This window comes from Schistocerca cancellata, chromosome 3 (genome assembly GCF_023864275.1).
Source record: "Schistocerca cancellata isolate TAMUIC-IGC-003103 chromosome 3, iqSchCanc2.1, whole genome shotgun sequence".
Taxonomy (NCBI): domain Eukaryota; kingdom Metazoa; phylum Arthropoda; class Insecta; order Orthoptera; family Acrididae; genus Schistocerca; species Schistocerca cancellata.
The window spans coordinates 824918465-825062643 of NC_064628.1; positions in this window are offsets into that span (position 1 = coordinate 824918465).

Consider the following 144179-nt stretch of genomic DNA (forward strand, 5'->3'; position numbering starts at 1 on the left):
CTGATTCTACTGAGAATGTTAGGCTGTCGATTTAAGCCCGGCCTATATTTTGTATGAATTTATGTATACCCGAGGATGCAGCTATAAGCTGTGAAACCGGTCAGTCTAATGAAGAACCTTTAACAGCTGTAGGGGTTCTTCATTTATCAAGATGTATTTCCACAGCTGTGGCTGCCCTGAGTATAAAATGTTTTGTAGGAGAATATTTTTATTTTGGCATTCAGTTTTTTTTATAAAAATGTAAATTTTGCTTTTATTTGAGTGAATTATAGTGTTTATTACTAAGAAATTATTTAATTGTAAATGTTTTGCTTAGCTCTTTTGCTGTCAGCTAGTGCCAGATGTTGACAACTGCCAAGTTTACTACTGCTATTTCTTAAAACCAGAAGAATAATTTCAGTTGAGCATTCAGTTTCGAAGTGTGCAAAGATTGCCTTATATAAGTAATTTTTTGTTTCTATCTGTAAGCAATTTGTTTCATGGTAGAACGTTTTAAAACTGGATGTTTTTCGAGCCAGCAAGTGGTTGGTTTTGGTTAACAAACCTGTTGTCAGTTTGTTGTTGGTAGATCTTAAAAGTAAAAGAAAGCCTCCTTTTCGCGTTCAGTTTTAAAATGGTTTGAAGATTTCCGTTATTGTATGGTCTTTGTCAAATTAAATTTATTTGTTGAAATAAAATGGTCTCACTGTAGTTAAAAGTTTTCCAACCGAATCGACCCACAAATTCGAAGGGCAGGTCCAGCAACGGCACGCGTCATACAAGAATCGAGGAGCAGTAAAATGACCAAAACGATGCTTTCACTATAGATGAGCTCATGGTACACACTGTTAAACACACTTTTAAAAGAGTGCACTAGTACATCTCATCATGTGATCCTCTACGTCTGAAGTGAAGTCCTGACAGTGAAGTGTTGAGTATGTGCCGATCGGTTGTATGGAATCGACGCAGTAACGTTGATGGACGTCGAGACGTGACGGAATGGCAGAAAGAAACTATCGGGTTTGGACTGCTCATGAACGAAGTTGCCCGATTTGATCGTCTATGGACGAGAACTCTCCATCGTTGTCTACAAGGAACGGTGCATTACTCGAAGCCGGGTAGCAAGCGTCAGAACATTCAATGTAAAAAGACCGACAGGGGTTTGACACATGTGTTGCGCTTTGTCAACGGCATTCGGTTTCTTTCCTGCAATTACCTGTCTGGAATGTGTTGAAGCGCAGTCTGTCTCTTACTTGTGTTGTGCAGTATATTGACTTGCGAAAACGAACATTGCAGCGACCGAATGACGCTCTTTCGGAGGAGAATATCATGTCAAAAAGTTCAACACCGCAGATACGATTTACCGTTTTGTCTAAGATTCGCATGGTGTGAAAAAATGGAGTATCAAACAGTTGCCAGCAACAGTCCTTTCATATGAAATATTGAAATATAAGCTATATACGGTTACACGGGCGAAGCTACGCTCAAAACGTTAATGTTTCATAAAAACGGTAATTTTAAAATTAGGGAAAAGAGGTGCTTTTCTCTAGTTACAGCGTCCGCGTCACTGCTCTCTAAATACGTGATAAAGCCGTGACTTACGAACTGTGAAGATACCGGATCGGCTCCGAAAAAGGAGCCAATAGGACGGCCGAGAGGCACCACCTGTATACAGTTCAGCGATGCTGCACGCAATTCAGTATCTGGGAGCAGTCTACGATCTTCAGAATGTAAACAAACAGCTGCGCTCAAGTTGTTTTGATGTTCATTTAAAACGACGCTGTTAGAAGCTGGGGATTGTGGAATATGTGAAGAGGAACTAACACTGATTGTGGTTAACCTACCAACAATAAACAACGACAAAAAAACTCGAAGCAATCTATTTCTCGATATCTGCATATAGCAGGCTTATACCACGGGTCATATGACCAAACAGAACCATCGTGTCAAGGGAGATAACTGCCATAATTCTAAGTCGATCTAAAGTGATGCATCGATGCTTTCCTTTAATGGATGACATTTTTCCTTATTTCCTCAAACGTTTTTTCTTACATGACAGACCCTGATTTTAACGTAATATTTTATTTCAGTTAAATCAACAGTAGTAAACGAAGCGTCCACACGCTTAGTGACCCAGTTCTTGTGAACTGCTCATATTTTTACGCTCTTTCCGAAATTTGGCTACTGTTGTTGGTGGTTACGTTACAACTTCTTTCACTGTATTTCAGTCCGTGATTTTCTCAGCCCAGGGGCTGGGTATTTATGTTGTTCTCATCATTTCGTCATTATTCGTAAAAGAGGCTAGATTGGACTGTGTAAACATTGGGACTTTGTAACGGTGCTGCCCGCATCTCGTGGTCGTGCGGTAGCGTTCTCGCTTCCAACGCCCGGGTTCCCGGGTTCGATTCCCGGCGGGGTCAGGGATTTTCTCTGCCTCGTGATGGCTGGGTGTTGTGTGCTGTCCTTAGGTTAGTTAGGTTTAAGTAGTTCTAAGTTCTAGGGGACTTATGACCACAGCAGTTGAGTCCCATAGTGCTCAGAGCCATTTGAACCATTTGTAACGGTGCTGATGACCGCGCAGTTGAGCGCCCCACAAACCCACCATCATCGTCATCATCACCATTCAGTTCTTGTGAGACTGAGTAGTGAAAACGATCAAATTTGAGAGGCGTACTTCAGCACAGATGATAAGTATTAGTGTCTTTTAAAAGGAAAGTTGTAATTGTTTATATTCTGCCTCCAAAATTGCCTGTAGCACACTCTGTAGTTTTTTGTAACTACCAAAATTCACTGGTTTCAAGTCTCACACTTTACCAGTGAAAGGTGAAAGATAGAGGTAGCCTGAAAAATACGTTCTTTTTCCAAAATCCGCTGATCATATGTGTTTAAAAATCATCTTGCTCTGTAGAAAGCTGAAGTTAAATTATTATAGAACTCACGTATACTTCTTTAGGGTGTACTTATAACGTAAACGGTTTGTGAACGTAAGAAATTGATCCCGCTCCCGTGACAGTGAGCGTACGATATATGCCTCTCAAATGGTTTCACCAAATGTGTATAATTTAAAGACTTCTGTCCCATGTTTCTGGCTCTATTGATCCCACTCGTATGACAGTGACCTTATTATATAAGTTTCTAAAATGATTTCACCAAATGTGTGTGATTTAAAGACATCTGTCGCATGTTTCTGCCTCTATGTGAAGGCTAATCTCAGGCACTACTGTATGGATTTTTATACGGCTTTCACTAGTAGACAGACTGATTCAGGAGGAAGGTTTTTGTGTATAATGTATGACGGCTACTGTAGACTTGTTGTTTGGCCACATATACCCGAGCGAACTCAGAACCGGTGTATTCTAAATATAATATTATTTTATGAAATATACAGTGTCTGGTAACTGTGAACTGTTATGTTATTCTGAAATATCAGGTACACCAAGATCGCTTGTAAACTTTGTGCTGTCATCATTAGAGCTTGTAACATATTAACAACAGTTCGTGACCTTTACAAAGGTGCAAGTCGCGTAATGATGTTGTGACGTTTTACAATAAAAGTTAGCAAGGAACATCAGCATTAAACACATAAGAAAATCTTTGAACAGTAGCAGCATGCGGTGTCTTAACAGCTCGGCGTTTTCTTTCCTTTTTATTAACAAACGGTGAAACGTATAGAAATATTAACACGCGGGAAAAATTCCCAAATGTAGGGACAGAAAAGAACTATATCCGGCACTTCCAAAACAGATAACAGAGTTGCGAGAATGTCGTTATTGTGAGGCTTCAGATAAACTCCAACGAAAACATTTACACTGATAGGAGGCCGAAGGCAGCCATAAAGCTGACAAAAAAGTGAATAATGTCGCATCGCGCCGCTGAAGGACGGCTCCCAATACTCCGCAGTTGAAATGAAATGTTTCTTGATTCGCAACGGCACACGACCTTCCCACGGGAAATGGATTTCGATATGATACATTTTTTCCCCTGAATTCTAGACGAATATGAGCGATATACAGTCGTTTCATTCTGTCCGACGGATAAATGTGATTTCCTTTCCTGCGCGCACAAGCTCCGGAGGTTACGAGCTGCGCCTACAGATGTCAGCAGAGTGCTCTTAGAGCTTCCACCGCGCAGGCTGGTGTGTTGAATGAAGAACCCTGTAGAACATGCGTATCGGATTCGAAGTGCATAACAACAACAACAACTACGACAACAACAACAATACGCATCTTGCAGTACAATTGTTTTCTTGTGTACATACGAAATTAGATACGAGTAAGTGAGGAAAATGTTAGGCGTGAGAGTCGTCTTTATAGACAGAGATTTTAGGTTTCATTAGCAGCAACATGTAATAACAATACTTGGAATGATTTCATATTTTCCCTACTCTTCTGTGCATACTAACAAGTAAATCTACTTCGATTTCGAACGGCATTGAATATGTTTTAGTGTAGAGCAAAATAAGAGATATATACATTTTTTTATATGTGCTCATACGACCGTTAAGGGGGTGAAACATCCCCTGGAAAAATTGAGTTTAATGTCTCTGAATGACTACCATTGAAATGATAACAGACATAAAAAAGTACTTCAAATAAAAGGTCTATGGTTTTTGATGCACGTTAGAATGATGCACCCAGATAAGTCGAAGAAACCATTTTTTTCGAAATCCTCTGCCCCTCAGTGCTTGGTTTTCATTTCGACATTTGACTAATAGAAAAACATCGCATATGTCAGAAATAAGCTTGAAATATCTCCGTATTGCTGTGCACTCGTCTGATATGTGTCCGCTTCAATGCCAATTGTCAAGTTGGCTTGTTTAATAATTATCCAGTATATATATATATACACTCCTGGAAAGTGAAATAAGAACACCGTGAATTCATTGTCCCAGGAAGGGGAAACTTTATTGACACATTCCTGGGGTCAGATACATCACATGATCACACTGACAGAACCACAGGCACATAGACACAGGCAACAGAGCATGTACAATGTTGGCACTAGTACAGTGTATATCCACCTTTCGCAGCAATGCAGGCTGCGATTCTCCCATGGAGACGATCGTAGAGATGCTGGATGTAGTCCTGTGGAACGGCTTGCCATGCCATTTCCACCTGGCGCCTCAGTTGGACCAGCGTTCGTGCTGGAAGTGCAGACCGCGTGAGACGACGCTTCATCCAGTCCCAAACATGCTCAATGGGGGACAGATCCGGAGATCTTGCTGGCCAGGATAGTTGACTTACACCTTCTAGAGCACGTTGGGTGGCACGGGATACATGCGGACGTGCATTGTCCTGTTGGAACAGCAAGTTCCCTTGCCGGTCTAGGAATGGTAGAACGATGGGTTCGATGACGGTTTGGATGTACCGTGCACTATTCAGTGTCCCCTCGACGATCACCAGTGGTGTACGGCCAGTGTAGGAGATCGCTCCCCACACCATGATGCCGGGTGTTGGCCCTGTGTGCCTCGGTCGTATGCAGTCTTGATTGTGGCGCTCACCTGCACGGCGCCAAACACGCATACGACCATCATTGGCACCAAGGCAAAAGCGACTCTCATCGGTGAAGACGACACGTCTCCATTCGACCCTCCATTCACGCCTGTCGCGACACCACTGGAGGCGGGCTGCACGATGTTGGGGCGTGAGCGGAAGACGGCCTAACGGTGTGCGGGACCGTAGCCCAGCTTCATGGAGACGGTTGCGAATGGTCCTCGCCGATACCCCAGGAGCAACAGTGTCCCTAATTTGCTGGGAAGTGGCGGTGCGGTCCCCTACGGCACTGCGTAGGATCCTACGGTCTTGGCGTGCATCCGTGCGTCGCTGCGGTCCGGTCCCAGGTCGACGGGCACGTGCACCTTCCGCCGACCACTGGCGACAACATCGATGTACTGTGGAGACCTCACGCCCCACGTGTTGAGCAATTCGGCGGTACGTCCACCCGGCCTCCCGCATGCCCACTATACGCCCTCGCTCAAAGTCCGTCAACTGCACATACGGTTCACGTCCACGCTGTCGCGGCATGCTACCAGTGTTAAAGACTGCGATGGAGCTCCGTATGCCACGGCAAACTGGCTGACACTGACGGCGGCGGTGCACAAATGCTGCGCAGGTAGCGCCATTCGACGGCCAACACCGCGGTTCCTGGTGTGTCCGCTGTGCCGTGCGTGTGATCATTGCTTGTACAGCCCTCTCGCAGTGTCCGGAGCAAGTATGGTGGGTCTGACACACCGGTGTCAATGTGTTCTTTTTTCCATTTCCAGGAGTGTATATATATATATATATATATATATATATATATATATATATATATGTATGTGTGTGTGTGTGTGTGTGTAACTGTGCTTTCTTTTTTCATTTGGTGTGTTCCGTGTGTTTCACATTCTGTTAACAACTGGGGATAATCTGAATTGTTATATTATTCCGAAACATCAGGTATGGCAAGATGGCTTGTAAATTTTTTATTGATTACCGTTTACTACAAATCTGTGTTGCCATCATCGGATCTTGCAACATGGTCTTTACAAACTTGCGAGTCACATAGTGATGTCACGGCGTTTTACAATAAAAGGTAGCAAGGAACAACAGCATGTCAAACATGAAGTACTACAAAGATAAAACTTATATCATGTTGCAATGATGTGTGTTTTTATTTGAGGTATTTTATGTTTGATATGTTGATGTTCATTGCTGCCTTTTGCTGTAACGCAACGCAATATCACTATCTGACTAGGAAATTTATGAAGATTATGAACTTCGGTTAATATGTTACAAGATCCGGTGATGACAGCACAGATCTTTCGAAACCGTAATCAATAAAAGTTTTACAAGCGATCTTGGCGAACCTGATGTTTCAGAAAAAAATGTGCTGTATTATTTGATTTTCAGAGTATAACATTTTCAGAATTAATTAAGTTATATTTGTAATTTTATGTCCTTTATTGTTGCAAGATTACTGTAAATCTGTACAATAATTAGGCAGCACACAATTGTTTGGGTCAAAAATGCTGAATGTTCTTTGATTTTTCGCACCAAGCACATCGGACACCTGCAATCTCATGACAGGAGCGGGAAGGAAGAGACGATTCCCCTTCTCTTTCCCTCGATCGACCAACCTTATTCAAGTATATGGACAACGGAGTAGGGACAAATGGTGTGAGGGAAATGCTACGTTCAACGGCGACTAGTTCTCGCTAGTAACTGTATACCGACACGCCTCTCGGTTCACTTCTTCGAGACTCCGAATATTTCATAGTTCGTATATATATAGTAAAAAAATAGCATTTACTACGAACGAAGTTTGGCCACCTACAATACAATGTGGAAACTATGATCCCCAGTGAAAAAATTACTTTTGCATCACAGTTAGAAGATCTGATGAAAGATGCTGCTGATAATGATATATTTATAACACGTTACACTACTCTGAGGTGTGAAAACGAAGATGCTAGTTCAGATCCTATACTAACTGAATAATAATATGAAGAACATTATGAAGAAACGGTAAAAGATGCTAAATGAGACGTAGACCTTAAGTATAAGCAACAAGTCCTCACATTTTGGCACTCTGGTGAAAACAAATTAGAAGTTGTAAGATATAGATACAGAAAAGTCACGAAGAGTGATGATCTGTATAAATGGAAAGCACAAACTTCTGGAGGTGGGACGAAACATGAAAATTTATTGGGAATTTCGAGCTATTTAATAGATCAAGTTCAAATTGTCGTGTGCAAATCAGTACCAATACATGATCTGTATATCAAGAAGCGGACTTTACAAGCAAGTGATTTATTGTACCATAGTTTAAGGCTTCCTCAAACGTATTCACTATTTTTAAGTAAGACACCGGATTCTTTCAAGAAAAATCAACAATGTATATAGTTCTGACCAATCACGTTTCAATTTGGAGATGCAAGCAGGTTGAACATGATCCTTCAGAGGAACATCAAAAGTCGAAATTTTGGCAAAACTACTGAATGCATTAAAACGTAGCTATACCACGCAAGCGAAGGAAAGATATGTGTTGTGTTTAGATGTGTGGACCGGGTGGAACGAAAAAAGAAGAATGTTTAACACCACTGATAAGGATGGAAAAGAGGTGAATATTTCAACGATTCCTGGGGGGACGACTGATATGATCCATCCATTAGACATCTATACACATCACAGACATATGTACATTTCTTAACAAATTTTTCAGATTAATTGTGTTATATATGATTGCAAAAATTCAGTTCACCATTCACAATCGGATTTATTCTCCCAGATCCACCAGCCTTTTGAATATGCATGGTATAAGAGTGATTACATTGAACATTAAATAGGAGGCACCTGTTCAGTTTTGGTTCGATAGCTGCCATTCTGTTTGAGACTCTTCTGATGAAATTGCAATTATCCAAAGTACTTGTTGTGCAAACTCAAAGTGTATTTAGCACTTTTCGATGTGAACAATTCTGCACTTCCTCGTTGTTGTACAGATTTACTCTGAGATTGCAACAATAATGTACAAGCAACTTCAAATATAGCATATTTAATCTGAAAAGGTTACGACTTGAAAACAAAAAAATGCACCAAATATAAGGAGGAAACAGAAATACTACAGAAGATACTGTATATTTCATAAAATTCAAAGAAAATATCTGCACAGAAGAACTCATGTGGAATATATACATATATCGTATATTTTCTTTATTTTGTTATGTGAATACGTACAGTTTTGTATAACATATGGCAAGCTTTGAAACGTAATGTATCCTACATTATAATATCTGTCAGTATTCACTTCTGACTGTAATTATAAAATATTTAGAGAGAAGCCAAATAGCCAGATATTCAAATCGCTTCTGTGGTTGCAATAATCATTCACACTAAGGATTTGTGATTAACGTCTGCGACAATACGCGAGAGCTATTAAAATTCGATCGATCATGATGAAGCTACATTAAGTGATTGTACTTCAGTTAGGGAAGAGTGAAATTGCTATCTCTGCCCGGTCATAGTGATTTAAGTTTACCATGGTTTTTCCCAACTCATTATACTCAGATGCAAGGAAGATTCCTTTAGATGGGCCACAGCCGGTTCATCGTTCTGACTACGGAAAACTATGTTCCACGCCTGACCACCACGATCTCGATATGTTTGTTGTACGTGGAGGATAGCGTACTGTCGAATCATACGTGTGTTGTACATGGAGGATAGTGCTATTCGAATTATACTTGTGTTGTACGTGGAGGTTAGTGTACCTAAGAAAATTTCCTGATTGGTGTTCCAGTCTAAATACCGACTTCAGAATCACGTGAAGGAACGCTCACTAGAGACACTTCCGGCCTCTGTTGTCGTGAGACCGGATATTGTGCTTTGTGCAACGTTTGTAAATATTCCGAGTTCTACATACTTAAGTGCTGTATAATATATTAAAGCAATATGGAGGACACTACTAATTCTTCAGTTACAGACGTTTGTGAAGAGTAAAATTCTATATATTTTCAAATTAGTTACATAACTTATGAACTGTTACGCCATACTTCTTGAGTCATTCACCATCTTGAACCTAGAAACCGAAGGTCTTCTACAATGATTTTTTGCAAATTAAGTGAGTTCCTTTAACATCTTAACAATTTTCTCTCTCTTGAAATTGGAAATTAACTTGTAACTAGTTTTTGATAATCGTGCTTCTTAAAATAATTTCACTTACTGATTCTCGATGTATAATAGCAAAATAGTGTAACTAATTCAATTGATTTTCTGAACAATATTGGAAACCATGATACAATAGAATAAATTCTATGAACAAGAAACTAACGTCAAACATCGTCAAAATAAGGATAGTAAAATTAATAATGTTGACTGACGACTCGTTCATAATATTATCAAAACAAAATAGCAAAATAAATAACATTGTATAGAAACGCATCCATATTGTAAGAAAGTAATGTATGTAACATGAACTTTCGGGTTTAGAGTCGAAGTGGTAGGAAACAAAAGTGCAGATAGTGCTGTTATCTGATTCTAAGTATTTACTACAGTTGCAGATGGTGTACCATCCTCTTCAAGACGGTAGAGTGGAATAGTTGGACGTTCTCAAGGCTAGCTGATACGAACTGAAATCTATAATTTTTTTGTATTTAGATGACTTTGTACGTAACTTCTGACCTGGTGTACATCAGTCCAGTGACGCTCGACTGACAGACATCAATGTAGAATCTTATTGGTGCTAGAAGTGGAATCTTCTCGATGCTAGAAAAACGCGGGTGCATATTTTAGTTTTTCGTGGTGGGATTGCCGTCGTTATGTATCTGTATCCATACTAACAATAAAAGTGCTAAAGCCCTTTGTCTATTGGAAAACGTTATTCTCGAAAACTGCTAAATGAATTATCATGAGGTTTTCACAGACAACTTTAGCGTATCTCGGGCAACATGTTCGATTTACTTGATGAATATCGGATCTTGAAAAATAAGGCACCATTGTGCAAAGTTTTAACTTATTGAAGAAGTAGCGCGACATAGGGAAATTAATTACACTTTAAAAGGCCTGTTTACCTTTTGATTCTTGAACTTTATTATAGTTGTGAAATGGTTTTATTGATTGATAGTCTCTACGAAATACAGTTCAATGTGAAGCATAAAATGCTTGTACAGTCTTCAACGTTTTAAGTCAACACACCCATACTAATATTACTAAATGTGAAAGTAACTCTGTTTGTTACGTTTCCACGGTTAAATTGTTGATCCGATTTCGATTAAATTTGGTGTGTAGATAGATTGAACTCTGGGGAAGAACATACACTGCTTTAGAAACTGAAAAGAAAAGGTCGACGCCTAAGAGTGGGAAGTAGAGGATGCAGCATATCACTGAACATGAACTGTCAAAAAATCATGAAATCAGTTCCATATTGTCCACATTGTATGATGTGTAGTAACCTCAGTAGCGTGATGCACAGATATGCACTCCTGACCACACCCCTCAGCATTTACTGCTCGCCAGTGATACTGCACGTGTTGCTGCATCGTTCATCGAGGCAGTGGAGGGGGGGGGGACTAGTGTGGAGGGGGAGGGGGGGGGGAAGGCTGGGCGCACGTAAATAGCTATGCGTACTGGGGAATAGGCAGACATGTCAGGGCAGCTGACATTATTGCATGTACAACAGCCTCCTTATTAGCATCCATCATAACTAAATTACTGACACAGGGGTGCAGCGATGTGTAACAGCTAGTCTCAAGTAATTTTGTAGAGTGCAATGTGTCGATGATGTGTGGCACTATTGTTGATCCATCTAGTAGCCATGATCGTTAACATAGTACGATTACCTGCATCTGCATAAAAAGAAAACTGTATTTATTCAAAGTTAACTACACATCATAGAACACACTTTCCGAAGTTATCTTCCAACACAGAATGCAAGTTCAACAAATTGTTTAGAGGAAAAGGGATGAACTCTGACTTATTATTTTAATTTTTTTGCAGGAGTATCCTCTAAAATATCTTCATGAGACTGCGTTTCATATGAATAACTTGGTCAGAACTGTACAAATTAATTATCTGAGACTAAATTTAATATTTGCTAGCCTAGTAAATATCCTGTAGACAATTACTACCTCCTGTGGTTTATATCACTTGACTGCTCGAAGTAAAAATAGCGCTTGTCCAGTATAAAAAGCCCTTCAGAGGATCCAAGCATTGTTACAAAAATAATTCAGAACCTGGATTCATTATTTCATTGAGACGAGCTACGATTACTACTGATTTTCGCTTCAGTGAAAAAAACTGTCTTGCTTCTCTGAAAAACTTAAATCAAATTTCAGAATTAAATTTTATGCAGAGATCTAAATATTTTAGTTCATAGTTTGTTAAAAGCGAGTAACACTGGGTTGTAACGCACAACTGAGTAAAGTCGATGTGGTGCATAATTTACCTTGCAAATATATTGTTTTGCAAGTTCATTCATTTCGGTATATTTGCTTCATAGTTTGTGTCTCGTTGGGCTCACAGGCACTTACTTTTTAATCAGAAGTGGCTATCAGGAATCTTCTGCGGCCGCAGACTGCGACTCCAACGACCAGACTACTGAAGCAGTTCAGTATCGCACTATAGCCGCATTTGTCAGCAGAGGATGAGGTGTCTCTAAACATACTCTTAGGTGCGTGTCGTTCGAGTATTGAGCGACATTAGAAGAGGTCTACAAATCTCATCGATTAACACGGAATTCAAGAACAACTGAATTAGATTCGCTGAAATGAAATTATGGTATGAATGAAATAAATGAAGACACAACACAATGATGTCAGATCTGCATTAACCGCTAAATCATCATATCATTACTGATGAAAACGCTCTGCATTTATATTTGTAATTGCGACATGTTCATTAGGAACGATATTTCTGAAACATTACTCTTTGAAGACAGGGCAATACGGAAGAGAACCTTGGACATACAAGTGGTACTTGGAAGCATTTGATATCTGGTACCTCGTTCCACCCACCACACGAAGCAGAGAAAAATTTTCGCTTCAAACTCATGTTCACTCAATAATAACTCGCCAGAGCTACGATACAATCTTATTACAGAACTTATCTCATAGGGACCTGATACTTCGGAACAAATCAATTTGTGTTACTTGGTTTGAGAGTTACGTCTTTGCTTACTTAACTAAATCGTTATTTTATGAAGCCCTTACGGCTACCCTTCTGGATGAAAACGGATTACCTGCTCCTTTAATGCGTCAAAACATACAGTATTTCAAGTGGAAATATTTTCTATTACCATAGCTGGAGAACCATTGTGATAAGTAATGACAGACTGGATGAATAAGCGGTAAAGCATTCAGAAAGGTTAGTCCTATACGGGGCAGTACAACAGAGAAATTATTGTGACAGATGTACTCATTTCTACAGAGTAAAATACCGAATTTCTTCAAGTCTGATGCGGTCTGCGATATTAAAGAGTATTTTTTAAAATGAGGTTTGATCATCCGTCGTCTCCACATACACATAAATGCAACCCACACTATTATAGCTGGCCTTCAAAAACCACGCGGCGAGATTTTCTTATTCTCTCTCTCGCTACGAGCAAACTGTTAGTCCTACGTAAAAATAAACATTACCTTTATTTTAGCAAATTTTGTAGCGGGATAAGTTTACGCTAGTGGCCGTAGGTTTCGAGTTACTTAAGAAAAACCTATAAAACTGACTTTCAGCTCCACCCTAACTCCCAGACTCAGACCTCACAGATCAGGATTTCTAGTATCTAGTATTTAGTATCTAGTATCCCTAGCGACTGTATAGAAGTTTGGGACTCCGCGAGTTATTTCCCATCTCCACCCTGATTTTGGTCTTCACTTACTGGCCTTATTACGCCACCGGCTTAATCGAGCACTTACAAATTGTAAAACTGAAGTTTGTGTAAATTTAACCTTACTATTTTGTGAATTTTGACAGCCCAAAATAAACACTTATATCGTTGTATTCGTCAGGCGTTCTAACTATGAACTTACAAAGCTTGTAGGTGTTAAGTGCAGTTTGAAATATCAACTTAATTGGTATAAGCGTTAAGTTTACCAAATTTGTTTCTCTTTCGTTACTAAGGACACGTTTAAATTAATAATATTAATGAAATAATCGACTATACTGGTGGCGAAATGGCTTAATCAATAGAGACCAAAAAGTTCAAATATCTGTAATAGTTCGTGTAGTCGGAAATGTTTGTGCAGTGGCAGCAGGAAGTGCCAAGAAAAACATACTATAAATGCTGACTGATGACGGATGAGTGTGGGAGTGGAGTTGCATGTGGAAGCCATTTGTCTATTTTCCTTGAATATTTTGGAAACCGCAGCTTCCGGCGGAAACGTATCGCACTACCAAATTTAACTACATTAGATTTCCTTCAAAAAAAGTGGTGCTCATTTTTCCTGTAGGACTAATAGCTTGTGCGTAGCTAGCGGAAGAATGAAAAAATCTAGCTCGTGGTTATTGAATGTCATATATAACATTGTGGGTGGCATAAAACGACAACGGAAGGGTCTGCTGAATCACCCCGTTTAAATGTTTTTGACGTAAATTTACCGTGATTACCATATCATCTCATTGTCTTATAGGAAGATAGTGAAGCTACAAAGCTTTTCAATCTGACTCTGTCTTGTGCAAGGTTATTGACTTCTGCCCTAGTCTTGCCATAACTTTTGATTTCATTCTCGAGTCAAACAAGCATCATCCATCGGGTAAATTGCCACTTACTGACGCTGCGTGTTTACCGGGTAGATATTGCCTGCTATTCAGTGTGATATTGTTTAGGTATTGCTTATGTTTGAAAGTGAGTCATGCAAGGGATTAGGTTTGTCTGGAAGGTCAGCTTCAAGTGGCCCAAGTGCCTGTCAAACAGGGCCACGGGATGCTTTAGACAACGTTGTTGAGGCTCCAGAGGCGACGGATCAAAGGGTTTTACGAAGTTCCCGTCTTGTAAAATTTCGTTTCGTTCGCTTTAAATCTGTCAGGAACACTTTTATCAGCAGCTGCGTCGTGTAGGCATGCCGCTGGGAAGTTCCTCGGGACGTGATATACCCGTCGTAGAGCTTCGTTTTGGAAGCACTCGTCCATTATCGCCCGGATGTAAGACCTATAAATCTGAAGGCCACAATGCAAGCTCGCTGAAGAGTGGACAAAGAGCGACCAGGGCGTTGGTCGTCTTCTTGTGAACTTCATCGACGTGTTACTTCCATACGAGTTGACAGCCACACTAAAGGAATCGGCAAACTGAAGAGCGTATTGCTAGCGACACTGTAAGTCCATCATTTTAGCCATGGTCGCGGAACTCGATAAGGGATGTGAAATGAAACACCTTTCAGTCGTTAGTTTTCAGCCTTATTATTAGGCAACCAGTTTCATCGCTTTATTATGCCATCTTCAGGCCCCTGACCGACGTGTAGGAATAATCTGCCTCGCTTGTGATCGAATCAGGGGCCAGTAATAGTGGTATTAGTAGATATCTACTTGCTACAGTTACCACTTCAAACATCATCCACCGACAGTTAGATAAACATTCCAGTCGGCGGGTGATGTTTGAAGTGGTAACTGTAGCAAGTAGATATCTGCTAATACCGCTACTGCTGGCCCCTGCTTCGATCAAAGCGTGGTAGATTACTCCTACACGTCGGTCAGGGGTTGGGTAGGCAGACGGCCAAGAAAGTGAGACTGCTGGAGTTCCATTTTTACCGATTTAGGTGACGATATCATAACAACGAAAATAGCTACGACAGTTACTGAAGATGAGGGCCGCATAAATAATTACCCCTACTCTTTATTCGAAATGTTGTAGTTGCAGTCGATACATTAGCACATTACTCGTAGCTACGCTTTCGATCCAGATCACGTTTACAGGAATGCAAATAAAATTCATTTGCCTGTACACGTGGTAATTCAGATCCCAGTACTGATGCCACCGCGTTTGAGAAGTGCGAACATTCCCATTGCTAGCTAGCTTAAGAAACACTTCGGTTAATGAACATTTTCTAGCTGCGGCGAGTCTAATGGAGAATTCGAATCATTGTAGAATACGTTTGGCAGCTATATAGCCGTTTATTTCCTGGGGTGGTGCAGAATTATCCTACTAAATTTACTCGCTAATGTATTTTGTTATTTCGATAAACATACCGAATGATTGTCACATAAGTGGTGAAAAATAGCTCTAAGCACTATGGGACCTAACATCTGAGGTCATGAGTCCCCTAGACTTAGAACTACTTAAACCTAACAAACCTAAGGAAATCACATTCATGCCCGAGTCACGATTCGAACCTGCAACCGTAGCAGCAGCGCGGTCCCGCATTGAAGCGCCTAGAACCGCTCGGCCACAGTGACCGGTGACATAAAGGTAGACATAAAGGTAGAAAGTTCTTTTATTTGGGTCCAGAAGGCTCTATGCAACAGAAACTGCAGATCATTCTGCCATTTTCATTCCGAAATTGTCGGCTTATTCATGTCTGGGGTAATAATAGAGGGCTGTTTGCCTGGGGTGTCTGCTAGCCTAGTGAAAGGTGTTTGCTACTGCAAGGGAGGTCTGGTTTGTTTTCGGTTATAGTATCGATGGAGGCAGATAAACTATCAGTAAAGCTATTTTAAGAAATTTTCGCACCCCCAATACGTTTTATTGCTACCTTTATTCTGTACCGGTGCCCTGTGGATGTCAGTATGGAACCCTTGTAGAATTTAATACTTGTTATTGATTACTTTTTCCTCTTCTGTCAATAATTGAATTGACTTAAGTGTGGCACTGAATGATTTTTAAATGAATTTCGTTATGAATCTTCACGGATTGCTAAATTTGCACACTTTCTTGGTAGGTCAGCAACGGTAATCCAGTATGAGTGGTCTGAACGTTGACACAGACTGTTTCGCGGCCGAACCCGCATAATATTTTGCTAATTCGTAACGATCTGGGCTACTTTGTCACACTAAAACTGCTATGTTACCTCGATAAGCTGACATTCGTGTTTTAGTACAGTTCAAAAAATGTTCAAAGAAAAAAAGCTCAAATGTGTGTGAAATCTTATGGGACTTAACTGCTACCGAGCCAGGTGGCGCAGTGGCTAGCACACTGGACTCGTGTTCGGGAGGACAACGGTACAAACCCGCGTCCGGCCATCCTGATTTAGGTTTTCCGTGATTTCCCTAAATCGCTCCAGGCAAATGCTGGGATGGTTCCTTTGAAAGGGCACGGCCGACTTCCTTCCCCATCCTTACGTAATCCAATGAGATCGATGAACTCGCTGTTTGGTCTCGTCCCCCAAATAACCCAACCCAACTTAACTGCTAAGGTCATCAGTCCCTAAGCTTACACACTACTTAACCTAAATTATCCTAAGGACAAACACACACACCCATGCCCAAGGGAGGACTCGAACCTCCGCCGGGACCAGCCACACAGTCCATGACCGCAGCGCCTTGGAGCGCTCGGCTTATTCCGCGCGGCACCGTTCATACTAATTAGCGTTTCTTCTTTCATTTATATCTTTTATTAAAGTGTTGTGTTTAACACACTAATCAGCATTAATATGGTCTTACGCATGACTGAAAACAGTCTGACAAAGTTCGGATAGTTTTTCAATTTCACGTCTGTTCATAGTATGTTGGTAGCACTTCGTCGCCTTTCGTGTTATGCTGTGTAGCAGACTTTATAGCTGCGCGGGTCAGCATAACGAAAAGGCGAGGGGTCTCGCTCGTTTTGTCCACAACTGTACACGAGCATAAAGAAAGGATTTTCATTCAAATGTCATGTTTAGTGGCAGTACACTGGTGTACAATTAGAAAAGTATCGGGTCCAGAACAGAGCCCTGAGTCAAGTTTACAGCACCACAATCAAATGCTAATCTAGTTCTTCTTTGTTGACCCTGGAAGACATCTTTCTAATTCCTACTATCTAGATACAAAATGACTTGCAGATGTACCGGTAAATATCACTATACGCCATGGTTACATTCCGCGGAATCACCGGGCATACCAAATTCGCGAAAATCGAGTGTCGTATCATATGTAAAATATGGGGTTAAGTTCTCATTTACTCACATATTAAGTTCCAAATAGCATAGTTTCTAACAATTTTGATCAAAAATAACCATTATTATCTTTCTCAAACACATTTTAATGCGAAATTTACACACTTAAAATTTTAACACTGAAACACACAATACTAGCTTAAAATATTATCTACAACAAGAACGAACTTGATTCATTCCCAAAATCAGCTTGGTAGAAAATCTGTCTCGCAGTGTAGTATCTTTTTTCCTCGGTTTCTTGAAATCTCTTTCTCGGTTCCTCGGCTAGAACTTCGTCTGCTGCACTTGCCTCTGCAGTATTTTTAATGTTGTGCTTGAAGGGGTCTAACCAATCTGACCTGGCCAAAAATGGTGCTGGATCGTCCTGGATCGTCATTAGTTAAATCTGTATTCAAACTCTTAGATTTAGCTTCAATATCAAGTCTAGAAGCATGTGACGTTCGTTGCGGTACTCAGTCCAATGGCGTAGCATTTTCAAATATTTTATCATCTTTTCCAAGCGAGACATCGTCACTCTAGTCACTTTTAAGTCAGTAAACTGAAGACTGAGTAGTTTTTTGAACTTATTCCACATTGTCAGGAACTTTTAACACAGAGGATTCACCAACTACCAAAGCACGCTGAATGTCATCAACACGCTTGCTGTTACCATAGAGACATAAAATTTTGTTTGCAGATATTATTACTATTTTACACGCTTCTTTCTGTCGACAGTCATATTTTCCATACTTTGATCCGTCATGTTATATACAGACGACTGTCAAGTGCAACTTCACAGCGGTACTGTAGAGATGGGTCGCTCGCGAACTAACGGGTCCAAAGGAACGGTTCACCAAGATGAACGGAACGAGAGAGGAACGAATTCTAAGTAACGGTCTTTCATAGTTCACTTCGGTGGCGGCATTCTACTTATAGTTTCCGGGGACGGGAAATGGTCTGTCTCGTTCCCGAACGGTACGTCGGCCGGTCTCGTTCCAGCCTCGGTCCCGTTCCCGTCTGTCTCGGTCTCGGTCTAGCTCGGGCGGACTCGTCCTTCTTCGCGTGGGCGATCGTCGCGGTTCCACTGCCGACTGCTCAAAAGTTCAGTATCGAGTTGTTGTTGTTGTTCCTTTCATTCACTTCGCACGCCCATTCTAGATCTGTTTCAAACCATTTCTGAACTCTGAACTTCTGGTTCTTTTCGTATTCTATTCAGCGTCCACGACAGGTAATTAAAATGTATTTAATAATTACGTAAATTACATAAAAATTACGTGGTATGGAATACATACATCTCTTCAGGTAACAAAACGACGTATCGGCTTAGTTCACAATTTCGCTAAATAACGAAAGAAACACTTGTAAAAAGCGAAAATTATGTGGTATGTAATACATACATCTTTTCAGGTAACAAAATGGCGTATCAGTTTATTTCACTATTTCGATAAATAACAAAGGAAATACTTGTAAAAAGGCGAGATTTGTTGTTATTAAACATGCAAAGGAAGTTGACACAGCACACACGAGTGGCCATTTTCCGTGTTTTTTTGATCCAAGGTAAAAGAGCACGCTCACTGTTATGGAAGGCAGACCGACTTACAGCCGAATGAAGTTCGCGTATCATAAGCGAGTGTATAGCGTCACATTTTGTAAAGAGAATACGATAACTCCTACAATATTATTTCAATGGTACGTGGTGGCGAACGAAAAATCGGCCCCGATTACTAGACTGCTCACTGTCGCTTACCGATCGTCATCTTTTGTTTCGAAGTTGTTTGCATAAGCTTATTTGTTGTATCTTCACTGCCTAATTATTACACCTTTTTTTATTCTGCTCGTAGTGGTCAACAAATCGTGCGTAATTGGCAGTTTGTAATCGGGGCCGGTTTCTCGTGCGCTACCTTATATTATTTCACTGCGATTAGCCACATAACGCTGCAATTGATTAAACGAGATGTTTTGCAGAATCACGACAATTACAATTGTGTGACAATTCTGTTATGAATAAAAGCCCTGTGCTCCAGGGGGGAGGCATCTTCAGTCCCCTATGCTACTAATTTTCAAATTTTCATAAGAACCATGTACCAACCACGAGTAAAAATGAACGGTTTCCAGAAAAGAGCGATCACCAGTGAACTAGTTCCAAGAATGAACGACTTTGCCCATCTCTACTGTACTGACCTTAATAGACGGTTCACGTCTCCACAAATACGATAGAAGAAGAGCACTGGGATCCGCTAACACGCTACTGGATCCGTGTACTGTTGACACACTGCAATACTGGACTCAAAACTAAAACAGGCATCTATATATGAAAACGCAGATAACACTGTTCTACAAAAAAAAGCTTTTTTTCTATTTCTGATCAAAAATATTGTGATCCTAGTTGTATTTTGAGTGCTGAATTGAAAACTGTTTTTGGTTTTTATCTGTCAGGGATAGTTTATGAGTAATAGCAATTTTATTTCTCTTTTCAGTTTCTGATATAGTGCAGCAAACGTGAGGTGAGATACGACAAACAAATGCACATCTTTATGATGTTATAAGTTCATCACATTAATGGAGGGGGGGGGGGGGGAATCTAACATATAACACAGTACCCTTTGTGTATACACTTTGAAGCATTTATTTGACATGAGAAATTACGGAAAATTGACAAACAATGAGCCACTGCCTTGTAATGCACATCACTTTTTTCTCTTTTATTGTGAATCTTTCTTCTCTCGAATGATATTCCAGCAATACAATACGTCACTACAACTCTCTGTGAAGTAGTCCAGATGAGAGGCCATCTTATGTACCTTCAAAGACATATTGCACCCCAAATCCTGATACGCTTTGATCATACCCTTCATTTTGCTTTGTAGTTAGTAGCTCTTCTTCTTCCGAGGAAGTTTTCCGACACCATCTTGAAACAGTCCCGTGCGGGTTTTTTCTGTATCAGTTAAACATGCTTCAAAATTTGCATCTTTCTGCAGCTCCCTGATTTGTGGGCCCACAAATACACCTTCCTTTATTTTTGCAGCTGAAAGACGGGGGAATTTGGTAGCTAGATGTGCAAACCCACAGCCTGTTGGATCCATGGCCTTCACGAATTGTTTTATCAGGCCAAGTTTGATTTGAAGCGATGGAAGAAGTATACATTCAGGAGCTGCCAGACTTTCACATTGTACATTCTGTTTGCCAACTTTCCATCTTCGCCTAGGCCATTTCTTTTTCACGTAGTGAGAATTTCAGTCTCGACTACCCACTCGCAAAGAAAACAGGCATACTTTGTGTAGCCTTGTTACATTCCCAGTACCATAGCAATTATCTTGAAATCTGCACATATTTTCCATTTGTGTTCACTGTATTTTAATGAATTTAGCATCCTTTGTACGAATTCGTAATTCTCTTTCGTCAAACTAGCGTTATGGAGCAAAACACCCTTCAGACTTGTTTTCGATGCATCTATGAAAGGTCTCCACTCCTGTGAAATATAAGTGAAGTTCAGCACTTTCAGCAGGGCACCAACGTCATTGCAAAATGTCAGTGCTTCGTCAGTTGAAAAATAAGAAATAAAGGCATGTTCTCTGTGCCTGAACACACTGATTTTATTACTTTGGTGCAGTAGATTATACTCTTGTAATCTTGAACCAAGCAGCTGCGCCTTTTGTTTACTTAGTCCTAGATCATGTACTGAATCATTTAATTCTGCCTGTGTTAACAAATGTGGCGATGACTCACTTGTGCAGTGATATACAGTGAAAGGGTACAGTACCGCCCGACATTGAAAATAGGTACAACATACTTCATTATTTTTGTCAGCACAACACATTTTTTTTGTAAAATAACTCAATTTCAATTAATACAGCGAAGCCGGATACCAGTGTAGAAATGAATGACAATTTATTTATTTAATTTATCGTATGTGCACTCCCACAAAATAAATCCCTACATCCAGTTTGGTGAGATTTTTTGAAATGAATGAATGTATGGTCGTCTGCTAACCACAGATAGTGAATGTGAATATATGATCATCTTTGAGTCGATCCTTTGGCCACCTTTGGTGGGATCAAAGAGATGAAATTTACCAGAGCTTTGAGCGCCTGAAATGTGGCTGACCAATACGATAGCAAGGTGCTTCCCCCACCTCGACAGAGATGGGAGAGGACCTCGAGAACGGCCATGTTTCGGCACTCTGCCGCTGGATCCTGTGCTGTTAACACCTGTTTTAGATGTGCTCCGTAATGACGAAAGAGTGGAGGCATGGTATGCATGTGGAATATTTAAGAGTAGATTGAAATAATAATTTCTCTATTTCAGGAACTTTTGTGGGGAGAATTAAATGTCAGGCAGGTAATATTAATGGGATTGTAGTAATCTTCGGAAGTGACCAACGGTCACAAAGAAACCACGTGTAGCAATAAGTTGAAATACTTCCGTGTGCTTAAGCTAAGCTGAATTACTAGCGTGTGTACAATAAGTTGAAATATTTAAGAAATAGCGTGTGTACCATAAGTTGAAATATTTAAGAAATGGCGTGTGCAGGACTTGAAATTAGAGACGAGTACTTCCACGTGGTGAGTACTGTGTGAGTCTCAATCTGTGTATGAGACAAAAGATAAAGAGAAGTACTCGTCCACGGTATCAGTTGAGGACTCGCGTGTGTGATGAATACATTAATATTACTTTGCGTGTGACGCTAGATTCAAACTCTGAGAGAGAAACAAGGTGAGTCGTGCATTTATCTCCAGAGTTCACAGTAGGAAAGTAGAATTACAAAGTGGGGCAGTGTCGTGTGAAACTGGGATCAATATTAATTGAAGTGGGAAAGCTGAAAGTGATAATGTTGTAACCATTCTCTGTGTAGTATTTCATATTGTTGTGTGGTGTATGTCATGTAATTTGGGTATGTGTGGTTTCCATGGGTGTGTAGCGAAGTAGTTTCAAAAGATTAGTGGGTTATGCTTGTTCCTTCTGTACCGCTCGGTCTGGAGGAAAGTTTCGTGATGATGATTGTGAGAGTCGAAGTGTGAGGTATAATAAAAGATCCACCAACCTATCCAGAAAGTGCACTGTAGCGTTAAATAAATTACGAGACCATAATATAGAGATTCACTAATGTAAAGCCATGCCCACTGGGCGGAATTTCTCATATGTTATTGTTGTAGGTTATAGAATTTGTGTGTTTAGGTTAGAGAATTTATCGGAATAAATCAGATAGTGGAAAGAAAAAGATTGGTAGACTATTCCTTCAAATTGTATGTTGTCATAATGTCCCGAATTTATAATGTGTGCGCCATTCATATTCAGTGGGATGGCCACGTGTTAATAAAAGCCGTCAACTAAAAGACAAAAAGAAAATGTGGTACTGCCAGTGCATAGTGTACAGTCAGAGTTCTGTAAATCACTGATAGTCAGATATGCGTTTCCGTTGCGTAGTAATCATATAGGAGGATAACTTGTAACTTAAGTGGGAGTACTAGAGCTAATATTACTCGTTAGATTAAGAATGAATCCACTCGCTTGGCAGACCACTCATCTTGCAGGCCTGACTGCTTGATGCCACAGTATGAGCAAGGCATGTGGGTGCCTCTCATAATGGCGACCCTGCCAGGATTCCGTTTTTGCCAGGATAATTTTGTTGCCAGGATGGTTTGGCCAGGATATATTTTGCCAGGATATTTTGTTGTCAGGATGATTTGGCCAGGATATATTTTGCCAGGATATTTTGTCAGGATTCTGCTGTTAGGGTTTGCTGTTAAGATTTTTTTTATGGAATGTATTGTGATAGCGCTAAGAAGTAAAAATTTTTTTTGTTTGCAATTTCTTTCTGGATTGGTGAGGATCTTTTATTTTTTTTATGTAATGCTTTCTACGTCATCTAAGGTTGGAAGATCGTTGTATAATTTTTTTTGCGTAATGTCCGTAGTAACTAGGTCGCAGTCGAAAAGTGTAGCCACCATGGAGAATAACGATTCTGGGGTGAACGTGGCAGTGCAGCAGGAAGTAGCTGTTGACCATCTGTTAATGAGCGGGGACAGCAAACACGCGGAAGGGGATGAACTGTTCAGTGGACCGCTGCAAGGTGATCCTTTATGCGGCGGGCTTTGTTCACAATCGGGGGCTTTTCCCGACGACGCGGGCGAGCCGGGACTAGGTCAGGTATGCAGTGAAAGTGCAGCTACCCTTAGCGAAGCTATGGTTTCTCGGACGAACGAGGTGAGCTCACCGAAAGTAGCAAATGACAGTGTGCTACTGCAGTTGTTACAGCAGATGAATAGAGACAATAAGGAAAGAGATAGGGAGAATAAAGAGAGAGATTGGGAGAATAAGGAAAGATTTGAAGCAACTAAGGAAAGATTGGAAGCAAATAAGGAAAGATTGGAGGCAATGGATAAGGGGAATAAAGAGGCAATGAGGAAGCTACACACAGTTATCGATGAGCGTCTGTCCGCAGTTAATAATCGGTTAGATGAGGGGGAGAATAATCTGGGTGCGTTGAGGCAAGTATGTGATGGCGTGAAAGAAAAAGCCAATAATTTGGAGGTACGAATAAGTGCAATAGAGAGCGATATTACAGAACATAGGGGCGTGTGGCCGGATGAGCGAATCAAAGAGATAGTGGAGGAATTACTTGCAGATAAACAAGGGGCATTAGACAGCGTGGAAGCTCAAGTCACACGGCAGGAAGTGGCGCTAAATAAACACAGGGATAAAGTTGCGGAGGTAGTGGTCAGAATGAATACGATTAGCGCAGATGTAGAAAAGATCAGTATGAGAGGGGAAACAGGCTCTGACAGTACGCAGCGAGAGGTTTATGCCGACCAGGAGGAGATACAATCACTATTACAGTTTAGAGAGGCACAATTAGAAACAAATAGGAAACATAGGGAAGAACTTGCACAGTTGCAATTAGCGTGTAGAAGTGAAGGAGAAACACCACCAGGTAGACTGCAGAGGGAGAGTGAGATAAATTCAAAAAACGAAAATAGACAGAAAGAGGAAGACGAACTCAGAGATTTAGAAGAACGGTTGTGTCGGATAAAACAGGTGGCAAACCCGACTGGGTATGGTCCAAGGTCGGAAAACATAAGTGCGGAAGAAGAATGTAGGAGGCACTTCGTGTCGGTACAAACGTACACTTGTTTTCCGGATCCTGATAATTACCAACATCCATGCCTGTGGCTGTCTCAGTTTCAAGATTCATTACCTTCATCGTGGGGACCGCTCCTCAAAATGAAGTTTGTGTGTAACCATTTGAGGGACGAGGCTAGAGCGAAAATGCAGGAAGTTATTAAAGATTGTAGTAGCTACAAGATATTTTGTGACAAGTTTTTAAATGAATTCTGGTCGAAAAGTAAGCAGGACCAGGTTAAGCAAAGCATATTGATGATGCCAAATTGTAATGAAGGTGGTATAAGAGATCCAGTGTCATGCTATCAGGAAATGCTGAGACGAAATAGGTATTTGGATGTGCCATACGAAACTGGGGAGCTCATTAGGATCTGTATAACGAAGTTGCCAGTGAGTTTGCGCAGAGATATAGTGATAGCAGGCAGAGGCATAGACGATTCCGCGTCATTTCAGCACTTGTTACAGGAACTGGGTAATGAGAGCAACGTTGTGAACGGCGACACGACTCATAGGTCAGACAGAGTTGAGGATAGGAACGGCAGAAACTATCATAATGACAGGAGAGCATGGAATCAGAGGAATGACGGAAATGGAAGATGGCGAGGAAATAGGGGGCAGAATTCATGGGGATATCGACCGGCAAACCGGGAAAATAGAAGATGGGACAGAGATGGAAGAAGAAGGGAAAATGAAAATGATGGGCGAAGAGAGGATAAGCAGTCATTGGGTTCACGAGAGGACAATCACTCTCACAATGACGGAGGGACAAGAAGGTGACTACATGATAGACGGGTAAAAACCAGGGCTATAAATGACGTAAATATTAGGTATATCGATTACGGAAAACTAAGGGAGAATCTGTTAGAGGAGGTAGGAGATGTGGGGAGTGAAGTCCACCCAATAATTAGCGTAGAAATAAATAATATAATCGTACCTTGTGTCATCGACACAGACAGTGTAATGAGTGTTTTGAGGGAAGATGTGTTTAAGTGTTGTAGTCTTACAAAACCATGGCCAACGTTGCCATTGCAAAGGACAACAGTGAGAGGGGCAATTACAGGAAAGGGAATTGAGGTGAAGTTACAAGCGCAGGTAGACTTTGTGTGCCAGGCGAAGAGGTTTAGTACAGTGTTCATGATTGTGTCGTCTCTAACTGTTGAAGGGATATTAGGCGTTAATTTTTTGAACCAATATAAAGCAGTCGTTAACATGAGAAATGGTTCGATGGAGTTGAAACGAGATTCGGAGGAAATTACATTAAGATTCGACGATTGCTTATATGCTAAAGATAACGCACACTTAGCGTTATATCTGGCGGTAAAGTCCGGTAGACAGGCACAGAATACGGGGTTCGAACAAGAGGAGAAGGAAATTCATAAATGTTTGGAGGAGGAGATCAGGGAGAAAATCTGGCATTTGCGAGGGACCACGGTCTACGGGGAATTGCAGAAAATTTTATACGAGAATAGAAAGGTATTTAAACATGCTGCGGGTACAATAAGAAATTTTGTGTATAGATTCAAGGTCAAGCCACATAAACAGTTTAGGGCCCAAGTGTACCCGATACCCGTTGTGTACAAAGAAAGAGTGGAAGCTGAGATCGAAAGCATGCTACAACAAGGGATTATCGAACCAGCATCCAGTCCGTACAACAGCCTTTTAGTTTGTGTTGAAAAAAAGGATGGGTCAATTAGATTAGTTTTGGACGCAAGAAGGATTAATAAGATAATAGAGCCAGAGACAGATCGGCCGCTGACACTTGACGAATTGCTACAAAAGTTCCACGGGATCAGAGTCCTCAGCTCAGTTGATTTGAGAATGAGTTTCTGGCAGGTGGAGTTAGATAGGGGGTGTAGAAAATACACTGCTTTCTTGTGCTACGGGAAATCATATCAATTTCGGAAACTACCATTTGGGTTAAATGTATCATCCGCGGCATTTATCAGGGCGCTAAATACGGTCATTCCTAATGAAATAAAAGATAAGGTAACACAGTACGTGGATGATGTCCTGATAGCCGAAAGAAACTGGGAAGACCACAATAGAACGTTAAGCATATTGCTCGGTGCATTGGAGAAACATGGGGTAACCGTGAATTTGGGAAAGTCAGAATTTGGACGAAAAGAAATCGAGTTTCTAGGTCACATTGTGACACCAGAGGGAATAAGACCAAATCCAGACAAACTCGAAGCAATCAGAGATTTTCCGGTGCCAAGAACAAAACGTCAGCTACGGGGTTATTTAGGATTAATCAACTTTTACAGGAGGTTCATTAAGATTGGGGGTGCAGCGACACCCAGACTATGTCAGCTGACTGGAAAGAAAACGGTATGGAATTGGGACTCTGTCGCGCAGAAAGAGTATGAGGCGTTAAAGAAGGCACTGCTATCGGCACCTCTTCTCGGGCATCCAGACCTACGGAAAGAGTTTTGTATAGCCACGGACAGTTCCCGTAGTGGACTTGGGGTAACATTGTTCCAAGAGCAAGAGCAAGGAGGAGAAGTAATACAACAACCTATTGCATTTGCGAGCCGAGTGCTTAGCAAAGCTGAGAGAAATTACACGGTAACTGAGCTTGAAGCTTTGGCAATAGTATGGGGTTTTAGTAAGTTTAGATACTATTTGTATGGGAGGCATACTAAAATCTATACTGACCACAAGTCACTACAGTTTCTGATGTCGGCCAAACTTAATCATAGACGACTCACTAGGTGGGCACTCTATTTACAGGAGTTTCAGTTTTCGGTCATGTATATTCCTGGGCCACAGAATATAGTGGCAGATGCGTTGTCAAAGAGCCCAGTAGGTCATGGTCAATGCTTTGATGAGGAGGTAAACGAGAACAGATATGATATATTGTATATGCAGGGCGTGCCGTTCGAGAAATACATAGGGACGATACTCACAAATATCGCGAAAGAGCAGGATAAAGACGCGTCATGGAGAATGGTGAAGGACAGAGTTAGAGCGAACTCAGATGCCAATATAGCGCGGTTTTATACAATTCAGAACGGGGTCCTTTTCTACCGTAGAAATCCGAACACACAGGACTGGGTGTTGTGTATACCAAATGAAATAGTCAACAAGTTGATCTGGTACACGCACCTAAGTTACGGGCATTACGGGGCAAGGAAATGTTGTAAGAAGTTAAGGGAATCAGTTTATTTCATTAGTATGGAGAGGAGGATCAAGAACGTGCTTGGTAGTTGCAAATTGTGCCAGAAGGCAAAATCGTTAACTATCTCATGCAAAGCACCGCTTTTTCCGATAGTGCCAGGTAGATTGAGGGAATTCGGAGCAACAGATTTGTTTGGCCCGCTACCTAAGTCAGTGCAGGGATATAGATATGTTTTAGTAGCAGTGGAATTGGTGTCAAAGTATGTGACTTTTACCGCATTGAAACGTGCGACGGGAAGGACAGTAGCAGCAGCGATCGTTAAAAACTTTTTGCGAGAAGTAGGAACTGTAGAAAAGATCATAGCTGACAATGGACCACAATATAGATCCAGGCAATGGCTAACCACACTGAAGAGAAGAAGGATAAAACCGGTGTTCATATCCCGATACCATGCTGCAAGTAACCCCAGTGAAAGAGTAGTAAAAGAACTGGGAAAGTTGTGTAAGATCTATTGCCATAGGCAACATAGAAGTTGGAGTATTTTTCTCAAAGATTTTCAGGACATCCTCAATGAGCTACCACATGGAGCAACTGGTTTATCACCAATTACGGTACTAAAGAATGAACCACCACCAGATCGAGTCAGGGAGCTGGTAGATTTTCCGCGATCAGGAAAGCAGAGGCACACAGAAATTGTCAAGGTTGCGATAGAGCGTATTAAGAAAGCAGCTAAGGATAGGCAGGAGAAGCAGAAAGGAAAGATCCGTAAGATTGAATTGGCAGTAGGAGACAAGGTTCTAATTAAAACTCATCGATTATCAAAGAAGCACAGATTCCTAACTAGCAAATTCTTTACGGTGTATAGTGGACCATTCAGAGTGAGGCGGATTGTCCATGAAAATGCTGTACTGATTGAGACGATCAAGGGAAAACAATCTCGTGGGCTTCATCACATTTCTAACATCAAATTATGGAAAAGTTAAGGATAGATCTGAAGTAGGCAATTTATGGTAGCTAGTCAGTGTATTTATTTGTGGTGTGTAACGTTGTGGAGGGTCAAATCGAACATAAGAATTTTCAGGCGGGATGTCAGGAAGTATGACGGAATATACTGGTCGAATGAGTCATGAACAGGAGTCGACAGAGTGGTGTATGTACGTATTTTTTGTCATATGAATAAGGATCAAGCAGAAACGACGTGATGATTAATGAGTGGATAAAGATGGTAGATAGAGAAGCGACGTGATAAATAGTAGTGGATAAAGGTGATATTTAAGGAAAGAAGCGACGTGAAGCAGTGTGATTAATAAAAAGAGATTCGACGGGATGAAACAGTGGTAAATAAAGGTGAGTAGAATTAAGAATGTCGAGATGTCTTAGATGTATGTTACAGAGGGTCCTGTGTATGCTGCAATAGAGATTGATGCGAATGGCGAAGGAAGACCAGGAAATGATGGAGTAATGGACGGACGGAGAGCCTAAATACGAATGAAGAGATGAGGACAACTGCACAAGGTGAAGGGACATAAAGGGAGTATGAGATTCAGATGGTGAACGTTGTGGAATACTGACGTAAGATGTAATATAAGTGTAATTCTTACCATAACAGTTGCTTTGTAAAAAAAAAAAAAATAATATTTTTGTTGTTGTTGTTGAAGCCTGGTACCAGTATAACTAATTAAAACGGTACCAAGAATGTGTACAGTTATTTTGCAGGATGAATAATTTGTGTATTTTTTGTTCTTAGATGAAATGTCGCAATTCTAAGTGATATTTAGCAGGAGGAATGCAGAGGTAAGCCGATGGAGAGGGGTGCCAGAGTGAAAGGACGAATTTGGAGACTGGAAAGCTATCTCCGAAACAGCTTTATGTGTTATGTGGTTGAGTATAAGGGAGCGAAGGTATGGTATGTTGTCGTGAGAGTGGTGGTGTTATAAGGGAGCAAAGGTATGGTATGTTGTCGTGAGTGTGGTGGTGTTAAGGTTAGCTGACTTCTAGACCTATTCTGTTAGTGTATTAATGGACTGAATGAGAAGGAAAATGTGATGTCTGGTGAGTGAGAGTCGTAGAGTACTGTGATCAATGCGCACACTCCTGTAAAGGGGATGCTACCGATCTGTAACTAAAACATTATTGTGTATTGTTTGATTTGGATGAACCTCGATGGCAGGTCAGGATCTAACATGTGGATGGTACATACGTGTCCTAGAAATGTTGTTATATATAATAAAGTGTAAAATAGATAAAGAGATACTAATTTCAGTGTGTCACAAGCACAAAGGTGCATTGTATGTTGTAGATTTAGAGTCACCAGTTTCTAAAATGTTTATTGTGTTAGGATGTTAAAGTAGTTTACTACTTAATAACATGTGATAGGTAATTGTGAGCTGTGTAGATGATTTCTTATTTTTTTGTTGGAACACTTTCAAGGGGTATTAATTTCAGTCTGTCACAAGCACAAAGGTGCGTTGTATATTGTAGTTTTAGAATCAACAGTTTCTAATATTTTCACTGTGATAGGGTGTTAGAGTAGTCTACTATTTGATATTGTAATTATGAGCGGTATAGATTGTATCTTACTCCTTTTGTTTATTTCCTTTTTTTTAAACACTTTCATGTTTTGTATGAGGGACGACAGGTACAATCAATAGCACAAGTGTGGGCTGTATATAGAAAAGGGATAAATGTTGATGTTGTATGTGTAGAAAACTAGGGGGTATGATTTTATGTTTTTAGAACAAAGATTCTTTTATTACCAATGTATCTAATAGATCATACATGTAATCAATGAGTATTTAAATACTGTAAGAATATCCTTTTGTCTGTAATGTTGCGAGATGCACGGAAGAGTCTGACTGATTGGGTGTCGTAGCGCTGAGGGCTACACCGAACACGCCCGTACCACATAAGCCAAGTAGACGGCGGCAACAGAACCGCGGCACTCCCCACTCCATTGCCGGTCGGCGTACGCTCCACGCGCCCGCTACAGCAGGTCAACGGCCTGGGGCGACACGCACGTACCACTGGCCATTCATAAGTTCCGCCACCCTTACGACTGGGGAAAGTATCCCGCGGAGGCAACAGCGGGTGGTTTCTTCTGCTCAACGGGGCGCGCGCGGCGGCGCCACGGCAGAATGGACCACGCGCGGCAGAGCCCGGCGGGCATTTTTTACCAGCAACTATTAACTGGTACTGGACTGTGGAGCCGTGAAACAAGATGACTGCTCGTATGTCTCCATAAGTTGGAAAGTGAAGGACTGGTGTTTCCACGTTGAGTGGTGGAAAAGATTTTGTCTTTAGCAGACAGGACGATCGTTTTGTTTTGTCTTGACCACTGAACGGTGGGATCCATAAACTTTTGGCAGTGACTTGTTAAGTGTGCTTTGTGAATTGCATGTGGGACGCTTGGTATTCTTGAAGAGGACAGTTGTCGTTTGGTGACTAATTATTGTATGAACGCAAGAAACTAAAGTGGGACATTGACATTTGCGTCTGTAGTAGGAGACATTTCTTGAATTGGTGCGGGAATAAGTGCTGTTTGTTGGAACTTACGACTTTTAATTACACCATGAACTGAAAGGACAGAACCGTGGGTAATAGTAGTTGTAGGGCCATTTCTGGACGACCAGATTCGTGTGGATGGTACGCTGAGTGTGACTATGACATTTGTGTTTAATGTGAGATACAGTTTACTGTTCAGTGCGTGTTCAAAATGCCGATTTGAGTGACTTAAAGACTTTCGTCCGGGTAACCATGGGAGAGCTTTGACACCGAGACAGTGTTTCTAGGGAACCTGTCAGCAACTTTTTTGACCCCAAGAAAATCACAGAATGAAATGTTTCCGTGTGACTCGCAAGATAGGGAATAATGTATTTGTAATTGTGTAAATGTTTTTTATATATGTTTCATTCCTGAAGGGACAGCAAGTGTAATTGTATTTTATCAACATTTGTGTGTAGTATAGTTAGTGTGTTTTTTTTTCGTTTGTTCTGGGTTATCAAGTACACGTAACATGTTTATTAGAATATTTGGTACAATGATGCTGTAATTATTAGCCAGTGGCGTAATACTAACGTAGCGGCTCTTGTTGCATTGGTCAGTAAGGTTGTCACAGGGGACAAGAATTTGCATTGCACAACAAATATCGGAATTAACTGATGCATTTTGATGTCGTGGACAGTATTGATCTTGTTGGTGTGTTGACTGAAGCCACTTATTTTCATTATCACAGTGGTGATATTTCACATTAAAGTGTAACGAAGGCTAGTCGAAATGCAAGTTCTTGTCGTCTAAATGTGTGACAACAGAGAAATGAGCAGTAGAGTAAGATACAAGAGCTACTGGTGGATTCAAGCACTTATTGCTAAACTATTTACTGCGTGTATTGATCAAAGTTGATGGACTGACTAGCTCAGCAGCAGGTATTTGTACTGGTGGATAAGGATAAGGTTAAACTCACTGTCGAGTAGTTGTGGCAATTGCCTAAGTGATGATAGTTAATTAGGTATGACATGATGTCTTAGACGAACTATATTACATAACCAGTATGTAACTTGTGGTATATTTCATGGTTTTTCTTCTCAGTTTTATTTCTCTGTACGTTTGATGTATATTTTAGAGTAATGGTATGGAGCCTGACATTCTACATGTAACTAGGGTACGAAATTTTTTCTTCTGTTGATTTTGTTTTGTATTTAGACTTTACTGTGCATTATGAGAGGCACCCACATGCCTTGCTCATACTGTGGCATCAAGCAGTCAGGCCTGCAAGATGAGTGGTCTGCCAAGCGAGTGGATTCATTCTTAATCTAACGAGTAATATTAGCTCTAGTACTCCCACTTAAGTTACAAGTTATCCTCCTATATGATTACTACGCAACGGAAACGCATATCTGACTATCAGTGATTTACAGAACTCTGACTGTACACTACGCACTGGCAGTACCACATTTTCTTTTTGTCTTTTAGTTGACGGCTTTTATTAACACGTGGCCATCCCACTGAATATGAATGGCGCACACATTATAAATTCGGGACATTATGACAACATACAATTTGAAGGAATAGTCTACCAATCTTTTTCTTTCCACTATCTGATTTATTCCGATAAATTCTCTAACCTAAACACACAAATTCTATAACCTACAACAATAACATATGAGAAATTCCGCCCAGTGGGCATGGCTTTACATTAGTGAATCTCTATATTATGGTCTCGTAATTTATTTAACGCTACAGTGCACTTTCTGGATAGGTTGGTGGATCTTTTATTATACCTCACACTTCGACTCTCACAATCATCATCACGAAACTTTCCTCCAGACCGAGCGGTACAGAAGGAACAAGCATAACCCACTAATCTTTTGAAACTACTTCGCTACACACCCATGGAAACCACACATACCCAAATTACATGACATACACCACACAACAATATGAAATACTACACAGAGAATGGTTACAACATTATCACTTTCAGCTTTCCCACTTCAATTAATATTGATCCCAGTTTCACACGACACTGCCCCACTTTGTAATTCTACTTTCCTACTGTGAACTCTGGAGATAAATGCACGTCTTCCTGTGCAATGCAAGCCATGTGGCGTTGCTGGATAGACGGCCGACTCACCTTGTTTCTCTCTCAGAGTTTGAATCTAGCGTCACACGCAAAGTAATATTAATGTATTCATCACACACGCGAGTCCTCAACTGATACCGTGGACGAGTACTTCTCTTTATCTTTTGTCTCATACACAGATTGAGACTCACACAGTACTCACCACGTGGAAGTACTCGTCTCTAATTTCAAGTCCTGCACACGCCATTTCTTAAATATTTCAACTTATGGTACACACGCTATTTCTTAAATATTTCAACTTATTGTACACACGCTAGTAATTCAGCTTAGCTTAAGCACACGGAAGTATTTCAACTTATTGCTACACGTGGTTTCTTTGTGACCGTTGGTCACTTCCGAAGATTACTACAATCCCATTAATATTACCTGCCTGACATTTAATTCTCCCCACAAAAGTTCCTGAAATAGAGAAATTATTATTTCAATCTACTCTTAAATATTCCACATGCATACCATGCCTCCACTCTTTCGTCATTACGGAGCACATCTAAAACAGGTGTTAACAGCACAGGATCCAGCGGCAGAGTGCCGAAACATGGCCGTTCTCGAGGTCCTCTCCCATCTCTGTCGAGGTGGGGGAAGCACCTTGCTATCGTATTGGTCAGCCACATTTCAGGCGCTCAAAGCTCTGGTAAATTTCATCTCTTTGGTCCCACCAAAGGTGGCCAAAGGATCGACTCAAAGATGATCATATATTCACATTCACTATCTGTGGTTAGCAGACGACCATACATTCATTCATTTCAAAAAATCTCACCAAACTGGATGTAGGGATTTATTTTGTGGGAGTGCACATACGATAAATTAAATAAATAAATTGTCATTCATTTCTACACTGGTATCCGGCTTCGCTGTATTAATTGAAATTGAGTTATTTTACAAAAAAAATGTGTTGTGCTGACAAAAATAATGAAGTATGTTGTACCTATTTTCAATGTCGGGCGGTACTGTACCCTTTCAACAGAATCATCATCTGTGATTTCTTCAGTACTACTTATTTCACTGTCACTCGGAATTTGACCTCGAGCTCTTGAAGGTACTGGAAGGTTTTCGGAATGCTGCACTGGCATTCTCGCTGAAGGCAGATCTGGGTAAACAATGTGCCTCTTTGGACTTTTTGTTTGTAAAACCCTGAATTTTTGTTAGACAGAAATAACGATCAGTAACATGGTCCTTAGACTCCCTCCACACCATGGGAACAGCAAACAACGCCACATTCTCTCTACCTTTCCACCACTGAATTAGTTTGCAGTAACATGTAGCACAACAGAAATGTGGTGCCCATTCTTTATCTTGGTCTCCTACCTCTACTCCAAATTAATGTTTGTATGCTTTCTTTATGGCTGAAGCAATTTTCTTCCTATTTCTGGCAAAAGTGAACTTCCCACAGATGTAGCAGATGTTGTCCAGCTTATATAGACATCCACGACGACGTGGGATTTCTGCAAATTTAGAAATACCACTTTGGTAATACACCTGTATTAAATTAATAGTAGGGAACTAGAGGAACGTTGATGTGTAAAAACAAGCAGTCGTTTTACCTTCAGCACCAGGCTCAATCAGTTTACACACAAGAATTAAAATATTCAAGCGTGCTCGGAAATATGACAGACAGTTACTTGTCAGCCAAAACACCCACTCGTTAAGACCGACACAAATTGCGGCTAACTCCACTGTTGTAAACTCAGGCAGCGACCGGCTGTCGCCGTTCGAGTTAAAGAGATGTTTCAGGTGGTCTTAATGACATAGGTGTGGCGGGGGATAACCTAATGATGTCTGATTCTTCCCACCTGCTATTGCACAAGAAATTATCACGTTCTATCACTACTAGATGCGGCCACATAGCCGTATTTCTCTATAACGTCTCTGTGTCTGCCATGAATTGTGAATATACATATATATACATATTACATAAAAAGTATCCCTGACAACGATATTTTGTTTACATATTTGAATTTCCCACGGTAAAATGGTCTAGAAGCACATACTTTAATATCAGAAATAGAACCCATGTCAAACAGTGTAACTAGTCGGCATTGTAACGAAGTTATCTGTATCACGTACCGATACCATACTACAGGCGTCTGAAAGTATTTGTAATGAGTGTTCATAAAACTGGAGAAATATAAGTTAAGTAAATTTTCTGTTTACTGTGTCAGCTTCTTCGAAAGTCATTTCTGCTCCTGTACTGCTTTCCTATGACAACAGTTGCCACACCGTACAGTAGTCCACCTCTCCTTACCGTTGTGTATGGGGTCGTACACAACAATCTGTGTTTGCGTATCACATTATTATGCCGGAAATGATCATTGTGAATTTCATGGTAATGTGCGATCACTATGGACATTTATGAATAAAGTGCAAAACACGTTCGCGGATTCGTTTACAGGCTTTATGTTTTCACAATCGACAATTTTTCTTTGCCCAACTCGTGCCTTGAAATACACTACTGGCCATTAAAATTGCTACACCAAGAAGAAATGCAGAAGATAAACAGGTATTCATTGGACAAATATATTGTAAGTAGGCTGTTTATGTTTTCTCTATGTAAGTAGGCTGTTTATGTTTTCTTTATGTAAGTAGGCTGTTTATATTTTCTTATTGGCAACGTTACGTAGCGCTCTGTATGAAAATCACTGGCTGTGCTGTGTGCAGTCCGTGGCTAGTTTGCATTGTTGTCTGCCATTGTAGTGTTCGGCAGCGGCAGCTGGATGTGAACAGCGCGTAGCGTGGCGCAGTTGGAGGTGAGCCGCCAGCAGTGGTGGATGTGGGGAGAGAGATGGCGGAGTTTTGAAATTAAACTGCTATATATATTACGATTATTAAGGAAAATACAGTGTTTGTTCTCTATTAAAATCTTTCATTTGCTAACTATCCCTATCAGTAGTTAGTGACTTCTGTAGTTTGAATCTTTTATTTAGCTGGCAGTAGTGGCGCTCGCTGTATTGCAGTAGTTCGAGTAATGAAGATTTTTGTGAGGTAAGTGATTTGTGAAAGGTATAGTTTAATGTTACTCAGGGCCATTCTTTTGCAGGGATCTTTGATAGTAAGATTGCGTTGCGCTAAAAATATTGTGTGTCAGGTTAAGCACAGTCGTGTACAATTGTTCTAAGGGGACGTTTCAATATTATACCAAAACTGACATGTGATTACATTTTCACGCAATTTGGGTGCACAGATGCTGAGAAATAAGAACCCAGAACAACCACCTCTGGCCGTAATAACGGCCTTGATACGCCTGGGCATTGAGTCAAACAGAGCTTGGATGGCGTGTACAGGTTCAGCTGCCCATGCAGCTTCAACACGATACCACAGTTCATCAAGAGTAGTGACTAGCGTATTGTGATGAGACAGTTGCTCGGCCACCATTGACCACACGTTTTCAATTGGTGAGAAATCTGGAGAACGTGCTGGCCAGGGCAGCAGTCGAACATTTTTTGTATACGCAAAGACCCGTACAGGACGTGCATCATGCGGTCGTGCATTATCCTGCTGAAATGTAGGGTTTCGCAGGGATGGAATGGAGGGTAGAGCCGCGGGTCGTAACACATCTGAAATGTAACGTACACTGTTCAGAGTGCGGTCAGTGCGAACAAGAGGTGACCGAGACGTGTAACCAATGGCACCGCATACCATCACGCCGGGTGATACGCCAGTATGGCGATGACGAATACACGCTTCCAATGTGCGTTCACCGCGATGTCGTCAAACACGGTTAAGACCATCATGATGCTGTAAACAGAACCTGGATACATCAGAAAAAATGACGTTTTGCCATTCGTGCACCCAGACTCGTCGTTGAGTACACCATCGCAGGCGCTCCTGTCTGTGATGCAGCGTCAAGGGTAACCGCAGCCATGATCTCCGAGCTGATAGTCCATCCTGCTGCAAACGTCGTCCAACTGTTCGTGCAGATGGTTGTTGTCTTGCAAATGTCCCCATCTGTTGACTCAGAGACCGAGACCTGGCTGCGCCATCCGTTACAGCCATGCGGATAAGATGCCTGTCATCAAATGGTTCAAATGTCTCTGAGCACTATGGGACTTAACTGCTGTGGTCATCAGCCCCCTAGAACTTAGAACTACTTAAACCTAACTAACCTAAGGACATCACACACATCCATGCCCGAGGCAGGATTCGAACCTGCGACCGCAGCGGTCGCGCGGCTCCAGACTGCAGCGCCTAGAACCGCTTGGCCACTCTGGCCGGCCATGCCTGTCATCTCGACTGCTAGTGATACGAGGGCGTTGGGATCCAGCACGGCGTTCCGTATTACCGTTCTGAACCCACCGATTCCATATTCTGCTAACAGAATTGGTTATCGACCAACCCGAGCAGCAATGGCGCGATACGATAAACCGCAATCGCGATAGGCTACAATCCGACCTTTATCAAAGTCGGAAACGTGATGGTACGCATTTCTCCTGCTTACACGAGGCATCAGAACAACGTTTCACCAGGCAACGCCGGTCAACTGCTGTTTGTGTATGAGGAATCGGTTGGAAACTTTCCTGATGTCAGCACGTTGTAGGGGTCGCCACCGGCGCCAACCTTGTGTGATTGCTCTGATAATCATTTGCATATCACGGCATCTTCTTCCTGTCGGTTAAATTTCGCGTCTGTAGCACGTCATCTTCGTGGTGTAGCAATTTTAATGGCCAGTAGTGTAGAACATCGAATGCCTACTATCCATCACACCTACTACACCCTTACAGCGTATAGCGTGGAAGAAACCGAAGAACTTACAATCCATACAGAATAAATGTGGGCGTGGAAGGAGAGTCGGAAAGCTGCAGCAGCGGATTGCACTACGGCCGGTCGCGCGACCGAGCGGCGGAAGAGGCGTGAGGTGTGGCGAAGTATAGCGGCTATCAGGAGCGGCGGGCAGGAAATGGCCCCCTGAGGGAAGGCCAGGCGTCGCGAGATTAGGGCCGCCTCCGCCTCCGCCTGCGCCTGCCCAGGGCGCCGGGCGCTGCGCGAACAATCCCCGGCCACGGCGGCCACCTAATATCCTATTTTGTCGCCGTAAATATTCTGCACCGTTAATACTGCTGGCCGGCCGATAGCCTGCGGCCGCCTGCCGCCCACACTGGCCAGGAAATTGCTTCCAAATATAAGAGATAAATTCTGCGGCCTCGAGGAGGGCGGAGGAGGTAGCGCAGCTCCTCTGCGCCTTTAGGGCGGCAGGAAACGGCTCTCTATAACGCCAGCCATCGCCCTGGACCTCGGGCGATCCTGATACCGTGCTCACGCCTTCAAAAGGAGTGTTCTGACACAAGGCTGCCGCAGGGACTCCTCTACGTAATTTTACTACCGTTTATGATCACTCCATTAAACTCTGCTTTATGTTATAAGGCATTTGACATTATATTACTGACAGCACAGCAAGATTCATCAGAAACATTTACGAAATCATAGTACTGAGAATCATAAATGTGCCTGGAATACACAATTTGAAATTCAGTAGGTAGCAGCGATAAAACAAATTGAGGAAAGGATAACCTACAGCTTAAAGAGAAACCAGACAGCATGTACAAGAAATGAAGGAGATGAATGGGTGGCAGTAGCCGTGAAGGGGTGTGTTTAAAAAAGAATTTACCAGTGACGAACAGGAACCATCCTGGTAGGGTCGCCAGTTGGAAGGGAACTACACATGTAAGTCAAAATAAAGACTAGGTAGATACGCCAAATAACAGATGGTTGTACAAAAAGGGAGTCTGCTATTTGTACTAATCATATACTTAGGAAAGGATGCCTTGGAAGAAATAAAGTACTTATATTATGAATTATGTCAAGCTGTTGGACTTCAGATGATTGACTTTATAAGATTGAATAGATCCAATAAAAGAATTACTACTGATTAGAAACGTAGCCAGTAGCTTAGATATGTTAACATACAAACTCTTTGGTATCAGTGTCAATATTATAGGCTGATCACAATGTTGGAGTGGGATAAACATATACAATCTGGTATGAAACAGAGGAGCTGATTTTCACAAATTTTGGCATATTAAAGTTGAAATACACGAAATTGTCATATATGTTCACAACAAAGCAACATAAATCTTCCACATGAGCATGTAATTCACAAGATGGCAGTAATTTTCTCTTAACTATTGCTTATACTATTTAATTAATAAAGGGCACATTAACACTGATAAGAGAACAAGAAATAATGGATTCATAGATACTGTCATAATTAGGGATAGCCATGATAGATCTGCAATAGATGGGAATGGACAAAGACATCATGAATGACTCCCATAGACTGACATAACCAACCATGCTAAGATGCTAGGGGTGATATAAAAACTCTTAAACCCCAACAATTAAGCACACTGAAGCATAAACAGAGAGGACGCAGGCGTATTTCAGGCCCAGCATCATCGTAGTTAATGGCGGGAAGCTGTAAATCAAAAAACGGACAAAATACAGGGTGATTCAAAAAGAATACCACAACTTTAGGAATTTAAAACTCTGCAACGACAAAAGGCAGAGCTAAGCACTATCTGTCGGCGAATTAAGGGAGCTATAAAGTTTCATTTAGTTGTACATTTGTTCGCTTGAGGTGCTGTTGACTAGGCGTCAGCGTCAGTTGATGCTAAGATGGCGACCGCTTAACAGAAAGCTTTTTGTGTTATTGAGTATGGCAGAAGTGAATCGACCACAGTTGTTCAGCGTGCATTTCGAACGAAGTATGATGTTAAGCCTCCTGATAGGTGGTGTATTAAACGTTGGTATAAACAGTTTACAGAGAATGGGTGTTTGTGCAAAGGGAAAAGTTCTGGACGGCCGAGAACGAGTGATGAAAATGTAGCACGCATCCAGCAAGCATTTGTTCGCAGCCCAGGAAAATCGACTCGCAGAGCTAGCAGAGAGCTGCAAATTCCACAATCAACTGTATGGAGAGTCCTACGAAAAATGTTAGTTATAAAACCTGAACGTCAACTACCCGAGGCGATGGATCGGCCGCCAGGCAGCCCGTGACAGAGCACTTCATCACTGGCCTCCAAGAAGCCCTGATCTTACCCCCTGCGATTTTTTCTTATGGGGGTATGTTAAGGATATGGTGTTTCGGCCACCTCTCCCAGCCACCATTGATGATTTGAAACGAGAAATAACAGCAGCTGTCCAAACTGTTACGCCTGATATGCTACAGAGAGTGTGGAACGAGTTGGAGTATCGGGTTGATATTGCTCGAGTGTTTGGAGGGGGCCATATTGAACATCTCTGAACTTGTTTTTGAGTGAAAAAAAAACCTTTTTAAATACTCTTTGTAATGATGTATAACAGAAGGTTATATTATGTTTCCTTCATTAAATCACATTGTTAAAGTTGTGGTATTCTTTTTGAATCACCCTGTATTTAACACATATAGGTAATCATTCCAGTCGCTACTTCGCATTTTACAAGAGTTCTTACAGTATTACTTGACGGGTATAAAACAAAGGACATGTGGCATGTGCTTTCCACTGAGACTAATTCCACTGTAGAGAAAAAACAGCAACTGGTGTGAAATATACAGAAGAAAGGGCTGCGAAATGACACCACCACATCAGTGAACGCTCTAATCTTTGCACTTAATCTGTACGGAATTAATTTAGTCTGCCCATGGAACCATGTGGGAGCCTAACAGACGGAGGACCTAGTTTCAGAATATGAGTTGCTGGTTTCAAAATAATAACTTGAATAAAAATGTTGCATATACATTAAAAACGATAATTTAATCACGAAGTACTTTGTAACATATTGCTCTGCTGAAAGGAACAGATTATGCACCGCTACATATTGAAATATCTCAAATCTATGCCTGCCCTCGAGATGTAACAGCGATCTCTACAGAGCGCTTTCCGATTATGTGAGGCTAGGGGATTTAGGAAATGAGACACCGAAAGTAGTTCACAAGTTTTACTGCGTTGGCATAGTATCCTAGTCTTAAACTGTTTCTTTGTAGTCGAATTACACATCTGACGTTTCTCGCACTATTTGAATTAAAGCTTACTTTACCATAATTGTGCAACGTCCTTGCTTAACACACCTCAAAAGTGTCTCTTCGTTGGCGGATTTTACATGTAGCTTCATCGTACGAGGTGGAGAGAATTCCAACCCCTGCCTAAAAGCGTTCTGGCCGAAATGGTACATCTCTGGCCTAACCTGAGGTTTCTGCTATACTCGACCACAAGATCACTGTTAAACTGGCAAAAACTGAGACGTACAGATGTTCACCCTGCTTCCCTCCGGAATTTTCAAAACGAACTCATACACACTTTCAGTCATTCGGCATCGTGAATAGCAGAAGACATGGAGGAAATGGATACACAGTAAATAAACACATTTGCCAACTTATCTTCCTTCGAGAGGCTCATATAAAGGGAAAACAGGAACGTATGGTGTGATTTTCATGTTTTAAACACCTCGGACAACTGTTGAGAAATTTTCGTTTTTTAAATACCTCGAAAGTTTTGAAATGACAACTTTTATGAAATGGATCTGACAGTATCGTTTCTGGCTGAAGGGTGTTCCCTATGTTACTCGACCTGCACATTGAGCAAACAGTAAAGGAAAGCGAGGACAAATTGGGACATGAGACAAAAGTTCAGCTTCAAGAAATAAAAACCTTTACCTTTGCCGATGACCTCGTAATACTGTCACAGACAGGAAGGTACTTCGAGGGTTAGCTGAATAAAATAGACTGTGTCTTGAATAGAAGTTGCAAGATAAACACCAAGGAAAGTAAAACAAGGGTAGCTCAGTGTAGGTGGATTAAATTATGTGAGGCTAGGGGATTTAGGAAATGAGACACCGAAAGTAGTTCACAAGTTTTACTGCGTTGGCATAGTATCCTAGTCTTAAACTGTTTCTTTGTAGTCGAATTGCACATCTGACGTTTCTCGCACTATTTGAATTAAAGCTTACTTTACCATAATTGTGCAACGTCATTGCTTAACACACCTCATCAAGCTTAACAGAACTTCCGTTTGATTCTTGTTAACAAGCGGTGACTGAATCCATGTAGTTTGATATTCAACCGTCTTACATCTGTGATGATAATACGCATGTTTGAATCCATTCCATCCAATTCGTCAGTGAAGAACATGTAACAACTCTAATTGTTCCATATATATTGTACACATTTTTTCTTGCGATATGACTGAACCCATGTACATGAGTAACTAAAAAGTTTTGCATATGTAATGAAGACACCACTTTTTTCTTATCACTGTTTTTATATCCGTCAGTCACGATAGTTTTCCGAAACCACAGTTACTGCTTTACATTTGTAAAAACAGTACGACTTTTTGTAAGCAGAGTTTTTAGTTCCTCTAGTATTACACATAGTTCTTGTGTTCTACGTTTTTTGAATAACTGTATGATTTCCTTTACACTCGAGTGTCGATCCTGTAATTCGTTCATTAAATTAAAAAAGAACTTAAAAATTCATTTACGCAATCATAGCGTGAATAATGTATTACATAGTTTTGTGTTTTACTTTCAAGCGTGTTCAAGCGTGTTCATATGTTCGTTAGGTTACACTCTCGCACTGAGGGTCATTATCCTTATCTAATACGCTTGCGATGTCCTATAACCCATATATCGCACTACACAAATGTTCACCAGGTTGTTTACATGTTTATTTCTTTCGCTGAGCTGCCTGTCTGAATTGTCCGTATAGCGCAGCAAGTTATGTTCCCTGCAGGTAGTAATTCCATGTGTGGCTCAAGGGCCGAGAGCAAGTGTACCAAACAGACACCTTTCCGGCAACTTGCGTCTCGCTAACCGACCCCAGTCATCCAACCGGGAAAAGGGGGCTTACACTTCAACCAGGAATCCGAACAACGTGTTGTTCCTGGTGGCTCCGGTGAAGGCGAGATTAACGGCAGACTGAAAGTTTCCGTGCTCCGACTGGAAATCAATGTTACTCTGGGTTTCCTGGCACACGCTTTACCACTAGCCCAACAGACTTAACCCTCCATGTACTGCTGACTGTGCTGTTTCCAGCTGGTCGATGAAGTGTTTCAGTGTCCTCGTCGTGATCTAGAATATGCATTTTAGCATCATGTACGGCGATGGAACATTTTTGAGTCATGCCACCGGCACATTTCTGCCACTTTGTGAGAATATTTGATCTTCCATAATTAGGAATTGCACTTTTTAGTTTTCACTGATATGTAAGGCTTGATTCGTTATTCATAATTAGCACAGCTCACCAGAAAAAACTAAGACGTTAAATTTAAGGGGATGTTAAGTTAAAAGAACTTCTCGTAGTCGATAGTGACAGAATGAATCGTTGTACTCGTTACCATGGATGATGACGTTACTGAACATGGGGTAACACTGTTGTGGCAAGTTCCTGTTAGAGACAGTTGCAGTCGCGTTGTTTGTTATTGATGTTGATGTAACAAATGAGTAAGACTATAACACGAAAGTCTGTGTTGACTACGGATTTTTTTATGTGTTTCTTGTACATCTATGGGCGTTTATTGTAAAGAAGGGAATGTAAACGGTGACACCGATTACGTGCTCTTCTTGTGCTAGCACTATGGTGGTCACAAACTTAAAATTCAGATTAATAGTCATCATCAAAAATGGTTCAAATGGCTTTAAACACTATGGGACTTAACATCTGAGGACATCAGTCCCCTAGAACTTAGAACTGCTTAAACCCAACTAACTTAAGGACATCACACATATCCATGCCCGAGGCAGGATTCGAACTTACGACCGTAGCAGCAGCGCGGATCCGGAATGAAGTGTCTAGAACCGCTCGGCCACAGCGGCCGACAGTGTGTCTTCCAACAACAGAGTCCGAATGACCTACATGTAAGTGGACCGCAATTTCACTTGGAGATTACAGCTCTAGAGACAATTTACTTGTACATTCGGAATGTTTTAATCGATGAACCCCAGTGGGATTGCTTTTGTGGAATAATTTCAGTTACTACACTAACATCATAGAGCGTTCGATGCCCTGGATTTAATTTGGTTGCCTACTCTAGCAAACATTTAGAAGCACTGGTATTGCTCACAAATCTGTTTTTGTAGCCTTCACGTACCTTTCACGCTGATCTCAAGACGCTAAGTTAGGCTGCTTTGTACGTTCAGGTGCCCACCCTGCATATTTTTCCTCCTTTCTACCGTTATTACCCTGTGTCAGCTCCTGTTTCCTCCGGTTTTTTATTCATGCTCTGATAAACCCGTTAACAGAGTGTATATGTTCATTATCCGATGTCTGGGAGCCGCGCAGTGGTTTCTGGATACACTTCGCAACGAGAGTATCTAATTACCACGACCCCGTAAATTGTGCCCTGTCTGCAATACACGCGGAACTTCCACACGTAACTAATGTTCCTCTCATTTATAAAGGATTTCTGGTGACATTCAAGTACGAAACTGAATTACTTGCAGTGGAACTGACGTGACGGAAACTAATAAATTTATTGCGTTACAGTACAATGTCTGTGCGCCGGCACCGTACCTCAGCGTGTTCGATCAGATGGCTAGGTGCCCTACGTAATACAATAACTCAAGTATTCAGCGATGGACTTGAAGGGGTGTCAGGTGATGTCAGCCCAGAGCAAATGAGGAGAACAATAACGAACAAAGTAAGGAAACTAAAAACTGATTAGGAGGCCGCTCGCATTAAGCTGAAATTCCAGGTTCCAGACTTCGCCCGGCGCAGATCTTCATGTCACCGATAAATAGTACAAGTGAAGTCAATTTAGATTCATAAATTGCGAATACTACTGAGCTTGGCTATTCCCTATAACATTTCTTAGTTACTTGAAAATATAAATAAATAGTAGTAATGTAGTGTGGATGATTTAATAACAAAGGAAAATCCGCCGAAGTGGTCGTAGATATGAAACTACAGTTGAAAATGAACCCTGTACGGAGAGTAGCAAATTTTTCATTCAGTTAACGCAGCCGATGGAACGTATGTTCCTCTTAGTACTCGAAGCTAAGAGCAGATCGCTGCTATAGTCAGACTGACTGATAGAACGTAGCATGTTGTAATTTTCATCCACAGCTCTTTCTTTTCTGTATGAATTACTTCTGTCTCACGCAAACGCAATGAAATTATCTCTACAGACATCACTACCACAACTGTCCCGATCGAAATGCTGCCATTAATCTCATTCGACCCAGGTTCATAATGAACGATCATGTCTACCACGATATGACATGTGCAACGTATTAAGTCGTGGTACTCTTTTTGATTACCTAGAGTACGTCCATTAGTCACTGTCAGTAAGATTTAGTCCTTTCTCACTTATCAGAAATCATTACATCTTTCTCAGTGGGGAAACACAGTCATAAATAAACCTAGCGGTTATTAACGAGATACCGAATAAAAAAGTGACCTGCCAACAACAAATACTTCGGGAAAAATTGATGTTGCAGGGAATAGTGTTACGACAAATGGTATTACATAAAACATATTACGTTAAACAACTAGTATTTTAATTTTGTATGCTGACATACCGAAATTGTGATCGTATCCTTAAGAAAAATTTGTAATTTCTCACGAGAGTTCTTGAAATAGAGGCATAGTCATATGAAAGTTCTCGTGAATTGAGGTAAAAGTTGTGAACACTTTCTTCAGCGTAGGGAAGTGGAACCAAAGTTGCAACAGGAGTAACACACCCTCCATCTTTTTGTCAACAGCGTCACTGGCACTGTATAGACCTTTCCTAGTGCTTTAGAATGTCACAAACGTAAATAAATAACGTCATTATGAAAGAAGAGTAATATTACTGCTGTCTGTAGCTGTTCATGAATATGGATGTGTGAGGGTGTGTTGGTTTATTCAGGCTTAACGAGGACGCGTCAAAGAGCAATGTCAACCACAGTTGATACATGTGTTACGTGCTACCTGAAGAAAGTACTTTGGGCCTGAAATATGCATACCCTCCTTATGACAGTAGGTAAGAAGGGTGTTACATGCAAAATTCCGTACCTACATCTTTACCCAGAAGTCACTATATGGAGTGTGAGTACAAAGTGCAACGTATAACTTTAATCCTCACCCGTTGTCAAGTCTTCGAAGGAAACACTCCAATAACGAATTCACTGTATCCAGATACAAATGGCTCCAGCATGTGATGCATGTGACTATCTTTACATGAAGTGCATAGGGGGTGTAGAGATGGCATGATTAAGATGGCGAAACTAATTGTCTAAATAAAATAATTTCTCAAAACATACAGTTTTTGGTGATTTTCGTTGTTAAACCACTATGTGTAATGTAATTGACTACTATATTTACAGAGTTGGAACCAAAGATATAAATGGATGCGGGGAGTATTGTTTTGTCAGTAGAGAAATAGTAAGAGCAGAACGGGTCGACCAAGGAAGCTCAGTGGCTTTGAATGTGGGCTAGTGATGGGAAGTCACCCAGAGCCGTGACGAGGCCATGGGGAGATTGGCCCCACCTAGGGTGCAAGCCCTGAAGGGGTGCAAAAACTGACCGATGAAAAGGGAAGACTACTTAAGAATTACGTTGGAGTGGTACGTGAGTTCTCCTACCGCTCGTGTTTATCTTCTACCTAAGAGACGAAGCCTTTCATTCGGCCCGAGACGATAAGCGCACGTTGTTACAGCACGTACGTCCAATCAGCCTCGTAAAGGCATGACTACTACCGAACAGGAGTCACAAGGGCTATGTGTGAACAGCGTGCTTGATCGGTACGGTTTCCGCCTACATGTTTAACTCATTTTCAACAATAATGTACTGGCAGCTACTTCGCTTTGCTCCCGTAGGATCGCAGAGGTTGACCTGCGGGAGTTCAAGCAGATATGCTATTTGACAGAAAGTTTCCGATCTTCTCCGGTTTCTTCCAGTTGGGGACTGCAGTGAGCTTTTCAAGCAAGAGTGGATCAAACTGTTAGGTAAAGTAGAAAGTGAAATGGGAAACAGATGTCACATGTTACACACCACTTCATCTCACTCTAATTTAGAGTAGGGAACGCCTTCGATGAGAGCTCTGTACGTCATTTTGCAAAATATATAGTAGATTTTGGTGATAAATATATCAGAGATATCGACACAGCTAAGCGAGTTAGCGAGATAGTGGCTTTCGAAATCTAGTTGAAAGATAGCGCAAATCACAGACAAAACTTCAAATTTCTCTTACCAAAGTCTGGGTCACTAGATGATTATCCAAATATCGAAACAATTTTGAGGATATTTACGACACATTCACTAAATTCAGCATCTTGTTACTTTCAGAAAATAAACTACTTTATAGAAATAGATAGTGAAATTTAGTTATCCTGTTGACAGAAATACTACACAGCAGGTAAAATTGACCTAAGTGCTATAACCAATGAGTTTAGTTTGCTCAAAGCAGGGAAATGGAAAGTAAAATTATATCAGTTATTACTGATTTCCCCGTCTCAAGCGTACTGCAATTTAATTAATGATAGTTTTACACCAGGAGCGTTTCACTTTTATTTGTAAAGCATCTTCTGAGGTTATTCAGCAAATGGGATACATATGTTTGTACATTATTTGTTATTCAAGTAGCATGATTGTTTATACAGTTGGTGTGTACTTTACTTGCGGTGTTTCTGCCCCTTGTTTACATATTCTCCAAACAGTATTAGTTGTTGGAAAGGAATAGTTTCTGAACACTCAATTATAGCCTTTCATCTTTTATATCGAATTAATAATTTGTGCACATTAATAATTTATAAGCATTAAATTAAATTTTGTTGTTGTTGTACCACATACTAAAATACAGTAGCTTGCATAAATACTAAGACATCGATTTTCTTATATTTCCAATTTTTTTGGAAGGTTTACACAATTTGTAATTCATTTACTGCAATGATATATAATTTATTGTGAGCAATACTTTTGACTTACATAGTCCTGTTAAGTAATATTTTTCAAAAAAGCTTCATTTTTGTTAACCCTACCTTACAAATTATAAAATTTCCTAAACATACGTAGAACAAAAATAGCTGAAAGATGGTTCCTAAGAGGGTGGGAGTGTGGGGGGCACATATTTGTCATTTCTGTTAACGGCGTAGGATGTCATCTGAGCAAGAAATGCATCAGGGACACTTCATCACTTCTATAGCTGCTCCAACCGATTTTTGGTGATGTGACTGTGAAGTGAAAACATTAACGAACAACCACAGCTACACCATGACAGGTTGTCCTCATGTACTGACGAGCAAGAACCGTCGAATATTGGGGAGTGAGTTTGTGTAAAACCGCATGAAATTATCGGAAGGAATCACTCATCACTGGCCGGCCGGTGTGGCCGAGTGGTTCTAGGCGCTTCAGTCTGGAACCTCGCGATCGCTGCGGTCGCAGGTTCTAATCCTGCCTCGCGCATGGATGTGTGTGATGTCCTTAGGTTAGATAGGTTTAAGTAGTTCTAAGTTCTAGGGGACTGTCACCTCAGACGTTAAGTCCCATAATGCTCAGAGCCATTTGAACCATTTTTTTCCTACAGTGCTCAGAGCCATTTTTTTCACTCATCACTTACTAAGTGCTGACAGCTGTCAGGTTAGCACCATGACTGGACTTAAGGACTTACAAAGGTTGGGGTGCAATGGTCGAGCAGTCCGTTGTTAAGCCACATATTTCTGCCGTCAGTGCTAAGTGACGCTTTAGTTGGTGTGAAGAGCGACGCGACTGGAAAGTCTAATAGTGGAAAGCAGTGATTTGGAGTGATGAATACCATGGAAGGGTTTGGGCAAGACGACTGCATGTAGAACGTTATCTGACATCATGTATAGTGCCAACAGCGTAGTACAAAGAATTATCAGAGTAGCTCATCAGAAGATTATCTTGGGAATTTGTCACCGTATAGGGTAGGGTAAACATAGTCATGTGTAGGGACTGTGGTTGCTGTGAGCGGACGCAAGGAGAATTGGCCACTCTTCGGGGGCAGGTGGAGGCTTTGTCTGTTAGGCTCATCGAGCTCGAGGCGCAGGCGTCGGCTCGTAGTGGCGTTGGGGCAACTGTGTTGAGACCTATGCCTACTTCGGTGGCCTTGGAATCACATGGAACCCCTGATGTCGCTGCGTCTTCCGGCAGTGAGCATCTTACCGGTCAGCCATCACTTCAGGGTGAATGGCGGACAGTGGTGGGCTCGCGCGTGCCTGGCCGAAAGGCGAAGGTGGGATCTGGCCGCGTGGCAGCTGCCTTACCCCTTTCCAACAGGTACGGGGTGCTTCCTAGTGGTGATGACATCGTTTCCGAGCCACCACAGGATGCCTCGCCTGTTGGGCCAGTGGCCGATTCTCCGGCAAGGTCCCGACAGTCACAGAGGGCGGGCCTATTAGTTATAGGGAGCTCCAACGTTAGGCGGGTTATGGAGCCCCTCAGGAAAATAGCGGGTAGGTCGGGGAAGAATGCCAGTGTGCACTCGGTGTGCTTGCCGGGGGGTCTCGTCCGTAATGTGGAGGAGGCCCTTCCGGCAGCTATTGAACGCACTGGGTGTGACCGGCTGCAGATAGTAGCACATGTCGGAACGAATGACGCCTGCCGCTTGGGTTCTGAGGCCATCCTTGGTTCCTTCCGGCGGCTGGCTGATTTGGTGAAGACAACCAGCATCGCACGCGGAGTGCAAGCTGAGCTTAATATCTGCAGCATAGTGCCCAGAGTCGATCGCGGTCCTCTGGTTTGGAGCCGTGTGGAGGGTCTAAACCAGAGGCTCAGACGACTCTGCGACTATAATGGTTGCAAATTCATCGACCTCCGTTATTGGGTGGAGAACTGTAGGGCCCCCCTAGACAGGTCAGGCGTGCATTACACACCGGAAGCAGCTACTAGGGTAGCAGAGTACGTGTGGCGTGCACACGGGGGTTTTTTAGGTTAGAGGGACCCCCCCTTGGGCGAAACGATAAAATACCTGACGGCTTACCAGAGAGGACATTATCATCGTTGATAAAGAACGTCCGTCCTCAGAGACCAAAAACAGGAAAAGTTAACGTAATATTGGTAAACTGCAGGAGTATCCAGGGCAAGGTTCCTGAATTAGTATCTCTTATTGAAGGAAATAGTGCGCATATAGTATTAGGAACGGAAAGTTGGTTAAAACCGGAAGTGAACAGTAACGAAATCCTAGACACAGAATGGAATATATACCGCAAGGATAGGATAAACGCCAATGGTGGAGGAGTGTTTATAGCAGTAAAGAATTCAATAATATCTAGTGAAGTTATTAGCGAATGCGAATGTGAAATAATCTGGGTTAAGCTAAGTATCAAAGGTGGGTCAGATATGATAGTCGGATGCTTCTATAGACCACCTGCATCAGCAACCGTAGTAGTTGAGCGCCTCAGAGAGAACCTGCAGAACGTCGTGAAGAAGTTTCGTGATCATACTATTGTAATAGGGGGAGACTTCAATCTACCAGGTATAGAATGGGATAGTCACACAATCAGAACTGGAGCCAGGGACAGAGACTCTTGTGACATTATCCTGACTGCCTTGTCCGAGAATTACTTCGAGCAGATAGTTAGAGAACCAACTCGTGAAGCTAACGTTTTAGACCTCATAGCAACAAATAGACCGGAACTTTTCGACTCCGTGAATGTAGAAGAGGGTATCAGTGATCATAAGTCAGTGGTTGCATCAATGACTACAAGTGTAATAAGAAATGCCAAGAAAGGAAGGAAAATATATTTGCTTAACAAGAGTGATAGGGCACAAATCGCAGAATATCTGAGTGACCACCATCAAACGTTCATTTCTGAGGAAGAGGATGTGGAACAAAAATGGAAGAAATTCAGAAACATCGTCCAGTACGCCTTAGATAAGTTCGTACCGACTAAGGTCCAAAGCGAGGGGAAAGATCCACCGTGGTATAACAATCATGTACGAAAGGTACTACGGAAACAAAGAAAGCTTCATCATAGGTTTAAGAGTAGTCGAATCATAGCTGATAAGGAAAAGCTGAACGAAGCGAAAAAGAGCGTAAAGAGAGCAATGAGAGAAGCATTCAACGAATTCGAACATAAAACATTGGCAAACAATCTAAACAAGAACCCTAAAAAGTTTTGGTCATATGTAAAATCGGTAAGCGGATCTAAATCCCCTATTCAGTCACTCGTTGACCACGATGGCACCGAAACAGAGGACGACCGAAGAAAGGCAGAAATACTGAATTCAGTGTTCCGAAACTGTTTCACTGCGGAAAATCGTAACACGGTCCCTGACTTCAGCCGTCGCACGGACGCCAAAATGGAAAATATTGAAATAAACGATATCGGAATTGAAAAACAACTGCTATCACTTAGTAGCGGAAAAGCATCCGGACCAGACGAGATACCCTTAAGATTCTACAGTGATTATGCTAAAGAACTTGCCCCCTTTCTATCAGCAATTTATCGTAGATCGCTGGAAGAACGTAAAGTACCTAGCGACTGGAAGAAAGCGCAGGTCGTTCCCATTTTCAAGAAGGGTCATAAATCAGATGCGAATAATTATAGGCCTATTTCGCTTACGTCAATCTGTTGTAGAATAATGGAACATGTTTTGTGTTCTCGTATTATGACGTTCTTAGATAATACAAATCTCCTTCATCATAACCAACATGGATTCCGCAAACAGAGATCATGTGAAACTCAGCTCGCCCTATTTGCCCAAGAAATTCACAGTGCCGTAGACACTGGCGAGCAGATTGATGCCGTATTCCTGGACTTCAGGAAGGCATTTGATACGGTTCCGCACTTACGTTTAGTGAAAAAAATACGAGCTTACGGAATATCGGACCAGGTTTGTGATTGGATTCAGGATTTCCTAGAAGAAAGAACACAACATGTCATTCTTAACGGTTCAAAATCTGCAGATGTAGAGGTAATTTCGGGAGTACCGCAAGGAAGCGTGATAGGACCTTTATTGTTTACAATATACATAAATGACTTAGTTGACAACATCGGTAGCTCCGTGAGGCTATTTGCAGATGACACGGTTGTCTACAAGAAAGTAGCAACATCAGAAGACTCGTACGTACTCCAGGAAGACCTGCAGAGGATTAATGCATGGTGCGACAGCTGGCAGCTTTCCCTAAACGTAGATAAATGTAATATAATGCGCATACATAGGGGCAGAAATCCATTCCAGTACGATTATGCCATAGGTGGTAAATCATTGGAAGCGGTAACGACCGTAAAATACTTAGGAGTTACTATCCGGAGCGATCTGAAGTGGAATGATCACATAAAACAAATAGTGGGAAAAGCAGGCGCCAGGTTGAGATTCATAGGAAGAATTCTAAGAAAATGTGACTCATCGACGAAAGAAGTAGCTTACAAAACGCTTGTTCGTCCGATTCTTGAGTATTGCTCATCAGTATGGGACCCTTACCAGGTTGGATTAATAGAAGAGATAGACATGATCCAGCGAAAAGCAGCGCGATTCGTCATGGGGACATTTAGTCAGCGCGAGAGCGTTACGGAGATGCTGAACAAGCTCCAGTGGCGGACACTTCAAGAAAGGCGTTACGCAATACGGAGAGGTTTATTATCGAAATTACGAGAGAGCACATTCCGGGAAGAGATGGGCAACATATTACTACCGCCCACATATATCTCGCGTAATGATCACAACGAAAAGATCCGAGAAATTAGAGCAAATACGGAGACTTACAAGCAGTCGTTCTTCCCACGCACAATTCGTGAATGGAACAGGGAAGGGGGGATCAGATAGTGGTACAATAAGTACCCTCCGCCACACACCGTAAGGTGGCTCGCGGAGTATAGATGTAGATGTAGATGTAGTGTTACGGTATAAGTGAGTAGTCCCCCTATTGTTCTTAAGAAAACGCTAAATAAGAGAGGGTAGGAACACATTTTATAGCACTGTGTACTGTGTACATTAATGCAGCAGTCTGGAGACGATTATTGTTTGAATGAAAATGACAATGCAGCCTGACATAAAGCTGCATATATATGAGACACTGATTTGTTGACAAAAACTTTCTTCGAATCGATTGGCCTGACCTTGGTGGCGACTTGAACGCCATAAAACTCTTTGGGATGAATAGAACGTCAACTGCGCTCCAGACCACAAGGTCCTACCATCTCTGGTTTCAGCTCTTGAGAAGAATGTGTTGCTATGTGTTGCTATTCCTCCACAGACTTGCAGATACCTCACTGGAAGTTTTCCCAGCAGTCTTCGAGCCATTATAAAGGTGAAGACTGGACGCACCACATATTGATGTCCATTATTAAGTGTCCGGGTAGTTATGATCAGATAATGTTCTGAATTCCCGCCCCATTGGCCGTGCGGTCTAGCGCACGGCTTTCAGGGCGGGAAGGAGCGCCTGGCCCCTGGCACGAATCCGCCCGGCTGATTTGTGTCGAGGTCCGGTGAACCGGCCAATCTGTGGGTGGTTTTTAGGCGGTTTTCCATCAGCCTCGGCGAATGCGGGCTGGTTCCCTTATTCCGCCTCAGTTACACTATGTAGGCGATTGCTGCGGAAACAAGTTCTCCACGTACGCGTACACCGCCATTACACTACCACGCAAACATAGGCGTTACACTCGTCTAGTGCGAGACGTTCCCTGGGGGGGGGGGGGGGGGGTCCACCGGGAGCCGAACCGCACAATAACCCTGGGTTCGGTGTGGGGCGGCGGAAGCGTGAAGTGGACTAAATGGTTCAAATGGCTCTGAGCACTATGGGACTTAAGCATCTATGGTCATCAGTCCCCTAGAACTTAGAACTACTTAAACCTAACTAACCTAAGGACATCACACAACACCCAGTCATCACGAGGCAGAGAAATGAAGTGGTGGTAATCGCCGTGGGGTTGTGGTCCACTGCGGCTGCGGCGGGGACGGAGCCTCTCCGTCGTTTCTAGGTCCCCAGTTAACATACAATACGATACAATACGTTCTGTATATTGCAAGCGAAGATAATTTTACAGAAGCTTCTACAAGAACTAAACACACGAGCAAACATTTTTTCGTACTTCGGTATTCTGTAAAAACAGGTAACTGGACAACCTGGAGGAATCTGTATCACATAAAAGCTACAAGTGTGGCCCATAGAGAAAAGTTAAGAATGTTTTGTTGCAAATGTTAACGGATAAAAAGTGGTCTAAACGTTGGAAGATATGCTGCTTATCGATATTTGCTGTAGAGTCTGTATATTGATCTAGATAAACATAATAGAATATTAAAGAATCAGCGAAAAGTTCCTGTATTATTTCGTAATGCCATATTCGTTAATCGTTAGCCAATGACAACAATAAACAATTCGGCGTTATAATAAGCAGCGTGTCTTGAAAGGAGGATATAAGACGAACATCAACAAAAGCAGAACGAGGATAATGGAATGTAATCGAATTAATATGGGTGATGCTGAGAGAATTAGATCAGGAAATGAGACACTTAAAGTAGAAAAGGAGTTTTGCTATTTGGGGAGCAAAATAACTGATGATGGTCGAAGTAGAGAGGATATAAAATGTAGATTGGCAATGGCAAGGAAAGCGTTTCTGAAGAAGAGAAATTTGTTAACGTCGAGTATAGATATAAGCGTCATGAAGTCGTTTCTGAAAGTATTTGTATGGAGTGTAGGTGTAGCCGTGTATGGAAGTGAAACATGGACGATAAATAGTTTGGACAAGAAGAGAATAGAAGCTTTCGAAATGTGGTGCTACAGAAGAATGCTGAAGATGAAATGGGTAGATCACATAACTAATGAGGAGGTATTGAATAGAATTGGGGAGGAGTTTGTGGCACAACTTGACTAGAAGAAGGGATCGGTTGGTCGGACATGTTCTGAGGCATCGAGGGACCACCAATTTAGTACTGGAGGGCAGCGTGGAGGGTAAAAAGCGTAGAGGGAGACCAAGAGATGAATACCCTAAGCATATTCAGAATGGTGTAGGTTGCAGTAGGTACTGGGAGATGAAGAAGCTTGCACAGGATAGAGTAGCATGGAGAGCTGCATCAAACCAGTCTCAGGTCTGAAGACTACAACAACAACAACAACAACAACAACAACAACAATAAGCAGTGACTCAAAATGGAATGACATCAACTTCAGCATATGTTATGCTATAGTCAGTTAGTAGGGAGATGAAGATAAGGCCTTGTTTCATCATCGCTGGGGACATTACTGGGGTGGTGTACGGTATGATAAGGCAATGATGTGGAAGGGTAGTAAAACCACAATTTTCTCAAGAAACAAACCGAGATGACTTGTTTCACTGAGGTAGAAAATGACATAAAAGTGGCGCTAACACAGGAGAATACCCAGAAACGCATTCTGTTAAGGAATAAAGTGGAGGAGCACTTTATTTTCAGTGAAAATTCAAAACTAAAAACTGTACTGAAGCAAGAAGGAAGCAACACAGAAACAGATGTGAGAATACTGAGCTGAAGATGAAGTCAAAATTCATGGAAAAAGAAACGTGAAACTGAAACTGCATGGACAGTAGTTGGTCGAAATGTCAGAAAGAAGATAGTAAATCTTATTCTCTACTGGATATGTAGGATCTGACTGAACTATCGTTTTAAAAATAATCAATATGTTCATTTTATGTTCTCATATGTATATACAAGTAGAAGTGATGGGCAAATTGTACAGTATTACTTTAATGAAGTCACCCAGTGATTAATGCACCGTATAGGAATTCAGAAAAATTGTAGTTTAGCGCTAAGCTTGATCATTCTGATTCATATGATAAACACACATCAAAAAACGTTTTGCATCATCTCGGTTCCGAGAGTTCCGAAACCTGTACAGAAAACTGGAATAGAGATTAACACAAACATCATTTCCGCCCTTTTATTGCTCATGAAAACCACACACTGCATGTTGTAGCACAGTACAGCGAGACCTTCAGAGGTGGTGGTCCAGATTGCTGAACACACTGGTACCTCCGATACCAACTAACACGTACTCTTGCATTGATGCATGCTTGTATTCGTCGTAGCATACTATCCACAAGTTCATCAACGCACTGTTGGTCCAGATTGTCCCACGCCTCAATGGCGATTCGGTGTAGATCCCTCAGAGTGGTTGGGGGGGGGGGGGGGGTCACGTCGTCCATAAACAGCCATTTTCAATCCATCCCAAGCATGTTCGATAGGGTTCATGTCTAGACAACATGCTGTCCACTCTAGTCGAGCGATATCGTTATCCTGAAGGAAGTTATTCACAAGATGTACACGATTCGGGCTCGAGTTGTCGTCCATGAAGACGAATGCCTCGCCAATATGCGGTCGATATGGTTGCACTATCCATTGGAGGATGTCATTCACGTATCGCACAGCCGTTACCGCGCCTTCCATACCCCCAGCGGCGTAGTCGGCCACACATAATGCCACCCCAGAACAGCAGGGAACCTCCACCTTGCTGCACTCGTGGACAGTGTGTCTAAGGTGTTCAGCCTGAGCGGGTTGCCTCCAAACACGTCTCCGACGATTATCCGGTTGAAGGCACATGCGACACTCATCGGCGAAGAGAACGTGATGCCAATCCTGAGCGGTCCATTCGGCATATTGTTGCGCCCATCTGTACCGCGCTGCTTGGTGTCGTGGTTGCACAGATGGATCTCTGCATGAACGATGGGAGTGAAGTTCCGTATCATATCGCTGCTCTGGATGCTGTGGCCTGTCCTGTTTCAGAGGAAACCACTCAGCCTGCAAGATCCGGGCAATCGCAGAGGGTGGGATTATTGGTAGTTGGGAGCTCCAACGTTAGGCGCGTTATGGGGCCCCTTTGGAACTTGGCTGAGAAGAAGGGTAAGAAAACCAGTGTGCACTCCTTGTGCATACCGGATGGAGTCATTCCAGATGTGGAAAGGGTCCTCCAGGATGCCACGAACAGCACAGGGTGCAGCGAACTGCAGGTGGTTGCTCACGTCGGTACCAATGATGTGTGTCACTTTGGATCAGAAGAGATTGTCTCTGGTTTCGAGCGACTAACAGAGGTGGCAAAGGCTGCCAGTCTTCCTTGCAAGATGAGAGCAGAGTTGACCATTTGCAGCATAGTCGACGGACCTATGGTACAGCGCCGAGTGGAGGGTCTAAATCAGAGGCTCAGACGGTTTTGCGACCGTGTAGGCTGCAGATTCCTCGCCTTGCGCCAAAGGGTGGTTGGATATCAGGTTCCTCTGAATAGGTCAGGTGTCCACTATACGCAGGAGGCGGCTACACGGGTAGCAGCGGCTGTGTGGCGTGGACCGGGAGGTTTTTTTAGGTTAGAGGGTCTCGGGAAAACACAAGAAGGGCTTCAGTCACAAAGGGTGCCGGCTGAACTCAGGAAGAACGTAGATACAGGAACCATTGGTATAACAGTTGTAAATTGTCGTAGCTGTGTTGGGAAAGTACCAGAACTCCAAGCGCTAATAGAAAGCACTGATGCTCAAACCATTATAGGCACTGGAAGCTGGCTGGAGCCGGATGTAAGCTCAGCCGAAAGAACCTAATGGTGTTCCGAAAAGATAGGCTAAACAAGGGTGGCGGTGGCGTGTCTGTTGCTGTCAGAAGTAGTTTAACTTGTCGCGACATTGAAGTACACACTTCTTGTGACTTAGTATGGGCAGAGGTCATTGTTGGCAACCGGAATAAAATAATAATAGTCTCCTTTTACTGACCTCCCAATTCAGATGATACAGTTGCTGAAAGGTTCAAAGAAAACTCGAGTTTGATTTCAAACACGTACCCGACTCATACGACAATAGTTGGTGGTGACTTTAATTTACCCTCGATATGTTGGCGAAAATATATGTTTAATTCCGGAGGTAGGCCCTACGTATAAATATCATCCGAAATTGTGCTAAACGCATTCTCTGAAAATTATTTAGAGCAATTAGTTCATGAGACCACGCGAATAGTAAACGAATGTGAAAACACACTTGACCTGTTAGCAACAAATAATCCTAAGTTAATAACGAGCAGTAAAACCGATACAGGGATTAGTGAACACAGGGTTGTCGTAGCGATATTGAATATTGTAATCCCCAAATCCTCAAAAACTAAGCGAAAAAAATACCTATTCAAAAAAGCAGATAAAAATTCACTTGTCGCCTTCCTGACAGACAATCTCCACTCATTCAAAAATAAAAATACAAGTGTAGACCAGATGTGGCTTAAATTCAAAGAAATAGTATCGGTATCAATTGAGAGATTTATACCAAATAAATTAACAAACGACGGAGCTCATCCTCCTTGGTACACTGTTGCAGAAACAACGAAACAAACATGCCAAATTTAAACAGACGCAAAATCCCCAAGATTGGCCATCCTTTACAGAAGCTCGAAATTTAGTACGGAGTTCAATGCGAGACGCCTATAACAGTTTGCACAACGAAACTTTGTCTCGACACCTGGCAGAAAATCCAAAGAGATTCTGGTCGTATGTGAAGTATGTTAGCGGCAAGAAACAATGAATGCCTTCTCTGTGCATAGCAATGGAGATATTGTCGAAGACAGTGCTGTCAAAGCAGAGTTACTAAACACAGCCTTCCGAAATGCCTTCACAAAAGAAGACGAAGTAAATATTCCAGAATTCAAATTGAGAACAGCTGTCGATATGAGTAACGTAGAAGTAAATATCCTCGGAGTAGTGAAGCAACTCAAATCACTTAATAGAAGCAAGTCTTTTAGTCCAGACAGTATACCAATTAGGTTCCTTTCGGAGTATGCTGATGCATTAGCTCCATACTTAACAATCATATACAACCGTTCGCTCGACGAAAGATCCGTACCCGAAGACTGGAAAGTTGCACAGGTCACTACAGTATTCAAGAAAGGTAGTAGGAGTAATCCACTAAATTAAAGACGCATATCGTTAACGTCGATATGCAGCAGGATTTTAGAACATATATTGTGTTCCAACATTATGAGTTACCTCGAAGGAAAAGGTCTATTGATACACAGTCAACATGGGTTTAGAAAACATCGTTCCTATGAAAAACAACTAGCTCTTTATTCACATGAAGTGCTGAGTGCTGTTGACAAGGGATTTCAGATCGATTCCATATTCCTGGATTTCCGTAAGGCTTTTGACACTGTACCACACAAGCGGCTCGTAGTGAAATTGCGTGCTTATGGAATATCGTCTCAGTTATGTGATTGGATTTGCGATTTCCTGTCAGAAAGGTCACAGTTCGTAGTAATTGACGGAAAGTCATTGAGTAAAACACAAGCGATTTCTGGCGTTCCCCAAGGTAGTATTATAGGCCCTTGGCTGTTCCTTATCTATATAAACGATTTTGGAGACAATCTCAGCCGCCGTCTTCGGTTTTTTGCAGGTGACGCTGTCGTTTATCGACTAATAAAGTCATCAGAATATCAAAACAAACTGCAAAACGATTTAGAAAAACTCTCTGAGTGATGCGAAAAGTGGCAGTTAACCCTAAATAATGAGAAGTGTGAGGTCATCCACATGAGTGCTAATATTAACTCGTTAAACTTCGGTTACACGATAAATCAGTCAAATCTAAAAGCCCTACATTCAACTAAATACCTAGGTATTACAATTACGAACAAGTTAAGTTGGAAAGACCACATAGAAAAAGGCTGTGTTTTATTGGCAGGCCACTTAGAAAATGTAACAGACCTACTAAGGAGACTGCTTACACTACGCTCGTCCATCCTCTTTTAGAATATTGCTGCTAGTTGTGGGATCCTTACCACATACGACTGACGAAGTACATTGAGAAAGTTCAAAGAAAGGCAGTACGTTTTGTATCATCTCGAAATATGGGAGGGAGTGTCTCAGAAACGATTCAGGATATGGCCTGGAAATCATTAAAACAAAGGCGTTTTTCGTTGCGACGGAATCTTCTCACGAAATTCCAATCAAAACTTTTCATCCTCCGAATGCGAAAATATTTAGTTGACCCCGACCTACATAGGGAGGAACGATCACCACGATAAAATAAGGGAAATCAGAGTTCATACGGAAAGATATAGGTGTTCATTCTGAGCTATTATTCGTAGGTAGCGGTCGTCAACTGCAGTAGTAGCTCTTAGGAGAACTGAGCTAGGCATACCATCCACAGTTCCTGTCTCTCTGTATCTCCTCCATGTCCTAACAACATCGCTTTAGTTCACTCCGAGACGCATGGACACTTCCCTCGTTGAGAGCCCTTCCTGGCACAAAGTAACAATGTGGACTCGATCGAACCGCGGTATTGACCGTCTAGGCATGGTTGAACTACAGACAACACAAGCCGTGTACATCCTTTCTGGTGGAATGACTGGAACTGATCGGTTGCTGCGCGGGATTAGCCGAGCTGTCCAGGACGCTGCAGTCATGGACTGGGCAGCTGGTCCCGGCGGAGGTTCGAGTCCTCCCTCGGGCATGGGTGTGTGTGTTTGACCTTCGGATAATTTAGGTTAAGTAGTGTGTAAGCGTAGGGACTGATGACCTTAGCAGTTAAATCCCATAAGATTTCACACACATTTGAATATTTTTGAACTGATCGGCTGTCAGACGCCGCAGACGCCGTCTGTCTAATAGGCGCTGCTCATGCGTGGTTGCTTACTTCTTTGGGCGGATTTAGTGATATCTTGAGCAGTCAAAGGGACTGTGTCTCTGATACAATATCCACTGTCAATGTCTAGCTTCAGGAGTTCTGGAAACCTGCCTGATTCAAAACTTTTTTTGATGTGTGTTTATACACAAGGCAGAGTGTATGCATTTGTATGGCCAGGATATCCAGACATCACAGAAGCCTTGAGCTTCACAAATAACACCAGCAGCAGAGGTATAGGCGAAAACATGTTTTTTCCAGCCACTGGAGTATAGGCTGCCCTGCATGACAGGCATGTCATTTGGGAACAGTATCAGCTTGCCACATCAACCTGCTTTGAAGGGATCCTACGTATCAGGACCAAGAAACGGTTTTCCTGGTCCCAACGTGTAGACTGCCCCATGTAACAGGCATAATGTATTTAAGTAGTATCAGCGTGCTGTATTAGCTGTCTTTTGATGGTGGCCTATGTCATGGGGAAATAAATTATTTTCAAACCCCTGATATGTAGAATACACTGTATGATAGGCATTTAGTGTTATTCGTATCCGTCTGATTTATTGAAATGTATTTCAAAGGCTACATATACCAATGAGCATGATTGGGGATGGGTTGAGATGGATAGAGTAGGGGTGGACAGACAAAGGGGTAGGAGGAAATGTGCAGAGAGAATTGAGGAAGTGGGGATGTTTGGGAAAAGTAGATGTTGAAGAGAGGTTGAGGGCAGGTGGTGAATGAAGAGAGAGAGAGAGAGACAGACAGAGAGAGATGGGACTATATGGTCAGAGTGAGGGGGAGGAGCAGATAGCCTGAGGGAGGGTATGGAGGAAATGGACAAAGAGAGGGTGAAGAGAAAATGAAGAAACAGAGTGAGGACGAAGAGATAGACAGATAGAGGTGGGGAGGATGAGGAAGACAGAGGGAGGAAGACGTGGACACAGAGAGGGGGAGAAGGAGCTGTGTTCAATACATGTGTTGAATGCATACACAGGAGAATGCATGGCGTAAAGGCTAGTGTCGTGAAGCGTCACTTCAGTAACTGTCCAGTTGTACCCTCTCAAAAAGCAACAATTAATTGCTTCCCCTGGTCATCTTCGGTTGAGGTTGTCTTCTTATCGATACAACCCACCCCTCTCCACCCATCCCCCTTCAAGGAAAACAGGTTGGAGTGCTTTCACGTGGTCGTAACTTTTGGTTGAGAATGGTGAGCTTTCGGCTGCTAGCATACACAGAGACAGTGGCACGACAACCCCTACCACACGACCTACAGCAGGTAACGCTCGTCATTGAAAAGTTGTAGTTGTGTGGAAAATGCGTGAAATGGAAGTGGTTACTTACTGGTGGTTAAGCAAAACATCTAACAAAAAGCGTAAAGCACGGGACCGTAAGGCGACTAAGGAGTACTGCTGTACCCACGTAGTCAAGGCAGGGTAGAAAGATGTACGTTTCTGTCGTTTCATGTGTGAGAGATAATCCCGTGGACTACGCGTACAGAATTCTTCGGGATATTTCGTTACCCCAGTGCAACACGTAGGGAAGTTAAGTGTCTTTCTATTTCACCTATTTCTTGAAATTATGTCTGTTCATTTTCACCATTATTGCTAAATGCACTTTATTAGAGCTATTTTAAATGAATTAAGAAGGAAACTACATCATAATGACGGAAACGATGGAACTAGGATACGAAGGAATGTTCACTTGCGGTGATAATGTATAAAACGGACCTGTTGTTCACTGAAGTGACAAAAGTCATGGGAAATCTAACATCATCTCGAGTCTCCTTCTGGTTAGCATAGTGCTGCAAGTCGGCATGCATCGACTCAACACGTCATTGGAAGTCCCTTCCAGGAATAGTTGAGCCTGCTGCCTCTATAGTCTTCCATAGTTGCGAAAGTGTTACCAGTGCCAGATTTTGTCCACTAACTGACCTGTCGATTATGTCTTATAAACTTTCGATGGGATTAATGTCGGGCGATCTGGATGGCAAAACCATTCGTACGAAATGTCCGGATGCTCTTCAAAACAACCGAGAACAATTGTGACACGGTGATATGGCGCACTGTCATGGACAAAAAATTCGTCGTTGCTTAGCAGCATGACTTCCATGACGACTAAAAATGGTGCTCAAGTAGCCGAATATCTACAGGACCCAGTCCATTCCATGTAAGCACAGTCCACACCATTATGGCGCCACCACAGCTTGCAAAGTACCTTGTTGACAACTTGGGTCCATCGCCTCGTGGGGTCTGCAGGAGACTCGAACCCAACCATTAGATCTTACCATCTGAATTCGGGACTTGTTTGACCAGGCAACGGTTTTCCAGTGACCAAGGGGCCAATCGATAAGGTTACAAGCCCGTGAGGGGCGCTGCGGGAGATGTGCCATTAGAAACGACACTCGCGTCGATCCTCTGCTGCCGTAGCCCATTAACGCCAAATTTCGTCTCACTGTTCGAATTGATACGTTCATCATACGTCTCGCACTGATTTCTGCGGTTATTTCACACTGTGTTGCTTGACTGTTAACACTGTCAACTCTCTGCAAACACCAGTGCTCCCGGTCGTTACGTGAAGGCCGTCAGCCACTCGGCTGTCCACGGTGAGAGGTAATGCCTGAAATTGGATATTCTCGACACGTTCTTGACACTGTGGATCTCGGGACATTGAATTCCCTAACGATTTCCGAAATGGGATGTTGCATGTGTCTAGCTCCAACTACCGTTCCCTGTTCAATGTCTGTTAATTCCCATCGTGCGGCGATAATCGCGTCGGAAACCTTTTCACATGAATCGTATGAGTACAAATAACAGCTCCGCCAATGGATTGACCCTTTATACCATGTGTCCACGATATTACTGCCGTCTATATATGTGCATATCGCTATCTTATGAGTTTTGTCACCTCAGTGTATTGACAAAATAGAGAAAACAATATTTCGATATTGCACTCTTCAGTGCCTTATAAGAAAGACAATCTAACTGTGAAACATCCTTAAGAAATTGTATTTGTAGTACCATGAAAGATGGTGCGGATAATTTGGTTCTATTATGCTGTAAGTATTAACGCTCTAATGACAAGGCGTCTGCCGTGTAAACTATTTTACAACATTTTGGATGTTACTGGAATAATTTCTTTCATTATTCTGGAAACATCACAAAATACCATAAGGTGTAAAAAAAAGAAAAAAAACAGAAGTACACACAAATTCTTGCTCGGATTTACCACACATTACATCTCGGCTAGGAAATGTTACATTGTACTCTCCAATACATAAGCCGGTAACGATAAAGATACTCTCAAATTTGTTAAAGTAGCATCAGAAGCATCAGCTACTACTGTACCTTCAGCCAGAAGATGGTCGTTCTGAAACTACGAGAAGGACGAGAGAAACTGAAGTCAGTAAACAACTCACAAGGTATATACAGGGTGTTTCAAAAATGACCGGTATATTTGAAAAGGCAATAAAAACTAAACGAGCAGCGATACAAATACACCGTTTGTTGCAATATGCTTGGGACAACAGTACATTTTCAGGCAGACAAACTTTAGAAATTACAGTAGTTATAATTTTCAACAACAGATGGCGCTGCGGTCTGGGAAACTCTATAGTACGATATTTTCCACATATCCACCATGCGTAGCAATAATATGGCGTAGTCTCTGAATGAAATTACCCGAAACCTTTGATAACGTGTCTGGCGGAATGGCTTCACATGCAGATGAGATGTACAGCTTCAGCTGTTCAATTGTTTCTGGATTCTGGCGGTACACCTGGTCTTTCATGTGTCCCCACAGAAAGAAGTCAAAGGGGTTCATGTCTGGCGAATAGGGAGGCCAATCCACGCCGCCTCCTGTATGTTTCGGATAGCCCAAAGCAATCACACGATCATTGAAATATTCATTCAGGAAATTAAAGACGTCGGCCGTGCGATGTGGCCGGGCACCATCTTGCATAAACCACGAGGTGTTCGCAGTGTCGTCTAAGGCAGTTTGTATCGCCACTAATTCATGAAGAATGTCCAGATAGCGTGATGCAGTAATCGTTTCGGATCTGAAAAATGGGCCAATGATTCCTTTGGAAGAAATGGCGGCCCAGACCAGTACTTTTTGAGGATGCAGGGACGATGGGACTGCAACATGGGGCTTTTCGGTTCCCCATATGCGCCAGTTCTGTTTATTGACGAAGCCGTCCAGGTAAAAATAAGCTTCGTCAGTAAACCAAATGCTACCCACATGCATATCGCCGTCATCAATCCTGTGCACTATATCGTTAGCGAATGTCTCTCGTGCAGCAATGGTAGCGGCGCTGAGGGGTTGCCGCGTTTGAATTTTGTATGGATAGAGGTGTAAACTCTGGCGCGTGAGACGATATGTGGACGTTGGCGTCATTTGGACCGCAGCTGCAACACGGCGAACGGAAACCCGAGGCCGCTGTTGGATCACTTGCTGCACTAGCTGCGCGTTGCCCTCTGTGGTTGCCATACGCGGTCGCCCTCCCTTTCCAGCACGTTCATCTGTCACGTTCCCAGTCCGTTGAAATTTTTCATACAGATCCTTTATTGTATCGCTTTTCGGTCCTTTGGTTACATTAAACCTCCGTTGAAAACTTCGTCTTGTTGCAACAACACTGTGTTCTAGGCGGTGGAATTTCAACACCAGAAAAATCCTCTGTTCTAAGGAATAAACCATGTTGTCTACAGCACACTTGCACGTTGTGAACAGCACACGCTTACAGCAGAAAGACGACGTACAGAATGGCGCACCCACAGACTGCGTTGTCTTCTATATCTTTCACATCACTTGCAGCGCCATCTGTTGTTGAAAATTGTAACTACTGTAATTTCGAAAGTTTGTCTGCCTGAAAATGTACTGTTGTCCCAAGCATATTGCAACAAACGGTGTATTTCTATCGCTGCTCGTTTAGTTTTTATTGCCGTTTCAAATATACCGGACATTTTTGAAACACCCTGTATGTCTCGAAAATAAAACAAAAGTTTCACGAAATTATAATTAAATGTTTCGCTGCGACATGTAAGTGTCTTTTTGTTATCTTCGATAATTATCGAAGCAGACGAAATAAATTAAAATTTGTAGTACGAAGGGAACTCGACCCCGGGTTTTTTTGCTTGCTAGGCAGAAATGTTAACCATTACACCACCTCAGTACGATGATCAGTGTTGCTGCACAAACTACCTATTTAAGTGCCCTCCCCAACGCAAACTTCAATTCATTTTTCCCTTACATATTGTCACTACTCTCAGGGCTCTCCGATATTGGCAAGCACCCCAGCATTGGACGTAATGGGACATTCTTGTACCATTAGTGATCTTATAGATCTTATAGGTCTTCTAGAAGACCCGGGTTCGAGTCCCGGCAGCATCACAGACTTCAATTCATTTTGTCTGCTTCGATCATTATCGTATATAATAAAAATAGACTTAAATGTCTCAGGGAAACATTTAATTATCTATAAGATCACCAATAGTGCAAGGACGTCCCATTACGTCCAATGCTGGTGTGCTTGCCAAAATCTGAGAGTCCTGGCAGTAGTGACAATATGTAAGGGAAAAATGAATTGACGTTTGTGTTGGAGAGGGCACTTAGCTTACATCCTTCGTGCAGCAGTGTGGACCATCGTATTGCCGGCCCGTGTGGCCGTGCGGTTCTAGGCGCTTCAGTTTGGAACCGCGTGACCGCTACGGTCGCAGGTTCGAATCCTGCCTCGGGCATGGATGTGTGTGATGTCCTTAGGTTAGTTAGGATTAAGTAGTTCTAAGTTCTAGGGGACTGATGACCTCAGATGTTGAGTCCCATAGTGCTCAGAGCCATTTGAACCAGCCAGCCACCATCGTATTGCGGTTGTGTAATGATTAGCATTTATGCCTACCCAGCAAGAAGACCCGGGTTCGATCCCCAGCTGCATTAAAAATTTTAATTCATTTCGTCTGCTTCGATCACTTCCACGAAATTGTTTGCAATAGTTCAAGAGAGAACTGTCGTTCTTCTTTATACGTAACACACGTTACAAATTAATAACAACAGTATGTGTACAGAACCGCCGCGAGAAATGCATATTTGTACATAATCGCAGATGCTAGCCGTCGCTACATCTTACGCTGGTGCGTTTGATGACGTCGGAAGGGTCAGTCGTGGTCAGAACAGTGTTCTGTGTAGTTGTCAGTCTACCGCGTAGCAGCTCACTCAGTTTGAGTGCTTGTATGGTGGGTGCTTCAGCAACCAGAGGTGCGAAGTGTTCAGGGTCTTAAGAGGCACCGTATCGAAGATTTGTACCATATACAGGGAAAGCGGAAAAACATCATCCGCTATCTTACAACACGGATGAAAGTGGGTGTTGAGTGTGTTGGGTATAACAAGTACAATCATACCAAATGACTGATGTAGCGTATAAGCAGAAATTGGTAAATAGAGTATAACGCTCTAAATTTTTGTTTGTACATACTATTGAAAACTAGACCTGGAAGACGCATATTACTTAGATTCTCAAGTAGTTAAGTGCTATTCGCGTAATTACTAATCTTAGAAGAAACGTATCGAGTTCCTGCTATATTTTGCCTGTTTCCACTCAATAATGGGTAATTTCCAAGAATGATTGCCTATCAAAGTCGCGGTGTTCAAATCATACATATCGAACGTGCCATCGTATATCGATCATGCGACTCTGGTGGCGGGCATTATGAGTATTTTTACGGTTGTCGCTCAACAACGACAAAAGAAGAGCGTTACAAAAATACTTGTAATTGCAAACTAGACGTCTTACCTTACTCGTTGTCGGTGTTGTTATCATGTGAAAGTCCATTACGGTGGTCTGGATCGATAATTTGGAAGAGTCGAATCATGTATTCTTCCTGATACTCGCGGTCTAGGGGTAGCGTCTTTGATTCATAATGAAAACGTCTTCGGTCCGGGGTTCGATCTCACCCACTGCCTAAATTTTGATAAATAATCAGCATTGGCGGCCGAAGACTTCCGGCATAAGAAGTCAGCCTCATTCTGCCAACGGCCTTGTCAAAGAGGGCGAAGGAGCGGATAGAGGTTCAGGGCACTCTCTAGTCCTAGGGGTGGGAAATTGCCCCTAAAGGCGGAAGAATCAGCAATGATCAACGACATGAGGATGCAGAAGGCAATGGAAACCACTGCATTAAAGACACGTAACGTGTATCCACAGGACATGTGGTCTGTAATTGAAGAAGTGTCATGATGATCTCTCCATTGGCAAAAGATTCCGGAATAGTCCCCCATTCGGATCTCCGGGAGGGGACTGCCAAGGGGGAGGTTAGCATGAGAAAAAGATTGAATAATCTACGAAAGGATAACGTTCTACGAATCGGGGCGTGGAATGTCAGAAGCTTGAACGTGGTAGGGAAACTAGAAAATCTGAAAAGGGAAATTCAAAGGCTCAATCTAGATGTAATAGTGGTCAGTGAAGTGAAGTGGAAGAAAGACAAGGATTTCTGGTCAGATGAGTATCGGGTAATATCAACAGCAGCAGAAAATGGTATAACAGGTGTAGGATTTGTTATGAGGAGGAGGAGGAGATTAGTGTTTAACGTCCCGTCGACAACGAGGTCATTAGAGACGGAGCGCAAGCTCGGGTGAGGGAAGGATGGGGAATGAAATCGGCCGTGCCCTTTCAAAGGAACCATCCCGGCATTTGCCTGAAGCGATTTAGGGAAATCACGGAAAACCTAAATCAGAATGGCCGGAGACGGGATTGAACCGTCGTCCTCCCGAATGCGAGTCCAGTGTGATAACCACTGCGCCACCTCGCTCGGTAGGATTTGTTATGAATAGGAAGGTAGGGCAGAGGGTGTGTTACTGTGAACAGTTCAGTGACCGGGTTGTTCTAATCAGAATCGACAGCAGACCAACACCGACAACGATAGTTCAGGTATGCATGCCGACGTCGCAAGCTGAAGATGAACAGATAGAGAAGGTGTTTGAGGATATTGAAAGGGTAATGCAGTATGTAAAGGGGGACGGAAATCTAATAGTCATGGGCGACTGGAATGCAGTTGTAGGGGAAGGAGTAGAAGAAAAGGTTACAGGAGAATATGGGCTTGAGACAAGGAATGAAAAAGAAGAATGTCTAATGGAGTTCTGTAACAATTTTCAGCTAGTAATAGCGAATACCCTGTTCAAGAACCACAAGAGGAGGAGGTATACTTGGAAAAGGCCGGGAGATACGGGAAGATTTCAATTAGATTATGTCATGGTCAGACAGAGATTCCGAAATCAGATACTGGATTGTAAGGCGTTCCCAGGAGCAGATATAGACTCAGATCACAATATAGTAGTGATGAAGAGTAGGCTGAAGTTCAAGACATTAGTCAGGAAGAATCAATACGCAAAGAAGTGGGATACGGAAGTACTAAGGAATGACGAGATACGTTTGAAGTTCTCTAACGCTATAGATACAGCAATAAGGAATAGCGCAGTAGGCAGTACAGTTGAAGAGGAATGGACATCTCTAAAAAGGGCCATCACAGAAGTTGGGAAGGAAAACATAGGTACGAATAAGGTAGCTGCGAAAAAACCATGGTTAACAAAATAAATACTTCAGTTGATTGATGAAAGAAGAAAGTACAAACATGTTCCGGGAAAATCAGGAATACAGAAATACAAGTCGATGAGGAAGGAAATAAATAGGAAGTGCAGGGAAGCTAAGACGAAATGGCTGCAGGAAAAATGTGAAGACATCGAAAAAGATATGGTTGTCGGAAGGACAGACTCAGCATACAGGAAAGTCAAAACAACCTTTGGTGACATTAAAAGCAACGGTGGTAACATTAAGAGTGCAGCGGGAATTCCACTGTTAAATGCAGAGGAGAGAGCAGACAGGTGGAAAGAATACAATGAAAGCCTCTATGAGGGTGAAGATTTGTCTGATGTGATAGAAGAAGAAACAGGAGTCGATTTAGAAGAGATAGGGGATCCAGTATTAGAATCGGTATTTAAAAGAGCTTTGGAGGACTTACGGTCAAATAAGGCAGAAGGGATAGATAACATTCCATCAGAATTTCTAAAATCATTGGGGGAAGTGGCAACAAAACGACTATTCACGTTGGTGTGTAGAATATATGAGTCTGGCGATACACCATCTGACTTTCGGAAAAGCATCATCCACACAATTCTGAAGACGCCAAGAGCTGACAAGTGCGAGAATTATCGCACAATCAGCTTAACAGCTCATGCATCGAAGCTGCATACAAGAATAATATACAGAAGAATGGAAAAGAAAATTGAGAATGCGCTAGGTGACGATCAGTTTGGCTTTAGGAAAAGTAAAGGGACGAGAGAGGCAATTCTGACGTTACGGCTAATAATGGAAGCAAGGCTAAAGAAAAATCAAGACATTTTCATAGGATTTTTCGACCTGGAAAAAGCGTTCGACAATATAAAATGGTGCAAGTTGTTCGAGATTCTGAAAAAACTAGGGGTAAGCTATAGGGAGAGACGGGTCATATACAATATGTACAATAACCAAGAGGGAATAATAAGAGTGGACGATCAAGAACGAAGTGCTCGTATTAAGAAGGGTGTGAGACAAGGCTGTAGGCTTTCGCCCCTACTCTTCAATCTGTACATCGAGGAAGCAATGATGGAAATAAAAGAAAGGTTCAGGAGTGGAATTAAAATACAAGGTGAAAGGATATCAATGATACGATTCGCTGATGACATTGCTATCCTGAGTGAAAGTGAAGAAGAATTAAATGATCTGCTGAACGGAATGAACAGTCTAATGAGTACACAGTATGGTTTGAGAGTAAATCGGAGAAAGACGAAGGTAGTGAGAAGTAGTAGAAATGAGAACAGCGAGAAACTTAACATCAGGATTGATGGTCACGAAGTCAATGAAGTTAAGGAATTCTGCTATCTAGGCAGTAAAATAACCAATGACGGACGGAGCAAGGAGGACATCAAAAGCAGACTCGCTATGGCGAAAAAGGCATTTCAGGCCAAGAGAATATCAAATACCGGCCTTAATTCGAGGAAGAAATTTCTGAGGATGTACGTCTGGAGTACAGCATTGTATGGTAGTGAAACATGGACTGTGGGAAAACCGGAACAGAAGAGAATCGAAGCATTTGAGATGTGGTGCTATAGACGAATGTTGAAAATTAGGTGGACTGATAAGGTAAGGAATGAGGAGGTTCTACACAGAATCAGAGAGGAAAGGAATATGTGGAAAACAATGAAAGGAGAAGGGACAGGATGATAGGACATCTGCTAAGACATGAGGGAATGACTTCCATGGTACTAGAGGGAGCTGTAGAGGGCAAAAACTGTAGAGGAAGACAGAGATTGGAATACGTCAAGCAAATAATTGGAGACGTAGGTTGCAAGTGCTACTCTGAGATGAAGAGGTTAGCACAGGAAAGGAATTCGTGGCGGGCCGCATCAAACCAGTCAGTAGAGAGGGAAAAAAAAAAAAAAAAAAACTCGTTCGTTTTCCGCACTGTCCGCAATGAAATTGTAAATGGTATTTCAGCATCGAAACTGTTCTTACGAAGTTTAACACACTTCGCACCACCACAGTCTACACAGCCCCATCTTTCCTCGTCCGATAGTATTCCATATTTGCGACAAAAAGTCGAACAATCTTCTACATTGGATAAACATGGAATTAGATTTTTCCATGTGAGAGAATCCGACAAAGAAACGTCAAGAACACCAGACATAAATCGTCTGGGATTACCTAGCAACTCAAAAATAATTCGCGGAGGCATGTAATTTAGAGCATCTAAGGGAACGACGGAAAACACATAAAAATGGCGTTCACAAATAATTGATCACAACGCCCGCCACCAGAGTCGCATGATCGATTTATGATCGCATGTTCGATATGCATCGTTTGGATCCCGCGACTTCGATACGCAGTTATTCTTGGAAATTAGCCAATAATGTATAATTTTCTTGGGCAACTCATCACTTACAAAGGAAGTAGTAATTGCACACAGGTGAGCAGTATGAATAATATGTGGTGCTCACTCACAAACGTCAGTTAGTTATCTTTTCAAGGAACTAGGTATTTTAACAGAGATAATACATACATTCGCTGATGAAATTCGTCATAAATAATACATCACAGTTTGAGAAGAACGGCGATTTCCATATCTACAACATTAGAGGGAAAAATGACCTTTATTACCAGTTCCTAAAGCCATCAGTGACTCAGAAAAGAGCTCAATATTTTTGTACAATTGCTCAATAACAAAAAATGTCTGACAAGTAGTGGAGCAAGTTTAAGATGTATTTTTTTTTAAATCGTTTCTCCTGGACAACTCCTTCTATTTCATCTATTCCTTTGACGGATTTCTGTTTCAAAACTGGTAGCCAGTAATTAAAAAAAAGTAGAGCCGTCGTTGCACGAGTAGTGCTTAAAGTAACAATGTGTTTACTAATGTTAACATTGATCATGTATACATATCCTGTAAAATACCTCGTTTCGCATTATTTCGTTAAAAGAATCGTTCGAATGATCTATGGAACATGTAACTAACTAACTAACTGAAACTTGGAGGAGGGGAGAACTTTCAATCGGCCCACCGAAAGGTCTTATCCTGTCTGCCACACCCCGAAAGGACTACTCGGCCAAGGGTGAGGGGGTGAACCTCAGTGTACGCATTAACTGGGGTGGACAGACTGTGGGAAATGTGGAGGTGATGGACGTCCCTTGGATATCCACGTCTGAGTCACCACCTTGATGTCCACTGGAAACAGCCTCAGGCTACTGACCAGCAGCTGTAGCGGCTGTACTGTGAGTGAAGGGTCGCCAACTCAGCTCGCATCCAAACACAGTAATTACATTTCCTATCCACACCAAAGACGGCGGAATTACGAACAAGACAGTTATTAAAATGCAGGACTGCTTTAGAAACTCTGCCAGAACGGAAGAAATACAAGAATTTACAGAGCTCACAGGTAACTCAAAATTAGCTAACGAAACACTCTGTTCTGCTGCGCTTCTGCTGGGACGGAAGCTGCTGCCATGTAAGTGGCGGGTGCTGTTTCTTTCTGTCGTTCATGAAGCAAACAAAATGGGCTCGCCGTGAGGAATACCACTAAACGAAGCTAGTAATTTTTTAAAATTTCTTGCTGTTTTCGAAGGTATTAATTCTCACGATGCTGCATTCTCTGAAAATTATCAGAAACGTCTGGAAATTGCGAGGCGGCTGCTCCTTTCAGGCGTTTCTCCTCACATATTATTCTGTTTGCGTACTTAATTTGCATACAAGACTCTCTTGCTTCATTTACTTTTCGAGTCAGTGTTATTTGTCGACTTTACACCTGTAGTGCTGTTATTTATATGAGTGGCTAGGGCGTAGCGTGCGGTAATGCAGGTAATACACCCCTCTAACATTTCGTTTTTGTATTAACTGTTTCCATGAAATGCTTCTGGTTGTGACCGAGGGAATTCCTTTTCGCTGGAGCGAAAACAGGGGGAAAATTCGCACGTTTTGGAAGATCTGTCGGGCATTCAAAACGCTGGATCTCAAGCAGGTAGGCCGCACTGGCAGTCGGGCGAGCCTTTCTAGTGACGATTCTCCAGGCTAAGATTTCCACGAAAAGTGTGTGGCAGAACAGAAGACTCGTGCCTCAGTAGCACAACGGGAAACTACTGGTAGAAGGGGTGACAACTCTGCCTCGTTAGTAAGCTTCTGGTGGAGTTCTCAGCTGTCCCCTAGCCGATATTCTGTTGTGCGTGGTCCACAAACACGTTTCGTCAAGGAAAATATATAGCCACTCGTATTTCTGCAAATTTCCAAATTCCTGTTTCCATATACAGGGTTATTACAAATGATTAAAGCGATTTCACAGCTCTACAATAACTTTATTATTTGAGATATTTTCACAATGCTTTGCACACACATACAAAGACTCAAAAAGTTTTTTTAGGCATTCACAAATGTTCGATATGTGCCCCTTTAGTGATTCGGCAGACATCAAGCCGATAATCAAGTTCCTCCCACACTGGGTGCAGCATGTCCCCATCAATGAGTTCGAAAGCATCATTGATGCAAGCTCGCAGTTCTGGCACATTTCTTGGTAGAGGAGGTTTAAACACTGAATCTTTCACATAACCCCACAGAAAGAAATCGCATTGGGTTAAGTCGGGAGAGCGTGGAGGCCAAGACATGAATTGCTGATCGTGATCTCCACCACGACCGATCCATCGGTTTTCCAATCTCCTGTTTAAGAAATGCTGAACATAATGATGGAAGTACGGTGGAGCACCATCCTGTTGAAAGATGAAGTCGGCGCTGTCAGTCTCCAGTTGTGGCATGAGCCCATTTTCCAGCATGTCCAGATACACGTGTCCTGTAACGTTTTCTTCGCAGAAGAAAAAGGGGCCGTAAACTTTAAACCGCGAGATTGCACAAAACACATTAACTTTTGGTGAATAGCGAATTTGCTGCACGAATGCGTGAGGATTCTCTACCGCCCAGATTCGCACATTGTGTCTGTTCACTTCACCATTAAGAAAAAATGTTGCTTCATCACTGAAAACAAGTTTCGCACTGAACACATCCTCTTCCATGAGCTGTTTCTACCGCGCCGAAAATTCAAAGCGTTTGACTTTGTCATCGGGTGTCAGGGCTTGTAGCAATTGTAAACGGTAAGGCTTCTGCTTTAGCCTTTTCCGTAAGATTTTCCAAACCGTCGGCTGTGGTACGTTTAGCTCCCTGCTTACTTTATTCGTCGACTTCCGCGGGCTATGCGTGAAACTTGCCCGCACGCGTTCAACCGTTTCTTCGCTCACTGCAGGCCGACCCGTTGATTTGCCCTTACAGAGGCATCCAGAAGCTTTAAACTGCGCATACCATCGCCGAATGGAGTTAGCAGTTGGTGGATCTTTGTTGAACTTCGTCCTGAAGTGTCGTTGCACTGTTATGACTGACTGATGTGAGTGCATTTCAAGCACGACATACGCTTTCTCGGCTCCTGTCGCCATTTTGTCTCACTGCGCTCTCGAGCGCTCTGGTGGCAGAAACCTGAAATGCGGCTTCAGCCGAACAAAACTTTATGAGTTTTTCTACGTATCTGTAGTGTGTCGTGACCATATGTCAATGAATGGAGCTACAGTGAATTTATGAAATCGCTTCAATCATTTGTAATAGCCCTGTGCAAATGGTGCAAATGGCTCTGAGCACTATGGGACTCAACTGCTGAGGTCATTAGTCCCCTAGAACTTAGAACTAGTTAAACCTAACTAACCTAAGGACATCACAAACATCCATGCCCGAGGCAGGATTCGAACCTGCGACCGTAGCGGCCTTGCGGTTCCAGACTGCAGCGCCTTTAACCGCACGGCCACTTCGGCCGGCTAATAGCCCTGTACATGTGTCTCATTGGCGGATAAATTTTAAATTTATGGTGGGAGCTAGGGAACGGACTTTCAGGTTTCTGACAGGAAAATCAATCGGGCCTTTTCTCGGATTAGCTAGAGAATATCGTGCGGGGTGCCTTTCTGAGATCTGAAGGAAGGCTGCCAAAAATTGAGAGAGGCGTTCGGAGTCGTATCCGGATTCGTATGGGTATTCTGATTGGAAACACTGATTGGTGAGGCTTCTCTGTGCTCTAGCGCCCGTACGTGTTTTTCTTGACTTCGGCGCTCTGCCAAGTCTTTGAAGTTTCGCTTTGAACTTACGCTCATCCGCATTGGTTAATCAAAAGGATAATGAAAACCGCGGTTCGCAGTGTCATCACATCGGCTCAGCCTAGCAACAGTTGACAGAGGCCGCAGTTCGGCGCACCCGGACTCGTCGGCAACCATCTCAATGGCAGTCACGGTAAGATCGCATTTGCTGTGTACACTGCCGAGCTCGGGAATCTCGATATGTTGAAGGAACAGGACTTCGTGCCTGGTTTCTATTTATTAGTCTTCTTAACCTGATCTACATGCTTCACGCAATGATATGAAAGTTTTTCTCCAGTATAATTCTTGCTTCAACGGGAATTTTTCTCGTAACCACTCACTTTTGTTTCGCTATCGGGATAACTCATTTGATCTTACCCATCTTAGTGATGATTCTTTCCGATTCTTCCTTTATTCATTGAGCTGTAGTATGCTCTACTCGAATTTATACTCTTTTTATAAGTTTTGAAACCACGTTTGAGAGCAAAATTCGTGTCCCTTATGTATCTAGGCCCCATCTCAGCTGTAACTGTCCAGTATCATGCTGGTGCCAACACTAACAATTATTCATTTCCTATGATTGTTCTACTTCAGTTACGTAAATTCATTCTCAAACTGTTTATAACCTCGATGTTTATCTGCCATGAGTAATTTTACACACTGTTTAAACAAATACTTTTACGAGATCAAACTCTATCATTCAGCAATCATTAAAATAAAATATTCAAATGAAATATCCCAGTCCTTCAACCAAAAGCAGCAGGCGAACCCCTGAGGAGTTCAGGAATTTATCAAATAAAGTTTCCTGATGTGTACAGCAGTTGGTTTTTCAAGTAGTCTGTCAGCTTCATGACGGTAATCTACAAGTTTATACGATCTCGGGTGACAGATTCGGCATCAATCTAATCTTCAGGCCCAAGGAGCACCTGACGAACAAGAGGTCATTTTTGCAGCACACCTGGCTTCTTGAAAAGTTCATGTCTGTAAGAATATAAATGTCTTTATTAAAGCGTTACCGCTTCCATAGCAGAAAGTTTAGCGTCGCTATCTTTTGTTTGGGGGGGACCGGGTTCGATTCCTGATAGTTCAGCCTGCACCTGAGCCCGAGCGTTTCTAGGCGCCTCAGTCCGGAACCCCGATGCTGCTACGGGCACAGGTTCAAATCCTGCCTCGGGCAAGGATGTGTGTTATGTCCTTAGGTTAGTTAGGATTAAGTAGTTCGGAGTCTAGGGGACTGATGACTTCTGATGTTAAGTCCCATAGTGCTTAGAGATATTTTGAACCTGATAGTTCTTGAGGTTTTTTCTGAGTTATGGAGGTCTGTAACGGTGTCCACTCAGCCTCCTGAGGCAAGATGAGGAGTTACGTGACTAAAGAAGCGGCAGCATCATCAGGATTCATCACCCGGTTTTAACGGCTGGAGGGATTGGTGACATTCCAATTACATGTGCCACGATCATAGATCTACCTTCGTGCTGTCTTGCAGAGTCGCCCAGACGGAAAAGGCCTCCTCTCATGGGACGATGCAGCTAACGTTGACCGTGGTTGAGAGACCGCGTCGTCGCCACACGGGACGAGCTGGTTAACGTGATTTGCGCTCTCAGCGCTCCCCAGCGGCGGCCTGTGGCATCTGGTGCGACGTGTGGCGAGTAAATAACACAGTTTCTTTACGAAAATGAGCGCGCCTAAAACAGCTGGGCTTACTCCGTTAGCGATTGTCGAAGAAGAGCGGAGAAAATCGCGAAATTTATTCTGGGCACGTCGCTTCAAAAGCGATTAATGCTGTAGGACGATCTGACATATTCACCAACTGCGACATGGTCGAGTATACAAACAGTGATCCAATACTGTCAAATGTTTTTTTTATTCCAGTCTTTGATCACAATATCTTTAGACGATGACCGGTTTCAGTCCATAATGAATCACTTTAGGACATGGTGTAAAAACGATCTGAGGATGGTCATTACGGACTGAAACCGGTCATCGTCTAAAGAATTGATATTGGGATCAAAGATTGGAATAAAAATCATTTGATCTGACATATATTGTATTGTATTGTATGTTAATCGGGGGCCTAGAAACGACGGAGAGGCTCCGTCCCCGCCGCGGCCGCAGTGGTCCACAATCCCACGACGACTACCGCAGTCCACTTCACCCCTCCGCCGCCCCACACCGAACCCAGGGTTATTGTGAGGTTCGGCCCCCGGTGGACCACCCAGGGAATATCTCACACCAGACGAGTGCAACCCCTACGTTTGCACGGTAGAGTAATGGTGGTGTACGCGAACGTGGAGAACTTGTTTGCGCAGCAATCGCCTACAAAGTGTAACTGAGGCGGAATAAGGGGAACCAGCCCGCATTCGCCGTGGCAGATGGAAAACCGCCTAAAAACCATCCACAGACTGGCCGGCTCACCGGACCTCGACACAAGTCCGCCGGGCGGATTGGTGCTGGGGGACCAGGCACTCCTTCCCACCCGGAAAGCCGTGAGTTAGACCGCACGGCCAAGCGGGCGGGCATCTGACACATATGCTAGTAGAAAAGTACTTCGTTAATTCAGTTGAATCATCGTCCCATTTTCATTTAAATTTAATACAATTACGGTGTCTAGAGTCAGTTGGCTCATGCATTGTACCAGTTTTCTCAATGTCGCACTGACTGCCCTCACTCTAACGTCACGTTCTTCATAACGTAGATTACAAGATTGAGAAAAGTTTTGAAACTTCACTTGAATGGAAAAGGAAACTTCTTCGAAGTTGCTCATGGGTATTTAAAAACATTTTATCGACTACATACAAATATGAGGCAGTATATAACAACAAGAGATGGGCGTAGGTATTTTACACGAATTTTCATAAGAGCAGAAATTTCTCGAGTGGAACTCCTGTTTACTCTCTGACATAGGATGGCAGTTACTTTAAGATTCCTTGCCACTGGGGAAAAATTCTAGTCGTTGGTCTCTCCAACAAGAACTGCTGCAGATACATTATTTATAATAAATTACAGCGACTGCTGCAGGTAATACTTCGATTAAATTAATAAGAAAGGTCCAGAATATTTTAGAAAACAAAAAGCGAAAATAAAATTTAGGGAGCAACCTCCTACCTTTCGCTTCCTTGTACACAACGCTATCAATTCAGCTACGGCTTTAAGCTGACAGATGGGCCCCCGTATAACGCACAAACAGGATAAAGACTGTACCTAGAAATAATATTTGATGTTCAATAGTGGTAAATCGTATCAAAACGACGATCGTCATTGTGACGTAGCAACGAAACAGTATACGTCGTATCACAATTACGGGGAAACTTTATCTACCGGCGTGTAGTTTACCGTAATTTTATTATAAGAAATCGCAGCTAAATTGACGTGTTTTGTAAACATCCCCAATTTTCTGTTGCTTTGAAAAACTGATACTCCTTCCATCTACTCTGTGATGAAGAAAACCTACCAAATACGTAGTTTAACTCAATATAATATGGCGGCTTGTGAGTCCAACTTGAGAGGTAAAATGATGTCCCGTCTCATTACGGACGTTCGTCTCCACGGGGCAAAAATCTGACATGCCAGGTTCTTCATTTGACGCCCCTTGTGTAACGGAACGCGGAATTCCACCCTGTGACGTCACCAGCTCCTCGTCCACTGCGTTTTCATGTCCTGTGAGAGACGTAATCGTTGATTAGTGTTTACGTCTTCCGTTTAGTGATAAGTTGTTTGTGGGGGGTCATGTCCTGTATTGACCCCTACTTGCATCCGCGCCTAAGCCTGAGTGAACAGGGCACTGAACCCAGCACCTAATTACAAGTCCGGTGAACTGACCACTGCTTCACATCGCTGGGTAACTCTGACGGAGGGCCGGGCGGTGTGGCCGTGCGGTCTAGGGCGCCATGTCACAGATTGTGCGGCCACTCCCGCCGGAGGTTCGAGTCCTTGCTCGGGCATGAGTGTGTGTGTTGTTCTTAGCATAATTTAATTTAAGTAGTGTATAAGTCTAGGGACCGATGACCTCAGCAGTTTGGTCCCTTAGGAATTCACACACATTTGAACATTTCTACGGAGAGCTTAATGAGCTGCATGCTTATTCCGCTGGCACTGCCTCCAGAGCCGCCCCGGCCTCAGCCGCGGCTGCCTTGTGTGTCTCTCCCCGTGGTCGGCGTACGTCATGAGCTGCGCCGGCGCCGTCTCCGACTTCGGGACTGATTATTGATGGCTGGCCTCCGCGCCGAGCAGAGTCGCCGAGGAGAGGGCCGCCCGCAGCGCCTCCCGCGGCCGCTGCCGCAACTAAACGGTGACGTCACGCAGCGCCTTGTCCGTAATGAATCACGCGTCGATATTTATTAATGGCGGTGCGGTGTTGAGTAGGCTCCACTTTGCTCGCTCCGCTTGATGATGTTGTTATTGTGGCTGTGGCGTCAACAATTACTCATATAAAACGCGGTTATGAATCACTTTCCGTATTAGTGGAGAACGCGCCTCTCTTGTAATTTAGTGTTCGCGGCGGCCACGTTTAATCACGGCCTTCTCGGACTACGTGGGTGTAGCCCCGCGCATGCGCCCGGCGCCGAGCGGCCCAGTATTTCACAGCCGTGTGGATAGCGGAACACCTGCGTAGCTCTATACGTTACTGGACGGATTAATAACCTGTGCTATTGTACTCGTTTAACGTTTCATCCGAGCCAGTATCCAAGGAGGAAAGATGTGACAGAGCGACAGATATTCTGAGGCCGTCAATCTCTTATATGATTGCACTCATCCTTACGAATGTTTCTCTGACGAATTTTTAAAAGCTTGCAGCTAGATAACTTCTCTGAAGGTACTGTAGTGATGGAATTTTGTAAACGGTCACGTATTGTATGGTGTCACCGCCAGACACCACACTTGCTAGGTGGTAGCGTTAAATCGGCCGCGGTCCATTAGTACATGTCGGACCCGCGTGTCGCCACTGTCAGTACTTGCAGACCTAGCGCCACCACATGGCAGGTCTAGAAAGACGGACTAGCACTCGCTCCAGTTGTACGACGACTTTGCTAGCGACTACACTGACGAAGCTTTCTCTCATTTGCCGAGAAACAGTTAGAATAGCCTTCAGCTCAGTCCATGACTACGACCTAGCAAGGCGCCCTTAACCGTATCTGAAGATAGACACAACACAACATATTGAAGTATAATTAATATTGATCAAGTTCCTAAATAATGTAGTAAGAATTGAGTGCGACATGTGTAATTATTTTAACCAGGGAGATCCGTGAGAAACTTTCGCACTTTTAAAGTTTTAATAATGACAGTATTTGGTACAAGTGTAGTCGTTGGGGTAATGATAGTTGTGGGACGACGAGAAAACATGTTTAAATACGAACCTAATGATGTGAAGTAATAATAATGAATTTATAATACGTCCTTATATATACGTTTCCCTGTGTCCAGAAATGTTTTTTCCGGCTTGTCGACAGGCAGAGATCAGGGATTGTCAACACGGCCACATAACCTGTAACTTTAACACGGCAAACATTTTCAGTCACAATAAGAACGTCAGGCAGTAGAAGCAATAGGTAAATCACAGTTCAAGGTAACAATGACAAATATGTTTGTCGTTCCGGAAAGTATATTCGTTTAGAAAAGTCAGCTTGTACGACGGGCAGAGATAATGTACTGTCACAGTAGTCACGGTTATTATCTACGGTTTCTATCCAGTTAGTAAGTACTTTGAAACAAATAAAATGGTATCTGTAGTAAGATAAAGAGAGTATCTTGTTCGTTATTAATAAGTTATCTTAGTAAATTGTAAGTATGAAACGTGGCATCCATGATACTCTTTTGCCTAAGAGAATTACAAGTGTCTTTTGTATTAAAATTTTCCACAAATAGTACGTTGTAGTCCAAAATCACTATGTAATGTCAGAATAAGTTTAAGAAGCTTTTCTAACGGCGCCTCATTCATTCCTGTACGATTAGTACGCGTTGAGAAAGAGGGATGTTGAACTGAGAACTAATATATATCATAAACCAAAAATTATTTGCGACAGCTGCACGCACGTAAATAGATACTTTGCAATCAATTTCATTTTCAATCATATCTACTTGCTTCCATCTACACTCATGCTCATAAATTAAGGTTAATGCTGGTACATGGTGAAACAACGATCTGGTGGGCGGTTTGCGGGTTTAAATCACGTCGGAGTATGACGATGCGGTGCATTTGACCTGCGGTCGTCGCACGGTGGCGCTGGCAGCAGTCCACATACGCAGAGGTGTGTTGGTGCATGTCAGAGTGCGGTGCAGCGAGTAAGTGTGCAGTGGTGCTAGTGGTGACTGTGTGTTGAAAATGGCTCAAAGAACACATATTGATGATGTTATGACGGGTAGAATACTAGGGCGACTGGAGGCTGGCCAAATACAGCAGGTCGCAGCACGGGCCCTCCGTGTCCCACAAAGTGTGATCTTAAGATTATGGCAACGACTCCAGCAGACAGGAAATGTGTTCAGGCGCTACAGTACGGGACGTCCACAGTGTTCCACACCACAAGAAGACCGATATCTCACCGTCAGCGCCCGCAGACGGCCACGGAGTACTGCAGGTAGCCTTGCTCCGGACCTTACCGCAACCACTGGAACAGTTATCTCCAGGCACACAGTCTACAGACAACTGAACGGACATGGTTTATTCACCCGGAGACTTGCAAGGTGCATTCCACTGACCCATGGTCACAGGAGAGCCAGTAAAGCCTGTTGTCAAGAACACAGTACATGGTCATTGGAACAGTGGTCCCAGGTTATCACCACGGACGAGTCCAGGTATAGTCCGAACAGTGATTCTCGCCGGGTTTTCATCTGGCGTGAACCATGAACCAGACACCAACCCCTTAATGTCCTTGAAAGGGACCTGTATGGAGCTCATAGTTTGATGATGTGGGATGGGATTATGATTGGTGCACATACACCCCTGCATGTCATTTTGCACCAGTATGTCCGCCTTTTCAGGGGTGTAGTGGGTCCCACCTTCCGCCTGATGGATGATAACACACGGCTCCATAGAACTGCCATCGTGGAGGAGTACCTTGAAACAGAAGATATCAGGCGAGTGTAGTGGCCCGCCTGTTCTCCAGACCTTAACCCCATCGAGCACGTCTGGGATTCTCTCGGTCGACGTATCGCTGCACGTCTTCAAACCCCTACGACACTTCAGGAGCACCGACAGGCACTGGTGCAAGTATGGGAGGCTATACCCTAGCCGCTGCTCTACCACCTGATCCAGAGTATGCCACCCGTTGTGCGGGCTGTGTACGTATTGGTTCAAATGGCTCTAAGCACAATCGGACTTAACATCTGAGGTCATCAGTCACCGAGACTTACAACTACTTAAACCTAACTAACCTAAGGACATCACACACATCCATGCCCGAGGCAGGATTCGAACGTGCGACCTAGCAGCCGGAATGAAACGCCTATAACCGCTCGGCCACAGCGGCTGTGTACTTCTGCATGGTGATCATATCCTATACTGATGTCGGGGTACATGTGGAGGAAACAGTGGCGTTTTGTAGCACATGCGAAAGAGGGCGCATTATGGTATGAGAGAATGTGAAGCATCCGTAAGGAATATTGCTGCTCGTGTGGGACGAAGTATTTTGGCAGTGCAAACGGGTGTGTGCAGAATGGTTCACGGAAGGCCGTATAACCGACGAGATGTGTCAAGTCGCACCACCCGGACCAGCCCTCGAGAAGATCGACACGTCATCCGAATAGCATTCCAGGACAGATCAGCGGTTTCCTCGGCTCTGGCGCAACAGTGTAACACATCGTACACTGTTAAGGGTCACTGTCCTTCGCTGTTTATTACGGCATGGGTTACGTGCACGTCGCCCACTTCTCCGCCTGCCTTCGACGAATACGCAGAAACATGCTAGATGGCAATTGTGTGTATAACGACGTCGCCGGGGACAGAAATGGCATCAGGTAGAGTTTTCGGACGAATCCAAGTCCTGTTTGTTTGAAAATGATGGCCGCATATTGGTTCGCCGCAGACAGGGGGGAGCGGCATCACAGTGACTGCATTCGCACAAGACATACGGCAAATGGCTCTGAGCACTATGCGACTTAACCTCTAAGGTCATCAGTCGCCTAGAACTTAGTACTAATTAAACCTAACTAACTTAAGGACATCACACACATCCATGCCCGAGGCAGGATTCGAACCTGCATCCGTAGACGTCACTCGGTTCCAGACTGTAGGGCCTAAAACCGCACGGCCACTCCGGCCGGCAGACATACAGCGCCACTTCAAGGCTTTATGCTGTGGGCTACTACTGGGTACAACCACAAATCACAGTTGGTGCTTGTCCAGGACACTGTGACCAGTGTGACCTATGTGAATGACATCCAGAGACACTTTCTGCACACCGCCTCAGATGCCATTTTTCAGCAATACAATGCACGACCACATGTTGCTACACGATCACGTGCCTTCTTGGTGTCACAGAACGTCAGCCTTTCTCCTTGACCCACCACATCACCAGACATATAGCGCATTCCTAAAGCATCAATGTGTCATGCACATATGTGGCCCGCAGGAAGTGGTATGTGCTGCAGCTGAGTAACACTGGATACGTGGTATTGTCTTGTTTAGTTGTTTAAGATGGCATGAACAAGAGATGAAGCTGTACTGTTTGTGATTTAGGTCACTCAGTCGTTCTAAGCTCAACAAAAGTTCAATTCAAAGTGGTATACCCACTCCAACAGGTTTTGGATGCAATAAATGTAGAATACAGAGCATACAAAAACTATTATTTGGGAAATACTGTTGCATAGTCTCCAAACGTAAGTCAATGCTATTTAATTACAATAATGCTGTGTGTGGTATTCCCCCTCACCATTAACAAATATTCCTTTAATGCTACAATCTTCTATGCCGCGTACATCTATTCGAACCCCTCCTGATTTCGAAATGTAATTTGCTTAAAAAAAATATTCAGTAATCCAGTGGTGCAGTGGAATGATATGTATCTAACTTAATCTCCAAGCATCTGTCAGAGCTGTTTAAGTACAGTCATGCATTTTGCGGTACTTCCTCCCATCATTAACAAATGTTCCTTTAAATCAGAGCTTAAAAACCAGATTCTTCTTAGCGGAGGAAGGTGTAAACGTTTCTTCCAAACGTTATGTAGTCGCAGATACACATTCTGATTATCCAAATCCATACGCTAGTAGTCATCTATTGAAGGCCATTGCGACAGAACATGGCCGATATCAATGTCAACCAGTTCTGCTTTAGATGGCTTTTTCTAAATTACATCCATGCGAATTTGTACTAATATAGACCATACTCCGGACTATAGAATATAGAACAATGTTTCTAGAGGGCACAGGCATTCCCTTATTGAGGTACTGATATATGACGTCATCCTTCCATCCAGCATGTGGAGCATACATGAAGACACAAAGCATCTTCAACCGCCAATTCCGATTATATTTGCTGTGTAATGCTTCATACTAAAGTAATATGATGCATGCTGTAAATAGCACTCATATTTTATTTTTCTCCATGTAATACAGCTTACTGTGGTAGACATGTCGCAATGGCTCATATGGAACATTGCAGTACAGATCTTAAGAATAGTACTTTGCTGGGAGACGAAATGACATTTTTTTTAACCGCTTGGAAGACTGCATATGTTGACAGAACAGTAACATTATGTATCAATTCCATGCCTCAACACTAAAAAGAATCACGATTATTCAACACAGGTCAGGAGTGTTATGATAACAGTGTAGTTATAGCTAAAACATTAAAAGCGTGAGTGATGCAGGAAAGTAGAATAAAAGAACGCATTTTAATAATAATTCCTTATTCCTAAAAATTTTTATCAACAAAGTATAAAAATTACATCTTAAAATAATAGCATCTCTTGCAACATCGCAGCCTTTCCCAAAAATTCTCTTACCATAGCCAAAACAGGTCTCTGACACACATCACATGAGGAAAGGATGTTGTTGTTGTGGTCTTCAGTCGTAAGACTGGTTTGATGCAGCTCTCCATGCTACTCTATCCCGTGCAATCTTCTTCATCTCCCAATACCTACTGCAGCCTACATCCTTCTGAATCTGCTTAGTGTATTCATCTCTTGGTCTCCCTCTACGATTTTTATCCTCCACGCTGCCCTCCTATACTAAACTCGTGATCCCTTGATGCCTCAGAACATGTCCTACCAACCGATCCCTTCTTCTAGTCAAGTTGTGTCACAAGCTCCTCTTCTCCCCAATTCTATTCAATACCTCCTCATTAGTTATGTGATCTACCCATCCAATCTTCAGCATTCTTCTATAGCACCACATTTCGAAAGCTTCTATTCTCTTCTTGGCTAAACTATTTATCGTCCACGTTTCACATCCATACATGAGGAAAGGATAGGTGCACATTTAAAGCAAGCATCAATATGTCTGCAGGAAAAGAATAGTACTCTCACTTCTTCCTGAAAGAAGATTTTACACATTTGTGCATTGTCAGAGGCTCTCATAGTCACATGGTGTTCTGTCGCTGATTTCAGAAGATTTGACGGAGGTTTAACATCAGCTGCAACCTTTGTTGTAATTCTTGCATCTCTCTTCTAACAGATATTATCCACAAAATCCCTACCCCTCCTAAGCACTTGGGAAAATACAAAGCATGTTCAACCCATGCGTTATCATTTCATCACAATATTTCATCCTTCCACCACAATGGAAACACACGGATTCATCTCTGTCACTGATATAAAAGAATCTGGTTTCTCTTATTGTCATGTCGTTAAGACCAACCTTTGACAGGTGCCAGCCCGCATTTTACGTTCTATTTTAGAGTGAGCTAACCTTCTAAGTAGACTGTATAGGTTTTTATATTGGTAACGCCACATAGCGCTCCGTATGAAAATCACTGGCTGTGCTGTGTGCAGTCTGTGGCTAGTTCGCATTGCTGTTTGCCATTGTAGTGTTGGGCAGTTGGCTGTTAACAGCGCGTAGCGTTGCGGAGTTGGAGGCGAGCCGCCAGCAGTGGTGGATGTGGAGAGAGAAATGGCGGAGTTTTGAAATTTGTAAGACTGGATGTCATTAACTGCTATGTATATTATGATTTTTCAACACTATTAAGGTAAATACATTGTTTGTTCTCTATTAAAATCTTTCATTTGCTAACTATGCCTATCAGTAGTTAGTGCCTTCCGTAGTTTGAATCTTTTATTTAGCTGGCAGTAGTGGCGCTCGCTGTATTGCAGTAGTTCGAGTAACGAAGATTTTTGTGAGGTAAGTGATTTGTGAAAGGTATAGGTTAATGTTAGTCAGGGCCATTCTTTTGTAGGGATTTTTGAAAGTCAGATTGCGTTGCGCTAAAAATATTGTGTGTCAGTTTAAGCACAGTCATGTATAAATTGTTCTAAGAGGATGTTTCAACCTGATCTATCACACATCACACATTGAAATCCATAACGATTCTGATTCAAAAGATGAATGTGAGAGTATCTCCAACCCGCACAGGTTATAAGTCTCATACTAAGCAAAATGTTTGACCCACTGATATACCTCCCCAGCACCCTCAGACATTAGCTATATTACAGAGCGACCTGTTTTCAAAGCTCCATTATAGCCTATTCTGAAGATCCAAGATGCTGATACTTCTGCTCATGTACTCATGATTTCACTTCTCGCCATGGATTCCAAAACTGCTTGTAAATGAAGTACAGTTGTAAACACCTGAAACTAAAGAGCAATTTTTCTGTGTCTGTCAGTATCGGTTTCATATGGGGGTCCCGAGACACTACACCAGACCTATTCCTGGTTATCCACCTTCAGACACCATGAAACCACATCTGCCATAACATAGTACTCGATTTTCGCACTAAGAATCAACGATACATTAGCGACGTAAAAACGACTGTATGCTCCGATTTCTTCAGTCTTCGAAAATAACATGCATAACAGTGAAGAATCTACAATTTGTGTGAGAAATTCGAAGCGTATTGGGCACAACATCCCTGTCTAGGACTGGCTAAAGTGGATTTTTTAAAGGGACGAGTCTATTTTGCAAGGGGGGGGGGGGGTAAATGCAGTCAGAACTCTACATCCAAGCCATGCCTGCTTGTTTTGCAATATGGTATGAGTTATCGAAGCCGGTCCATGACCAGTGGCATAGCCCCAAGGGCTTGGCGACCAGGAGCTGCAGCTTAGAGAATGAGATTTTCACTCTGTAGCCCAGTGTGCTCTGTTATGAAACTTCCTGGCAGATTAAAACTGTGTGCCGGACCGAGACTCGAACTCTGGACCTTTGCCTTTCGCGGGCAAGTGCTCTACCAACAGAGCTACCCAAGCACGACTCACGCCCCGTCCTCACAGCTTTACTTCTGCCAGTACCTCGTCTCCTACCTTCCAAATTTCACAGAAGCTCTCCTGCGAACCTTGCAGAACTAGGAGTCCTCGAAGAGAGGATATTGCGGAGACATGGCTTAGCCGCAGCCTGGGCGATGTTTCCAGAATGAGATTTTCACTATGCAGCGGAGTGTGCGCTGATATGAAACTTCCTGGCAGATTAAAACTGTGTGCCGGACCGAGACTCGAACTCGGGACCTGTGCGTTTCGCAGGCAAGTGCTCTACCAAGATCACGACGTACTGGCGGAAGTAACGCTCTGAGGAAGGGGCGTGAGCCGTGCTTGGGTTGCTCAGTTGGTAGAGCACTTGCCCGCGAAAGGCAAAGGTCCCGAGTTCGAGTCTCGGTCCGGCACACAGTTTTAATCTGCCAGGAGGTTTCAGCTGCAGCTTAGCTTGTCGTGATCGGGCCGGTACAAAGAAAGATCCTGGCTGGTCAGCTCTTCAGGTACACAACAAACTTAGTAGATGGGGCTGGACTAGACTGGAGGTGACTGGTCAATCTTTTCATCAAGTAAGATAATGAGCACTATGCTTATAAAAAGTATGATGCAATTTATCTCCCACTTTTCTGTTGGATAAGGTGAAACTTGCGACTCATAAGCACCTTTATGTGTGTTTCAATGCATAATTCTGTTGCTATATGACTCCTAATTACAGGGAGCATGGATTTATAGCAGCACTGCACAGTCAGTCGCTGTCATAATATTATTACCCACCCCTATGTCCCAGCTACTAAGATGTGGTTAGGCAGGAGGCTGCTCCCCTGCATTTCAGCGATAGTTTGCTGTCCTGTTACCATTACCCATCGTTCCCACATAGGCTACTGAATACGCTAATAATGAAAATATCTTGTCTGCACGTGGTAGCTATTGACAACACTGGCCAGAGCTACTGTCTATCGCTCAGTGAATGGCAGTTAACCCATTCCTAACTCCAATGCTTCACAGCAAGAGCAAAAAATTTTAATTTTACCACTCATGTTTGAATTTCCCACGAATTTAATTTCTCGCCAATAGGAGGAAGGGAATTAGACTTTGCCAGTATTCTGGCTCGGGCATCTTGGATTGTGACGTTATAGTTACAGTGTACCAGGATTCCAAATATTATGAAGTAAACAGAGTACCCCACTCCTTTCCACCCCAGCGATATGCGAACTGAATTTTTATAAATAACGAATACATTATTATTAATTGTTATTATTATCGTCATTATTATTATCGCTTCCTCTGCAATTCAATGTAATTAGTGTTCGAATTTACCACAAAAATTTGAATTTCCCGCCGATTATGAATTTCCCATCAATTTCCCAGAGGGGGCAGGGAAAGAGTGGAGCCATGTCTCCCGAAAACTGACTACATGAGGAATATGCAAGTTAAATTTTAGAAATGAACAGTATATCTTGTCAAAGTAATTTACACTGATTTCCGTTTCGTGTCTTGAAATCCTTCCACAAATGGCTCTAAGCACTATGGGACTTAACAGCAATGGTCATCAGTCCTCTAGAACTTAGAACTACTTAAACCTAACTAACCTTAGGGCATCACACAACACCCAGTCATCACGAGGCAGAGAAGAAATTCTTCCACACCAACGGTTCAGCACTGCCTGAGATGTTTACCCCCCAATTTTTTACTGTAAGGGTGGGGGAGGGGGAGGGAATGGGAGGGAAAGGGAAGTGAGGAAGCAATGTGTGGGGAGGTTTGGTGGTTTCCCAGAGGGGTAGGGAGACCCCCATGAGGTTGGAATTTCCCAGAGGAAAACTGTGCTCATAGCCCCCTTATTTCCTTACTGCTTTGCACGCATGCACCAACGTGATAGTGCATGGATTACCAGTGCATATTGGGTTGGGTTATCAATAAACGGCGTGTATTCCACGCTATAAATCCTGCACAACGTTTTACGTGTAAAACACAACTGGTAACGTATGTGAGAGAAAACATGATTAGAATTCAAAGTCCCATCGACGATTGCGGCGTTACTAACTCAGACCAGATAGGGACTGGGAAGGAAATAGGACATGACGTTTGGAAAGGAGCCATCCCTCATACGTCAATCGATTTTGCGACACTATGAAAAACCTTATACGTGGATTTGAGCCGTGCTTCCGAACAATGTGATTGCATCACCTCGTGTGATTCAAAAAGAGACGTGCACAGTGCTCAGTGCAGATGTTGCACAAAACAATCAGTGATGTTTGCCCAAGGATCAGTGCAGAACACATTCATTGCTAAAACTGTGTTCGTAGGTGTTTCATAATTCAGACGGTAGATCTAATTTTATTTCCACCGATTTTCATTTGTTATGTTTGAGCAAATTCATCTCCTGTTTACAACCTAGGATCTCTTACTTCGACCAAGCGCTGCTAACGAGTGAGACGAACAAACGAATGGATCAAGTGTGCTCTCTGCTCCTAGACGGGTATCAGCTTACGGTAGTCACAGGCTGCCTCTTCAGTCACCACGTTCTTGGATTTTATTTTATTCCTGGAATCGAGAACGTTGTCTCTTCAGCCTTATGTCATAGTCCAAACACCAGCTGGCTTTCTTATTGTTTCATATGAATAGTGGCTGCCATTTCGCGTCGTCTTATTACTTGTAAGTTGCTACATTCGATGAGTCCCGAAGTTACGTGAATCTATCGTTGGAGGCTCCATGGCTGAAGGGTATACCTTGTGCAGCTAACTTTGCGATGATAACCGAAGGGCGGGAATAGCATCGTGCGGATTTCTTTAGAGCCGTTGCCAATCACGCCATGGCTGACGAAATTTTGAAAGGAATGGTATTTATCTTAACACTGGGGGTGAATTTTCGGTGCAGGGCGGAAGCTGATTTAAATGTAACGGTCATGTTTTAATGGATGACATCGTACAGTCCTCTTGCATGTAGATAAGGCTCCGCTATTGTAATTTCCAGCATTTAGCTTCAGTCCATTTCCATGGTTTCTTAGAGAAATGGAGAGTACAAGCGATTTATTTGTGACTTGGCGTGAATCAGAACTCAGCGTTTTGTGAAGAGGTTTGTGCTTTGTAACGATGTGGATGAGGAGATTCATCCAATATAACTTAATGTGCATTTGTGTAATGTTTATGTTGCCTATCGCAGGTAGAAGGAAACAAGTTACAAGTTTTATTATCTTTCTGTTCAGCCCTATATTCTGACACAGAAAACTGGACGAATGAGAGGGAACTATAACAAAGGGTGGATGGCTTAGGAGTAAAAATATTTAAAAGTGTGTTTTGCTGTGTATTTAAGGCCCTTAGAGCCGTGGATAATGTGCATTAGCTTTTAGGTAGCTTATGACTAACTGATGGTCACCATGTGTGTCCTCTGAAGTTCGAGCGAATACTTTTCCCAAGAAATATCCATTAATTTAGTTTTCCGCGAAGTTTCGCACTAGTTGTCGGCATCTTCATCCTAATTCAGATAAATTTTGTAAAAGTCACTGAATGAAACCGTGTCTACTTTTTACAGTATATGAATATACATTTTGTTTGTTTTTAATAACAATATACGGACAAAACATGGATGTTTCCAAGGGCTTCACTTCAAAAGCCAATTGTTATATTCCACCACTCCCTAAGATCCAGGATTTTCTCTCCATTATGTCCGTATTTTGCAGATAAGAGTAGACCCGTACCCTATGAAGTAGCTTGGGGTAAGAATATTAAACATATTTTTAAAATTTGTGTTTACTCAAAACTTTCATTTCATAGAGCTGCGTCTACATACGCGAAAACCACAAAGGAGTGGTAGCTTTTCAGATAGATGTATTTGCTGCTATATGTCCGTTCAGTGCTGTCGTGCTATCTCCTTCTCCATACATAGCCTGAAAAACACTGTGAAGTGTTTGGTAGAGATACTTAGCAAAATATTACAAGTTATTGTTTATTCCCATTCCAATCATGTATGCAGCCTAGGACGAATGACTGCTTAAATGCCTCTGTAACTAATCTAATCTTGCCTTCACACTCTGTACAGGTGTGATTCGTAGGGACATGTAGAAAATATCTAGATTCTTTACTTAATACTGGTTCTCGACAAGTTGCAAGTCGGCTTTCGCGTAATAGAAGTCTGTCTCTAAGAATGTGCCATTTCCAGTCTTCAAACATTTCATTGATGCTCTCCCGTGAGACACAGAAACCTGTTATCAATGGTGTCACCCTTCTTTTTATAAGATATAGACAAGCCACTATGAGGAGGCAAATCAGGTTTGCTCGAAATACACGCTACAACGGTCGTAAGCGTTAGAAATCTTTGAGACTGGACGTCGTGAGTTGATGTTTGTCAAGAATGCCCTTAAGCCGCACACACGTCATTATCAGCACCTCACTGACTTTGGACGAGGTCGTATAATAGACCTATGAAAAGGTGAATGTTCCTTCTGCGAGACTGCAGAAAGACTTGGTAGGAGTGGGCCACTATTCGTGATTGCTGGCAGGGGTAGTCTAGGGAATGTACGGTCGCAAGAAGACTCGGCTCCTGACGGCCACGTGGAACTACCGAGAGGCAAAACCATCTTGTTCGGCGTATGGCTCTGGTGCATGGTACTGTATCTGCAGCAGCAATATGAGCAGCAGTTTACACCACAGTGACGCAACGAACGGTTATAAATCGAGTAATTCAACTACAGCTCCGACCCATAAGTCCTGCAGGGTGAATTCCACTGACTCCAGACCACTGCCATTTGAGACTACAGTGGTGTCAAGCGAGAGTTCATTTGGGTGCAGAGTGGAGGTCTGTAGTGTTTTCTGATGAAAGCTGGTTCTGCCTCCGTGCCAGTGATGGTCGTGTGTTGGTCAGAAGGAGGCTACTAGCTAAGGGGCTGCAACCAACATGTCTGGCCGGCCGCGGTGGTCTAGCGGTTCTAGGAGCTCAGTCCGGAACCGCGCGACTGCTACGGTCGCAGGTTCGAATCCTGCCTCGGGCATGGATGTGTGTGATGTCCTTCGGTTAGTTAGGTTTCAGTAGTTCTAAGTTCTAGGGGACTGATGACCACAGATGTTAAGTCCCATAGTGCTCAGAGCCATTTGAACCAATTGTACCAACATGTCTGCGTGCTATATACACTGCACCTATACCTGTAGTTAGTGTGGCGCGTCTTTTCGTATGACAGTAGGAGAATACTCGTGGCTATCCTGCACACCCAGAATGAAAATTTTTATGTCAGTCTGGTGATTCGACCTGCTATGCTGGCATTCAAGGACAGCATTCCAGGGTGTATTTCCGAACAGGATAATCCTCGCCCACATACCGATGTTGTATCCCAACATACTCTACGTAGTGTTGATATACTGACCTGGCCTGCTCGATCACCAGATCTGTCTCCAATCGCGCACATATGGCACATCGTTGGACGACAACTCCAGCGTCATCCACAAACAAGATTAACCGCCACTGTATTGACCGACCAAGTGCAACAATCATGAAACTCCATCCCACAAACTGAAATCCGGCACCTCTAAAAAATAAAAAAAAATAAAAAAATGCTAGCGCGTTTGCATGCTTGCATCCAACAATCTGGTGGTTACACCGGTTATTAAAGTACAAGCATTTGACATTTGCAATGATTTACCTCACGCGTAAATTAACTTGTATTGTTGCAACACGAATCACTTAAATATGTTCTCTAGACCAATGTATTCACCAAATTTCAATACTCTACATTAATTATTTTTTGGTGTTGGTAGTGCATCCAATTAGTCTATTTTGTATGGGTGTCACACACTTGAGCAATATTGTAAGATGAGACGCACAAGTGATTTGTGAGCGGTCTCATTTGTAGATTGATTACATTTTCCCAGTATCCTGACAACGAAACACAGTCTTCCATCTACCTCCGACTGCGCCTCTGTGATCGTTCCGTTTCGCCCCCTCTAAATCGTTACGCCTGGACGTTTGTACGAGGCGTCTGTTCCAATATTGACTCACTGACGTTGTAGTCATGGGATATTACTTCTCTGATTTTTGTGGTGTGCGCAAAATTTCAGTTGTGCGAGTTGAAGTCAGAGTTCGAATCATTGCCTCAATTTTAAATCTAATTAGGGTCTAAGTGGATATTTGTGAAGCTTTGCCGAGATAGTATTACGTTATACACTGAAGTAAGGAAAGTCATGGGATAGGTCCTAATATCGTGTCGGACTTCCCTTACCACAAGTTCAGCAAGACGACGTGGCATGGACTCAACAAGTCGTAGGATCTTCCCCGCAGAAACACTGAGCCATGTCGCCTCCATAGACGACCACAATTGTGGAAGTCTTGCCATTGCATGATTTTCTTTGCTGGAACTGATCTCTCGATTACGTCTCATAAATGTAAGATGGGATTAATGTCGGGCGGTTTCGGTGGCCAAATCATTCGCTGGAACTGTCGAAACTGTTCTTCAGACCAATCGCGAACAGTTGTGGCCTGATGACATTGTGCATTGTCATCCGCAAAGATTCCATAGCTGTTTGGGAAGATGAAGTCGATGAATCGCTGCAAATTAGCCGACCGCAACCATTTCCTGTCAGTGAGCACAGGACCGACTCAGTTCCTTGCAAACACAGCCAACACCATTATGGAGCCAACACCAGCTTGCACAGTGCCTTGTTGACAACTTGGGTTCATGGTTTCTTGGTGTCTGCCCCACATGCGAGCCCTACCATTAGCTGTTACCAACTGAAATCGGGACTCATCCGTCCAGGCCACAGTCATACAGTCGACTACGGTCCGAACGATATGGTCACGAGCCCAGGTGAGGCACTGCAGGTGATGTCGTGCTGTTTGTAAATGCACTGCTGTCATAGCCCATTGACGCCACACTGTAATAACGGCTACTTTCGTCGTGCTCCTCGCCTGTTAGCACTGCGCAAAGGCTGCTGCCGTCGGTCGGTAAGTGGAGGCTGTCGGCCACTGTGTTGTCCGTTGTGAGAGGCAATGCCTGGAATTTGGTTTCTTGGCACTCTCTTGACTCTGTGGATCTCTGAATGTTGAATTCATTGACTGTTACTAAAATGCAATGTCCCAACTACCATTCCGCGTTCAAATTCTGGTAATTCTTCCGTTACAAACTTCTAGGACATGTAGGGGGTATTGAGGACGTAACATTTTGAATAGGCCGTAGTCATGTCGGAAAATTTTTCACGTGAATCATCTGAGTGCAAATGACAGCTCCGCCAAAATTTTATACAGGGTTATTACAAATGATTGAAGCGATTTCACAGCTCTACAATAACTTTATTATTTGAGATATTTTCACAATGCTTTGCACACACATACAAAAACTCAAAAAGTTTTTTTAGGCATTCACAAATGTTCGATATGTGCCCCTTTAGTGATTCGGCAGACATCAAGCCGATAATCAAGTTCCTCCCACACTCGGCGCAGCGTGTCCCCATCAATGAGTTCGAAAGCATCGTTGATGCGAGCTCGCAGTTCTGGCACGATTGTTGGTGTAGGAGGTTTAAACATTGAATCTTTCACATAACCCCACAGAAAGAAATCGCATGGGGTTAAGTCGGGAGAGCGTGGAGGCCATGACATGAATTGCTGATCATGATCTCCACCACGACCGATCCATCGGTTTTCCAATCTCCTGTTTAAGAAATGCCGAACATCATGATGGAAGTGCGGTGGAGCACCATCCTGTTGAAAGATGAAGTCGGCGCTGTCGGTCTCCAGTTGTGGCATGAGCCAATTTTCCGCGGGCTACGCGTGAAACTTGCCCGCACGCGTTCAACCGTTTCTTCGCTCACTGCAGGCCGACCCGTTGATTTCCCCTTACAGAGGCATCCAGAAGCTTTAAACTGCGGATACCATCGCCGAATGGAGTTAGCAGTTGGTGGATCTTTGCTGAACTTCGTCCTGAGGTGTCGTTGCACTGTTATGACTGACTGATGTGAGTGCATTTCAAGCACGACATACGCTTTCTCGGCTCCTGTCGCCACATTGTCTCACTGCGCTCTCTAGCGCTCTGACGGCAGAAACCTGAAGTGCGGCTTCAGCCGAACAAAACTTTATGAGTTTTGCTACGTATCTGTAGTGTGTCGTGACCATATGTCAATGAATGGAGCTACAGTGAATTTATGAAATCGCTTCAATCATTTGTAATAGCCCTGTATCTTGTGTGCGCGATACTACCGACATCTGTATACAGGGTGGCCGGAAATTCCCGTTACAAACTTCTAGGTCATGTAGGGGGTGGTGAGTACATAACATTTTGAATAGGAACCCATGTCCGGAATGGTATCGTTTTCGTTCTACGACAGTTTCAATTCAGATGTGTACCTCGTCAACGTCTGCTCAGGGCAAGAGAAATGTCTCAGAGTTCCCAGTCCTGGTATGCAACGGGGTAGACACGATGACGTGTACTACGTTAAACGATCCCCACATGTCACTTATTGCCCGCTTTGTTGTGATAGCCGAATCAATACCTGTGCATCACCGATAGAGGAAATATGGTGCAGTACACGTTTGCGGAATACACAGACATGCACCTTGTGTATGGCGAAGCTGGAGGTAACGGAAGAGCTGCTAGTCGGCTGTATCACGTACGTTTTCCACACCGTCTCACTCCATCGCACAAACTGTTTGCCCAAGTTACACAACGGCTACGAGAAAAGGGTACCTTCACCGTGAGGAGGCAGGACTGTGGTGCTTCACGGCGACGCCGCACTCCCGAATTTGAAGAAGGTGTACTGCGTCGCATTGAAGATAGCCCGTCAACGAGTTCACGAACAATTGCGCGTGCAATGGCTGTTAGCCACAGTACCGTCTTGGACGTCCTGCATGAGCAACAACTACATCCGTAACACTTACAAAGGGTACATGCTATGCGTCCAGCAGACTTTCCATAACGCGTCGCTTTCTGCACATGGTTCCTTCACAGTTGCATTGACGCGCCCCTATTTTCACGTCGCTTTCTCTTCACACATGAATGTAGGTTCAAAAGGGATTGTGTTCTGAATGCTCGAAATAGCTATGTCTGGGCGGATAAAAACCCTCATGCCACGCATGTTCAGGGACTTCAAGACAGGTTTGGAATTAACGTGTGGGCCGGTATTCTGGACGGTTCTGTGATTGGACCATACCTCCTTCCATCCAAGCTCATGGGTCCCGCATACTTAAGTCTTCCTACGATATGTAGAGAACCAGTTCTTGGAAGCTGTACCATTGAATGTCAGTCAGGAATTGTGGTTTCAGCATGATGGAGCACCACTTCACTTTCCACTGGCTGTCCGGAGACATCTCAACAGACGGTATGGTGGAAGATGGATACGCCGTGGAGGTGCATCCGCGTGGCCGCCACGGTCGCCGGATTTAACACCAATACACTACTTCTTGTGGGGTCCTATGATGAGCCTAATTTATGAGACACCTATAGAGACAGAGGAAGATCTCCTGCCACGAGTTCTGGCCGCTGCACAAGACATTGAAGAGACACCAGGTGGGATGGAGAGAGTGTACCAGAACACGCTTAGGAGGTACAATGTGTGTAAGAACGTTGGTGGTCGCCACATCGAGCCGCTGTTCTAATCCATCGGTACGTTGCGTCTGGTGCCGTAGATGGGTGATGGTTGTTGTCGACTAATGCAAACCATAAGGTGTAAGCTGTAATGCAAATGAGTAAGTAATAATAGAACGAGTCAGTATTCTTTTCAAAAGGATGGCAACAATTGTACTGGGTGACGCCTAAGTACATTACTCACGTGGGTGTGGCTGAGATAATCATCTGCAAAGAAACTGTCGTAGAACGGAACGTTTCCCGACGTAGGTTCCTATTCAAAATGTTATGTGCTCACTACCCTCTACATATCTTAGAAGTTTGTAACGGGAATTACCGACCATCCTGTATGTGCATATAGGTAAATCATTACTATTGTCAGCCCCGTATAGAGGACTGATTGATCTGCAAATCCTCTGACGTTACTATTAACATTCTCTTCCATGTCATTAACACACAGTGTGAGCAAGCAGAGTACAGTCACCCTTCCCTGGGGCACACCTAAGTGTCAATGAGGCGTCAGACACAATATGAAGCCACTATCTGTCGCCGGTCATTATTCGGCTGTTATGTCACATAGCACAATGAAGTTTGTTGTTGTTGTTGTTGTTGTGGTCTTCAGTCATGAGACTGGTTTGGTGCAGCTCTCCACGCTACTCCATCCTGTACAAGCTTCTTCATCTCCCAGTACCTGCTGCAGCCTACATCCTTCTGTATCTGTTTAGTGTATTCATCTCTTGGTCTCCCTCTACGATTTTTACCCTCCACGCTGCCCTCCAGTACTAAATTGGTGATCCCTTGATGCCTCAGAACATGTCCTACCAATCGATCCCTTCTTTTAGTCAAGTTGTGCCACAAACTCCTTTCTCCCCATTTCTATTCAATACCTCCTCATTAGTTACGTGATCTACCCACCTAATCTCCAGCATTCTTCTGTAGCACCATATTTCGAAAGCTTCTATTCTCTTCTTGTCTAAACTATTTATCGTCCATGTTTCACTTCCATACATGGCTACACTCCATACAAATACTTTGAGAAACGACTTCCTACACTTAAATCAGTACTCGATGTTAACAAATTTCTCTTCTTCAGAAACGCTTTCCTTGCCATTGCCAGCCTACATTTTATATCCTCTCTACTTCGATCATCATCAGTTATTTTGCTCTCCAAATAGCAATACTTCAAGTGTCTCATTTCCTAATCTAATTCCCTCAGCATCACCAGACTTAATTCGACTACATTCCATTATCCTAGTTTTGCTTTTGTTGATCTTCATCTTATACCCTCTATTCAAGACACTGTCCATTCCGTTCAACTGCTCTTCCAAGTCCTTTGCTATCTCTGACAGAATTACAATGTCATCGGCTAACCTCAAAGTCTTTATTTCTTCTCCATGGATTTTAATACCTACTCCGAACTTTTCTTTTGTTTCCTTTACTGCTTGCTCAATATACAGATTGAATAGCATTGGGGAGAGGCTACAACCCTGTCTCACTCCCTTCCCAACCACTGCTTCCCTTTCATGCCCTTCGACTCTTATAACTGCCATCTGCTTTCTGTACAAATTGTAAATAGCCTTTCGCTCCCTGTATTTTACCCCTGCCACCTTCAGAGTTTGAAAGAGAATATTCCAGTCAACATTATCAAAAGCTTTCTCTAAGTCTACAAATGCTAGAAACCTAGGTTTCCCTTTCCTTAATCTTTCCTCTAAGATAAGTCGTAGGGTCAGTATTGCCTCAAGTGTTCCAGCATTTCTGCGGAATCCAAACTGATCTTCCCCGAGGTCGGCTTCTACCAGTTTTTCCATTCGTCTGTAAAGAATTCGCGTTAGTATTTTGCAGCTGTGACTTATTAAACAAATAGTTCGCTACTTTTCACATCTGTCACCACCTGTTTTCTTTGGGATTGGAATTATTATATTCCTCTTGAAGTCTGAGGGAATTTCGCCTGTCTCATACATCTTGTTCACCAGATGGTAGAGTTTTGTCAGACTGGCTCTCCTAACGCTGCCAGTAGCTCTAATGGAATGTTGTCTACTCCCGTGGCCTTGTTTCGACTTAGGTCTTTCAGTGCTCTGTCAAACTCTTCACGCAGTACCGTATCTCCCATTTCATCTCCATCTACAACCTCTTCCATTTCCATAACATTATCCTCAAGAACATCGCCCCTGTATAGACCCTCTATATACTCCTTCCACCTTTCTGCTTTCTCTTCTTTGCTTAGTACTGGGATTCCATCTGAGCTCTTGATATTCATGCAAGTGGTTCTCTTTTCTCCAAAGTTCTCTTTAATTTTCCTGTAGGTAGTATCTATCTTACCCCTAGTGAGATAAGCCTCTACATCGTTACATTTGTCCTCTAGCCAACCCTGCTTAGCCATTTTGCACTTCCTGTCGATCTCATTTTTGAGACGTTTGTATTCCTTTTTGCCTGCTTCATTTACTGCATTTTTGTATTTTTCCCTTTCATCAATTAAAATCAATATTTCTTCTGTTACCCAAGGACTTCTACTAGCCCTCGTCTTTTTACCTACTTGATCCTCTGCTGCCTTCTCTATTTCATCTCTCAAAGCTACCCATTCTTCTTCTAGTGTATTTCTTTCACCCATTCCTGTCAATTGTTCACTTATGCTGTCCCTGAAACTCTGTACAACCTCTGGTTCTTTCAGTTTATTGTGGTCCCATCTCCTTAAATTCCCACCTTTTTGCAGTTTCTTCAGTTTTAATCTACAGCTCATAACCAATAGATTGTGGTCAGAGTCCACATCTGCCCCTGGAAATGCCTTACAGTTTAAAACCTGGTTCCTAAATCTCTGTCTTATCATTATGTAATCTATCTGAAACCTTCCACTATCTCCAGGGTTCTTCCATGTATACAACCTTCTTTCATGGTTCTTGAACCAAGTGTTAGCTATGATTAAGTTTTGCTCTGTGCAAAATTCTACCAGGCGGCCTCCTCTTTCATTTCTTAGCCCCAATCCATATTCACCTACTACGTTTCCTTCTCTTCCTAGTCACCCATGACTATTAAATTTTCGTCTCCCTTCACTACCTGAATAATTTCATTTATCTCATCATACATTTCATCAATTTCTTCATCATCTGCAGAGCTAGTTGGCATATAAACTTATACTACTGTAGTAGGCGTTGGCTTCGTGTCTATCTTGGCCACAGTAATGAGTTCATTATGCTGTTTATAGTAGCTTACCCGCACTCCTATTTTTTTTATTCATTATTAAACCTACTCCTGCTGTAAGTAGGCTGTTTAGGTTTTCTTATCGGCAACGTTACGTAGCGCTCGGTATGAAAATCACTGGCTGTGCTGTGTGCAGTCTGTAGCTAGTTTGCATTAATAATATGTTATTTACTTTGCAAAGATGTTTAGACATTATTTATTCTGTTTAGTTTTAATGCTCTTGTGTGAAGTTGATGTTTCGATAGTTATTCTGATCTTTTATGTATGTACCCATGTCATAATTCCTGTAACACTGATGTATATGTTATTTCGATTCTCTTGGAAAGCCTGTGTTACTACAAATGTTATCTGTACTGTTATGTTCTTTAATGATGTATTTTGTATCTTTGTAATTGTATTCTTATGTTATAAAATTGTAATTGACACCAGTTCATCATATTATTACCTTGTAAGTTCCATTTCACTGCACACGTTTCTGTTGGTCATAGTATATGGACAATATGTGAGAAGTAGGGATTGTTAGTGTTTGCACATGTGTTAATAATTCAGCAAGGGACTGGATAACAGCATTGCTGGTTCTAAGGACAATTCCAAAAAGTTTGTGAGTGCACAAGTGGTGGTTATGGACTTGCTATATTATCCGCAAGACTCTTAAATGGTGATTGTGCACCTGCACAGCCACAACAGACGGCAGCTGGTCATCTCTACAAGGACTACAGTGGGTCTGCATCTTTGATGACCCACCAATACCATTATTTCTATAAGTACTGCAGTGGGTCTGCACCTCTGGTGGCCCACCAATACCACAAACTCTACAAGGACTACAGTGGGTCTGCACCTCTGGTGGCCCACCAATACCGTAATCTCTACCAGGACTACAGTGGGTCTACTCTGTGATGACCTACCTACCAATATTCTTCAAAACTTCGACTGACTCTGCTGTGGGTTTGCTCTGTTGTGGCCCATTACCTGTCTGTATGTCAAGAGTCATCACTGTCTTTCCGATGGAAGGACAACACTACTTCTTCAAGACTGCATGGAAATCCACTACTTCCGTGTGCATTTTCTTTTACTGCTCAGACTTTGAGAAAAACACTGCAATTTTACTGTGATGAATGATCAGGACTGTCTTTATGGACTAACAGAAAATTTTAGCTTTTGACCAACATTGCATTTTCTTTTACTGCTCAGACTTTGAGAAAAACACTGCAATTTTACTGTGATGAATGATCAGGACTGTCTTTATGGACTAACAGAAAATTTTAGCTTTTGACCAACATTGTATTAATAAGTGTGTGCATTTGATATCTTTCTTATTGTAATTATGAAATTTTTTTTCAAATCTATATTGGCCAGTGCCCAAAACAATTTGTAAAATTTTTTGTGGGGAGCATGGGGGCTATGTAATGAGGCTGTTTATGTTTTCTTATCGGCAACGTTACGTAGCGCTCGGTATGAAAATCACTGGCTGTGCTGTGTGCGGTCTGTAGCTAGTTTGCATTGTTGCCTGCCATTGTAGTGTTGGGCAGCGGCAGCAGGATGTGAACAGCGCGTAGCGTTGCGCAGTTGGAGGTGAGCCGCCAGCAGTGGTGGATGTGGGGACAGAGATGGCGGAGTTTTGAAATTTGTAAGACTGGATATTATGAACTGCTATGTATATTATTATTTTTCAACACTATTAAGGTAAATACATTGTTTGTTCTCTATCAAAATCTTTCATTTGCTAACTATGCCTACTAGTAGTTAGTGCCTTCCGTAGTTTGAATCTTTTATTTAGCTGGCAGTAGTGGCGCTCGCTGTATTGCAGTAGTTCGAGTAACCAAGATTTTTGTGAGGTAAGCGATTTGCGAAACACATAGGTTAATGTTAGTCAGGGCCATTCTTTTGTAGGGATTTCTGAAAGTCAGATTGCGTTGCGCTAAAAATATTGTGTGTCAGTTTAAGCACAGTCTTGTATAAATTGTTCAAAGGGGACGTTTGACTGCATTACCCCTTTTTGATTTTGTATTTATAACCCTGTATTCACCTGACCAAAAGTCTTGTTCCTCCTGCCACCGAACTGCACTAATTCCCATTATATCTAACTTTAACCTATCCAATTCCCTTTTCAAATTTTCTAACGTACCTGCCCGATTAAGGGATCTGACATTTTACGCTCCGATCCGTAGAACGCCAGTTTTCTTTCTCCTGATAATGACGTCCTCCTGAGCAGTACCCGCCCGGAATGAAGTTTAATCTCGTAAATATGAAAGTTTTACGTCGTTAGTAACTGAACTGATTGCTGGATTTGATCAACCGAAGGGAAATCTTTGCTTTTCAATCTTGTCACTGTATCGTTTTATATGAACGGGTTTCCTGAAACGCGCCGTGTGTAACGATCTGTGACTGACCGTATGTTGGTGCACTGGCGTCCCGCAGCCAGCTCGCGTCTCCGCGCAGGGCATGCCCACACGCGGGGCAGTCCCCGCCTCCAGCGCCCACGCACGCGTGTATCATTGTTCCGGAGAAGGGCGAGATTAATACGCGAGAGGCGGCCGCTGGAGCGCACATTCGTCGGCGCGGCCAGTGCGTGCCGCGGCCGGCCACCGCCTCTTCATTACGGCCGCCCCGCGCTCCGTATGCGTTTCGGGCCATTGCCATTACATCGGTCCCCGGCGCCATTAATCGCGGTGCTATATGCCGGCCGTCGCGGGCCGTCTCTGTCCGTTAATCTGGCCGCGGTCGATTAGGTCCTCTGCGTCCGCCTCCGCGCGTCGCCGCTCTCAGTGGCCCGCGGGTAACCGTAACAGGGCCGCACCCACAGCCATCCACAGCCCGTGTACTGTGCACCGCCGCACTCAGGGGCAGCCATCCTTGAAATGGCGCTACAGGGAGAGCAAAAAAGTGGCTACTGTACTTCTGAAAAATGCGTGCATGCACACTCGCGTGGAGATATGTGGAAAAGTAGCAATTGGTTCAAATGGTTCAAATGGCTCTGAGCGCTATGGGACTTAACAGCTTAGGTCATGAGTCCCCTAGAACTTAGAACTACTTAGACCTAACTAACATAAGGACATAACACACATCCATACCCGAGGCAGGATGCGAACCTGCGACAGTAGCGGTCACGCTGTTCCAGACTGAAGCGCCTAGAACCGCTCGCCCACTCCGGCCGGCTTGCCGTTTGGATTCTTGTAGATCTACATGTACAGTCCACAATTCACCTTACAGTAGGTGGCGTAGCGTACTTTATGTACCATATTCACTTCCTCTGTTTCCGCTTCTAGTCGCAAATGGTCGCGACAACAACGATTGTTGGTAATTTTATATGACTTTACAAAATGTCGGTGATTGTAACAATGTGGTCTCTACTAAACATTTACTTCTTTACCGCAATTTCCCTACCAACCTACTCTTAAGAAACATTACTTTAATGTGTACGCAACAAATTCCATGGAAGCTAATTACACTACTGGCGATTAAAATTGCTACACCACGAAGATGACGTGCTACAGACGCGAAATTTAACCGACAAGAAGAAGATGTTGAGATATGCTAATCATTAGCTTTCCAGAGCATTCACACAAGCTTGGCGCCGGTGGCGACACCTAAAACGTGCAGACACGAGGGAAGTTTCCAACCGATTCCTCATACACAAACAGCAGTTGACAGGCGTTGCCTGGTGAAACGTTGTTGTGATGCCTCGTGTAAGGAGGAGAAATGCGTACCATCACGTTTCCCACTTTGATAAAGGTCGGACTGAAGCCTATCGCGATTGCGATTTATCGAATCGCGACATTGATGTCCCCGTTGGTCGAGATCCAATGACTGTTAGCAGGATATGGAACTGGTGGGTTCAGGAGGGTAATACGGAACGCCGTACTGGATCCCAACGGCCTCGTATCACTAGCAGTCGAGATGACAGGCATCTTCTCGGCATGGCTGTAACGGATCGTGCAGCCACGTCTCGGTCCCTGAGTCAACAGATGGGGACGTTTGACTTACTTGACTTAATTCCTTTGGTCCCTATGGGGGCATAGGGCATCCAGGACAACTCTCCATCCGTCTCTGCCTTTGGCCATTTGCCTCAATACTGCCCAGGTCTTGCCAACTCTTTTTGCTTCCCCTTTCACTGTCCTCTTCCATGTGCCCCTTGGTCCTCCTCTCTTCCTTGTTCCCTGGGGATTCCGTTCCAATGCTTCTTTCTCGATGGCTCCATCTGGTTTTCTCAATGTGTGCCCCAACCAGCCCCACTTTCTCTCTCATATCTGGTCTTCTATAGGTATCTGGTTTGTTATTCGTCAGAGCTCCTCATTACATATTTTTTCTGGGCATCAGATATCCATGATGCGTCTAAGACATCTATTTATGAAGCTCTGTAACTGAGATGTTATCTTTTTATCCATTTTCCAGCTTTCACTGGCGTACAAAAGGACAGCCTTCACATTTGTATTAAAAATACGGATTTTTGTTTTGTACGTGATATTTTTATTTTTCCATATTGGATGCTATTGTATGAAGGCAGCATTTGCCTTTTTAATGCGGTTTTTCACTTTATCTCCAGCTCCACCATCTTCCGCCACTATACTACCCAGATACAGGAATTAGTTGACAGTCTCCACCCGCTGCTCACCTATTAATAATGGCACCTCCATGTTCCCTGAATTTACTCTCATTTCCTTTGTTTTGCCGGTATTTATCTTGAGGCCAGTAGTCTCTGCTTCAGCCGGTTTAATTTAGCTTGCATATCAGTCAGCCTTTGAGCTAATAAAACTATGTCGTCTGCAAAATCCAAATCCTCCAGATGTTCTTGGATCCCCCACTGGATTCCTCGTCTCCTGACTGCTGTAACTCTTCTCATAACAGAGTCTAGAACGAGTAGAAAAAGTGTTGGTGACAAAATGCAACCCTGCCGGACTCCAGTTGTTACTTTTATGGGCTCTGTCACATTTCCCTTTTGTAGCCATCATATAGATCTTTTATGATGTTTAAGATCTTCTGTGGTATGCCATACTTCCGCAACACCTGCCAGAGCACTTTATGTTTCACGAAATCGAAGGCCTTTTGAAAATCAATGAATGCATGGTACATGGTTGCTTGGAATTCTTTGCTTTGCTCTAAAATGATCTTAAGAGTGTTAATAAGATCAACACAACTGTGTTGTGCCCTAAAACCGGCCTGTTCTTTACGCAGTCGCTTCTCAAGGGATTCTTTAATTCTGTTTAAAATAATTCTGGTGAGAACCTTACTGGGCACTAACAACAATGTAATAGCACGCCAGTTGTTACAGTCTGACAAATTTTCCTTTTTTGGGAGCTTTACCACCAAACCATTTTCCCACTCCTTTGGAGATTTCTCTTCAAGCCAAATATGCTTCAGCAAAGGATGGAGCATTTTAACAGTACTTTCAATATCGGCTTTTAAGAGCTCCGGTGCTATGTTGTCTAGGCCTGGAGCCCTTGTATTTTTAGTGCTTTCAAGGCACTCCTAATTTCGTCCATTGTGGGGCACTGCAAATTTATATCTTCTTCGACTTCCTCTGGAACTTCTCGTACCTGTTCCTCCTGGTTGTCTTCGCAATTTAGCAGTTCCTTGAAGTGCTCCTCTCATCTCTGTAGCTGTGCCTGTTGAGTTGTAAGCATCACCCCATTCTTGTTGTTAACTGGTCCTTCATGTCTGACAACCGTTTGGTAATATTGTAGAGCTCTTTCAGATTTCCTTGTCTTGCTGCCTCTTCTGCTAATTTTGCTTGCTCATCTATCCATTTCCTTTTATCTCGACGTAGCAGTGTTTTCACTTTTTTGTTCGCCTCCATGTATTCTTTATACGCTTCGCTCTTCTGCGCTCTTGTCTTACAAAAATGTAACTTAAGTTTTAGTTCTTTCCTGTGGCTGATTTCATTCCACGTAGCATCGGAGATCCATTCCTTCCTTTGAATTGTTTGACTGATGGGGGTGTTAAGTGCTATGCCACAAACTGCACTCCCCTGACTTAAGTCCTCGTAAGTTCAACTCGATTTCTAAACTGAAGGAAACACTTCAAGCCATTCGCTTCAGAACTGCTATAAATTTGTTGGGCAATAGACCGCGCCGCTCGAACTGCCAACACAACTGGCACTGTTAGGAGCATCTTACGAATTCCACACCGCTGGCAACGGGCTATACAAAATGCTGGTGACTACTTTGAAGGTACGTACAGCTTTGAAACACGTGTCTATTTTGTACATGCTGTAAATAAATAGTTGCCGCTATGAAAGTTCCAGCCCTCGTATATATAAATCAGTTTTGGGCAAGTTAGCCGTACACAGTGATATATGAGAACATATTTCAGTAACTAGTGTTTAGCGTTTCAGTTTCCGTATTTTTACAAACTTATAAACAAAGGATTTCCTGACGGTTCAGATTATTTATTTTTCTACGTATCATTTCGTGCTCGTTATTTATTCGCAGTCGTAATGTACACACGTCTTGAAATTACATGATAATGCTATAATAACCTGTTGTTTAAAACGGTATAGTTTGTCCTTGATGAGCTGGTGACAATATTATTAAAATTTTTAGTTTCTTCAAGAAATCATTCGGAACCATTTTGGTCTTCGCAGCAGCGATCCATATAGACAGCCTTCTTGATGAAAATCTCTGAACAGAAAAAAAGATTACTCTCATTTAGGCAGTAAGCTATATATACTTTCCATGAGTATTCGGTTTACTTCATAACTGATACCTTGTTTCCTATTCCATTAGATCCATCAGCACAAGAAGAAGCTACTGGCCCTTCTTATTAAGAAGTACATTACACTGCGGCTCAGCGCAGTATAATAAGGAGGGTCCATCTTCATATACCTACGATATTTTTGTTTCTCCATCGCGCTGTTGCTGTTGCTGCTACTGCAACTCAGTCTGTCAGTTATTAGTTACCTAAAGGGATTACCAGCTAATGCGGACTGATAACGCAATGTCAGTAATTGTGCGCATGTCTACTGTTGGCAGTTTAGTACCTTTAATCCAATGGTGACTAAACTAGATAGTGTCCGTTGGACGCTGCCTTAGAATGCTCTTCCCCGATAAACAGTGACTGCTTTTATATTCTGCCCTCGTAACGGTCAAAATTCGCACTCCCCGATAACATTCGATTTCCATGCTTCTTTCACTGCTACCCTCAGCCTCCGTTATTGCACTGAGCACACAATTCTCCCAGAATTTCGCAAACTATTCCTGTTACTTTGTGCAGGTTGTGACGACAGACGACATGTGTTTCCTATAGCTGCTAGGTCTGGTGATATGCCTGGTCGTTCTGAAGCCTATCAGACCTTAGAGCCCCCAGTTAGTCTCTGCTTACTCCATTGTCTGTGTTAAGAATCTGCTAATCACATAAAAAAACTGAACAAAAATATTTCATCTGTATGGAGTCAGTAATTTATCTTATGTCGGGTGGCAGTGTCATGGGTCATTCATTACACAATAAGTATTACACGTAAATGACCTATGAAAGAGTAGCGGTTACTAGCATAAACTAACAGTACAGAGAATTGAGAAAATGTCATTACTTTCTCCATGTTCGGAGATTGCTGCTGTTCGGTAACTCTTTGATCAGATGATGAAATTACGTTACTTCACAACAGCATAAAATCTTCGGATCCGCTTACAAATGCGTTGGATTTGAAGACCGAGACCGATTGATAACTTGAATAAAGTATATGACAGCAAGTACGGCGGCCTTTCATGAATTAACACGAAATGTTAAACGATTTGAAAAATCGACCAGGTCGATTCGAGCTCCAGTCCCATGCGTTCACACCTTCAATCATTAACCGGTAATGCCCACAAGTAAATCCTAAGTGAAACCGCCCCAGAATCAAGAAATTAACGATCTTTAATGTAACCTGTATAGCTTATTTAGTTCGTTCTGTGAAAAACACTGCCTCTAAAATGGTATATACAGCAACATATGCTCTGTATTATCATTTTATTTCGAAATTTGTGCCACAGAAAAAAAACTGGCTCTGAAGCATGTGTATTATTCATTTGCAGTGTGTCCACATAAAAAAAAAAAAAAAATAAATGCAGCGCAGTGTGTCCAGATGAAATAACAAAAATAATAATAAACGTTCCTGCAATGAAAAAATCATCTGTTTCCCATGCGGTTTCTTTTTTTTCACAGCATTCCTGAGCAATGACGATATTTTTTTTGTTATGGTTTTAGGGCGCAAAACTGCTACGGTCATTGGTTGGTTGGTTGGTTGGTTGGGGAAGGAGACCAGACAGCGTGGTCATCGGTCTCATCGGATTAGGGAAGGATCGGGAAAGAAGTCGGCCGTGCCCTTTCAGAGGAACCATCCCGGCATTTGCCTGGAGTGATTTAGGGAAATCACGGAAAACCTAAATCAGGATGGCCGGACGCGGGATTGAACCGTCGTCCTCCCGAATGCGAGTCCAGTGTCTAACCACTGCGCCACCTCGCTCGGTGCTACGGTCATTAGCGCCCGGTCTGTGGCTTAGGGAAAGGAAAAAAAATGGAAATCAGCAGCAATTGGAGAGAAACTCAAAAAGTGGGGAAACTAAAAAAAAAAACAGAAGGAAAGCGGAGAAAACCACTATAGAAAGGGGGGGGGGTTGTTTTCCCTAAAAAGAGCTTCATATGACCAACATCATCTCACTGACACTAATAATCTCGAGGATGCTATCGGCCGAGCGCGTGTCATCTGCTAAAAATGGAAGATATATCAGGCGACAGATGTAGAAGGGCGCGTAGCGGAGTAAAATAGGGGCACTTGAGTAAAAGGTGTTTCACCGTCCACAGTTGACAGCAATGGAGACAAAGCAGGGGAGGATCGCCACTTAAAGATGTCGATGCCTAAAAAGTCAGTGCCCTATCCGGAGTCTGCCGGCCGCGGTGGTCTAGCGGTTCTGGCGCTGCAGTCCGGAACCGCGGGACTGCTACGGTCGCAGGTTCGAATCCTGCCTCGGGCATGGCTGTGTGTGATGTCTTTAGGTTGGTTAGGTTTAAGTAGTTCTAAGTTCTAGGGGACGTATGACCTAAGATGTTGAGTCCCATAGTGCTCAGAGCCATTTTGAACCTATCCGGAGTCTAATTAAAATTACCTCCTCCTGATGACGAGTTCGGGAGGAAGAGGTCCAAGCACAGGGAAGAGCTTTCACGTCCCGCAATTTATTTTTGGGAAGAGTAGACCAATTTGCGTGCCATAAAAGAGCAACACGACGACATAAGACACTCTGTAGATCGGCGAAGGGAACAATGCGAACAGCAGGTTGAAGAAGAGAGACTGCAGCCTTGGCCGCTACATCGGCCGCCTCGTTTCCACGGATACCAATGTGTCCTGGGATCCAGAGGAATGCCACAGAGACGCCCCATAAGTGGAGCAAGTGGAGGCAGTCCTGAATCCTGTGGTCCAGAGGGTGGACAGGGTAGAGAGCTTGGAGACTGAGGAGAGAGCTGAGCGAATTTGAGCATATACGAGGGCTATCCACAAAGTACATTACGTTTTGGAATTAAAAATAAATAAAGTATTGGAAATTTTTTTTATTATATACAGATGAAAGCCACACTTCAATACTACTTTTCTACATAGTTGCCATTTAAATTAAGGCACTTATCGTAGCGATGGACGAGCTTGGAAATTCCTTCGTCGTAAAATTAGGCCGCCTGCGCCTTCATCCACGTGGCTAATCAGTAACCCGGTAGAAATACGATTTTTGTGGATTTCCTGGAAAGAGGCACTATAATAAACTCTCAAAGGTATTGCCAAACGCTGCACAACCTCAGAAGAGCAGTACAAACCAACCGCAGGGGAAAGTTTGGCTCAAAGATCTTGCTGATGCACGACAACGCCCGGGCCCACACGGCAAATGCCTCTCGTGAAGTTCTCGAATCTTTTAAGTGGGAGCTGTTTCCTCCTCCGCCGTACAGTCCCGACCTGGCACTGAGCGACTTCCACTTATTCCCAGCAATGAAGAAGTGGTTGGCTATGCAGCGTTTTGATGACGATGCACAGCTTAAAGAAGAGGTAACCACGTGGTTGAAGGCGCAGGCGGCCGAATTTTACGACGAAGGAATTTCCAAGCTTGTCCATCGCTACGATAAGTGCCTTAATTTAAATGGCAACTATGTAGAAAAGTAGTATTGAGTGTGGCTTTCATCTGTATATAATAAAAAAAAAATTCCAATACTTTATTTATTTTTATTTCCAAAACGTAATGTACTTTGTGGATAGCCTTCGTAATATACTGTATCCGCTGATGGCAACGGATGTATTGGACAGCCTGGACAATGTCGATATGTGTTGAAATAGCCTCTCTTGCTCGGATACAGGCTTGAATCCGACTAGGAATGCCACGGATGATATCATCACGTCAGCGCTGATCCAAACTATGGCACTCTTCAAGGACGAGTCTGCGTAAGTCGCGCAGGGCACGCGGTCTTTGTCGACTGCCTAAAAACTGATCGTTCCAACCGACCCATTTCCGATTCGGTTCATGTCCGGGGAACAGGGGGGCACTCCTTTCTGGTGATCCTTGCGTACTGAAGGGAAGTGTTCACGAGAACAGCACGATGAGCACGCAGGCTATCGTCCATCATCATGTAACTGTCACAAAATGTTGGTGATATGATCCCACTATTGGTTACTGAATCTCGTCCCTGTACCACAGGGCAGTGAGACTCCCTCAACAACCACGACAGGTGCACAGTGACTCCATTTAATGCCATTCCAGAACGTCACTCCACCATCAGCTCTTTGCATATGTGGGAGACATTATTTGAGGCATTCGATATTACTGAGCTGTCTCCAGATATAAACAGGACCAAAATTCGTCGTAAACAACATCCACCACCAATCGTGGGGCGTCCATTATGCGTGATTTCTTGTCTATCTGTAACGGAGTCTTTGGTGTTGTGGTGGACGACATGTTGTCCTCCATGGTCGTTGGGAATTGGTATTCGCAGCATCCAATCGTCTCCTAACACTGTGATGAGGTACATGACGTCCTGTAACCTCTTCGAACGCCAAATTTAGTTCTGGAGCACTCAAAAGTCTTACATATCGACCATCCTGTGCACCTGCCGAACGTGGCCTGTGCCGTATAATTTCTCAACACTGCCTGCCAACTGGAAAGAATTCCGTGTCCGTATCACGTCCCACTGACTCCACTGCACATGTCTACTAACTTCCTTGGTTGATAAGCCTGCTGCACGTAACGTGATGATACGGACCTTATCATTGGTCGCAATTGTCCATCGTAGCATATCGATGTTCACTCCACTGTTCCACAGATGTTCCTAACGAGTCCCTACTAATGTCTTATCTTCAACTGAAATGCTGAAATGCATTCGAGTGCAGCGGTCTACCGATAACTATGCGTCTCTTAACAAACAACGTTTGGTGTGACCTAGCGATCGGTAAAGTAACACAACCGAAAACATCACACCAGCACGACGTATCAGGTTGATGAAACACTTCCTGTGATATATGTACGTGAGGGTGATTGAAAAGCAGGAATCAGGCACAAGGTAATTCTCATTTGAATGTTGTTGTTGTTGTGGTCTTCAGTCCTGAGACTGGTTGGATGCAGCTCTCCATGATACTCTATCCTGTGCAAGCTTCTTCATCTCCCAGTACCTACTGCAACCTACATCCTTCTGAATCTGCTTAGTGTATTCATCTCTTGGTCTCCCCCTATGATTTTTACCCTCCACGCTGCCCTCCAATACTAAATTGGTGATCCCTTGATGCCTCAGAACATGTCCTACCAACCGATCCCTTCTTCTGGTCAAGTTGTGCCACAAATTTCTCTTCTCCCCAATCCTATTCAATACTTCCTCATTAGTTATGTGATCTACCCATCTAATCTTCAGCACTCTTCTGTAGCACCACATTTCAAAAGCTTCTATTCTCTTCTTGTCCAAACTATTTACCGTCCATGTTTCACTTCCATACATGGCTACACTCCATACAAATACTTTCAGAAATGACTTCCTGACACTTAAATCTATACTCGATGTTAACAAATTTCTCTTCTTCAGAAACGCTTTCCTTGCCATTGCCAGTCTACATTTTATATCCTCTCTACTTCGACCATCATCAGTTATTTTGCTCCCCAAAAAACAAAACCTCTTTACTACTTTAAGTGTCTCATTTCCTAATCTAATACCCTCAGCATCACCCGACTTAATTCGACTACATTCCGTTATCCTCGTTTTGCTGTTGTTGATGTTCATCTTATATCCTCCCTTCAAGACACCATCCATTCCGTTCAACTGCTCTTCCAAGTCCTTTGCTGTCTCTGACAGAATTACAATGTCATCGGCGAACCTCAAAGTTTTTATTTCTTCTCCATGGATTTTAATACCTACTCCAAATTTTTCTTTTGTTTCCTTTACTGCTTGCTCAATATAGAGATTGAATAACATCGGGGAGAGGCTACAACCCTGTCTTACTCCCTTCCCAACCACTGCTTCCCTTTCATGTCCCTCAACTCTTATAACTGCCATCTGGTTTCTGTACAAGTTGTAAATAGCCTTTCGCTCCCTGTATTTTACCCCTGCCACCTTTAGAATTTGAAAGAGAGTATTCCAGTCAACATTATCAAAAGCTTTCTCTAAGTCTACAAATGCTAGAACCGTAGGTTTGCCTTTCCTTAATCTTTCTTCTAAGATAAGTCGTAAGGTCAGTATTGCCTCACGTGTTCCAGCATTTCTGCGGAATCCAAACTGATCTTCCCCGAGGTCGGCTTCTACTAGTTTTCCCATTCGTCTGTAAAGAATTCGTGTTAGTATTTTGCAGCTGTGGCTTATTAAACTGATTGTTCGGTAATTTTCACATCTGTCAACACCTGCTTTCTTTGGGATTGGAATTATTTTATTCTTCTTTAAGTCTGAGAGTATTTCGCCTGTTTCATACATCTTGCTCACCAGGTGGTAGAGTTTTGTCAGGACTGGCTCTCCCAAGGCCGTCAGTAGTTCCTATGGAATGTTGTCTACTCCGGGGGCCTTGTTTCGACTCAGGTCTTGCAGTGCTCTGTCAAACTCTACACGCAGTATCGTATCTCCCATTTCATCTTCATCTACACCCTCTTCCATTTCTATAATATTGTCCTCAAGTACATCGCTCTTGTATAGACCCTCTATATACTCCTTCCACCTCTCTGCTTTCCCTTCTTTGCTTAGAACTGGGTTTCCATCTGAGCTCTTGATGTTCATACATGTGGTTCTCTTATCTCCAAAGGTCTCTTTAATTTTCCTGTAGGCAGTATCTATCTTACCCCTAGTGAGATAAGCGTCTACATCCTTACATTTGTCCTCTAGCCATGTCTGCTTAGCCATTTTGCACTTCCTGTCGATCTCATTTTTGAGACGTTTGTATTCTTTTCTGCCTGCTTCATTTACTGCATTTTTATATTTTCTCCTTTCATCAATTAAATTCAATATTTCTTCTGTTACCCAAGGATTTCTACTAGCCCTCTTCTTTTTACCTACTTGATCCTCTGCTGCCTTTACTACTTCATCCCTCAGAGCTACCCATTCTTCTTCTACTGTATTTCTTTCCCCCATTCCTTTCAATAGTTCCCTTATGCTCTCCCTGAAACTCTGTAAAACCTCTGGTTCTTTCAGTTTATCCAGGTCCCATCTCCTTAAATTCCCACCTTTTTGCAGTTTCTTCAGTTTTAATCTACAGGTCATAACCAATAGATTGTGGTCAGAGTCCACATCTGCCCCTGGAAATGTCTTACGATTTAAAACCTGGTTCCTAAATCTCTGTCTTACCATTATATAATCTATCTGATACCTTTTAGTATCTCCAGGGTTCTTCCATGTATACAACCTTCTATCATGATTCTTAAACCAAGTGTTAACTATGATCAAGTAGTTCTCTGTGCAAAATTCTACCAGCCGGCTTCCTCTTTCATTTCTTACCCCCAATCCATAATCACCTACTACGTTTCCTTCTCTCCCTTTTCCTACACTCGAATTCCAGTCACCCATGACTATTAAATTTTCGTCTCCCTTCACTATCTGAATAATTTCTTTTATTTCATCATACATTTCTTCAATTTCTTCGTCATCTGCAGAGCTAGTTGGCATATAAACTTGTACTACTGTAGTAGGTGTGGGCTTCGTATCTATCTTGGCCACAATAATGCGTTCACTATGCTGTTTGTAGTAACTTACCCGCATTCCTATTTTCCTATTCATTATTAAACCTACTCCTGCATTCCCCCTATTTGACTTTGTGTTTATAACCCTGTAGTCACCTGACCAGAAGTCTTGTTCCTCCTGCCACCGAACTTCACTAATTCCCACTATATCTAACTTTAACCTATCCATTTCCCTTTTTAAATTTTCTAACCCACCTGCCCGATTAAGGGATCTGACATTCCACGCTCCGATCCGTAGAACGCCAGTTTTCTTCCTCCTGATAACGACATCCTCTTGAGTAGTCCCCGACCGGAGATCATAATGGGGGACTATTTTACCTCCGGAATAATTTACCCAAGAGGACGCCATCATCATATAATCATACAGTAAAGCTGCATGCCCTCGGGAAAAATTACGGCCGCAGTTTCCCCTTGCTTTCAGCCGTTCGCAGTACCAGCACAGCAAGGCCATTTTGGTTATTGTTACAAGGCGAGATCAGTCAATCATCCAGACTGTTGCCCTTGCAACTACTGAAAAGGCTGCTGCCCCTCTTCAGGAACCACACGTTTGTCTGGCCTCTCAACAGATACCCCTCCGTTGTGGTTGTACCTACGGTACGGCTATCTGTATCGCTGAGGCACGCAAGCCTCCCCACCAACGGCAAGGTCCATGGTTCATGGGGGGGGGGGGGGGCTCATTTGAATAACAGCGGGAAACTTGAAGAAAACATTATGGTGCTACATAGCATGTGCTTATTGTCCCCTGCCGTATGACAGGTATATAAAACCTAGGGGGACATTCCTCTTTCCTACTCTTGCATGATGAGACATATGGTGAGCGATTCTGAGAAGATAAAGTATCTGAGGTTATCTGACCTTCTACAATCGATAAAGTGCTGTGGTTCCTTATTTCTGTTTATAACTGCAACAATCTCTCTGCTTTTATTCGATTCTCTGTCCTGTGAGGTGAAGTCAGGTATTTTTTATGTGAACTGACCTGTGACTCATAGCTCCTTAAAATAGGTAATGCATTAATATTCTAGTCCGTTAGCGTTTAACGTTGAACTCGATCTAAGTAAAATTCAATATGCAGGACATTTAAAGCCATTGCATTTCATCGTTCTAGTTTTTCTCTTATTACCTGATGCAAATAATATTATTTTTGGTTGTATGGTGCAAATTCCTTATGAAATCACTTTCTTCTTTCTTAAATTTTATACCTATCTTTTTTCGTTGATGTCTTTTTGAACCTAAAGTTTATTTCATCAAAATAAAGTCAGATGGTTTTCTAAGTTCTCACTTCCTATTCGTGGAAAGACACTCTGTGATATCCCCTTATCATTTCACGTAAAATCGTTTGGTAAGGTATACGGTAACCACAGCTCTATTATCACATAAAGGACGTCTTTGAAGTAAAAGACGCCATCAAGACCCAGTTTCTGTGCACTGCTACATAAATGGCCTCGCAACACATCGATATATTTACTATGATCCGTGACACCTTGAACTTGATAAATCGCCGACACCAGAAGCTGCCATGTATCCCCAAACAATTACGCGTCCTCCTCCCCCTCCCCCCCCCCTTGTTTTACTGTAAGTAGGACTTGTTGTGATTGAAACTCTGCATTTGTTTTGGGCCACATTTTTCTGTCTCACTCAAATCAAGACGAGCTAACCTGGATTCGTCAGAAAACAGCACAATATTAAAAAATTCAGACGATTTAATAACATAATCTTTGGCAAAATGCAAGTGTTCACTTCGGTTAACTTCCGAAATAAATGGCTTCTTTCTGGGAGATCTACCATGAATATCAGCTGCATTCAATGCATTCCTAATAGTTTGAGCACTGACCTGTTAGTTGGACGTTGACTGTGTGTACGATGCAAACGCTCGTGCACTTCTGAAGGACCCTTTTGTGCAAGGTGAACTACCTTTTAACGCTCCCTACATGTACGAACTCCTGGACGTCCATATCAGCGTTTACTCTCAGTTGTACCATTATTTTAAAACATCTTGATGATTATCCGCATTGTTGCACAAATCTGGAATGGGCGGCGCTGTCTCTCAAGCACAATAACAAACGTGGTACACCTTCTTTTAATTAACTATATGTGTTTCTGTTGTGTTGGAGAAAACTTTAATGTACATATTAATTCCTTTATTGAGTCAGAGTTAATAGTATTCATAAACTGAAGAGTCAAAGAAACTGGTACACCAGCCTAATATCGTGTAGGGCTGCCGCGAGAAAGCAGAAGTGCCGCAGCATGACGTGGCATGGACTCGACTAATGTCTGAAGAATTTACACCATGACTCTTGCAGGGCTGTACATAAATCCGTAAGAGTACGAGGGAGTGGAGATCCCTTTTGAACAGTACCTTGCAAGGCATCGCAGATATGCTCAGTAATGTGCATGTCTGGAAGTTTTGTGGCCAGCGGAAGTGTTTAAACTCAGAAGAGTGTTCCTGGAGCCACTCTGTAGCAATTCTGGACGTGTGGAGTGTTTCATTGTCCTGTTAGAATTGTCCGTCGATATGCACAATGGAAATGAATGGATGGAGGTGATCGGACGGAATGCTTACATACGTGTCACCTGTCAGAGTCGTATCTAGACATATCATGGGTGTCATATCACTCCAACTAGACATGCAGGCTTCATGGATTCATGAGGTTGTCTCCTAACCCGTACACGTCCGACCGCTCGATACAATTTGAAACGAGACTCGTCAGACAGGCAACATGTTTCCAGTTATCAACAATCCAATGTCAGTGTTGACAGCCCCAGGCGAGGCGTACAGCTTTGTGTCACGCAGTCATCAAGGGCACACGTGTGGGCCTTCGGCTCCGAAAGCCCATATCAATGAAGTTTCGTTGAATGGTTCGCACGCCGAAACTTGTTGATGGTCCACCATTGAAATCTGCAGCAATTTGCGGAAGGCCTGCACTTCTGTCCCGTTGAACGATTCTCTTCAGTCGTCGTTCTTCCCGTTCTTGTAGGCTTTTCTTCCGGCCACAGCGATGTCGGAGATCTGATGTTTTATCGGAGTCCTGATATTCACGGAACACTCGTGAAACGGTCGTACGGGAAAATCCCCACTTTATCGCTACCTCCGAGATGCTCTGCCCCATCGCTCGTGCTCCGACTATGACACCACGTTCCAACTCATGTAAATCCTGGTAACCTGCCATTGTAGCAGCAGTAACAAATCATACAACTGCGCCAGACACTTGTTGTCTTATATAGGCGTTTCCGACTGCAGTGGCGTATTCCGCCTGTTGACGTATCTCTGTATTTCAGTATTGACGTTTCAGTGTATAACGTTCCTAGTATTTATACATTCTGTATTACATACGTAAACGTGTCTGTGCCATTGCTTCTTAGTACCACTGTAGTGTCTCTGGGCCGAAGTATCACACGGAAGGAAGCAATACCTTATAGAGCATTAGAGAAATACTTTTCGGCCTTACGCTTATCACATAGTTTGCTTGCCACGCTGAATACTCGCAGTTTTGCATTTCCCCTCGCTTAGGCGCGAGAGGGCTGACAAAGAAGCTAGCGCCCCTGGCGGTCGCGCCCCACACCAGTGTACGTGGCGTGTGTAATTAAGTGCAAGCTGTGGAAAACAAAACAACGGTGACGCTGATTACCCCCTAAATGCGTTTTTTAAGATTATCGTACAAATTATAAGTCCTTAATTACCTTCCACCACGCGCGCAATCTCGCCTCCATCAATTAATTACTGTGCTCGCCACGTCATTGCTTACGACTCTATTTTACCCGCCGCCGAGAATGCTTCTTAATTTCGGCTTGTGTAACACAATTTTACAGCTACGGTCTTTAATAGCTTCGTATTTTTGTTTTAAGTATCCTGTTAATTCGATTTACCGATTACAAAGTGACATTAGCTGCGATATGTATTTCCATCAAAACTTTATGACTCATGCCGCTATAATACCGAAAACCGGTTACAAACATTTCTTGTTATTCAGCACAGCAGGAAATACAGCTCTTAACAAGTGGCACCCATGTTTTACACCCTCAACGATTACTGTAGTCTTCCTACTGTTTAGTACAAGAATTGACTTACTACCGCACATTTATAGTGTAACTGTGCACGTGGCAAGCCGCAGAACTGAAACACTCTAGCAAGACAAAAAGATACTATCTGTTCACACCAAACTAATTATTTTCTACATTTGTCAAAACGCGTTCTTAAAACCGTATGAAAGATAAGACCTACGCAGTAAATTCGATTAATCGCTTAGTTCTGCCTATAATGGGAAGCCAGGAATCTTCGCAAAAAGGAAGGCGTTAATGACACATTGCTAACTATAGAGTGGCTACGTTTCTACGTTTCAACTTTATTACTTACCACCACTTTACAGGCCGTTGCTCCTTTCAAAGTCACTGTGCGATCTCCTCATTTACTGCATGCAGGGCCATTTACCAGGACTCTTTCACCTGTTTAAAGAACTCTACCACTCTTTTCTCCTGCTAACTTCCTTTGATCCACCCGAATGCTAATTCACGTTACGTTCGAATCAAAATACTGCGTATATGACCTAGTGAAACATACACAGAAGAAACTCACCAAGACACTGGGAGATACATTCCACAGGGCTCTGGCATAGTGAGGTAGCAACCCAGCCCTCGATGGACAGGAAAATATTGTCCTACTGTCAGCATCAGTTGAAGTTTAAGTCTGTTCTAACGCAGGCTTCCCACAGGAAACATTTCCGAGTTTTGAGATTCTAGAGATAAGTCGTAAGGTCTTATGGAATCCAAACTACTGAGGTCATCAGTCCTAGAGCTAAGTGATGATCCACAATGAGACTGTGCAAACGAAAGGCGTGTCAGCAATTTCTAAATTTCACAAATCTGGCAGTATGTTCCACGTAAGTATGATGGTCTTTAAGGAAGAAACCCTATATAGCCACTGCAATATCAAACCACGAGCGCACCGTTCAGACACGTGAAGACAAAGCTCATATGATTGCCGACTATTTAGTGAGTTTCAGCGCCATGAAGACTTCATTTCTCCTTCCCCGGCCAGATATGGAAAGGGATGACGACCAGTCGTGAGATACGTAATAGCAATTTTCTATTTGGGAAATGAATCAATGTTGTTCGACCCTCGAAATATGGAACCCGGTATTGCTTATAAATTTTGTGATACGTGATCTTAAACATAAATCAAAACGGATGCTCATACAGCTTTCTTAATGAGAAATGGCTCTCTGGTCACATCCACCGTTGCGGTAAAAGAAAGACAAGAGAAGATCTTAGGTGCTCTAGTAGGTGCCACCGTGTCGCACTAAAAAGATTCGTAGAACCTCGGAACGTGAGTATAATATGGGGTACTGAAATCTACACAGTTCTTTAGTTGCTTTCACGAATGCACACTACTCCACCGTTGGTCGCTCTGGAAATAGTAAAGCAGTAAGCACAATATTGACCTAGAAAAAGCCGAAACTATACGTGAAGGCATAAGATTTTGAGTGAGATACACGAACGAGGCATTCTAATATTTATATCCAACGTTTGTTCTTGCTATTTAGGTGACACATTGGTACAGTTTTGTACAGTTTCGAGGAAAAAAATGGTGACATGCAGTACTCAGTTGTAAACATTCCTGTACTGAGTTTGATAATCAACAGCATAACGTCCACGGTAAAGATTCCCACTTAATAGTCATCGAACGTGGGTAATGTTGCTGTCCATTGATTTGATTACAAGCGACAAAAATAGTTCATTAGCTCCCGCTGTTGTATACAAAATTATGCGGATGGGCTGTAATAACCGGTTTCAGGTTTTAAAAACAGTGGGACATCTTCCTTACTTTTGCCAATAAATGATGCAATTTCTTGACTTTTTGCTGAATGGCAAATTCACTGCTATACTGATCGTGGGAGAGCTGAAGCAAATAGCGCTCAAAAGAATCCTGATATGTTTCAGTCATAGACTTAGCGCTGAGTGCGTAATAAATTGGATTAGGTTAACAACTGGCACTTCGATAGCCAGTAGGGAATGCTGAACCGGAGAAACACAACTTGTAAAAAAAGAAAGAAAACTATAGTCGGAATAGGCTGGACCGTGGGCACGAAGATCAAGAACGATACAGCAGAGAGGGCTGTCAGACGACGTCAGCCAATAACACTCTGACTAGGACGTCACCAAGACAGGAGCGTCCTCTACACGAAAAGAATAAAAGCGACGCGCCGCCTAACCGCGGCCGGAGAGTGGAAGACGCGCACTAGTAGACCCGGACTAGCAGAGAGCACTAGCAGGGCCGCAGTGATATTAACGACAGCAGTGACTTACGAACGTGTGTGATGTGTTATTCATTGCTTACATGGAAATTGTGTCTATCGAAGGACACAGATTATTTGCATGTCGCCAATTGCTTGCGACCCATCGTTTAGAAACGAAAGTTGTTTTCAATTCAATTACTGTAATAAACTCCATTAATATTATTTGCTTTCCTGTTGTCTAGTAACCCGAGAAAGCAGCTTCCTTAGGAACCCTGTAAGAGACACGTGGGCAGGACCCCACAGAACATGTGCATTTTTCATAAAAATGGTTATTAGATATGTGTTAATTAGCGTATATTTGATGAATTTTCTATAAGATGATATTTGGATTCGAACTGAATGGAAAAAAGTATTCCATTGGAAAAATCCCTACTCCCTGCTGATGTGAAATGGATGAAACTTACGCGTATTGACGACAAATCTAAAAAACTCTTCTCGTTATATACTAACATCTACAGAAAACTTGTTTCGATATCTTATGAAATATATGAGGGATGTTATGAATAATACACCATAGCCGTATCATTGCTCGTGCCGACGAAAGTGAGCGTGATTCATAAAACTTATTTTCTCAAGAATAGATACAGATATAGACTTCTTCCCAAGTATAAATAATATTTCAGTATGTTAGCTGCGTTTCATACACGTCAATATATGGCCTTATCTTCACCAAACTTATAGCGACCCCTACCTTTCATTGCAGTCTATTTGAATTTCGTGTAGTAACATACGTAATTCCTAAATATTACAAGAACTATGACCGTTAACGAAAAGACAGGCAGTTCACCTTGCAGCTGGTACACGAGGCTATAAATAACAGAAGAATCTAAATTTTTCATCGACAATTTCCGTAATATCGTTTGAGAAAGACTGTAGAGTAGCCTATCTACCAGAGAAGCGCGCCGACGCGGGCGAGGAACCTAAACGAGATCACTCGTGCACACAAGCTGAGAAAGAGGCATCCGCACACACACTCTCCTCTACTTGCATACTGGGCGAGTGCAGATGCACGGCGACTATCAGAAAGGCGCACAGGTGTTAACGCGCCATAGCTCTGCCTCCACCGGGCCGCGAAGGAGGGATCCTTGCCTGTCTACCCAACCCAGGCAGCCAACGGCACGAAGGAGGGATCCTTGCCTGTCTACCCAACCCAGGCAGCCAACGGCACTCCAGCTTCCGCCTCCTCGGGATGACGCGCCATCGCTGGAGTCCAGCCAGCAGTTCCGACTCAGATTCTGGCCAGCACCGTGGTCGTTCATTACACCGGCCGACGTCACCCGCTGCCTGCTCCACGTCCCGGACGAGCCACGTGAGGCGTTCGCACCGTCGCCGAGTCCACGATCCTCTGTGTGTAGTCTGTTTATTCCTGTACGCCTTGTGGCTGGTCGACGTGCGGCTGTGCTTGACCACACACTGGTAGAGGCAAGCGTCTCGCTGTCTGCTACAGGGAGGCCCTTGTGCCTGCGCATGGTGGTCCGTGCGCACGATTCATGAGCCATTCGTGACTTTAAAACTGTGCATGCGCTTCCTTGCCTTGCAAGCGCTTAGTGCGCAAGGAAAGTAGTACAGGTGTAAACGCACCTTAAACAGCTCACCCGTCTCTGCCATTCGCCATCACCAAGGACGCCTGTACGATAGTCTGTCAAGGTAGGGGTCTAGACATAGACAATGTAGTAATTTTTAATATTTTGAATAGTTGGGTTGGGTTGGGTTGGGTTGTTTTGGGGGAAGAGACCAAACAGCGAGGTCATCGGTCTCGTCGGATTAGGGAAGGATGGGGAAGGAAGTCGGCCGTGCCCTTTCAAAGGAACCATCCCGGCATTTGCCTGGAGCGATTTAGGGAAATCACGGAAAACCTAAATCAGGATGGCCGGACGCGGGATTGAACCGTCGTCCTCGCAAGTAGCGATTTAAAAGTTCCAGCTACAACCGTCTTAAAAACCTGCGTAATGTTGACTAATAAATCATTTTCTTGAGAGAAAAACACCTCTCTACACTCTACTTTTTCCTTTCCTTGAGAATTAGGGGAGGAGGGTACCGCTCCCACTTATCCCAGAGTATGGGCGCCCTCAGCCGTGCGTAAGGACACCTCCCGCTCAGTGTGGAATATTACATTAACGAGCAAACGTGGCGCAATAGTTGTACTTGACAGGTGGAATAATTTAAGACTTGCTCTTGTTCAGGTAGGAATCAAGTTCAGTACTTGAATAAAGAAGTCTTTAGATACACGACTGTCCATTAAAGTTGCTACACCAAGAAGAAATACAGATGATAAAAGGGTATTCATTGGATAGATATACACTCCTGGAAATTGAAATAGGAACACCGTGAATTCATTGTCCCAGGAAGGGGAAACTTTATTGACACATTCCTGGGGTCAGATACATCACATGATCACACTGACAGAACCACAGGCACATAGACACAGGCAACAGAGCATGCACAATGTCGGCACTAGTACAGTGTATATCCACCTTTCGCAGCAATGCAGGCTGCTATTCTCCCATGGAGACGATCGTAGAGATGCTGGATGTAGTCCTGTGGAACGGCTTGCCATGCCATTTCCACCTGGCGCCTCAGTTGGACCAGCGTTCGTGCTGGACGTGCAGACCGCGTGAGACGACGCTTCATCCAGTCCCAAACATGCTCAATGGGGGACAGATCCGGAGATCTTGCTGGCCAGGGTAGTTGACTTACACCTTCTACAGCACGTTGGGTGGCACGGGATACATGCGGACGTGCATTGTCCTGTTGGAACAGCAAGTTCCCTTGCCGGTCTAGGAATGGTAGAACGATGGGTTCGATGACGGTTTGGATGTACCGTGCACTATTCAGTGTCCCCTCGACGATCACCAGTGGTGTACGGCCAGTGTAGGAGATCGCTCCCCACACCATGATGCCGGTTGTTGGCCCTGTGTGCCTCGGTCGTATGCAGTCCTGATTGTGGCGCTCACCTGCACGGCGCCAAACACGCATACGACCATCATTGGCACCAAGGCAGAAGCGACTCTCATCGCTGAAGACGACACGTCTCCATTCGTCCCTCCATTCACGCCTGTCGCGACACCACTGGAGGCGGGCTGCACGATGTTGGGGCGTGAGCGGAAGACGGCCTAACGGTGTGCGGGACCGTAGCCCAGCTTCATGGAGACGGTTGCGAATGGTCCTCGCCGATACCCCAGGAGCAACAGTGTCCCTAATTTGCTGGGAAGTGGCGGTGCGGTCCCCTACGGCACTGCGTAGGATCCTACGGTCTTGGCGTGCATCCGTGCGTCGCTGCGGTCCGGTCCCAGGTCGACGGGCACGTGCACCTTCCACCGACCACTGGCGACAACATCGATGTACTGTGGAGACCTCACGCCCCACGTGTTGAGCAATTCGGCGGGACGTACACCCGGCCTCCCGCATGCCCACTATACGCCCGCGCTCAAAGTCCGTCAACTGCACATACGGTTCACGTCCACGCTGTCGCGGCATGCTACCAGTGTTAAAGACTGCGATGGAGCTCCGTAAGCCACGGCAAACTGGCTGACACTGACGGCGGCGGTGCACAAATGCTGCACAGCTAGCGCCATTCGACGGCCAACACCGCGGTTCCTGGTGTGTCCGCTGTGCCGTGCGTGTGATCATTGCTTGTACAACCCTCTCGCAGTGTCCGGAGCAAGTATGGTGAGTCTGACACACCGGTGTCAATGTGTTCTTTTTTCCATTTCCAGGAGTGTATTCTACCCACGGCGATAAATCTCTTCCAATTTGTTCGACGTCTGTCACGCAATTATCTCTGTGCTTTAGCTCTGTTTCACAGACACTGTACCCTGCTGCACTGCATATTAAAAGCATGTCTGCATGTTTATAGAGTGAAAGAAATTCTGTTTTCGACAACAAGGGATTGTTTTTGAAGGTAATGCCACAAATGTCGAAGTGACATGGAGTTTTTTGTTATGGAGACAGGTAATTCCCGCCTTACATTCACATATTCTCATCGAGTTCACCCACGAAGAGTATAATTTCCGCTATAATTTGTGAGCCATTACGAGTAGTAGCATATCGTGTAAGTTCGCTGTATTTCCTAGCGTGCTGCATGTTGCTCTGGGTGAAAACTCTAAAATAATTTGTTAAGCCAATACTAGTTGTGTAAATACCAAGTAATCTTAACAAATAAAGCAGCCAAAGTGCTAAAATTTGTTCCTGATCCAACAAATTTATGGCTGTAGTACTCGCTACGTAGAAGAAATGTAAGCAGTTTACTAACAAATACCTCACACACACTGAACATTGGAGACTTCGAAACAACTGAGATATTGGTTTCGGGCCATTGGTTCTCTGTATGAAAATACTCCGTATACATATCTCTGCTGTACAATGTATCCACAAGAAACCTCTCTGACTTCCAAATGCAACTAAGAAAGAAATATAAGGCATAAATACTTGCGATTAGTGGCATCATGTAAAGCACCTCAAAAAATTTTGTCTAAATTTTTTTCGGAACTACTCGTTTTGTTTTGTTTCAAGTGTTAAATAATTACCGAAAATGACTACACCTCAAGAGGAAGCCCAAGGCATGATGTGGCGTGAAGGAAACAAAATCGTCAACTGCAGTCTAAAGAAACTTCCAACGTGAATTGTAAAGGGAGCCGTAAAACGGTGAGACGATTAAGCTTTGGTATGACAACTTCTAGGAAGTTGGGAGTGTTAACCGACAGTCACGTTCGGGCAAAAAATCGCATCTCGTGAAACAGTGGAGGTTATCAGAGGCACTTCAATGTCAGTTCACCTAGCATTAGGAGAGATAAACATCCCTGGCCCAACATTTGATAACGTGCTGTATATACGAATTCATTTTGTGGGCTTTCAAAAATAAATATGAAATGAAATGAGGTGGCCCTCAACCACGTGCCCTCAGACTCAGAGCTGAAATGTTTTCTGTCCTCCAGCCTCTGCCCCTTTAGCCAGATGTGATCTTCCAGCAGAATGGTGTACCATCGCACTGATGTTAACATATTCGTGACTTCTCGGACCGAATATTTGCACAGCCAAAGGTGGGACGTAATGGACCATTGCGACCTCCAGACGTAACTCCTCCAGGTTTCTTCCTGTGTGGTTATGTGAAGTCACTATGTACGCTTTGCTTGTATACGACCTTGGTAAACACTGCAGAAGAATTGTGGATGCAGTAATCTCCATCATCCTAGACATGGCTGTGCGCACTTGAGTTGGGACAGAATTTCGACTAGGTGTTCTACACGTTGGGAAAGGGATCCGTATAGAAATGTATTATGTTTTTTATACAAAACTTTTTGAGTTACTTTACATGCCGCTGCAAATCGATAGTATCTACGTCTCATAAATTTTTAATTGCATTCACAAATCAGAGACGCTTAATGTGGACACCCTCTATAATTTTCACTCTAAAGGTTTGAGATTCCCCGTGTACTGATAAGTTCATATGGAATGAGTTTCTAGGCAGCTCACTCGGTATTGTCTGTTGTCCTCAAATTTGACGTGTCAAGTGACCTCAACATTTTCGATGTTGAACTATGTGCGTTATTGTGCAGCAAAGGCTTTTATCAGCTCTGATTCTACAATGGTCTTGCAACATATTTTATACCTGTAACTATCAGAGTTGCAAATCCGACATATTTAGGACTCTCATCACTACCTATGAAAGCATCGGTTGGAGTTGTCATTCTGCTTGATAAAAGTGCGCATTGTGTTTCGGGCAAATTAAGTACTTGTGCCTATAATGAAGGCGCTTTAACACATTGTGTCAACTTTTTGCACTAAGTGACGTCGCTGTCTGAGCAGAGGGTGACGTGTTAATGTGAAGAAGACTGTTTGGGAGTGCAGGAAAGTAACACACAATCAACGCATTCCACCACTCGCCAAAGTCATACCTCCTTTTATCTATTACCAACTTCTAATTCAGCGACCACTGGTTCCTTCTCCGTCGAGAGGACTGTCCCATTTGCGGCGACTGTAGCATACTAATTTCAGCATGCTATGCTTCAGGTGATAAATTTCTACTTTATGACAAGAGAACTATTGTCAGGCTACCAGCTGATCTGCTCTTTGCTTTAACTTATAGTGAAAGAAATGTGTCAAGAACTTTGCGATTCTATTAAACATTTGGCTTCCTTCTAAAATTATCAGGAAGGAGGTACTGATGTGTGTTGAACATTCACTCTCCTATATTATTTTGCTCATTTATGATATAAATCGACGCCAGACATTGAATAACTGTTATTTATCTCTATAATAATTCATCTGTTATAAAAAGTTTGTGAAATTGCGTTCTGACATATCCTCCTATAGACTGAAGGGTGGTATAAACTTGCTTGTAAAAAACTGGAATAGTCTGTGGCACCCTTTGGCGAACACGTGAGCTTGAGAAAAGTATAATTTCCAGAGGTGATGATAGTGTAGCTTTCTAATAGTGAATGTGTGGAACAGTCCCATATTAGAGTAGTAAGAGCCTTAACTTGCAGAAATCAAGAGTCGGAATTCAAGTCCGGGTCTACAACGTCATAGGAAATAACGCAATAGTCTACATTCCGCAGCAAAGTAATCTATTTATTCTTCAACGCACGTATTTGTCGTATAATTAGCGAGATATTTCAATGCTTTCACACCGCAAGTAAATTAGTCGGGTAAATCGAACATCTTCATTCTCGACTGATAAAAATAAGAAACGCTATTCACACATTAAAAGCTTCCAAGTACATTTTAGCGGATTAACAACTAATTAGTATAGTTATCTGTCTCTGGAAGGGCCTAAATATGTTCAGAATGTGATGAACTAAGATGATGCAAAAACTAGAAAACCACATTCTTCGTAAAAGAATTAAAAATTAAAAATTAACTTTAAAAAAAGTAATTAGTCAAACGGCTTAAAGTAACGAATAACGTATTATCCGGCAGTGGTAATGCAATTTCTCGGTGATCTGCAGCGATAAAACAGCTAAATATAATATAACATCGCGAAATTCAGAGGATTTTTAAGAATTTAACTTGTCATTGTTTTTATCCTGCATGTATTTCCTTGAAATCCGATGTTGTAGCCATAGTGAACCGTAGAAGGCTTAGACACGGGAAGGCTCGATAGTGAAGTTGCAGGAGTAAGACCTAGAACCGCATTGCTCGTACTGAATGCATTTCATATTGTTGACGGGGTGGGATCTGTTACTAGGCAACAACTCGCAACTAGTTGACGGTGCGTGCTGTTAATCACATATTATCGGTTTTACGAAAGCGCACAATTCTTCGAGTCAGAGGCTACTCTGCAGTTTTTGCCGTGTTAATATCGGAACTGTATGTTGTAAGAAACGTAATGAAGGCAGAATTGCACCAGCGCGCTGAATATTCCACGCCACGCGAGCACAACTGCCGATTCTGCGATCTGGGTAAGTACCCACTTATCTCATTTCATCGAACCACATTTCGCTCCTGTCTCTGCGAATTCTTGCAACAAGGATCCCATCATATCTAGACAACAGGCTACTGGGAAAATTAACGATGTGATACAATCAGACGACTTTGATGGATGATGCTATTCTCAAAGTGTGTTTGTCGACACAGTGTCCTGTGCATTTAGGAAACGACATACGGCATGTATCTCACGAATTACGATGGAAAGGAAGTGAGTAAATCTCGAAATATTGTACTGCGAGGTCATGACAGGGGTTCTTTACTTACACAATACAAAGAAAACTAAGTAGTGGTAAAACGCCTTTGCGATTGATTTTTAATTAAGTAATTAGAGTACTATGTCATACTGCCAGTGAAAATATGTACCAAAAATTATGTGACAAAATATCTATAGCATCACTGAAAGGAAAGTACTTCATGATGAGGCTGCTAAAATCTCTTTCTGACCGGAAGTATCTTCCGAACATGTTGCTTATATGTGTGGTGGACAGAGAGCACAGTTTAAATTAATTACAACTGAAATGAAAATTACAGTTTGAGCGTACAACTGAAACGAAGTTGCCGTACGCTACAGTAGATTCATAACGTTTATTTCGCCGCACTTACTTAGTAGCGCGTTCTCGCTCTTTGCTCTCTCCTCCCGTTCCTTAGAATTTAAAGGCTGGTTTCCGACAACGACATAATGTTTATGGGAGTTTTAATTGTATTCAACGTTTTGATCTTTTTGTGAAATATATTATTTTTTCAAATTACCGGCCAGCTGTTATGACATGGGCTCCGTGTAGATATTTAGTCGTCAGCATCATCATGTACACCGTATCATTGTTCAAAACCGACGGCATACATCATGCAGTTTTAATCGTAATATTCCAGTAGAGTAAGTTGATTTAGGAAAGTGAATACAGGGTGAGTTCAAATCTAAATTAAGTCATCTGTTCGACATCAGGCAGCTGTAAGAAAGTGGAGTCGTCTGCTGAAAAGTAGGTTTTTCTATACATATCTGCAGTTGCCAGCCTGATATCTGTGTCATATTTCCAAATCTTTTTTCACTCATTAACATTTCGTCATTCCTCATTCGGTATGATACACAGCTGACGCAGACCTAAATCATTCTTTAGCACTGTTATGTGTCGACAGAAGTGCCGACACAGTGTTATTTAGACGGGCCGAATAGGCACGCTATCAGCTCACCCAGAATATCGTGAAGTCTGAAACAGGATGCTCAATGAATGCTAATAAGAAAAGAACGGAGCGTCTCATATACTTAACTTTTATTCTCTGATGAATACAGCGTTCTTCTTGAGACATTTATACTATAACTCTCAAAGTAGGTAAGGCTAATGGCGCCTTGCTAGGTCGTAGTCATGTGCTTAGCTGAAGGCTATTCTAACTGTCTCTCGGCAAATGAGAGGAAGGCCTCGTACGTCTAGTCGCTAGCAATGTCGTCCGTACAACTGGGGCGAGTGCTAGTCCGTCTTTCTAGACCTGCCATGTGGTGGCGCTAGGTCTGCAAGTACTGATGGCGGCGACACGCGGGTCCGACATGTACTAATGGACCGCGGCCGATTTAAGCTACCACCTAGCAAGTGTGGTGTCTGGCGGTGACACCACATTCCTCCCCCGCAAATCGGCGAACGGTCGTGTTATAAGGCTTCCGCCCGCCGTGGGGAGGGCCCCATGTTGACGTATGCGATGAGGTGGGGAGCCTAACAACAGGCGAGGCTGTGCCACCCGCACCCGGCCATTCGGTCCGAGGGGAGCTAGGAAACGCCTGGAAACCTACTCCAGGGTGCACGTCAACATGCGGCGTATGCGCCCGTAATGAGACAGGGTCGACCTCCATTGCGTCGGGGTATCCGACACGCGATGACGCCATGTGGTCCGGAGCGGGCCAGAGGTCCAGGGCGGACGACAGCTGGTCACGGGAAGCGATCGGCGGCGCGTGACCCAGGGAGGCGGATGGCGGCTGCAGCGAAGCATCCTCTGCGGGCTGCGCCGGCGGCGGCGGCGGCGACGCGACGCCATGAGGCAAAATGGAAGGCATCGTCGGTAACACCTGGGGATGAGGCGAGCCAGTAGGTGGGTCCCCAGGGCGCTGACCGGACGGCTCCGTCGCTGAAAGCAGACGGGGAGCGGCAGAACCCAGGCGACGACAGAGGCGCAGCTGATTGAGATGCCGACGCACCTCACCAGAGGCCCCCAAAACCGAATACATCGCGCGGCCGAGGCAGCGAAGAATGCGCCCTGCGAGCCAACGCCGTGAACCGCGATAGTTGCGATAGAATACCACGTCGCCAGGAGCAAAAGTAGGAGTCTGCCGCTGCACAGGAACCTGATGCGGCGGATGCAGCAAAGACATCAAGGTTCGATGAGGACGACCGTGAAGCAACTCAGCCGGCGAGCGACCATCGCGGGGCTGAGAGCGATACGAAGACAAAAAGAGCAACAACGCGTCCTCCCGAGAATGCGACTCTTTCAATTTCAACATCTGTGACTTGAAAGTCCGGACCAAACGTTCAGCGGCACCGTTTGACTGAGGCGAAAACGGCGCGGATGTCAGATGTTGAATACCATTGGCCTTGCAGAATGACTGAAATTCTGCGGACATGAATTGTGGACCATTGTCAGAAACAATAGTCTGCGGAAGACCTTCAATGCAAAAGATAGCAGACAACGCTTGGATGGTGGCAGAGGACGTCGTGGAAGACATCCGGACAACAAAAGGAAAATTACTGAAGGAATCGACAACAACCAACCATCGAGCATTCCAGAATGGACCAGCAAAATCTATGTGTAAGCGTTGCCAAGGGGAAGCGGCTTTCGGCCAAGCAAAGAATTTCCGCGGCGGTGCGGATTGTTGTTCGGCACACGCCATGCAAGAAGAGCACATATTCGTAATCGCAGCATCGATTCCGAACCAAGTACAGTGCTGACGAGCAAGTTGTTTCGTACGCACTATACCCCAATGTCCTTGGTGGAGAAGCTTTAAGACAGATGACTGTAACGAACGTGGGACCACGACCCTAGACTGATCATTATCAGAACGCAACAACAAAACACCACGTCGTACAAAAAGTCTCTCCTTGTGAGCAAAAAATCGGCGAACCATCGGATCCTCGATCCGTGACTTCGACAAGGGCCATTGCGTAGTAACAAAACGCAAAACGGTAGCAAGGACAGGGTCATCAGCTGTGGCTGTAGCTACACGACGAAAATCAATCGGAAACGATTCGACCACGTCATCAGTTTCCGCATCAATGAACATGCAAGCAAGTTCGGAAGAATCGAATGCTTTATCCTCGGCAACAGGCAAACGGGACAACGCATCTGCGTTTCCGTGCTTAGCAGTGGACCGGTACAAGATATCGTAGCGGTACTGCGAGAGGAAAAGAGACCAGCGAATGAATTTCTGCGCTGTACGTGGAGGTACAGGCTTGTTCGGATGAAAAAACGATGTCAAAGGTTTGTGGTCTGTAATGATGGTAAAGTGACGACCATACAAGAAATCGTGAAACTTCGTAACACCAAACACGAGAGCCAAAGCTTCTTTCTCTATCTGGGAATAATTTCTTTGCGCTGACGAGAGCAATTTGGACGCAAAGGCAATAGGGCGATCATGCGAACCATCTTTGTGCGCAAGCACAGCACCGATCCCGAAATCCGATGCATCTACCATCAACAAAAGGGGTTTCTGGGGATCGAATGGCGTAAGGCAAGTATTTGAAAGCAACGCCGATTTCAATTGGCGAAAGGCGCGTTCGCATTCCGTCGACCAGACGAACGGAACACCTTTACGGCGTAAGCGATGAAGCGGAGCTGAAATGGAAGAGGCATTGCGCAGAAAGCGATGATAATTAATTTTTCCCAACACACACTGTAGCTGCTTCAAAGTTTGTGGTGCAGGCAAGTCCTGTATGGCACTGAGGTGCTCTGGACTCGGATGGATGCCTTGGGCATTTATGACATGTCCCAGATACGGCAAGTCACGAGCAAAAAACACACATTTGTCCTTCCTCAAACGAAGACCATTCGGTCGCAAGACCTGAAATAGTGTTCTGAGATTTTGTAAATGTTCTGCTTCTGTCTTTCCTGAGATCACTATATCGTCCAGATAGTTTGCTGCAGTAGGGACCGACGCACAAATAGTTTGTAAATATTGCTGAAACAATGCAGGGGCGGATGCACACCCGAATGGCAGTCTTTTGAATCTGTACAATCCAAGATGCGTGTTAACCACCAATACGCGCTGGGATGATTCGTCCACCGGTATTTGCAAGTACGCATCTGCTAGGTCCAACTTTGAAAAATAGTTTCCCGGGCACAGTTTGTCAAAGAGATCTTCCGGGCGGGGCAAAGGAAAAGTAGCAGTCACTAGTTGTGGATTCACTGTTGCTTTGAAGTCCACGCAAAGTCTCAATTTGCCGGAAGGTTTTTGCAAAATCACTAAGGGTGAGGCCCAGAGAGAAGCCTGCACACGTTCAATTACACCTTGGGATTCTAAATCGTGTAATGTTCTTGCGACCTCATCACGCAATGCGTGGGGAACATTGCGCGCTCTGAAAAACTTCGGTTGCGCGTTGACTGAGTTCCAAATGTGCTTCATAGTTCTTAGCGCAACCAAGGCCCGGTGCAAAAATGTCTGCAAATTCCTCACATAGACTAGAAACACTGGCTGAAGGCACAGTCTGGTTCACTGATAGGACCTGATTCACTATAGACAAGTTAAACAATTGAAATAAATCTAAACCAAACAAGTTCACTGCAGCAGAAGAACGAAGAACGTAAAAAGACAAAAGTTTTGTTTGTCCCTTGTATGTTGCAAGAAGGCTGCACTGTCCTAACACAGGGATATGCTGTCCTGAATAACTAGTGAGCTGAACTTTTGCGGCACGCAACGGCGGTGCGCCCAGTTGTTTGTACGTGGCGTGATTGAGCAATGAAACTGCAGCTCCGGTATCGAGCTGAAACGGTATCACTTGTCCGGCAAAGTCCAAATCTACAAAAAGTTTATTGTCCTGCTGACGACAAGAGCGACTGTTTTGTGAAACTTGAACAGACACTGGTACAGAATCACTTGCGACGTGACGGGATTGCCGTCGACGTCGACGCACACTTTTTGTGGGACAAACACAGTTACTAGTAGAGAGAGGAACACTGGGCGGAGTGGCATTAACTACATGAATGTCCATGGGCGAATGTTCCCGAGCTTGAGCGTCCTTGGTTCGATTCCGGCGCGAAGCAAAGGGCCTAGAACGGTTGTGATTGTCTGATCTGAGCTTTTTCTGGCAAACACTTTGAACATGTCCTTTCTTTTGACAGTAAAAGCAAATAGCATGGCGTGACGGGCAACGTTCACGCAAATGTCTAGTTGCACACCGCGGGCAGGATTTCACTGCATTTGTGTGCTGGCGAGGCACACCTGGTTTAGAGCGCGGCGGCAGCTGCGTCGAAGTGCGCGAGGGCCGGTTACCGGGCCGCGCAGCGCGTCCAGCGGGCCGGTTAATGTTACACACTGCTGGCGAAGCTTCAAAAGATTCCTGAGCACAGTCAAGTGTGTCTTGCCTATCCAATATGTCTATCACTTGTTGAAGGGAGGGATTAACTAGTTTCAAAATCTGTTCCCTTATGCGAACATCAGAAACGTTCTGTGCTATTGCATCACGCACCATTGTATCTGAATAAGGAAGGCCACAGTCACATTCAAATGCACAGTCCCTAGTAAGGCCTTGCAAAGTTGCAACCCACTCCCGATTAGTTTGACCGGCCGTACGTTTCGTACGAAAGAACGTATACCTTTGTGCAACTACATTAACTGTTTCTTTGAAATAGGCATCTAAAGCCGACACAATTTCTTCGTAGGACAGAGTTGCTACGTCGCGTCGGGGAAACAATTTTACTATCACACGGTACGTTTGCACGCCGACACAAGACAATAAGTGAGGCTGCCGCTCGTTACCTTGAATTCTGTAGGCGGCGAGATGGAATCCAAACTGGCGTGACCACTCCGTCCATGTTTCGTCGTCGGGACGAAATTGACGAAAAGAGGGTGCAACTGCGTGTTGTGGCTGCGGGAGCGATGAAGCGGCGGCTGCCGCATCGGTTTGAACGGCACGTTGACCCTGGACGAGCTGTCCAAGGGCATCCAATAACGCCTGCGTCTGCTGATTCTGCAAGCGATAAAATTCGGACAGTACATCTGGAGATTGTGGCGAAGCCATGACACAAGTAAATGTAAGCAATTAGAAAGAACAAAACCCTTTAACTCGTCGCCAATGTTATGTGTCGACAGAAGTGCCGACACAGTGTTATTTAGACGGGCCGAATAGGCACGCTATCAGCTCACCCAGAATATCGTGAAGTCTGAAACAGGATGCTCAATGAATGCTAATAAGAAAAGAACGGAGCGTCTCATATACTTAACTTTTATTCTCTGATGAATACAGCGTTCTTCTTGAGACATTTATACTATAACTCTCAAAGTAGGTAAGGCTAATGGCGCCTTGCTAGGTCGTAGTCATGTGCTTAGCTGAAGGCTATTCTAACTGTCTCTCGGCAAATGAGAGGAAGGCCTCGTACGTCTAGTCGCTAGCAATGTCGTCCGTACAACTGGGGCGAGTGCTAGTCCGTCTTTCTAGACCTGCCATGTGGTGGCGCTAGGTCTGCAAGTACTGATGGCGGCGACACGCGGGTCCGACATGTACTAATGGACCGCGGCCGATTTAAGCTACCACCTAGCAAGTGTGGTGTCTGGCGGTGACACCACAAGCACATTTAGGGAATTAGGGCCTTGGTAGTTCAGCTAGTCACCACACTGAAAATGAGGCGCTGATGAGCATGTTTGGAACTAAACCATATCGAATATCTTTGGCATAAATTGGAGTTTCTTCTATAAATCAGATCAAGGAATTTTGCCCACTTGATGTCTCTCGTTGGAAGGTAATGAAGGCACGCAAGACTTGGTGGACCACGTAACAAGGGTTATGCTCAGAGCTACTGGCGCATCCCCTATTCTGTCATCAGCATGCTACGAAGAAATACAGCTCCTCAGTGAGGTGAAATACATCAAACACCTTAAATTTGGCATGCGGTTAGCATAGGATATGCACAAAAATCAGCAAACTACAGACAATCTCTCCGTCTTCCACACGTAGTGATCAGAAGGTAGAAGAATAAGAGTTCTGAATTGTAACCGTTACCTCACGCAACCCTCCTAGGTGTCAGCAAAAATCCAGAGCACTGCTAGGATAGAAAACAATACTACAGTGTATGATGCGCGAAATAATTACGTTCTTGTTATCATACAAGATTACGCTCGGTCTATGTTTAATATTTGTTAACCAATCACATCTTCTTGGGCCGAGGATTCTGCGCTTCTACGCACTGAGACGGTCGTTTCTCGTAACCTCGAACATAGTTCTAAAAATATGGAGCTATATCAATGATCACAGTACGAAATCGTTTGTATGTGTATCGTGGAATATAGCATTTTGTTTGCAGGACTTAAAAATATATTTTGAAACTTTTCTTTCGGAATATGAGGGCAAGATGGTAGTTGCTAGATTGCCATCCAGCAAACGCTTTTTCAGCCAGAGAAGAGTGCTAGAGGTACTTTTCTTTCAGGCTATTGCGTTTGCGATAAAATATTAAGAAGGTGTTATTCTGGTACCGAAAAACATTATTATAACACTTTCCAACCGATTACAAGACGTCATGCGCATCAGCACAATTTTTGGTCACCGGAATAGCTTGACATTAAACCATTTATTAAAAAATTTACTTTGTGGTGCATGTTCCACACACGAGACTAGAAAAAACTCAGATTAAAGATCACGACACTTTCTATTTAATAGTCGAGAGCTACTTCTCGGGTGTGCAGCATACGAGGTATGTAGTACACCTGTGATGTTCTGGGTGTTCCCAATCTGCACATAATGGGGGATTTAAAAAGCAGGAGGAATTCTTCGTCAATGCTATGTCAGATACCATACTATTAAGCATTAAGCTTCATCATTGTGGGCACCACAACCTTAAATTTTTAAATGTATGCCGCATTGTCTCTTATACGCTGTTGTTTATTTCAACTCTTTCTTCATTTCATAGCTAGCTTCGACTTTTAAGCCATTATCCAGTGTTTACCTAGAGACAGGTGTCATTGCTGTGAAACTGGCAGCGAATTCAGATTGTTCCCATTCATTTTGGTGTGCAGATTTAACGGTTCATTAGGTTTTGCACTTTGGTGGTACACCCACCAGCCGTCCTGATGATTTGCTTTCATGCTTTACCTAAATATCGTACGGCTTATGCCTCGATTTTTCCATTGAAAGGAAGATTACATGTTTCCTTCCTAATCTGCACACAACAATGTGTGAATGTAGACTTTCCCAACTTATTATGCTCATAAAAGTTCTTGGCTTTCCAGCCATGTGGCAGGGTAAACATGAGCCAAAAGTTGATGAGTAACTAAGTATATTGTCGCTGCCTCCAGGCTGGAAACCCGAGAACTTTTCATCAGTGTGTCTAACTACTCCCTGTGATTTCTCTCTCACGACCTATTTGTCACCAGGTTGTTAACAGAGTGCTAATTATCTTTCCTTTTCGCAAAGTACCAGTAACCACCCTTCTTCACTCCCCCGCCACTCAATTATTTAAGGAATCGAATTTCCGTATGTAAAGCAGCTTGAATAAATCCTATTACTTAACTCACTATCAAACACTGGATGAGTGTAATCAGGGTAATATGCGCTCCATTTAAAAAAAAAAACTGTTTGTTTTTCACGTATCTCAATATTTATGACGTCAAATTTCTTGACCTATGTATCGTACAACGATACAATTTTGTATGTACGTTCAGTGGTATATATGCATACTATCTGCAAAATGTGTTGCGATTTGGGTTAGTGATAAAGAAGTTATCAACTAAAACACTATGACCGATGCATGAACAGCGAAAATGTACTAAGTGATAAACAGTTGTCCTTTCAGTATTTTGAAGTGGTACCATTGAGGAAAAGGTGTGAAATTATGCATGAGGTTTGGTGGTCGGTAGTAATGCTCACATTCTCGAATACTGGATGAAATAGTCTGGGAGAAATGCACGCTGTGATTTATGCTACATCAAGACATACGCTCATTTCTTAACTTTAACCCTACATTTATCCATTGCAGTGAACAGCTGTTGATATCACTTCTTTGGCGTTTTCAGTCAGTCCTCAGGCAGCACCAGTAGGGAGTATCTTCTGGAGTAGACTGAGCACATTGCTGCCTGAGGACAGGAAAACGTCAAAGAAGCGACATTAACTGTTTCTACTCTTCTGGATTAATTCTTGTCTTATTCTGTTAAACCTTTAACTAGTGGCTCGATACCTTTTAATGAGTACATTATGAGAGCATTTCAAATTTTGAAATTCTGTCTATCATTATATGATTAATCAGATTTTTTTTTGCCTATGGAAGCTGTTAGGTAGACAGCCTAGGAGGTTGGAAGACTGTTTTCGCCAATTAGTAATACAAGTTTTGCTACAAGGGATGCGCTAAAGCGCACTCAAGAGTAAATGAAACAGAGACATACCCTTCTGTGTGGGAGAGAGGATGCTCCAGTCACCTTTGCGAATCAAACAGATCGCCATGTCACGTGACGAGATGACGTCTGATGTTGTACCGGTCGTCTGTGTTAATGTCGAGAGCAGGACGGGCAAGGCATCCGACATTAGCGGATTTGGTTGTGGTCAGATGGTGGATACGCAAACCAGGGGACACGCCTATCGTCGAAACCGTTTTGCAACAGAGCGTTCCATGCGTCAGTTTTTCAAAGGAAAAGATTTTGGTTCAATCTGCCGACGACGACGAGGCTATAAGAGATGGAGCTCAAGTTTGGATTGCGAATGGATGAGGAAAGAATTTGTCCGCTTTGTTTCTTAAGGAGCCATTCCGGCCATTTCGTGAAGCGATTTAGAGAAACAATGTGGATTTAAACTGCTGTCATCCCCAATACGAGGTTACACCGTAGCAGTAACAACGCATTTTCCGTAACGTGTACTAGCAAGGGCGGGGAAGGAGGGGAGGTACTTTATATCAACCACAAAAAAAAAATTTAAAAAATGACAAATTTCGTTTACTGTTGTTGACTTTTATTTCCAGCATACTTTTCAAAGGTATGTACCGAGTATGTTTCCTCTGGGTCATCAGGCGCATTTTATCTGGTCCTTCACATATTTGTAACGTGTGACTCCAGTCACCCCAGGCAAAACATGGTCATCGTGTCTTTCAAACGATTTTCAGCGTCGATGGGAAGCGTCGGTTTCCTTCCCATTAGAAACAAAATCATTTTTAAGCGGAATTTTACGTGTCCATTCGACACAGCGGTGTCAAATTAGTTTAATACTCTATTCGTTTTATCTAAATATGCTAACAGGGACAGTAAGGCACTCCGGCAGCGAATGAGTAACGCAGCTCCATGGCGTCTGATAATTTACGTACCTGTCGATGGTGCATAGGGGTACGAAGTTAAATATACTTCCGACGTTGTTATGTGGATGCTTCACCGAGCGAGGTGACGTAGTGGTTAATACACTAGATCCACATTCGGGAGGACGGCGGTTTAAATTCGCTTCTTTCCATTTTGATTTAGGTTTTCCGTAATTTCCCTAGTTCGCTCCTGGCAAATGCCAGGATAGTTTCTCTGAAAGAGCATGGCCGATTTACTTCCCAATCCTTAAAACAACCTGCTCTTGTCTTGTGTCCCTAATGACCTCAATGTCGACGGGACGTTAAATCCTATATCTTCCTTCCTTCGCACGGGTGCTTCGCTTTTTGTCAGGCAGTGTGTGATGTGGTAAATGTGGTTGCTGCCTGTTGTCCGTACTGGGATTGTGCTATCCGTTGCAATTACATTCGCTGATGATCTTATTAACAGGAACAAGGGCCACCCTCTGGAAAGTCATGAAAATCGGCTTCGTGAATTTTCTGACCGTGCCGTTTCCGACCCTTTTGTAGGTGCCGCAGGTACCATGGCACTTGCGACCAACCAGTTTTACACCGTGGTATTTCTGACCCCATTGCTGTGCGTTCCTTTGAAGATCGGAAATGCGGCAGCTAAAATATATGTGACCAGAAATACCGTGCTGATCTCGCGTGGCGCGAAGTTCCCGGTCGGCAAGCCTACGACACCTACCATCCTGCACTGTTCTGCGCTAAAACACGATTTTCTCAGGCAGCGGAGGATTCTGACGATTGATTACGGCAGCGATTCCTCGTTTTTGTTTGCCTTCACTCCCGACGGTGCTGCTAGTAGCTTTTGCATTGTGGGCAGCACTTACAGCACTTGATACACGCTCTGATATTGTGTCAACTAAACTTGAAGATTTGACGGCAAACCCGAGAAGAGCTTCTCAGGTGGGGAAAAACGATTACATTTTATGAGAGCATCAAGCGGAAACCATCAAATGTTCAAATGTGTGTGAAATCTTACGGGACGTAACTGCTAAGGTCATCAGTCCCTAAACTTACACAGTACTTAACCTAAATTATCCTAAGGACTAACACACACCCATGCCCGAGGGAGGACTCGAACCTCCGCCGGGACCAGCCGCACAGTCTATGACTATAGCGCCCCAGACCGCTCGGCTAATCCCGCGCGGCACGGAAACCATCGCTGAATGTGGTTTTAGAGTTAATCATTTCCTATCACTGCCTTGTACCAAAGCGTACAGCGACTCGCCGACCCCTTTACAAGTGTCGAACATCTAATGATGGCAGTCCTAGACCAACGCTGCCCTCTGTATCTGGTGCGTGAATTGAATATAAGCCCATGTGTAAAGTGATAGATATTATACAACACTATGAGGATACGAGTTCTGGTGGCATCGTTGGTACTTAATCATTTCATGCCTGTGATGGAAGCGTCGCGCGGCTTCTTGCGCTATTGCCTGTCTACCCGATCTTACTTACACTCAATGATAGCCGCTGCCGAGCCCAGTTATCAGTACGCTGTCGGCCACTCAGTTGATTCTATCGCCAGCAGTGCTCCAGAAATCGAGAAACTTGTAGTGCACTCTTCACAGAATAGGTCGAGAATGGTGGCACACTCGTAATACATTAAGCCTCGCATTGAAATGTCCCCTTAGAAAAATTATAAATGACTGTGCTTAAACTGACACACAATATTTTTAGCGCAACGCAGTCTGACTCTTACAAATCCCTACAAAAGAATGGCCCTGACTAACAATTACCTATACCTTTCATGAATCACTCACCTCACAAAAATCTTCATTACTCGAACTACTGCAACACAGCGAGCGCGACTACTGTCAGATAAATAGAAGATTCTAACTACCGAAGGGACTAACTACTGATAGGCATAGTTATCAAATGAAAGATTTTGATAAAGAACAAAGAATGTATTTACCTTAATAGTGTTCAAAAGTCATAAGTCTTACAAATTTACTGTCCCTGATGGACACACGTCCAGATTATCCGCTCTCAAAACTCCGCCATTTCTCTCCCCACATCCACCACTGCTGGCGGCTCACTTCCAACTGCGCAACGCTACGCGCTGTTAACAGCCAACTGCCCAACGCTACAATAGCGAACAACAATGCAAACCAGCCACAGACTTCACACAGCACAATCAGTGATTTTTATATAGAGCGCTACATGGCGTTACTAACATAAAAACCTAAACAGCCTACTTACAGCAGTACCAAAGGGGGAGGGGGCGAGCACTTCATGCCCACCTTCTAAAGATATTGTAATCTAGTCAAGTAATTTGTATCTTAAAATCTTGAAAAAATTTGTTTTGTTTTTGATAATTGGTTTTTGCAGATACCGTAATTGTTTGAAGCTTTTCAGCACAACTTGTCCCAGATATTTACGGCTTAGTAGTGAGTGTGATTTTTCGCAACAAATGTCATATACCGGGTGTCTCTCCTATGGCACACGAGGCGCGTTTTGTCTGGCGTTCCGTTAGATATTTGCAATTTAGTTTTTGCAACGTAAGGTTGACCAGTCAAATACTGCGCGTCATGGCTTTCATGCGATGCCCTGCGTCGATGAAAAACGTCGTTTTGTTTTCCATTACGAACAAATAATTTTTAAAGTGAAATTTTACGTATCCATTCGACAGAAGGGTCCCAAATTTGTACTATATTCGCTGTGTATTAACAGGGACAGTAAAATGCGAAAAATAACTATTACTCCAGTTATCGCTGCCGTAATCAATCGTCAGAATCCTCCGCTGCCTGAGAAAATCGTGTTTTAGCGCAGAACAGTGCAGGATGGTAGGTGTCGTAGGCTTGCCGACCGGGAACTTCGCGCCACGCGAGATCAGCACGGTATTTCTGGTCACATATATTTTAGCTGCCGCATTTCCGATCTTCAAAGGAACGCACAGCAATGGGGTCAGAAATACCACGGTGTAAAACTGGTTGGTCGCAAGTGCCATGGTACCTGCGGCACCTACAAAAGGGTCGGAAACGGCACGGTCAGAAAATTCACGGAGCCGATTTTCATGACTTTCCAGAGGGTGGCCCTTGTTCCTGTTAATAAGATCATCAGCGAATGTAATTGCAACGGATAGCACAATCCCAGTACGGACAACAGGCAGCAACCACATTTACCACATCACACACTGCCTGACAAAAAGCGAAGCACCCGTGCGAAGGAAGGAAGATATAGGATTTAACGTCCCGTCGACATTGAGGTCATTAGGGACACAAGACAAGAGCAGGTTGTTTTAAGGATTGGGAAGTAAATCGGCCATGCTCTTTCAGAGAAACTATCCTGGCATTTGCCAGGAGCGAACTAAGGAAATTACGGAAAACCTAAATCAAAACGCCCAGAAGCGAATTTAAACCGCCGTCCTCCCGAATGTGGATCTAGTGTATTAACCACTACGTCACCTCGCTCGGTGAAGCATCCAAATAACAACGTCGGAAGTATATTTAACTTCGTACCCCTATGCACCATCGACAGGTACGTAAATCATCAGAGCTGCATTTCTCTGTGACAGGTACAAAGGCCACCAGATTGATTTAGTGTCGTACGTGTTTAGTGTTGTTATCAGGCCTGAGATAGTACATATTAGACTCGAAGAGCGTCAGCTGTTGAGTTATCACTGTTAAGGACACGGAGATGCCACGTACTCGTGTGAGACAGCGTTAACAGCATCTGATAGAATTTGAAATGTGCCTCATTTTAGGTCTCTATTTGGTCGGTTCTTGCCTGGCACAACATCCATATTTGTGGGGCTGTCGGATGTAATAATGGCCCGATGTTGGACTGCAGGGGAACGTAAAGGCAGGCACACTTATAGTCCCAAGAGCCTTATTGCGCACCAAGCACATCACAGCCATTTCACATCTGCACCTGCCAAGTGAGAATAACTGATGGAGTCCCTGTAACGTTCTCTGTCGCCCTGCACCATTGGTTGCAGGCTAGCAGCAGCTGGATTATGGAATTAACTTCCCATACGTACTCTACCGGTGACTGGAGCGGTGTCCAGGAATCATGAGCTGCTGATAAATGGCCTTGCACTGCGTTCACCGATGAACTGTGGCTCTGCACTGCCGCGAATGACCATAGTCGGTGTAGCGACAACATGGTGAAACGTCAATTTCTTCCAATGGTCTTCAGAGGCACAGCGGCATTACTCCTAGCGTTATGCTGTAGGAGCCATCGGGTATGACTTCCCGTCATGCCTGCGGTAATTCTGCCGGGACAACGGTAGGTCACAGACATCTGTCTCCTTATACGGTACCTGTCAAGTGACGGTGTCAGTAGGAGAATGTTCGCCTACACATGGCACACTGTCTGTGTGATGTTAATGCACTCTGTAGCCAGCAAGATCGCCAGATCTGCACCCGTTAGGACACGTACGGGATCTGGTCTCAAGTCAACTACGTCCCAATGCCAACATCCAGGATATCGAAGACCGGTTACCGGAGGAGGTGCAACGTCATATTGATGTGTGGACTAATATTGCCAAGTATTTTTTTTTTGTAAATGTGATTCGATTTAGTAATCACTGAAATAAAATGACACCGCTCTCGGTCTATAAGATTTGATTTCATCATTTCATGTCTGTCGCTAAATCAGTGCTTCGCCACGTAGATGCTACAGGTCGTGGTAACGTTGTGTATCGGCGATGTTCCAGACACCTGTCCTCAACATTGCAACTATAGCCAACAATGTATGCTATACCACAATTGTAAGGAAGTACAGAGAGTCCTCAGCCCCAGATCGTCTCTCGAAGCATCCAAAAGGGCATTAATTTTGGCTGGAGGACGAAACACTGTCTTGACGCTAAAATTTCGGTTTTAGCCCCAGACTGCGCAACTTGTAGTTTTTGCATTGGGGGCAACGCTACGCGTACACCACCTCATACATGCGCTGGTATTGTGTCAACTAAACCTGCAAATCTGGCGACTAACCCGAAAAGAGTATTCAGGTTTTTATATCGTTCAGCGGTGAATCACGATTACATATTTATCTGAGCAACAAGCGGAAACCATCAGCATTTGATAGTATAGCAACGAATGTAGATTCACTTTGCAGTACTTCCGGCGATGGTCCGCATTCCAAGGCACGATGGATCAGTTTCTCAAAGGATCCGTTCCGTGTAAACACAATCTTTGTGTGTCTGATGTGTTTTTTTTTCTACAAATTGAATGATGGTATTCTGGGCAATAGCATTCACTGCAAACCTACACATAGTGATCCATATATCCATTGAACTAGCTGGCACCCACAAAATCAAC